Source organism: Solanum lycopersicum, chromosome 11 (genome assembly GCF_036512215.1).
Source record: "Solanum lycopersicum chromosome 11, SLM_r2.1".
NCBI lineage: Eukaryota > Viridiplantae > Streptophyta > Magnoliopsida > Solanales > Solanaceae > Solanum > Solanum lycopersicum.
This window is the reverse complement of record NC_090810.1, coordinates 3947466-4086687: the sequence shown is the minus strand read 5'-3', so window position 1 is coordinate 4086687 and position 139222 is coordinate 3947466. Positions and strand designations below refer to the sequence as shown.

General features: G+C 30.4%; 17 protein-coding genes across 21 annotated transcripts; 6 read left to right on the top strand and 11 right to left on the bottom strand.

Moving 5' to 3' along the window:
- Window positions 1-943: 943 nt before the first annotated feature.
- LOC101268243 (ATP-dependent 6-phosphofructokinase 5, chloroplastic) lies at window positions 944-7375 on the bottom strand. The gene is made up of 13 exons (XM_004250088.5): window positions 6837-7375; window positions 5582-5672; window positions 4668-4741; window positions 4163-4274; window positions 3952-4047; window positions 3676-3777; window positions 3520-3594; window positions 3199-3339; window positions 2902-3018; window positions 2715-2819; window positions 2298-2378; window positions 1741-1869; window positions 944-1613 (listed from the first exon to the last, which is right to left on the bottom strand). The coding sequence occupies exons 1-13, from the start codon at window positions 7142-7144 to the stop codon at window positions 1446-1448; spliced, it is 1599 nt and encodes a 532-aa protein (XP_004250136.1). The 5' UTR covers window positions 7145-7375; the 3' UTR covers window positions 944-1445.
- Window positions 7376-8363: 988 nt separating this feature from the next.
- Window positions 8364-11077, bottom strand: LOC101267762 (GLABRA2 expression modulator). Of its 2 annotated transcripts, XM_004250087.5 has the most exons (5): window positions 10792-11077; window positions 10531-10698; window positions 9606-9707; window positions 9111-9382; window positions 8364-8817 (listed from the first exon to the last, which is right to left on the bottom strand). In XM_004250087.5, exons 1-5 carry the CDS (start codon window positions 10883-10885, stop codon window positions 8629-8631), a joined length of 825 nt encoding a protein of 274 aa, XP_004250135.1. In that variant the 5' UTR covers window positions 10886-11077; the 3' UTR covers window positions 8364-8628. The 2 variants fall into 2 exon arrangements, with proteins under 2 accessions (XP_004250135.1, XP_004250134.1); XM_004250086.5 differs by having other exon boundaries at window positions 10531-11077.
- A 785-nt stretch (window positions 11078-11862) lies between these two features.
- LOC101267187 (retrovirus-related Pol polyprotein from transposon TNT 1-94) lies at window positions 11863-18248 on the bottom strand. 2 transcript variants are annotated; one of them, XM_004250084.5, is made up of 5 exons: window positions 17857-18248; window positions 13474-13572; window positions 12926-13112; window positions 12556-12657; window positions 11863-12165 (listed from the first exon to the last, which is right to left on the bottom strand). In XM_004250084.5, exons 1-5 carry the CDS (start codon window positions 18058-18060, stop codon window positions 12080-12082), a joined length of 678 nt encoding a protein of 225 aa, XP_004250132.1. In that variant the 5' UTR covers window positions 18061-18248; the 3' UTR covers window positions 11863-12079. The 2 variants fall into 2 exon arrangements, with proteins under 2 accessions (XP_004250132.1, XP_069147603.1); XM_069291502.1 differs by lacking the exons at window positions 11863-12165; window positions 12556-12657; window positions 12926-13112; window positions 13474-13572 and adding an exon at window positions 14495-17180 and having other exon boundaries at window positions 17857-18073.
- Window positions 18249-18533: 285 nt separating this feature from the next.
- LOC101267472 (uncharacterized) lies at window positions 18534-21587 on the bottom strand. Of its 2 annotated transcripts, XM_004250085.5 has the most exons (5): window positions 21291-21587; window positions 20488-20586; window positions 20172-20358; window positions 19553-19654; window positions 18534-18786 (listed from the first exon to the last, which is right to left on the bottom strand). In XM_004250085.5, exons 1-5 carry the CDS (start codon window positions 21504-21506, stop codon window positions 18683-18685), a joined length of 708 nt encoding a protein of 235 aa, XP_004250133.1. In that variant the 5' UTR covers window positions 21507-21587; the 3' UTR covers window positions 18534-18682. The 2 variants fall into 2 exon arrangements, with proteins under 2 accessions (XP_004250133.1, XP_069147604.1); XM_069291503.1 differs by lacking the exon at window positions 20488-20586 and having other exon boundaries at window positions 21291-21585.
- A 2794-nt stretch (window positions 21588-24381) lies between these two features.
- On the bottom strand, window positions 24382-27217 carry LOC101266893 (hyoscyamine 6-dioxygenase-like). The gene is made up of 4 exons (XM_004250083.4): window positions 26935-27217; window positions 26140-26390; window positions 25399-25717; window positions 24382-24862 (listed from the first exon to the last, which is right to left on the bottom strand). Exons 1-4 carry the CDS (start codon window positions 27127-27129, stop codon window positions 24617-24619), a joined length of 1011 nt encoding a protein of 336 aa, XP_004250131.2. The 5' UTR covers window positions 27130-27217; the 3' UTR covers window positions 24382-24616.
- Window positions 27218-29937: 2720 nt separating this feature from the next.
- On the bottom strand, window positions 29938-33088 carry LOC101266290 (hyoscyamine 6-dioxygenase). The gene is made up of 4 exons (XM_004250081.5): window positions 32777-33088; window positions 31630-31880; window positions 30966-31284; window positions 29938-30430 (listed from the first exon to the last, which is right to left on the bottom strand). The coding sequence occupies exons 1-4, from the start codon at window positions 32969-32971 to the stop codon at window positions 30185-30187; spliced, it is 1011 nt and encodes a 336-aa protein (XP_004250129.1). The 5' UTR covers window positions 32972-33088; the 3' UTR covers window positions 29938-30184.
- A 6399-nt stretch (window positions 33089-39487) lies between these two features.
- LOC104644538 (classical arabinogalactan protein 10-like) lies at window positions 39488-40364 on the top strand. Its single transcript, XM_010314595.4, has one exon. It carries the CDS (start codon window positions 39707-39709, stop codon window positions 40124-40126), a length of 420 nt encoding a protein of 139 aa, XP_010312897.1. The 5' UTR covers window positions 39488-39706; the 3' UTR covers window positions 40127-40364.
- An 8243-nt stretch (window positions 40365-48607) lies between these two features.
- LOC101265986 (protein DETOXIFICATION 27) lies at window positions 48608-54892 on the top strand. The gene is made up of 8 exons (XM_004250080.5): window positions 48608-49239; window positions 49796-50337; window positions 51245-51331; window positions 51854-51910; window positions 52933-53171; window positions 53785-53903; window positions 54222-54311; window positions 54569-54892. Exons 1-8 carry the CDS (start codon window positions 48952-48954, stop codon window positions 54626-54628), a joined length of 1482 nt encoding a protein of 493 aa, XP_004250128.1. The 5' UTR covers window positions 48608-48951; the 3' UTR covers window positions 54629-54892.
- A 2270-nt stretch (window positions 54893-57162) lies between these two features.
- On the bottom strand, window positions 57163-58559 carry LOC101265698 (putative clathrin assembly protein At4g40080). Its single transcript, XM_004250079.5, has one exon. It carries the CDS (start codon window positions 58351-58353, stop codon window positions 57304-57306), a length of 1050 nt encoding a protein of 349 aa, XP_004250127.1. The 5' UTR covers window positions 58354-58559; the 3' UTR covers window positions 57163-57303.
- An 11042-nt stretch (window positions 58560-69601) lies between these two features.
- On the top strand, window positions 69602-70632 carry LOC101265392 (protein MIZU-KUSSEI 1). Its single transcript, XM_004250078.5, has one exon. The coding sequence runs from the start codon at window positions 69669-69671 to the stop codon at window positions 70374-70376; it is 708 nt and encodes a 235-aa protein (XP_004250126.1). The 5' UTR covers window positions 69602-69668; the 3' UTR covers window positions 70377-70632.
- A 2128-nt stretch (window positions 70633-72760) lies between these two features.
- On the bottom strand, window positions 72761-83850 carry LOC101265089 (probable glucan 1,3-beta-glucosidase A). The gene is made up of 10 exons (XM_004250077.5): window positions 81773-83850; window positions 81557-81672; window positions 81189-81308; window positions 80262-80447; window positions 79510-79665; window positions 79243-79412; window positions 79004-79159; window positions 78475-78827; window positions 78217-78402; window positions 72761-73123 (listed from the first exon to the last, which is right to left on the bottom strand). The coding sequence occupies exons 1-10, from the start codon at window positions 81846-81848 to the stop codon at window positions 73047-73049; spliced, it is 1596 nt and encodes a 531-aa protein (XP_004250125.1). The 5' UTR covers window positions 81849-83850; the 3' UTR covers window positions 72761-73046.
- A 6157-nt stretch (window positions 83851-90007) lies between these two features.
- LOC101264779 (transcription factor bHLH96-like) lies at window positions 90008-92620 on the top strand. The gene is made up of 3 exons (XM_004250076.5): window positions 90008-90483; window positions 91238-91642; window positions 92232-92620. The coding sequence occupies exons 1-3, from the start codon at window positions 90088-90090 to the stop codon at window positions 92325-92327; spliced, it is 897 nt and encodes a 298-aa protein (XP_004250124.2). The 5' UTR covers window positions 90008-90087; the 3' UTR covers window positions 92328-92620.
- A 5735-nt stretch (window positions 92621-98355) lies between these two features.
- LOC101264281 (RING-H2 finger protein ATL52) lies at window positions 98356-100320 on the bottom strand. The gene is made up of 2 exons (XM_004250074.5): window positions 98784-100320; window positions 98356-98632 (listed from the first exon to the last, which is right to left on the bottom strand). Exons 1-2 carry the CDS (start codon window positions 99974-99976, stop codon window positions 98569-98571), a joined length of 1257 nt encoding a protein of 418 aa, XP_004250122.1. The 5' UTR covers window positions 99977-100320; the 3' UTR covers window positions 98356-98568.
- A 3608-nt stretch (window positions 100321-103928) lies between these two features.
- Window positions 103929-104486, top strand: LOC101261189 (uncharacterized). Its single transcript, XM_004250469.1, has one exon. It carries the CDS (start codon window positions 103929-103931, stop codon window positions 104484-104486), a length of 558 nt encoding a protein of 185 aa, XP_004250517.1.
- Window positions 104487-104756: 270 nt separating this feature from the next.
- LOC101260893 (ATP-dependent RNA helicase DEAH11, chloroplastic-like) lies at window positions 104757-112118 on the bottom strand. Its single transcript, XM_004250468.5, has 3 exons — window positions 110928-112118; window positions 106560-109689; window positions 104757-106072 (listed from the first exon to the last, which is right to left on the bottom strand). Exons 1-3 carry the CDS (start codon window positions 111702-111704, stop codon window positions 104862-104864), a joined length of 5118 nt encoding a protein of 1705 aa, XP_004250516.1. The 5' UTR covers window positions 111705-112118; the 3' UTR covers window positions 104757-104861.
- A 4831-nt stretch (window positions 112119-116949) lies between these two features.
- LOC101263963 (bifunctional riboflavin biosynthesis protein RIBA 1, chloroplastic-like) lies at window positions 116950-124621 on the bottom strand. Its single transcript, XM_004250073.5, has 7 exons — window positions 124396-124621; window positions 121780-122158; window positions 121453-121674; window positions 119886-120208; window positions 118620-118749; window positions 118040-118336; window positions 116950-117504 (listed from the first exon to the last, which is right to left on the bottom strand). The coding sequence occupies exons 1-7, from the start codon at window positions 124434-124436 to the stop codon at window positions 117241-117243; spliced, it is 1656 nt and encodes a 551-aa protein (XP_004250121.1). The 5' UTR covers window positions 124437-124621; the 3' UTR covers window positions 116950-117240.
- Window positions 124622-132234: 7613 nt separating this feature from the next.
- Window positions 132235-138792, top strand: LOC101263662 (dicarboxylate transporter 2.1, chloroplastic-like). 2 transcript variants are annotated; one of them, XM_019210849.3, is made up of 7 exons: window positions 132235-132374; window positions 133260-133922; window positions 135496-135809; window positions 136517-136965; window positions 137656-137782; window positions 138294-138356; window positions 138527-138792. In XM_019210849.3, exons 2-5 carry the CDS (start codon window positions 133275-133277, stop codon window positions 137769-137771), a joined length of 1527 nt encoding a protein of 508 aa, XP_019066394.1. In that variant the 5' UTR covers window positions 132235-132374; window positions 133260-133274; the 3' UTR covers window positions 137772-137782; window positions 138294-138356; window positions 138527-138792. The 2 variants fall into 2 exon arrangements, with proteins under 2 accessions (XP_019066394.1, XP_004250120.1); XM_004250072.5 differs by lacking the exon at window positions 132235-132374 and adding an exon at window positions 132826-133118.
- The last annotated feature ends 430 nt before the right edge of the window (window positions 138793-139222 follow it).

Genomic DNA, 139222 nt, shown 5'->3' with positions numbered 1-139222 from the left:
TCTTTTTTTTTTTGTAAGAAATTCAGAGACACTTTTAGTAGTTTAAGTTGGATTCCTTTGTGCATTCATATGGATTTGAGGACAGAATCTTAAAATGGAAGTGTTTTTTGTTTAATAATATAACCTGCACAAAAATTTTAATTTTTAGTTAGTGGGGAATATGGCAGGATTTTGTCACCATTGAAGGGTCATGGTAGCATTACTTGACCCGAAAATATATCGAAAACAACCTCCCCATCTAATCAGATATCTCAAATTGAAATCTTGAAAATGAAAGAATCGTGATAAGAAACTCTTTCCCTTTTAACGAGTCATACACCATGTGAACTCTAATGAATTAAAAATTCAAAATAAATATCGAACATTAAATGAAATCGATGAAAAGTTTTTAGCTACTAGTTCGTAAGAAAAGTATAAATGAACCTAACAAATACTAATCACTTGTCAGGATAACATATGCTTGTGTTTGACCAGTCTTTATGTTTCTTTTTAATTTCACCTTGGCTGCTAATTGGGGGCTGCTAAGGACCAGTACAAAGTAATATCTTGGGAATTGTTAAAATTCACATTCTCTATGGTAACAACTACTAACATCTTGATACCCCTTTTATATATTTTTCAATCTGGTGTACGATATCTGCTTTGTGATCTCGATTAATTCAAATTCGTATTTTTGATAAACTAGGTGGGAGGAACAATAGATAAGGGGTGGTTCTATTGACAATGAATGCTATCAACATGCAAAATTAAAACAAGGGAGGCTCTTTCACTTACTCAAGGGTCAATCAGTGTCGAAAAGGACCACAAGAATCGCGGTCCCTGCCTGTTAATCGATAATAATAAACGTAGAGCTGATATTCACCTACAAGAATACAAATTTCAGATCATCTGCAAACACTTAGATATAAATTTATCTGTAAATGATGCAGATACTCAGAAGAAATGTACAACAGTCTGTTAGTTATATATTAAATGTACCTCATACATACATCAATAAAAATGCAGGTCATGATAAATTATAATGATACATAGATGTAACACTCGTATTATATGAGTGGTATTTATTCTTCGTCAAATAGTATGGTTTATCGCGTTGTGAAGGAACAAAGGAAAATGCTAACTCAGGGTCTCTAGGATAGCTTTATTCTACATATATGTTGCTCAGACTCGTAAAAAATAACACTAGTGTGTGTCAGATCCTACAAAAATTGTGCGTTTGGAGGATCTGACACTGGTGTGTTAACATTTTTGGATGATCTGAGCAACATAGTATACCCTTCGGAACGGGTATGTACCTTAACAAACAATTGAGGAATCACATGTTCTTGCATTGTTCCTTTTAACAGTTGGGAACAGGGCAATGCCATGAATTTTCTCAATCTGGCTCCCTGCTCCTTTAATAGACTTGCAGGTTTCATGCGAAAAAATTGAGCTGCGTATTTAATTCAAAGAAAGTCCGGCTGGCCTGTGGATGTTAAGCAACGATGCCACATGCGGCTGTTAGGATCCACAACTTTGGGTTGAGCAATGACTTCTGGAATCGGGAAGTACACATAATGAGTATTGCATATGCCAACTGTGATCCCGCTATATCCAGCAAACGCACCATGAACCTATCAAATAACCGAGCATTCGTTATATTTTCAAATATCTCAACAACAGAAATCAATTTGTCTTTTGTAAAACAACAAACATCAAGAAAATCTGTTAGCAAGTATTAAGTGAGGTTGAGAGACTTACAGCATTTTGACCTAGTACAGTACAGAGAATTCCATCTGATGCATTTGCACGGCAAGCACGGATCATGTAGGTAGGATCAATGTATTTAACATCAGTTGTAACCCCAATTTCCTTGAAGTACTTTTTGATCTATAAGAAAGAAAGCATACCATCGTAAATTTTCTCGATAAAAAGGAGGAACGTGCACATGCATGGTCACTTCTCAAATTGATCATCAGGCTATTATATAACTTTCCCTCGATAGTCAGAGGAGAAAGCATAAAGATGGAGAAGACGGAAACTAGAGACAATGTGAACTACGAACAAATGATTGTGTAATGCTCATATTGGACAAAGATACAAGGAGGACCTTACAAGTGATTCAATTAAGTTGCTTAAACTTTTTTCTTTTCTTCTGTTTTGATAAATCAGTAGCTTAACTTCTTAAATATGATGAAAATTAAGAAGATTATCGAAGCTCCTTAAAACCAACGTGTACGCAACTCATATGTACAAGTAAAACTAGTCAACAAATATCTATAACAATCACATGAATGTGTAGCTTGCCATCGACAAACCTGTTGTTGTATATGAACACCAATATCTCCAAGTACAGCATTTCCAGATGCATCCTTTGCATTGGTTTTCTCAAGGAAATCCTACAAGAAGGTTAGAGTAATATAGCAGTTAAATAATATAAAGATCTAGAAGTGTTTCTTCTGTTTTCATTGCTCGAATCAACTACAAATGAGAAAGCGGTAACAAACTTGGAAACATCTAAATGACTGTGTACAACTTTAAGTAAAGAGTAAAGAAAAATTTGTATGCTGTGGCTCTCCAGTAGATAATATATCAAAAGCCGATGGTCTATAATGTTTCACCCTTCCTAGTACAATTATTCATTTTTCGATCTTTTTGGACTGTTAGATATATGACAAATATTACTTATTTTATGTCCAATTGCAATAAAGACGAGAAAATATAATAGAACTAACCTGCCCTGCCCCCTCTGCTACACAAATCACAGCTGATCCCTTTGTCTCAAGCAGATATTTCAGATGCTGCAACACGCCATGAGGCCCGTGCAGATTAAAAGGCACCTGAGATGAATTCAACACGATCTTATTGAGAAGGCCCTTAAACATAACCGGTAATATACCAACTGATCGAGATTAGACTAACCTCTGGAATCAAGCATATGTCTATCTGTCCACTAGCTAGTGATGCATGCATAGCTATAAAACCACTGCTACGACCCATCAACTTCACAATTCCGATACCATGATATGCACTATGTGCCTACAGTAAATAGATTCCAGGGAAGAGTTATGTGCATGATTGCGTCAGTGACTGCAACGTAAATGAGCAATCTTTTTCTACAGATACTGTGAGATAACTTCTGGAGGAGTAAACTTTAAAAAACTTAAGCGGAAAGACACAAGGGGATGCAAAACTTATAGCAGGACTGTAAAGTAGTACCTCAATATAAGCAGAATTAATGGCTCTCTGTGCTTCTTCAACAGCAGTATCAAAACCAAATGTTTTGTCCATAAGCATAATATCATTGTCTATAGTTTTTGGCACACCAACTACAGCTACCTGCATACGTCTTCTACGACACTGCATATCAAGTATACAAAAGAAAGTATATGTTATACTTCCTAAGTGACATCATTACTTCAAAGTTGTACCATTGGAGACTACTGAGTTTTCGGCTGCACGCCTGTTCCTGGTAAAGATTAACATAATCCAACTTAACAAATATAGAGGGCACAATCAATAGAGGGCACAATCAACAACCTCATCATGAATTGCGTTTGCGCCAGCATGTGTACCATTTCCACCGATCACAAAGAGCATGTTTATTCCTCTTTCCTGAAATTAAGAGGAAGTGAATCGTAGATAAAGCCAGCATGATGATTCTGGTGCAAGTAAACTATAGAGCCAGTCAAGAACCTGAATGCTATCCACAATGTCGGAAACTTTAGGACCTCCACGTGATACACCTAGCAAGCTTCCACCGGAAAGATGAACATTTTGAACCACTTTCCTGGATAACTGGTAATGAAACATACAATGACTTATCGCTAAATATTATTTCTGTTAAGGAGTACATTTTTCCTAAAAATCAAAACTTTATCCGTAATAATTCATGAAAGATTCAAGTCTTTTGCGCTAAACTCTAACCAATACGAGGAGAATCTGCATAGGCAGTAATAAGAAGCAACTTACTGGCATTTCAGCTAAATCATTGTTTGAAAACCCACGGTACCCAAATGGAATCCCCACAATTTGCTTCACACCGTATATCTCAAGGGTGATAACTATCTGCAATCATTAGAATAAATAGACAATACATCAATGTTGTACATCGAAATAACAAGACTGAATTGTTTTCTTAAAAAAAAAAGAACAAGCAAAAGAAGAAAGTATATGTTAAGACCTGTCGAATAACGTCATTAAGACCTGGGCATAGTCCACCACAGGTTATGATTGCTGCTTTCACCTCCTCTGGTTTGAAATATATTTTCTCTCGAGGACCAGCACGATGAACCCTAAACAAGATTAATGACAAATTTACAATCTCTAAGGGCAATGAGCTACAAATTTCGAACTAAATTCCTTTATTAAAATCATTTTAACTCGCACCAGAGTTGAAAATTCTTGGCAAGACTGTCAAACCTCTACAAGTTGATGTTCAATATATCTTAAGACACAATATTTTCAAGAAGTTAACAAACTATATTGTTCTGTAAGATTTTATTTTATAAATAGACATTAAAAACTTTCCGGAGAACTCAATAAAGCCTAACATTTTCTTTTTTGCTTCAGGATTCTTAACTCCTTAGTTCTGATAAGAGAAAAGGACTCTTAGATCCTTAGTATAGGTATCAAAACGATCGAACCGCATGTTATAATTATACAGATAATTAACTAAACAAGCTTACCATTGCTCTACCCACGTACAATCGGGATCAATGCACTCAGCACCAGCAGAAGTCGGAGAGGAATAATTAATAGTCTGAAAAATAACAGAACTTTGCATGAATGGATTGGCAGGAAATAACTAAAAACGCAACGAAAAGAGAAACATGCGTTTGTTTATTCATACACAAAGACTATTCTGTTTGCTCTTTCACGACAAAGAGTCCTCTTGCTATCATAAGGTGCATTGACTCTCAAAGACGAGACAAGTATACAACAAATTGTTGTTTCTAAAGCTTATGTTGCCGCCCGATCTATCCTCACCAAGGAATGTACTCTGAGCTCCGAATCAAAGGGAAACATAGAAGAATGTACTTGCAACTCCAAAAATGGAATTTTGGCTTGTGAACTTTCTTCTCACAATCAAAATCGTCCATATGAGACATGGAACTCTATTCTGCCTAAAAAGTTTGAAATTGCCATCTATCAAAGGTTTCATTTTAATGACTACTATGTGTCAACGCCAAGCTAGTCGGGGATTGCTGCTCCAAAACAATGCCTGAGTTAATTAACTAATTCAATAGAGATAATCCTAGAAGTAGATCTCTCAATATTTATCAAGTTAAACACTACATAAAACCTTAACTAATAAAGGGTAAAACTTCTCCACATTTATCTATATTGAAGAAATACTCAAGTATTTGAGATTTCACGGCTGAACTGTATGCATATCTGACAATACATAAAATAAGCTTTATAACGATTCTGAACGAATCCTTTACCCGCAAATCATGCGGGAGTGCAAACTCAAGTGAGAATCTTATAATGTTTTTAGCATCAAATTCACCAAAATGTTGCCTTTTGCCACTATAATCAACTGACAACGGGCAATCAGTGTGTGACGAGCTACGCTAAATTATAAGGAAACACAGCTTACTTTAAGAAGTACTCTGTCATTGTTATTGATGTATCCATGCCATTCTTCATCTGAAGGATATCCTTGTGCAAAATCCTCAGTGACTGGAGTTCTGGAACACAATCGTTGCACTAAAGTTAGTAATATAGCTATCAAACAAGTATTTCCTTCGCAAATATTCAATATCATTGAGGTATCTCTTGGCTAACACATTCTTTATCATTTTTAAAATTAGACATAATTCCAATTTTCAACTCAATGAGAGTAACAAACAATTCTCACTATTCTCAATTCTACAAACAAACCAAACCATTTATACGCCATTTCAACAAAGAAAAATGAGAAAAGATAAATAAAAAACCAGAGGTATAGACAATTCACTATAGTAAAAATTATAAAAGATGAAATAGCACAAAATAAAAAAAAAACATTTTTTTAAAAAAATATGTTCAATTTAAACTACGTATAAAGTTTGTTATTATTTTAATTTCCTAAAAATTCAAATCCATGTATAAGCCATTTATTCTCAAAAAGCTCAATACTCCCTCCGTCCCAAAATGAATGTCACTTCTTCGATTCATATTTTTCATAGAGAAATCTCTGATCAAGGATAGACCAAGAGCCCTTTTGCATCATATCTAAGGGACTCCGGTCGGGGTGAAGGCATCATTGAGAAATCCCGTTTATGCCGTTCACCTGCTGCATGTATTCGAGTCCTGGGCGGCACGATTACCTCTCATAGCAGGTGTATAAACGATGGGTCCGCCGGGTTGAGAGACCCGCGAACTGGGTGTGCTACCTATCGCTGGTAAACTTTAATGTAAAATACCAGGGATTCGAGTTAAAAAAATAAAATAAAAACTTGTCCCAATATATGTGGAATTCAACACTCTTAATCGCAATATACGTGACATACTTTTCTTTTTGATCGATAATAAAGAATGTCACTTTTTTTATATTTAAAAATAATTTCACTTTAAATTTATATTTTTATCCTTAAAATAAAATGATTTATATTACGCAAATAATCTATAAGACTACAAATTTCAGGTTTTTACTTTCAAAGAGCGTCATATTAATTGATGTATTATCAACTATGCTCTTGTATAACTTTCACCTTAATTCTCAAAAAAGATAAATAGAGATAACTTAGTACACTACACCTTCCATAAATTAATTTTAGAATGAAATGAGCTAAAACGACACTTAATTTAAAACGACGAAAACAATAAACATCAAAATCAGATAAATTAAAAGAGTTTTATGAGTAAAATACCTCATTTTGAGACAGAAAGTGGAAGGATACGAAACGGCGTCGGGAAATAGATCAGTAATGTGAGGAATATTGAAACGAGCTTCGAATTCTCTCTCATACTTCACTTTCCAATCCGGATCGTTGAAATCGATGTTGTTAGGGACGACGAAATTACTTGATTGAGCTGCAACTCTCATTCTCATTTTCCGGCGAGCTACAGGCGGCAACTTAATCGACTTGACGGAGCTGATGAGGAGCTCATTTTCGCCGGAAATAGTCGTCGTCGGTCGAATCGGATTTGATCCGATCGCCGGCGAAAGCGACTCCATTTGTCTAAGTAAAAATGTGTAGAAGTTTGGAAGAATAATGTAGAAAAAGTTTTCTGCTTGTTTTTGTATAAAAGAGGGGGAAAAAAAGGAAAGAAAGAAAGTTACGAAATGGTTTTCCCCTTTATTTATGAAAAATATTTCCTTTTTGAATAGTAGTTTATATCCTTCCTAAAAGTGACTTTGGCCACCCCGTGGACGAGTCGAGGGAAGCGAGATTGAAATATTTAGATATGTGAGGAGGAAATTTACGAATGTTTTAGTAAAAAATGTGAGAGGTAAAATATTTTAAGGTCAAAGAAAATTAGAGATAGACTGAACAAGTAATAAAAAAAATGCTTAAATAAAATATCATATATATTTAGCTTACTAAAGACATGGTGTTAGATAGAATGGTATGAAAACCGCGAATAAAAGTTAAAAGTGAATAGATAGTTTTGAGGGTTCTCGTATTAGTAACATATTCATGTATTTGACTTGGTGGTAGTATTGTTCACTATGTCAGTGTAATATTAGCCTATTCATGTAATCGGTGGATTTTTATATATGATATCATCCGTGGTTTATTATGTTTAGATGATCACACCTTTTTGTTGTTGTTAAGGTACTATGCATATATGTTACCTAATGTTTTTGCTATTAATTGTCGTGTCTTTCTTTACTTTCACTTTTAATTTGCTTGAGTCGAGAGCCTTTCGAAAATAATTTTTTTACGTTTAAAAAGAAACAATAGTAAAAATAATGTACACTCTATCCTTGCCTTAGTGACATATTTTATGATATCGTGATATAAAGACGAACAACAATACTTATGAATGGATTAGAGATCGATTCAAGATTTAAAGGTCAAAGACGCATTGCTATCTTCAACCTTCAAGGGCTTGTGCAAGACACATGAGAGTTTAAATTCGAGTACAATTGTGAGTATTTATACGGTTTAACATGTTTGTTTGGAAAATATGAGAATCGGATACAATTACATTATAAAACCGTCATTTCCTTCATTTACTTTTGCTTGTCTCTTTCGAAAATTAAACTACATGAACATTAATTAATATTTTATAATGTATTTAATTTTTTCTCTCATATTAATATGAAAATGGATTGCTTGCTGCAACTTATAATACTATTTATGTAATATTCAAACATCTAAATTTTAAATAAATCTAATTCAATTTAACAGTTAAATTGACTCTAGCAAAATAAAATATAACAAGTAAAATTGAACGAAGAGAAGAGAGTCGTTAATATGATAAAAGATGTATATCTGTTAATATATAAGTGCCTCAACATTCTGTATGCATTGTTAAACTGCTAATTTAAGTTTATCAATGCAAAACAACACAAACCAGAAACATAATCCGATAGTTGCCAAGAAATCTGAGTTGGTAAAAGTAAACCTTCAGAATCTTCTTCAATGGCAACCAGATGTATGAAGGTGACATTTTTGGCATCGCGAAGCACGCCATCATATCATAAAACACGCCTCACACGACTTGCAAAGTGCGTGCTTGTAGCGTGTCTTGCAGGCACTTCACAGCACCAGTGTAATTTAGAAATCCCATAAACCAAAATTCATGGCTGTCAATAGAGATAGCTTGGATGTACTTTTCTAACGAATTGGTTCTGCTTGATGAAGGATAAATTGCTTTAAGCTGATGCAACGGGATGATAACCTGATCGTATCATAAGTAAACAAACGGAAATGTTAAAATACAGTTCCTCAAATGACATTGTATGTAATGAATGATGCATAAATATCCAAAACGAACAAGAAATTAGATCCCCGAACTAGGTAGGAAGGTATTGCCATTTGCCAAGAGTGGAAGTGGAAGTGACTCAGTCGTAAAGGTAAAAATGCAAATGAGCAGATTACAACGAATGAGTTACATTTGAAGCAAACGGTTGAACATCTTTAGAAATCTAAAGTAAATAACTGCGGGAGACTGATAAATAATCAGAGATGTACCTTGTAATAGCTCCATTTAGTCTTGTTTTCGTTTTTGTAGGGAAGGGGGTTATCGCTACAAAAAGCAAGCTTTGCCGTAGATAAATATAACACTCCCATTACTGGTCCAGCTGAGGTCGATAAATAACATGCAAATGAATTCCGAAGTTGCTCCTCAGGATCTGCCTCAAATGTTTGGCGGAATATCTTGTCATAACCACCTTCAGCCAAAACCTTTGTTCCCTGTGCAATTCTTCCTAAGGCAGCATCAGCAATACTAGGACTCGTTTTCACTATACAAGTCAACGAAAGAAAATTAAAGTTATTGCATCTGCAAAGGTAGGAGTAAGGTCTACGTACATCCCACCGTCCCAGGAAATGGCCATGGGAGTTACCACTTCTAATACTCATAATTCCTTGAACGCAATGTCCATGTACGCAAAAGAGAAACCAGGAAAAGCTCAAATTGAAAATAATAATGGGATGGCCACAAAATCAAAGAACAAGAAGCCTTACAGTGTTGCCATGTGTTGCCAGCAATATCCTCTGCCTTCTTTGTTGCTTCACCAACCTTCTTCCCCCATCTACCAAGTACATCTTTGACATTCTCCATTTTATCTAATGGAAATGAAAATCATATACTCGCAGTTAGTGGCAGAAGCAGTCGGTGACAAAGCCAGAAATTTCATCAAGGTGATTTAACAATATGAAGAAGTCAAGCCTCACCCTTACTGTTAGGGTGGGGCTTGGTCTCCAAACTGAGCGTAGGACGGGTTTTTGCCTCATACAACTCGAGCGAAAGATCGGGAAAGTTAGAGATAGGGAAACCTAGAAGCTGCCGGTGGGGGGCGGGGTTAAAAGTTTGCTTCTTCAAGCCTATCCTCAAAAGAGTGATTCTTTAGTCCTAGCGTTTCGCGTTCTTTCTATTACGTCCCATTCTATTTTGGGATAAGCGGCTAATACTAAAATAATAAGTGAAGTAGTAGTCATCTGACCCACCCATTCTATCTCACCATAAATGAAATGACTCTTAGTTACGCTGCGCCCTGACCCGAGCCCCTACGTCCGCTTTTCTCCGACCGCAACCCAATAAGGCAAAACCAATAAACATTCACTATATATAATTTTAACCTTGTTTATGATGCAACAAATTAGACATGGAGTTCATGTGAACTCTATCTACTTTTAACGCGCAACATAAATTTATATAAAAAAATTTGCTAAAATCACAATAACTAGTAGGTATCAACTCATTGCTTTTTTAAAAATGCAACGAATTCAATACTAATTAACAAACTTAAACGATTGAACTCATAGAATTTAAATCCTACGTCCCCTCTTCTCAATATTTATTATTCATGTACTTGTGTATTTGTGTGTGTGCTTACGTGATTCTCAATGTGTATGTATTATATGTATATACAGAGAAAAATATACTAACTTTTGATATTGACGGAAGCAGAATTGTTGACCGGAGCCGGAGAATGAACTAAGTAAGGATTCGATCCCCTGTTACCGGTTGTTCTCTGCACGTACGACTCCGTCACCAATTCCTGACTCCAATGCACCGATTTCTTCGATTTATTCAAACCGTTCGCCGATTTGATTCCTTCATTTTCGATTTTACCAATTTTATTCTCATTTACAGAGGCAATTGTAATAGTATTCTCCTGTTGCACACATTTCGGATCCGGTTTCGTACCTTGATCAGGATTCACAACGTAGCTGGTCTTCTGCTCCTCTGCCGCCACCGCCGCGTTCTCTTTCCCGCCATCGTCGTTTTGCTGCTTCGTCATCTTCGCCGACGAGAGAAAAGAGGTAAAAATATCTACAATGCGAAATTACTCTCTACCGTGATAAGTCGGCGCGTCGGAACCTTTGGCCGATTCTGGAATTTTCCGTTATGGTTCCGATTTAACGCCGGGAGAGAGAAAGAGAGAGACCGGCGATTTAACGCGGGAAGACACTATACGAGGGCCAATACCTCTAATTTATCAAACGCCTAATTTATTTTTATATATGTTTGTAATTATCTTTAAAAAAAATTACAATTTCTTTTTAAGACAAAAATACATATATTATTGAGCTTTGGTTACAAAATTAAAAAAAAAAACACACAAATTTTTTTTTAAAAAAAATCATACCTTGATGTTAGAAAATCTTGTAAATTTGATGAACTTTAGTATTATATTTTAATTTAACGTAAATACATTCTATAATAAAAATATTTATCTCTTAAAATTAACTATCATACATGAAAAATAAAAGCTAAACCAATATATATATATATTAAATTGTATCATGATCAATCTAAATATGATTTGAAATCGCAAAAGCTTACTTCAACCCAAATACATAAGTATTAAAAAGTAAAAATAAAATAAAATAAATAATAAATACTTGAAAAAGAGGGTGAAGAACAAGACTCAAGAAATGATTACTATTTTAATTAAATGAAATAGAATAAACGCAATTCATTATGAGTTTTTACAAGTAATAGCTCAAAAGATTCAATTTATTATGAAGTATTTTTATTTTTTATAACAAAAATATTATAGAAATGAGTTTGAGGACGCTTTTATCACATTGAATAAACGGATCTTTAAATAAATCACATATCAAAAAGAATTAAAAAGAATTAAACACAGACGATAATATTAACCTAAATGCATATTAGACAATATAATATGAATCCCCCCATATTGACTTCCAATATCGGATTTCAATTACATTATTCGTTTTTCATTTTAATCCGATTCAATCATATTCATAATTTTCTTAAACAATATAATATTTTAATTATGACATATAAATAAAAAGAAGATTATATTTTTGAGATACAAATAATAATAAAATAGTCAATCGACAGTTCTAATTAAATATAACAAGTATTTTGAGACGCGTAAAATATACAAATAAATAAATATACATTAACGACAAAAGAAATATAATAAGACATATCTGGAAAAAAAAATAACATTTGAGGACAACTATACGGTCGATAAACTCGTGCCCTCTTTCAAAGTTGTTGAAATTTTTTCAATAAATCCAAGCATTATTTCAACGTTGCTATCATCTGCAAAAATAAAATAAAATAAAGGTATAATAATCAATTCTAGTATTTAAAAAAATTCTAACATTTTTTTTTCAAAGTGAAATTATATAAAAACTCATACTTCAATTTTCAAATTCATTTTTTTCGACTTAATGACAATAAAATTCATGTTGAGAGTTAATGTGTCCTGCTTCAGAATTTTGAATTTATAGATTCCAACATTTCATATAAAGACTGCTTACTAGGTTCTGAATTATTTATTTATACATTTTAACTAGATTTATTGATAGAAATTCAGAGTCTCAGTTTAAGCTACTAAATTCTATTGTAAATATATATATATAATATATATATATATATAAAATAAAAAAAACTAGACCTTAAAATTTAAAAAATAAATAAATTACTCACCTAGTCTAGGTATGGTATGTCCTTTAGGATGGTGAATCACTTGAGTATCCACAAAACACTCTAGCAGAATTTCACCATCTTTTCTTTGAAAATCTGCCTCCCCTTTGAAAACAAAGACAAATACATTTATTCGTATCGAAGAAGGGGAGTTTAGAGCCACAATAAAGTTATTTTCGTAATCAGTATTAATATTGAAGCTCGATTAAATCAAACAATTCACATTAGAAAGTTTCATATCAAGGATAAATCTATCCTTAACAAAGATATCTCTGTATTCTGTAAAAATCGAACGACCTAAAATCGGATTAAGGAGTACTTACCGCCGCATCAGTAATAGTATAAAAAGAAATTGTAATGTGATAAAAAGTACCTAAGAAGTGAAGGGATGGACAATTGATAGTAGATGAAAATGCATTTGCAACCAATTTTGGTATCCCATAAGTTGGCCCTCCAAATTTAGCTCCTGATATTATTATCACAAACTTTATTTTTGGAACTTTTGTTAAAGCCACTCCATCCCTTTGCATCCCTGGAATTGCTGCACCTAAAACAGCTCCCTATTTTCACCCCACACACACACACCAAAAAGAAAAAAAACAGATCGGTTATAATATCTGACTAAGCATATTGAATCTTCGATTAATTGAAGATGTAGTGCATATTTCATCCTTAGCTACTTGTGAGACTTATCAAATTCGTTGAATTATAACTCGTTACACTATTTAATTGACTAAGTACATGCAATGTTAAAGTGTCTATTTATACTAAAAACTGTTATTATCCTTTAGAAATAACACAAGTAATCTTTCTGAGATCGTTCTCTTATTTAAAATATAACTGATTGTAAAAGATTATTTCTTCTCGTTTACGCTTACAGAAAAGAAAAAACAACCTAAATGAGAGTTGAGTAAATCTTACCTGTGAGAAACCAAGAACACCATCAAAAGGTCCATTCTTTAACATAAAATCTTCTATATACTCAAGGCATTCTTCAAAATTGTAAAATTCTGTAAAATCCTACAAGAAAAATACACTATACTCATTTGGTATTGATATTTACAAAATAATGTTAACTAAAATACCAATTTATTTATGTTATTTTAGTTATAGTCCTGAAATGTAAGTTTATAATTATAAAAAAATAATGAGTCAAAGTTGGACAAATTGAGTAATTACTTGGGACAAGATTGAACAATAACTCATTAATTTTTGTTATTCAAATTAACTATTTCTCATTTCCCCCCTTAGCAATACAACTTGTGCGGAACATAAATTCTTAAAAAAAATATGGTATTACAATAGTGCTTGTGAAATATTACGATATAAAATTATAAGCTTACGCAAAATAAAAAATTAAAAATAAAACACAAAATAGGAGCAAAAGTACCAATGACCCGAAGAGAAAGCTATGGTACTTCCCTTCTAGGTCGATAATATGATTTGTAGCCACATGTTATAATCCGAGCTATCTAAGTCGCCCATTTGCTACTAACCTAGTCTATAGCCACATGTTCTAATCCTGTGAGCTACCCAACCCGCTCATTTGCTACAAACATGATTCAAAGCCACATGTTCTAATATCCAATTCGTCCATTTGATACCTCTTTTTAGTTGGTTCGACTATGGGTGTGTTTGGTATCAAGAAAAATATTTTTTCATGGAAAATATTTTTCTTGAAAACAAGTAGATTTTTGACATATTTTTTCATGTTTGGTTGGTGAGTAGAATATATTTTTCGAAAAAGAATTTTAGTGTTTGATTTATAAATGAAAAATATTTTTGAAAAATATCTTTATTTTTATTAGAACACAAAATAATTTTTGAAATTGAAAATATTTTTTAAAAACAAAATTTAATTTTCTTTTTGAAAGGGGGGAGGGGGGTGGCAGGGGTAGAAGTAAAAAAAATAAAAATTCTGTTGTAAAGAAAGCTCAGAATATAAGATGAAAAAGACAAGAAGTATAAGATAGAGGAGATAATTTTCTTATTCAAGTATGTATTACAAAAGGTGAATGATATCTCTATTTATAGAGTTGAGATATCACCCCAAAAGCCCCCATGATAAATGTCCAATTAGTAGGTACATAGTTATCCAAATGATTCTTATCACCTTGGGAACATGTATACATGAATACAATTAAGTCTTGAGTAAATCTAAAGGACAATCCACACAATTCAATGGATTTATAACACTCCCCCTTGGATGTCCATAGATTATGTGCCTCGTTAAAACCTTACTAGGAAAAACCCAGTGGGAAAAAGCCTAGTGAAGGAAAAAGAGTACACATATCTCATAATACGCTTTGAATGTTGCCTCATTAAAAACCTTACTAGGAAAACCCAACTTGGGACAAAACCATAGTTAAGGAAAAGAGTACAACGCGTATTTCGCTCCCCCTGATGAAAACTTTACTTGATATCTCGGAGACGGCGCATTCCAATCTTGTATCTCAACTTCTCAAATGTTGATGTTGGCAATGCCTTAGTGAATAAATCAGCAAGATTATCACTTGAACGAATTTGTTGAACTTCTATCTCACCATTTTGTTGAAGATCATGCGTGAAAAAGAACTTTGGTGAGATATGCTTTGTCCGGTCTCCTTTGATGTATCCTCCTTTCAATTGAGCTATACATGCAGCATTATCTTCGTACATTGTGGTTGGTATATTCTTTTTCAAAGAAAAACCACACATTTTCTGAATATGATGGGTCATTGATCTCAACCAGACGCACTCTCGACTTGCTTCATGGATGGCTATTATTTCTGCATGATTTGAAGAAGTGGCTACCAATGTTTGCTTCATTGATCGCCAAGATATTGCCGTGTCTCCACATGTAAACAAATAGCCTGTTAGTGATCGAGCTTTATGCGGATCTGATAAATACCCTGCATCTGCGTAACCAATCAGTTCTGATTTGGATTCATTCGAATAGAATAAACCCATGTCCATGGTCCCTCTAAGATATCGAAGTATGTGTTTAACACCATTCCAATGTCTTTTTGTTGGGGAGGAACTGAATCTTGCCAGTAGACTTACTGCAAAACAGATATCTGGTCGAGTATTGTTAGCAAGGTACATTAGTGCCCCGATCGCACTAAGATAAGGAGTTTCATCACCAAGAAGCTCTTCATCATTCTCTTGAGGTCGAAATGGATCTGTATTGATGTCAAGAGATCTTACCACCATTGGAGTACTCAATGGATGTGAGTTATCCATGTAAAAACGCTTTAGTATCTTTTCTGTGTACGTTGATTGATGAACAAGTATTCCATTTGACAAATTCTCAATCTGTAGACCAAGACAAAATTTTGTCTTGCCGAGATCTTTCATTTCAAATTCTCTTTTCAGACACTCAACAGCTTCTAAAAGCACTTTACGAGTTCCAATGATGTTCAAATCATCAACATACACAGCTATTATTACAAATTCAGACCCCAACCGTTTAATGAAAATGCAGGGACAAATCGGGTCATTTTTGTACCCTTTCTTTAACAAATATTCACTCAAACGATTGTACCACATCCTTTCTGATTGTTTCAGTCCATACAGAGATTTCTGAAGCTTTATTGAACAAGTTTCTCTTGAATCTTTGTATGTTTCAGGCACTTTAAATGCTTCAGGAATTTTCATGAAAATGTTGTGGTCCAATGAGCCATATAGATAGACTGTGACAACGTCCATTAGACGCATTTCAAGTTTTTCATGAACTGCCAGATTTATGAGATATCTAAAGGGGATTGCATCTACCACTGGAGAATATGTCTCCATATAATCAATGCCAGGTCTTTGAGAAAAACCTTGAGCAACGAGTCGGGCCTTATATCTCATGACTTCACCTTTCTCATTTCTTTTTCGTACAAAAACCCATTTGTACCCCACTGGCTTGATACCTTCAGGTGTTCGGATTATTGGTCCACATATATCACCCTGTATACGTTCCAGAAACGCAGGAGATTCAATTCCAACCTTAACTGTTGATGGTTTAATGATCAACTTTCCTTGAGAACAAGCAGCACAAGAGAATTCCTTTGATTGAAGGATATTTGGGCTCTTTAAGGTGTGTCCATGTGAATTCTCAATGATTTTGCGCATCATATTAAATCCAGGATGGCCCAACCGGTCATGCCAAATGATAAAATCATTAAAATTAGTAAACCTTTTGTTTACTACGGCATGTGATTCAACTGTACTTATACTTGTATAGTACAACCCAGAAGAAAATGCAGGTAATTTTTCATGCACAATTTTCTTCTCAACATTAATTGTAGTAATGTAAAGGTATTCAACCTTTCCTTCATTAGCCGTCTCAACATGATAGCCATTTTGGCGAATAACTTTGAAACTTAATAAGTTTCTTTGAGACTTACTACAATATAATGCATTATCAATGCTTAATATTGTCCCTCCAGGTAGTAATAAGGTCGCTCTTCCAGAGCCCTCAATTAATTTTGTACTACCTGATATTGTGTTGACATATGCCATTTTCATAACCAAATTAGAAAAATATTTCTTTTCTTTTAATATTGTATGCGTTGTAGCACTATCAAGAAGGCATACATCTCCATTACTCATCTTGAATCCAACTGACAACTGGGGATTTCTTTGCAAGTAGCAACTTCGTGCTGATAATGTGTTGTAAAGAAAGCTCAGAATATAAGATGAAAAAGACAAGAAGTATAAGATAGAGGAGATAATTTTCTTATTCAAGTATGTATTACAAAAGGTGAATGATATCTCTATTTATAGAGTTGAGATATCACCCCAAAAGCCCCCATGATAAATGTCCAATTAGTAGGTACATAGTTATCCAAATGATTCTTATTACCTTGGGAAATGTATACATGAATACAATTAAGTCTTGAGTAAATCTAAAGGACAATCCACACAATTCAATGGATTTATAACAAATTCAAAGTTAAAAGTATTTTTTAAAATAAACTTAATTTTTTTTTAAGAGAGAGGGGTGGGGGGCTGGTTGGAGGTTGATGGGGGTGAGGGTACGGGGTGGGGGTAAAAATAAAAAATAAATTAATTTTTTTAACTAAAAAAAATGTAATTTGAAGTTGAAAGAGTTTTAGAAATGTTTTTCTTTTAAGTTTCTAAGAATAGTCCGTTTCCTTATATTGAGAAAAAAAATGAGTTGATTTCGAAAGTATTTTTTCAAAACATTTAACTCAACCAAATATGATAAAATTGAAAAATATTTTCGTAAAATATTTTCCTTCGAACCAAATACACCCTAAAAATAAAACCAATTTTTTTTTAAAAAAAATGTTGATCTAAGAAAGAGTAAATTACCTTATTTGCTTGAAACCATTCATAGTAAGGAGGATCAAAAAAACCTTCAAGTGGAGATTTCCCCTGAGCCGGAAAAGGTGCATCCAAAAACACCAAATCTAATTTTCCGATGACGGATTCCGGCCACCGGAAAATCAATTTCTTGAGTATTTCACCACTTCCTCTAAAGCCATGAAGACACAAAATTCTTAATTTTTTTTCCATGGAATTAATTTCTTATGCAAAATTATTAGACCCACTAGGCCCCATATATATATATATATATGAATTTATTTATGGTTAAAAAATTGTCACGTTGTCTCCATGATTCAGCCATAATTGACCATTAAATAATTTTGTTGGTTGTATACTTTTCTTTTTCTTTTCAAAAATGTACAAATGAATTAATTATTAGTCTTAGGATATGAGTGCGTTGATATTTAAAGGGGACAAATTTATTGGTGCCATCTAATGATTAATGAACGGTTGAAAATCATAAGATTTTAGGTTTAGATTTTAAGATATAGGAAAAAAAAGTGATTTATTCTGGTTTTATTTTAATTTTGATAAATAAATTATGAGAATATGATCTAGTGATCAATAAAATGGGTTGAGTATCGTAATATTTCGTGTTTAAATCTCATCATAAGCAACGAAAAATAAGTTATTTTCCAACATGGCCAAGGGCCCGCGATCGCAAAAATCAAAATCGTGTTGCTTGCCATCAATGCTATAAATATCTTGTAAAATTAATTATAGTACATTTAAACTAATCTAAATATTATAATTATAAAAAATTAAATTAAAAATAAAATATATAAAAATTTATATCTTATTTAGCCTCTAACTAAAATTTCGCCATGGGCTTCCGATTATATTGATGTGCCCTTGTTCCTAAGTTTTGAAATGTCTTTTCGATAAACCCAAGTATTATTTCAGCACTACTGTCATCTGCAAAAAAAAAAATAAGGATATAATTAAAACTTTATTTATTTTTATTAAAGTTAAGACGTATGAATTATAATTAATACATATATGAATACTAATTAAGATGTTATCTTAAGTGAGATAATAATTTTCGTTTATAAATTTTCCAACTTTTTTTTCTATGAAATTATATGAAAACTCAAATTCCTTAACTTTGAACTACATTTTTCGACTTTATGATAATAGAAAAAATCATGTTAAAAGTCAATGACCAGGACTTTAGTTAACTATACGTATTCAATGTTTTGAGCTATTAGGTTCGAATTTTTTTTTAAATAATTAATTATGGTTTGAATAAATTATTTACTTATTTTAAGTAAAAAAAATTAACAAAAAATATAAAATTTAGTTCTAAGTTACTAGATTATGCCAAAACGTGTAACCAAAACTCTATTCCTACCCTTGTTAAACATGTAATTAGAACTCTAATCATACCCCATAATTTTAGGGGTTCTCCCTTCTACAGAATCTTATTTTATTGTTATATTGTTAAAATAATTTTTTAGGTATATATAGTAGATGTCGAACCCTTTTCAGCTATTTTGTGTGTCTTAAATCTCTTTATCGAAAATTCTGACTCCGCCTCTGCACCAAACTAGTGGGGTTATTTCAAAAAATGATGTTTTACTTGATCTTTTCTTAAATTTTGTAAATATTGATTTGAGTAAGAATTAAATTCACATTATAAACCAAGAAGTATACCATAAAATTTCAAAACAAAATTACTCACCTAGTTCTGGTATGGCATGTCCTTTAGGATGGTGAATTACTTGTGGATCCACAAAACACTCTAATAGAACTTCTCCATCTTTTTTTTGGTAATCCTTTTCTCCTTAATAATGAAAAAAGAAAAAATTAACACCAATTAAATTGAATAATTGAAATGTTCAATAAATAGTAGAAAGCTTGAAATAAATTTAAAACATAATTATATAAAGAAAGAAAAAGAAAATGATCAGAACTATCCTTGTTCATAATTACTTGCTCAATTTGACAAATCAAAGAATGACAATTTTTTTACTTATTAATTACTTTTAAAAAAGGCAGAACTTCTTGAAAATCTTAAATTTTTAATTCATTTACTTCGTAATTAAATAGGGTAAAATAGTAAACTCACTATGTCAATCATTATTATCTTAACAGGTGTCTCAGTTCAAAACTGGACAAGTAATTAGAAATATTGAGAGTATATTTCAGGTCGCGCGTACAAAAAACTCATATCATGTCATCCCTCGTTGTCTTAAGTCACGCACTATTATTCTTAGAACCAAATTCATTCACAACAGCTTCTCTCGTTTACATATTTTTTTAAAAAATTAATTTAAAAGTGAAAGATATTATGAAAGTACCTAAGAAATGAAGTGATGGACAACTAATTGGATATGAAAATGCATTGACAGCCAATTTTGGTACCCCAAATGAAGGTCCTCCAAATTTAGCCCCTGATATTAATATCACAAATTTTATTTTTGGAACTTTTGTTAGAGCCACACCTTCCCTTTGCATGCCTGGTATTGCTGCACATAAAACAGCTGCCTATTTCCAACAAAAATAAAATAAAAAAATTACTTTTTATAGAGTAATTTTCTTTTATTATAATTATAATTGATCATAACAGATTATTTTCTTATTATCGCGAGAGAAAAGAAAATAGTATTTATTTACCATTGAGAAACCAAGAATACCATCAAAAGGTCCATGCTTTGACATAAACTCTTCTATATATTCAAGGCATTCTTCAAAATTGTAAAACTCTGTGAAATCCTACAAGAATGTAAACAATTTATAGAAAAAAAATATTTTTTCTAGAAATAAAATGAAAAGAAAAAAAAACAAGTTATTTGAGTATCAACAATAATTTTGATAGTATGATAAGTACTTATTCGTCTTTAATTAAGAGTTTTGAATTTAAATCTCGTTCGATACGGTGTAATCTTTATTAGTATGCTTTTACATTTTAATGTAAAATTTTCAACACAAATTCAAATTATGATACAAATATCAACCACTAGATAAGATTGAACAATAAAATGACTATTCCAATAAAAATATAAAAAAAATATAGACACATGAAATAGCTAAAAGAGGTTCAACATCTACTATATATACCTAAAAAGTATTTTAACTATATAAAAATAATATACTTTTCCGTAAAAGAAGATTCGAATGAACTCCTGATGGCTCCGCCTTTTGTGTCAAATTCACCAAAATTTGGATCATGATTTATTCTACATTGGTCAGTTTGACACTCACGAAAAAATATTGAACAAATATGATTTTATACATAGTATTGAATAATCAAGAATGAAATGAACAATAAAATAGTACGATCAAATAAATAAGACCACTTTATCGATTCTTAATTAAATATCTCATATAAGTCCTCGTAACAAAAAAATATCATGTCAAGGAGTGTTTTTCTTCGAATAAATCGAATCTTTGAAATTAAATGAAGCAAATATAAATACCTTATTAAATTGAAACCATTCAAAATAAGGAGGATCAAAGTAACCTTCAAGTCGAGATTTGCCCTTCGCCGGAAAAGGTGCATCCAAGAAAATCAAATCTAATTTTCCGGTGACGGATTCCGGCCACCGGAAAATCAATTTCTTGAGTATTTTAGCACTTTCTCTATAGCCATGGAGACATAAAATTCTTGGTTTTTTGTTTGATTCTTTTTCCATAGTATTTTTTTTTTAATTTCTTCTGATAAAATGGTAGGTGAAGCATATATGGCTAAGATTTTTTAAAAAGCTATCTATTAAAATTTAGTAAAGTACTCCTATCGTCTCATTTTATATATCACATGTTTTACTTTACAGTTACGTTAAGAAATGATGTAACTTTATCCTTATAGCCTTATTAAATTTTTTTTGAAACTCAAATTTTCAATCATTGAATATGTATTATTTACTTAGGTTTTCTAAGTTGGTCAAATGTTATATATTTTCAAGGCTAATAACTCACAATGATTAAACAAAAAAGAAAAAATATAATAATTTATTAATTTTATGAAACGACAAATATTATGAATCAATTATTTATATAAAAAAATGACATATATTATTAGACGGAGAAAGTATAATAGATATCCGAATATAGTATCAAATTATATAGTAACTCATAATTCAAAATTCGTTTGATCATGAAACTTTTTCCTTTACTCTAGAGTTATACAAAATTTTCAATTATTTTAAAAAAATAAAAATGAAAAAGTGTTATCGCTTTGAGTTAGTCGTAGAAAATAAAAAACTATTACAATTTGTATATATGTGGCCGATCACAACTCTAATATTCAAATACTATTATTTTTCAATGCAAAAATAATACTACTTTTTTTTTTTCAATTTTCACACTAAAATATGCATAATCAAACGTCCACTTATATTTTTAAATTTAAAATTAAAAATTTATGGACATATATGACCAAATTGTCACATGGCATCTGTTATTCAGATTAATAAATTAACCATAGTGTTTAATTGTGGGCTTGGTATTTACCCCACAATATAATATACAAAAACGATTAATCTCCACAATTCAGCCAAAATAACAGTTCTTTCTTTAAGAAAAAAAGCAGGAGGTTAAGAATATTTTGAAATTGGTTATTTTTATATTGACGTGTGAGTCAGTATATTAAGATAAAATAATTTTCAAGAACTCTAACTGAAATAAAAAAAATTACAAAATTTTGATGTCTACACATATCAATAACTTATTATAGGATAAATAAATCATTTATGTATTAAAACATTCTCAACTTTTAACGTTCAAACATGTATATTACTTATACATAATTAACTATAGTGTTTAGAACAATTCCATCACAATATGCCCTTAAACAACAAAGAAAAAAGTCTCAATAATATAAAAATATTTGAGACTAATAGAAACAGCTAATGATAAAAAAACTAATAGAAAAATTATAAACTTCTTTTTCATGTCTATTAATATATAAGTTGTGTTCTAACGAAATGAAAATATAAACATAGTACTTCCAAAGATTTATGGTACGTAGACAATAAATACTATTTCATTTTAAGTCAAAGGTCTCAAATATTAAGTTTGTGAATGTAGGGAAAGATCTAAAGGCACATGAGGGGGATCCACCCGAGCTTCCTCAGCAAAAAATTATATCGTACATAGAAGACTATAAATTTTCTTAATGATTTAGAAGTTTAAAATTTACATTGAGGCTCCAAATTTAAATCCTAGACACGATATCTTTATTTTTCGAACCCTCCTAAAAAAAGTTCTCAACCATCAATATCTAAATGAAATGATAAAGAGCATACTGTCTCCCTAACCTAAAAGTAAAACTACCCCTAAATTTAATAAAAGCATAATATATAAATATGTTCTTTAACTTGGTTTCAAATTATATTTATGTCCTTCAACTTTGGATGTGCATAAGTAGATACTTAAACTTGTATAAAATTGAACAAATCGACACACATATCCTACATGACATTTTTTGTCCTACGTGATGTCTTACGTATATTTTGTCACGTAGAACTGATGAGTTTATCTTTGGAACTTTTGTTAGGGCCAATCCTTCCCTTTGCATACCTGGGAATGTTGCACATAAAACAACTCCCTGTATCCATCAAACAAACAAAAAATTTAAATATATTTAGTCAGATATTATAACAATTTAGTAATAATAAGGAATTAAAAATGTTATTATCCAGGAAATAAAATAATTTCATTGTAAAATCATTTTCTCCTATTGAAATCATAACAGATTATTTTCCCATGAGAATGGTAATTAACAAAATATAATTACTTGTGAGAAACCAAGAACACCATCAAAAGGTCCATGCTTTAACATAAAATTTTGTATATACTCTAGGCATTCCTTGAAATCCTACAATGAAATTTACAAAAAGTTTGAATAAATATGACTAAATAAAATTGTATTGATAGATAAATAAGATCACTCCATTCTTAATCGTATAAGTTAGTATTTTTTTTCTTGATTTGAAATTAGAAAAAAAATACAATCAAGTACCCTTGAGACACTACTAGAAGCTTCCAAAATTTCCAATATGAAAACAAAATTATTTTTTCTTTTCTTATCGATTTATTCAAAAATTCTATGAAAATAGTCACTTAATATTTTTCAGTTGAAAATAGAGTTTTTTTTTAGTAGTGAGACATCTGTTTTATAAAATATACACATTATAAATATAGTGTATATTTTTTCATCTTTGATTCTTCTTTTTCCATGTTAAGTACACCTTGTTTTGTTATGGAAAATGTGAGTACAACTTATATATAGCACATGTGAAGTCTATGTATAGTTTTCACATAATTTCTTCAAATTCGAGTCAGATTCATGATTTAAAATTTAGAATTCTAATAAATATGATACAACAGTAAATTTACAGTCAAATATTTATAATATTTCAATATGTATAAGAAGTTTAAACAAAAATTACTGAATTCTCGAGAATCTGTACACAATATGCTGAATCTGCTCATGTTTTAAACGCCAACCATAATTCAACTAAAATGGACAAATTTTTAATTTTTTTTTATTAATCGAACATGAAAAAATTACTCCAATCAAACACAACCAAAGTGTTATATTATATAGTACATCACAAGGTTTTACATGAGCCAAGACTATAGATACAATTTTGCAACAATTAACAAGGCTATAACATAAGGTAAAAAAAAAAACTATACATAAATTTTTTTTGGGACAATTTTTCTAATTATGTGACCATAGATATAGTACCACCCACCATATTATTTTTTTACAACAATTTTCCATTAAGATAACTAAAAGCTAAGTTTTGTTTCTAAAATGGTTGAGGGCAAATTCGGCATCACATTTAGCCCCAGCAGTAAATGCTTCGAGGAACTCTGGATAAGTAAAGGTTCTAAACTCCGATTTAGTGTAAACCAAATCAATGGCTGGTTTTATTAAAGACTTGGGTGACGGACCGAGAAATACACCAATTGTGGTTCGAGCCTCTTTTGCGTGTGTCACCACACGATGAACTCGAGTTATGAACCTGTCATTGCTTATTACCTGCAAAGAATCACCATATGTTATGAGGAAAATTGATCCCCCACTTCTTATACCCTCCACCCCTATTCATACCTCTACCTTTATAGTATTTGTCCAAATTATATATAAATTCACTTCTGATCATAATATTTTTTGTGTACGTATCAAACATGAGAAAAAAATCACTTATTTTGTTGGAAACAATTTTTCTCTTATCAACCACTACTTTAATCCTCTAATATTTGATAATTGACAAATGTAATGGACCTCCTAAAATATCAAATTATCACTAGAAATAAAGTTTTTTTCCACAACAAATATATCGAAAATCTGTGTTATAAAACATGATTTTTTTTTTTTCATTCATTTCCCATTGAGCCAACTAACTTAAAAAATCTGTGGAGGGAAGCTTCCTAATTTTTTTCATATGAAATCATTGGTCTATTTTTTTTTCTCCTAACTATTCAATGATAGAATATCTCTGAAAATAGCCATTGAACATTTCTCGATGGGAAAATAGTGATTTTTAGTATTATACAAGTAGCACTAAAAATTACCTTCAATTGTAGACCAGGAATAACAACTATAGCATGAGGAATAGGTTGAACACCAATCCATTTGCCATCTTTAAGTATTTGAAGTCCAGGAACATTACATTGTTGAAGCAATGTTATGAGATTTGGATCAGAATGTACTGGCATTCCTAGTGTTAAACTTGGATTTGGACATGGAATATGATGATTCACAGATATCACATTTGTTTTACTTAATTCACCTTCAAAATAACCTTTCTCTAGTCCTAATCCTTTGCATATCATATCCAAAATCTTGTATAGTAGCTTCCTTGTTTCTATTGAATACTCACTTACCACTTCTCTACAAAAAAGAAAACAAACAAGATGATTACTGTTTGAATTTACGTGTCTTAGTTTTATTGGATGAAGACACGTAAATATTATTGTGCATGGATCAAGATTGAACGAATTATTTATTGTGCATGGATCAAGATTGAACGAATTATTGACCTGCGTATTTAATTATATGTTAACTCAAACTCATTTTGACCTGTTCAATTCAGCTCATCTAAAAGTTGGCTAATTTGAAAAATGAAACTGACAACGTGTCATAACATTTCAGTTGGCTTTTTGAAATATGTCAATGACATTTGTATGATTATAAAAGTTTTTCGTTAAGGATTAAATGAAATTGTAAAGTTAATCGTTTTAAAATTTACAAGTGTGTTGTTCTTTTAAAAACGTGAAAAATGTATCACGTAAACTGAAACGAATGTATATTACCTATACTTGGTGGGCTTATTGGGCCAAGTCATAATGTATTCCTCTAAAGGATAGCAATGATGAGTAAAATTATCTCTCCAATAGTGAAATTCTTCAGTATCATATGCTAATGTACTTGAACATAACCTGCAGCTTTTGTTTATATCATTTGAGTAAAATTTTGCCTTGTATTCACTAGGCAATTTGAAGAATTCCTTGTATATATTCATTGTATCATCCATTAGATTTTCACATACTCCATGATTTATCACCTGATCATCATAATAAGTAAAAACGAAAAACATAATATAAATATTCATTCATCTTTAATTAGAAACTTCAGATATCATGAAATATCTGAGGGTGTAACGGAATATTGTTTCGTTAGATACTTACGAAATATGTATATATGACAAATAAATTTCTTGAGTCAATGATATATCAAAAATAAACTCTCTAATACCACATAAAGATAGATATAAATTTGTGATGTATACCTTACATGTGTAGAACTATACTAAATATGTCATTATATGTCCTATAATGTAGATAATTAGCAAAGTAAAAGTATTGAATATATACTATACTACTACTCTACTTATATAGTACTAATATAAGAGTCACACGGAGCAACAAAACAAAACGTGTTTTTTCATAGTTCAATCTCGAGAAAAAAAGTTCATTTCTGAAATGAGATTATCATAGCGATCTTAAAACTCTAAATTTGAAAAACTATTGACACGTTAATTTTTAAAAAAAAATTCTGCATACGTCACTGTGGGATGGAAAAAAAAAATTCTTAACTATTAATTGTACCTGAAATATTCCAAATTCTTGACATGCTTTAATAACTTGTTGAATTGCATCATTTGGATGATTATTAGCCAAATCTATGAGTGGTATATCATGGCAAACAGGAAATTTAATTTTTCCTGGTCTTCTATCTAGTGGGAAAATATACTTTTTAGGTACAAATTCAACATTTGACCAATTTGAAATCAAAATTTCCATTATTTTTCTTGGATAATTTTGGTGTGTGTTTGATTTATTTTGTACATAGATAATGGTCTTCTATAAATAACAAACAAAGGAGATTTCATTGACGAATAGAATATTATATATTTATTTAATTTAGTTTTATATCTGATGTACGATATTTTTATTAGAGCTCGACTAAATTTGAAATAAAACGCTCTCTTCAACTGTCCTCTTGTCTTTTTCCTTTGTCTTCAAATGGGGGACCAAAATCTCTCTTTATCTTAGAATTGTTTTTTTAATTATATATTAAAAATATAACGGGACCAAAATCTCTCTTTATCTTCATATCATTTTATAATTATATTATAAATAAAAAAAATATGATTAATATGATTGTGGTGCACTGGTTGAGAGTGTTTCGCCCTTAATTCAAGGTTTTGGATTCGAGTCCTAGATAGAAAGAAAATCATGTTGGAAGCGTCACCCCAAAAGAGTTGTGCAGAGCGCAATCCGAATTTAGTTGAAACTCCAATAATAGGCTCTGAATACCGGGTGGAAAAAAAAAAGTATGACACTAAGCATACGTAATATAATGAATATTCAAAAGATAATACAAAGCACTAAAATATATATAGTACATAATAATAATTAATATATATATACATATTTTAAAGAGTAAAATGATAATGATAATACATACAAACAAATGATTTTTCTGTTTTTAATTTCTCAAGAGATAATACTATGTAAGCACACAAATTATTTTGTTGTTTATAATTTGTATAGTACTATATATGAGGTCAAGGCCAGTCAGATATCAAGCCCAAATAAAATCCAAAATTTTAATTATTAACTAACTAAAAGAAAAAACAACAACTAATTAATAAAGATTTAATCAAGAAAGATCAGATTCTTAATTAAAAATTAGTATTGGACAAACAAATAATGCGATAAACTAATTAATTGAAAATAATATTCAAATAGCAACATTAGTGAAAGAACTACAACTCTAGAATAAGAAGTTTAACTCCACATAAACATGGTCCATGAACGCATAAAGAATAAAGAATGAAGAGAAAAAATCACATCGACTTCTCGAAAAAAGTTAAAAAGTTATCTTCCAAAATATGTTTATAAACTCTTTATAGATGTAGAAAAAATCCCAACCAAAATGATTAAATTTAAAGTGGTGCACATGTAAAAGTGTTTCATCATTAATTAAGAATTTCGATTTCGAGTTCTGAATATAGAAAAATTTTGTTGAAGGTTTCACCTCCTAATGGATCTTGCATTGCACGATCTAGATTAAGTCGGTGCGAGAAAAAATCAGATTTGCTTTGGTCTCTTTACTTGTCTTGTTTCCCTTTTTTCTTTTGTCTTCAAATTGGGACCAATGCAATCAATACTCAAAAAATAATTAAAAATATTAAATATAAAATAAATAATGGCTATATATATATTTATATATTTAAAGAAAATTAAAAACATTAACACTGGTAATATATACAAGCAAATGAATTTTGTTGTTTTTTAATTAGGAGGTGGTATTATGTAAGCAAATAAATGATTTTGTCATATTTAATTAAGGGGTGGTCCTATAAAAACAAAAATAAAATTTCATTTTCAATATGTGAGGACAAACCCAAACAATAAAGCATCTTACTTCTAGATTCCTCTAGTTATAAAAAAAATTCAATTTATTCTGGATTAAGTAATTTACGAAAGTTATTTTTTAATAATCGAAAAATAATACCTTTTTCACTTTTGAATGAAATTTGATAGATATATATAATAAAATCATGATTTCTTCACTATTTCAAAACTTCTCGAGTCGCTTTTGTTAAGATACAAAATAAAGATCTAACACTTTTTGGAGGAGAGTAAATGAATAGTTATAGGATGAAGTAATTCAAAGTGATAAAAATTCTACTATGAAAAGGCTTTATCGCTAGCCTCCGATAAAAAGACTTATTTGTAATGTATTGTAAAGATATCCAAATGACAAATGATTCGAAAACTAAACTCGAAGAGTTACAATTCGAACATCTTATCCTATCTTTTAAAATTATTAAGTTATAGTCGATATTAAAAATCTTCGGCCAAAAGAGGTTGATGCTCCTCCTCCACCTTCAACTTCAATCACATATGTTTTCAGACTCGTATGTATTATGAAGTTCAAACATAAATATATGAAATTTTAATTTGGGTAAACTTTTAAGTAACATATGTATAAAGTTTGTTACTACTATGATATTTTGTTTGAAATATGTTTTACAAGCCTAACATCAAATATATATATGTATGAAATTTGTAATTCTAGATGTAAGTTTTTTCAATTACAGTTTGATAATTCTAAAGTTAATTTTAAAGCGAATAAACTTATTAAAATTTATAGACTTCGAATATAATTTAAATAACGATCCTCAAACGATTCATGTATCCCAAAGTCAAACCATTGAAATCTAGCCCATTATTTTGGGCTTAGTTCAAGAGATCCTATTGGAACGAGAGAAATCTAAGTGGGCAATGCAATATTTGGATAATACACATACACAAAAATGATATTTATTTTGATATATATATATATATATATATATATCAGTTAAGATCAAATTAAGGAGTATATTTCTAAATTGTTCGTATTTTTTAGAAAAAGAAAATGCACCCCTCAAGAGTAATCTATATTATTAGGTAGAAGAGCTCATTTGGTCCCTAGTGAAACTTATTTATCTATTTTCGCTAAGAAAATCATTATGTTCATTTATAAGATTTTTTTTTTCTAGAGAAAATATTTTTAAATATTTTAACTAATTAAACATAAAAAAAAATTGACAAAAAATATTTTACTCCTTAATTACAAAACACACCCTTTGTGTTTTATTATATAGTATATATCACAAAGTTTTACATGAGCCAAGACTAGATACAACCTTAAGGGGAGCTCTTTTCTTGGATACAAATACAAAAACAAACCATACATCAATCATATTCTTTTGACAAATCTCTCCAATTATATGACAATATTTATAGTACCACACACCATATTATATCTTACAACAATCTTTTTTTTTCTTCAAATAATTAAAAGCTAAGATTTGCTCCTAAAATGGTTAAGGGCAAGTTGAGCATCAAATTTAGCCGGACCAACAAATGTTTCAAGGAACTCTGGATAAGTAAAGTCTCTGAACACTGGTACAGTTTGAATCAAAGTAGTAGCCGGTTTTATTAAAAACTCTGGTGACGGAACGAGAAATACACCAATTGTGGTTCGAGCCTCTTTTGGGTGTGTGACCACCCGATGAACCGGAGTTATGAACCTGTCGTTGCTTATTACCTGCATTAAAATAAAATTAAAAAACTCACGACTTGCTTTTTATTATATTTCGTCGCTTATACTTTCTAATGTAAAAATAAAAAATTTATAATATTCCTTAAAGGGCATGATCTCAGTTATTTTTACAGAAAAATGAATATTAACATTTTTTTCTACCTAAGATATATGAATTACTTATTATTTTTTAAAACACTTGATATTTAAAAATGGGCTAAGTAGTCAAACGAGCTCTTAGGGTGTGTTTGTTAAGGAGAAAAGAATTTTTAAAGAAATATATTCTACTTTCTATCATATCAAAAAAAATTATCTCTAGAACAATAAGTCTTCTAAAAATCATAAAAATTATTTTCTGATGAAAAAAAAGTTTCATAAATAATATTTTATGTTGATTATTTCCTCCCTCCTCCCCCTCCACCCCCACCCCACACCCTTCATACCAAACACACCCTTAATCCTCTTATATTTTATCATAATTAACCTCCAAAAGATGCAAAATTTGTTAAACACAACAATTATCATAGAAAATTAGTAATACCTTCAATTGTAGACCAGGGATAATAATTAGAGTATGAGGAATATGTTTAACACCAATCCATTTTCCATCCTTAAGTATTTGAAGTCCAGGAACTTCACCTTGTTGAAGCATTGTTATGAGATTTGGATCAGAATGTGCTGGCATTCCTAGTGTTAAACTTGGATTTGGACATGGAATATGATGATTAACAGATATCAAATGTGCTTTACTTAATTCACCTTCAAAATAACCTAAGTTTAGTCCTAATCCTTTGCATATCATATCCAAAATCTTGTTCAATAGCTTCCTTGTTTCTATTGAATATTCACTTACCACTTCTCTACAAAAAGAAAACAAACAAAATGATTAGTCTAATATATGTCACTTTAAAAAAATGGTCGTGTCACGTGTGGAATATTCAAATTAAAGAGTTTCTTCTCTATATCAAGACGTAGATTGAACTGACATCGTGTTTGAAAAATAAAAGAAACACAAACTTTTATATTTTTTGATCTGATAAATATGTCATGACATTTCTGTTGGCTATAATAATTTCTATTTTGAACGAATTATAGAGAGAGAGAAAAAAAAGTGTATTAGATGAATTAAAACATGTGAAGTTTTGAGTATAAAAGAGTGATATTTTATAATAACAAAAGTAAGACACGTAAATTGAAACTATTACCTGTAGTTGGTGGGCTTATCAGGCCAAGAAGGGATATGTTCCTCTAAAGGATTACAACGATGAGTAAATGTATCTCTCCAATAGTGAACTTCCTCAGTATCATATGCTAATGTACTTGAAAATATTTTGCAGCTTTTGTTTGTGTCATTTGAGTAAAATTTTGCCTTGTATTCACTAGGCAATTTGAACAATTCATTGTATATATTCATTGTATCATCCATTAGATTTTCACTTATTCCATGGTTTATCACCTGATCATCATAATATGCAAAAAACAATAATAATAATAAGTATTCGTCTATTTTTTTAATCAGAAGTTTTGAATTCGAATTTTGCATGTGAAGTTGTTTTTGGTGAGGAGCAATTTATTTTCCAAAAACTTGGACTTCTAGATCACCAAAGGTGGTGTCACGGGATACAATAGGGAGTTTTGAAGCAGCGTTAAAATTGTTTAAGTCATGAGTTAACATTTGGGGTTGATTAGGTTCTAGATTCATTTTTTTTTAACATGATATCAGGGTCAGGTCATTCCAATTCAATATTTACTGACGTTGATGTTGGGTTTTAAAGGATGAACAACATGTGGACCCTCATGTTAAATTGTTCATGTACGAGATCTCTAGTCGTGAGCATGAGATTGGGTGTTTAAGTCTCACATCAGTAGGATGAGGAAATCATGGATTTGAGCAATCTTTCTCTCGTGGATTAGCTTTTGAATCGGGTTAGTCCATAGTCCATTTCACTACACGAGGATAGACCGTCTACGTTACACTCATTTAAGATGCAAACCATCCTCTTGTATTCAACAACACTTGAACCAATGGAGTTGGAATCATTTAGTTGATCTTTAATTGACTTCAATACACAAAGTTCATTTCTTCATGTTTATAGAGAAGCCATCTTAAAACTCTATGTTTGAAAAAACTTGTAACATATACTTCATAAAAAATTATGTGTACGCCACTATTGACCACAGTTCATAAACACAAACAACTTTAAACTATAAAAAGTTAAAAACAACAATAATATACTCAGTGTAGTCTCGCAAGTAAAATTTGAAAAAGGCAGAATATATGCAAGTGTTACCTCTACCTCTATAAGGTAAAAAAGTTATTTCCGATTGGAAAAATAGAAGATTAAATTATACCTGAAAGAATCCAAATTCTTGGCATGCTCTAATTACTTGTTGAATTGTTTCATCTGAATTATTATGAGCCAAATCTATGAGTGGTATATCATTACAAATAGGAAATTCAAGCTTTCCTGGTCTACTTTCTGGTGGAAAAATATATGTTTTAGGCACAAATTCAACATTTGACCAATTTGAAATCAAGATATCCATAAATTTGTTGTGTGTTTGAATCTATTTGTACATAGATGATTTGTATAAATAACAAACAAAAGAGTTTTCACTAAGGAATAAATTATTATCCGTACCCCGTTATTTGATATTTGTATTAACGATTAAATAAATTGAATCACATACTAAAGGGTTTATTTTCTTGGGCCAGCACTCCAAACAATTTTTTATTTTCATTTATTTAAGCTTAAAATTTGTAACCTTTGATTAGGAATAAATGAATCTTAACCATTCTATTATACTTAAATATATATATTTAATTTATATCCCGTATCGAATAAATTGAATAAAGAAAATATTATTTTTTTGGCGAATTTTTTACCTTAACTATGTGAGGCTTCATTGCCCTTCTTTATTAAAAACCACTTATCCCTACTTCTCTATTAGGACTTCCAACTAACACCAAAACCACTTCAAACAGCCCAATATTACCTTTTGGATTATCGAAGTTTTCTCTCTTCTCCCTACTATTTTACTGTTCTTATTATTATATATTTTATAATATGTTATTAGGAGACATTATTGTCTCAAAGAGTGAAGTTTAAGTATTTGAAGGCTAATGTATTATTTATTTTTTATCTTTTAATATGACCAATCTTATGAAATTTGACTTTATTGATTTTCATAATTTAGACAAGAGCTATTTTTTCGAGGTATTGAATGCTAAAATTAATTGGATGCTATGAATTTTGGAAATACCATTAAGAATGAATGATATCAAGAATGAAAATAAAGCATCGAAATAAAATTTGTGCAAAAACTATGATATTTAGTGTCAAATTGAATATATCATGGTGTGAATTGTTCATTTTTCATAATTTCATTAAGATAATGACGCAAAAATATCATAACTCTATAGCACAAGTTTGTATTGATACTTTATTTTCATCCTTAACGTTGTCTCTAATTAAGACCCATAACATCCAAATAGATTTCAATCCTTAACGTTGTCTCTAATTAAGACCCATAACATCCAAATAGATTTCAATATTCACCAGCTAGTTCTTGTCTAAACTGTGAAGTGCAACGAATTTAAATTTAGTAAGATTAATCATATTACAAACAAGGAAAATAAATAATATATTAATCCATAACATGTTATGAAATTATATAATCACTGTCGTACAAATAATACACGATAATATAACATACAACATATATTTAATGCACGCTAGTTAGCTTTATTCGAGAACCTAAGAGCTGGTATTGAATATATTTTTCTCCCCCATTAATTCTTCCCCTACCCCTAGTTTAGAAAGAAAAAGAACTATGTCGTCGTCAAAGTGAACTACTTTTCAAAACTTTTTTTCTATCTCAACAAGTTATCTTTAGACATTTTACCATATATAAATTTTCTTAAAAAATATAATAGGTGTAAATATTTTTTTTAATCGTTAAGTGGCTTTTTGCTAATTTCTTGGTCCTTATATATTAAGATTATTTTTATCTGTACTATTATTTTGTGAAAGTCTTATCTATCAAGAAAGTATGGCAAAGATAATTTCTCCCTACGGGAAGGACCTTAGCTCATTACACATAGAAGTACAATCTACCTGACTACCTCCATTAGTTCTACTAGCTCTTTATACCTATATCAGAAATTCGAGCCTATCTCTTCTGTTTGAAGTTCCGGTAAATCGATATTTCCCTTGAGCCAAAAAGATATTATTATTATTATTATTATTATTATTATTATTATATATATATACCTGACAACTATTTGCCAGTTACTTAAATGTCTTTTTCCATAGCACATAACATGTGTTCATGAGTTTAGTAGAGACATAAGTAAATTGATTAAAAACTTATAAAGCCATATGATTGGCCAGTAATAATTGAAATAAATTCCTCAAACTTTGATTTTATATTTATTATAAAAAAAAATACCTTTTGTGAGGGTGATTGACATTGGTTGGGCATATTTTCATCAAATTTATCGTATAAAAACAAAATTTATCTTATGAACATTTAAAAGATAGTGAATATTAATTCTTTACTTACAAAAAATAATAAAATAACTTCAAGACTTGTATCAATTTATTATCTTCATATTAAAAAATCTTTAGTAGATCAAATAATAGCATTTTTAGTCCCTGAGTTATTGTTATATATCCCTCTCTTCATATATGATTTATAATATTTAACTTTTAATTAATTAAAATAAGTGTTTTTTTTATAATGTCATGTAGATTTATTTGAATGTAGAATTACATTAATCTCAAATATGAAATAAAATAATCTAATTTTTTAATAATAAATGGTTGAACAATTAATCATTGTAATTAAATTTAAGAATATTAACAATCAAACGGATACAAAATTTAAAATGTATATTTGAATTAATTAAAGTTTTAATGTTCAGAGCACCGACAGCAACACATTATGAAATTAAAATGTAGGTTGTTCACTTGTTTTGATTAATTTAATAGAAAAATATTTTTAAAAAAAAAATTAATTTAATATTCCTATCTCCAATAATCTACCTGTTTAACGGCTATATTATATATAATAAAATACAGCTAAACAAACCACACTGAGGAAGATATAATAAGAAATAATTTTATAAGCCAAAGTTAATATGTCTCTTTCATCATTTAGTCCCACATTAAGAAAATAATGCAGATATTAATTAAAGTTTGGTTTAAATTTAAAATGATCAAATAATTACTTGCCACATATTCTAACACTAATATACGAGGGGTCCAAAAGGATATGATATATGCAAATATTACTTTTTTTTATTTATTTGTGATGTTCTGCTTTTTAAAGTTAATTTGATTATTTTTTAAGTTATATTAGATTATGTTAATTTAATTTATTTTTAAAAAAAAAAAATATTTATAAAATATATAAAAAGTTTTATGAATTATAATTTTTTGCATATGAAAATGATGAAAATATATATCGTAAAATGTTGATCAAAATTCTTATAAGTTGACTTTAAAAAAAATCATGACAATTAATTGAAGTTAATATCTTAAAAAATCACTTAACTTTAGGAATTGATCTAACAAAGTCATTAAAGTTTGTTAGGTATCAAAAAAATCACTCAACTTAGATTTTTATATCAATAAAATCACTCAACTTAGACATTTCTGTTAGTAAAATCATTAAACAAAATTTATCATTATTTTTGTTTGTTTCATATAAAATAGACCCTACAAATAAATAAAATTAAGAAAACTAATATAATTTTTTTATGGGAAACTTCTCGAAACAAATACTTTTATCTTAATATATTCCCTCTGTCCCTGTTTACTTGTCCATATTTTTTCTTTTAGATGTCCCTGTTTACTTGTCCATTTTGATAAGTCAAGAAAGGACAAAAAAAAATTCATATTATACCCTCATTTAAACTTCTTAAAGATTTCATAGTTTTAATTTATCCTCTTTGAAATCATATTTAATAAGGGTAAGATTGTAACTTCACTAGTGTATGTTTTTCAGAATTAGCACAAATAAATTTTCGATGAAATTGTATTCACAAATCTAATTAGGACTCATTAGGGAATAAGAGTACTAAAATAATATTTAAAATTGTGACCTCAATTAACTTTCCAAATATGTTATAACTGACAGCTTTTCTTTAACAATGTAAAAATTAAACAACAGAGCTCTAATAAAATTTGTCTTTTTTGTTTTGTAACATTTTTTCAAAAAATAATGTTATATATTATTGTACTTCTTCATGGAAGCTTAAAATTATTTGGTACTGTTAATCTTGATTTTTTTTATAACTTTAATTTTTCAACTTAATTTTTTGTTTTAACTAGTCAATTTTGTGTAAATATTTTTTTTTTGAAATGATAATAATAATATCATAATGCTTACATACTTTAATAAAAGTATGTATTTCATTAATTAAGTTTGTTCGTAAAAGTTAAATAATAATTTTTTAAATTTTTTTATTCATTCATAGGGTTCATCTTTATATGACATAAAAATATTTTTTTTTTTGCTATATCAAATGTTTTTAGTGATAAATTTACTTGAATGATTTTATTGAATAATTTGGTTTTAACTAGTAAATTTTAACAAATAATTTGGTTTCCCATAAAATAATTAAATTAGTTTTCTTAATTTTATTTATTTGTAGATTCTATTTTATATGAAACAAATAAAAATAATGATAAATTTTGTTTAATGATTTTACTAACACAAATGTCTAAGTTGAGTGATTTTATTGATATAAAAATTTAAGTTGAGTGATTTTTTTGATACCCAACAAACTTTAATAACTTTATTAGATCAATTTTTAAAGTTGAGTAATTTTATTGATATAAAAATTTAAGTTGAGTTATTTTTTTGGTACGAAACAAACTTTATTGACTTTGCTAGACCAATTCCTAAAACTGAGTGATCTTTTAAGATGTTAACTCCAATTAATTGTGGATTGAGAAAATATATTTATTTTTTATATAGAAATAGTATTTATGATAGACAACAGGCTTAATAGAATTATAATCAGAATCAAATAGTAACACAAAAATAGCAAGATAAACAAAGACTTTTGAAGCAATATTATTTAATGGTATGAATATTGAAACTTTTAGATTTTGAGAGTAGAAATTTGCCGACCACGCTAATGTTGGTTGGAATTAGGTCTTGGTGTTGATATTGAACTTAAATTTTTTTTAAAGCGATTCGATATTCAAGATTTATTAATTTGACCAATTAAATTTACGTTATTTTTGAATTTTTTTAAGTGATTTTAGTACGAGTCATGCGAATGAAAAATATTTATATGTTATTTGAACACCGGAAAAATATTAAAGGTCCTAAAATGAGTATTGAACACCGGAAAAAAAAACTTATATGAAAAAATCGTGTTTATTATCTTATCTTATCTTATAAAAATCGTTGTCCTTCGAACAGGAAATTGCGTGAAGGGAGGAAAACACATATAATCACCTATAGGCTATTTGTTAATTAAAATTAATTAGTTCTTGAAAGGAATGGATTAGTATGATTTTGAAAGTTTAACGTTGAGATTAGATAAATATGAAAATATTTTGGGAAAATGATTGAGAAAAATTATAGATACAAGTAAATTACAACTAATTGTAGATAATGACATTTTACTTAACATGAGAAAATGACCACCTAATTGTTTCATTTTCTATGGTGGCTTTTAGGTGCATTTTCACGAAATATAAAGAAAATGGTCCCAAGCATATTTGGTTATATATATGTTGTGTGTGAGATGTTTCGGAAATAAATCACATCAATTTGAGTAACATATAATATCGTATCATGTTTTTGCATTGTTTCGATTTAACAATTAACTTTAGAGTGAATAGTCTAGTAAAATAAGTATAGAGATGGCAACCTGACGATATTAAGTCTGACTTAATATCTTTTATCCATTTATACATTAATTTGCTATTTTTATCAGAGTTTTGAAAACACACATATATATTTAAGATAAATAATTGAGCTTTGATAACCTAAAATATCATTAAACTAGATGATATGACCGATTAAGGGCGGGGTAAGGATGGAGGATTGTTTGGTGTATGTGAACAAAGTCGATCACACATGAAAAATAGAAAGAAAGAAAAAAATCAACGAAGCGTTAGAATATTCTCAATAAAAATTTGAATATAATTATAGTATTTTCATATTATTTTACTTCGATGATATATTATAGTCAATTTTTTTGATTTTAATTTTGAGTTAAATTTTTTAATTTGAAAAATAGCCACTTTTTCAAATAAATATTTTTTTAAATAATTCATCTCAAAATTATTATTCTTTTATCTGATTATTTCATTGATAAGATATATGAGAAGAACCATATTCTAAAAACTTTTGGAGGTTTAAAAGTTTGTTCCAACAAGTTTCTGAGAAAGTGCTTTAAAAAATAAAATTAGAAAAAGGTTAGGTGTTGCATAGTTGTAAAGTTTTGTTTTGTTCTCAAAATTATTTTATTTATATTTTAAAGTAAAATTGACTCAATTATAGTAACTTAATGATTTATATTTTAAAAAAGTAAAATTGACTCAATTATACTAACTTAAATGTAATTAAATATAAATTTAAAATTTTAACTATATAAAATCATTAACTATACAATTGAGTCAATTGACTAGTGTCTTTAAATCCTTTTATTTAATATTTTTATACTAAAAATTTAAAATCAAATTTTCTAATTAATATCATGTATAAATAATATCTACCACAAATTTAGGTGTTGAATTAATTATGAGTCATTTTTAGCTGTACATGCACACTAATGCATTATACTATATCATTACCAACAGACATACACCTATATTTTATCTGTATTTTAAACTAAACAATTGATTATAAAATTAATTATAATATTATACAAATATTTTCCTTCAAGACCAACATGATTTTTCTTGTAGATATTACAATTACTTATTATTTATCAAAGTATTCAAATTTAATCTAATCTGAATATAAACATTAATTATGGTGTGACGTCTTATTAAAATTATGATCCTTGAAAAACGAATTTCGTAATGTATGAATTTAAATTTAATCAAATTTCAATATAAATATCATAACCTATGAAAACTTTAGCTACATTCGAATCATAGTCCCAACTCTATAAATTCGTGATTTTAAATTTAATCGATCTCAATACGAATATTTCGATCAAAGGAACCTTCCTTTTTTTCTCTTATATATATTTCTTCTTCACAGTCTCTTTTCTATTCACTTTTCAGCCAAAAAAAACAGAGCAAAAAAATGGCTTCTTATTTTAGAGTTTTTCTTTTCTTAGCCTTTTTTGTTGCTTCTTCTATAGCTCAATCTCCGGCTCCGGCACCTAAAATTTCTCCGGCAGCAACTCCAACTCCGGCGCCGGCACCAGTATTATCACCGCCGACCGCAACTCCAACTCCATCTCCAACTCCGACACCAACTCCGGCACCTTCTACCGCTCCTACTACTTCACCAACTCCATCTCCGGCTGCTTCCGCAACTTCTCCATCGCCGGGACCATCCGGTGCCGGCGTCGTTTCACCACCAGCACCTACTCCTACCGGTGGTGCACCGGCGGATCAGCCTTCTGCCGACAACACACCGTCGTCGCCTAACGCCGGTAACAGAGCCGTCATTGGCGGTGCTGCGTTCGCTGGCGTGATCATCGCTGCTGCTTTGATGTAGAGGTGACACGTGTACTAACACGTGTCTTGTTCTTTTGATGGACGGACGAGATTTGTTTTTTCTAATACTTTAAATTACTTTTTGTAATTTTGTGATTTATTTGTTTTTGGTACATTGTGGGTTTTTTATTTTTATTTTTATTTTGTTAATTATATTTTTCATTTTAGAGTGAATCATTCATCATCCTTGTGTACATTTTAAGTGAAATAAATTTGAGTTTTTATTCTTTTTGTTACAAGTATTTTCAATCATTAATTACTTTTTTTCCCCTTTTTATTATATAATCATCTTTCATAAATAATTTTATATCTTTTTGACTTTTCTTATAAATTAGTTAATTAATACTGGTTAGTCAGACTCTACTTATAAAATTAAGGTCTCTACTTATAAAATTACGTTTGAATTACGATGGGTGGATATAAATTATTTTATCTAAGAAATTAAAATGGAAATTATATTTAAACGTAAAAGTGATACTTATATGAAAAATAAAATACGTACATAAATTGAAACAAAATTAAAATAAGAAATATAATAATTAACAATATTACATAAAGCAAGGTTGCATGGTGAGGTCAACAAGCTCCTCTTTTGTTCGCGTGATATCGATATAATCTTAACTTAAATGAAATTTGAAATTTTTTAATTTAGAGTTAAATTTGAAGATGTCGATATAATCTTAACTTAAAAGAAATTTGAAATTTTTTAATATAAGGCAAAATTTAAAAATTTATGAAGATACGTTAATTATGTTCTAACACGTACAAATTAAATTTCGCTGAAGCTATGCTCGCTCGATGTCAAATACAATTTTAAATTATGCAAATTTAATGGCTAAAGGGGGGTGATTTAATTACCTTGATATCAATACAATTTTAATTTTAAACAATTACATGTAATTTAATAATGAGTTGAGGTCAAAATTACATTTTTGATTTTTTAAGTATTTCAATTTTGTAAGTTTCGTATTTGAGTAATTATATTTAATTTGAGAGGTAAATCGTAGACTTTGGAACGTTAAAGTCAATTTTGTCAGCAAACTTTGCACATGAAGCGCCGATAATTACCAATTAAAATATATTTAAAAGTTTTGTTTGTTAGCAAAATAAATTAATGCAAATTGGTGTTTTTCAATGGACTGGCATTTTCAAAAGTAAATATAAAAAAATAATTATGAATCTCTATAGTCGTACATTTTTATCAAGTAAACTTGTGAAGAAAAAAAGTGTACTACTCGTTTTGCTTCGTTGTTTGTTTTCCTATAAACAAAACTAATCGAGTCTGACTATGAATTTATATCACATAAAAATTATTTTTTATAAAGAAATTATTATATTTAGAATTTAAATTTAAGTTATCTGATCGTAGAAAATATGATAGATTTCTTTTTTGGAAAAATAGTAAAAATTCCACGGAATATAAGAATTTTTAATAACAACACTATAAAATAAAATATATAATTATATTAAATAATACTAATATCTAACTCATGTACACTTATAATTTGTACGCATCGGATCATACTTCAGCTAAGGTGACTCTGTCAATACTTTTAAGGGGTATTAAATGTAAAAGATTCTTTAAAATGAGGTGATATCTATAAATATATTCGATGTAATTTAATAAGAAGGATCTAAAAAAGGTAGGTTTTATGTGCACAAACTTAACTTTTACCTATGTAACGCACAAATAATTAGGTTATTTTCGATAAAATCTCGGTTTAGCTAAGATAAACATAGCTAAACAAGCATATGAAACTTCAATACAACATAATAGAGTTCCAAATTTTCAAAGTGGCTATTTGTCAAATATTTCATGGAAAAGATAGCTACTTATGGAAATATTAGCCAGTTGTTTAAAAGGTGGCTATTTTTTACATATTTCATTATTAGTTGAATAGCCCAATTGAAACTCAAAAAGTATTGGGCCGATTCAGTAATATATCTACTGGACCCAGTTCATCAAATATACAATAAAAGTTGGGATAACTGTATATAATAGCAAACTAATAATCTAAAATAAATGGAGTAGCTAGGGTTTGATTTAATTGTGCTCCATAGAAAACATTTTCCAAAATTTACCAGTCGCCTCTCTCTCAAAAATTTTGCTCGCCACTCTCCCATTCTCGCTTCAATCTCTCGCTCGCTTTCTCACTTTTTATACAAACACAAGTGTATAAAAACTGTTTCTATTTGTATAAAGCAGAGAATATTGTATAAATACATATATTTTTGTTCCACTTTCTCCCCTCTTCCAGATCTCGCTCGCAACTCTCACCTTTCTCACTTATACAAACAGAAGCGAAATGTATAAATTGCATTTCTGTTTGTATAAAGCGTGAGAAAATTGTATATACACATGCAAGTACATATATTTTCGTCCTATACACTTATAATTATACAATAAAAATACCCCCCCCCCCTAACCTGTTTCTTTTGCTTTTCTCTCTTTCTCGCTTTATACAAATTCAAATTGGATCTAATTTCTCTCTTTCTCGTTTTATAAAATTCAATTCAATTGTATATTCCTTGTCCAAGTCTCTTTTATCTTTCTCTTTCTCGTTTTATACAAATTCAAATTGTATATAATCGTTCTATACATTATAATCATACAATTCGTTTTATACACTTCGTTTATGCAATTCTCTACCCAAGTGTCTTTCTCTTTCTTGTTTTATATACTTCATTTTATATAATTCGCTTCAATTGTATATTTACAGCGAATTATACAGTTTCTATGTTTGCTATTGAACGCAATTATACAAACTTTGTTATAGCATACAAATATGAATATTTTATTTGCTATATGTGAAAGTTGCTCATAAAAATTTCACGAGGCAGTCTATTTTGATATCAGCATTTAATATGTATTCGGTCTTTTTAACTTTTTTGCATGTATATCACTTCATATATATGATATCTCAAGTAATATATGACTGATGTTCAATCCTTTTTACATGAAGTTTTGCCAAAAATGGTTACACTTTCGTCAATTTTAGTTGACTTGAGTCATTTCAAACGAAAAAGTAAAACAAAAATGGCTTAACTTTTCAGTCATATATGACGAAGTTTAATCAATCGAACTTTAGCCATATACGACTCTAAGTTAAAGTAAAAGTGGAATAAGGAAAAAAAGATCAATTTTTAACCTAGTTAAAATTCAGATAAAATTGATTGAACTTCAGTTATATGTATCTGTATTTTATTTTATATGAAACTTCAAGATTTTATTAAGACTAACTTAAACAGTATATTTGAAGTTAGTCATATATGTATAGTTTTTCTTTTATAAGAAATAGTCACAAATTAAATAACGATTTCAAAATCAAAATATTTATACACTTTGCTCAATAATACATGTTTATGGTCTATACTTCTTGGTGCTACGTCCTCGATGCAAGTCCTTTCCAAGTATGCTTGAATTTGATTTTTAAATTTCCATAAAGTCTTTTATTTATTATTCCCTCTAATTATTTATTTATTTTTTCTTTATAATTATTTCTAATTACCTATCTTATTTGACAAATCAAGAAAGGACATATTTTTTTTAAATCTATTATACCCTCAATTAAATAATTAATTACTTTTTAAAATGTAAAATTTTTCATCCACTCCATAATTTACAGGGATAAAATGCTAAATTCAGTACATCATTAATTATTTTTTTAGACGAAAGTAGAAAATTTGATGACACCCTTCACCATATAATCATGTGTCGTAATTATTGACATAGACATTGTAGTAACCCTCCTTGATTAAATTTTTCACACATTCATGATAACATTTAAAATTGTACGTTTTAATTAAAATTTATAAATTCAAATTCTAGACTTATCTCTAATTTTTAATCAGACCAAATTTAAGTATATCAAGTCGTTTGTAAATCTATGGCCGAACACTTCTGTTTTTTTTTTAATTAGAAATCTCGAATTTAAGTCTTATATATTAAAAAAATTTCTTGATACAAAGCGCTTTCTCCCCTAATAGACTTTTCTATAGTATAAATTTAAAATAGTCAAGTTCGAATATAAACATTCATTATTAATATTTTATCATATAAACAATACATTTTTTTTTGACAAACATTAAGACAAAGATTTCATTGACTATTCAAGAATAATTTAAGCCCACTAGAATCACTTTACAATTTTTCTACTTATTTTAAACATATCGAAAAGGTGATTTGACATTTTTCGTTTAATTAATAGCCTCTTGACTTCTAGCCAGGAACTTTATGCACAAAATACATGACCTTAACCTAATAAAGTGAAAAAATCCAAGAAAAAAACAATACCTTCCACTTTTTATTTATTTGATGGGTAATATTATATAATCCGGAAATTTAATAAAAATTTTATAATACTTTTTTATTTTAAAATAGATTAATTTTTTTTCTATTTTTTAATTAAAAGATATTAAAATTAACTGGATAAAAATATTTAAAGAATAAAATAAAATAACATAATATAAAATATATTATTTTACCATTCTGATCAAATTCTGACAAATTCTTTTGATTAAAAAGATTTTTCATAGCGATTTATTTTTGTGCGCAGCATGTAACGTACGGATTCATATAAACTTAATTAAAAACAATTTCAGACCTCATATAGAGAGGGTGGATTGTCATATATGTACTAAATATTTTTATAACAAAAACTCAAATTCTGAATTTACTTCTTTTGTATTTTTTTGTAAAAGGAAAACAAAATTAAAGACATCATTGCTTACGATTTTGCTCACGTACATGAGTCTAAATAAATTCTTGGCCCCCAAAGAATTAATTTCATGTTATATACTTTGGGTTCACTCAAAGGTGACTCAATAATTAAAAAAAAATAAATCATGGGTACATTTCATCTGTCAATGGGGTCCTTTTCATAGAAGAAAAATATATATTTTGTGGTTAATTAAGTAGTTAAATATTTTATTCGTTTTAAAATACTTATCACATTTCAATCTATCAATTTTCAAAAGAATTTGATTAGCTAAGGGAAAAAATAAATTGGTGTACACTTTCTAACATACGAAAGACTCAGGAAAGAGTCTATCTATATCTTTAATTAAGAGATTTTAGGGCGTGAGCGATCAAAAAGGTTTTATAAACTGTAACCTTTAATTTTTATGTCGTAATTATTGTATTTTTTTTCGTATTTAATTAATTTTATTATGTTGTATAAGTCGGTGATTTCTTGAGTATCATCTTTTTACCTTTATAAGGTAGAACAATTATGTACATATCACCTTCTTTCAATTTTATTTGTGGAATTGCAGTAAATATGTGATAATTATTATTATTTCATTTTAAATAATTAATTTAATTAATTTTAAAAGTAAAACTTAAATACTCAAAACTTATAAAAAATACTGTTAATATAATTATTTGGGATAATGTCCAAGTACCCCCTCAATCTATGCCCGAAATCTCAGAGACACACTTATACTATACTAAGGTCTTATTACCCCCCTGAATTTATTTTATTAATAATTTTTTACCCCTTTTTAGTTTACGTGGCACTACCTTGTGGGCCCAATGATGGTTGACTTTTTTTTTAAACTAGTGCCACGTAGGCTAAAAAGGGGTAGAAAATTACATATAAAATAAGTTCAGGAGGGTAATAGAACCTTAGTATAGTATAAGTGTGTCTCTGGAATTTCGGGCATAGGTTGAGGGGGTACTTGGATATTTTCCCTAATTATTTTTATCTCAACATGATAAAAACATATATTTTTAAATATCATCTAAACTTTATATAATTTAACTCTAAAAGATAACGGAAAACTCTACTAAATAATTGGACACACAAAAAGAGAGGCTACTAATATGTGGACCAAGAATATTAAGATGCTAATAAATAATTGGAAAAAAAAAGAAGAGAGAGGATAAAATAGTTATTGTTGGAATAATTGTCTATTCTCTTTGGAAACAAGTAAATTGACCCCTTTAGGTCAATAATATACAACTATGAAAAACAATTAGATAAATGTGATTATAAAACTGACTAATAGCATTTATTATTGATTAAGAAATATAAATAGACTATTATTATATATTAAATTATATTAAAAAATATAAATAGACTATTATTATATATTAAATTATATTAAATATATAAAAGGTTATGCTGGTGAAGTGCTACCTCTAAAATGATCGTTATAATCCTTTTCTCATTATAAAAAATAGCTATTTTTCACTAAAATTTTCATTGGAAAACGTCATGTTTCTATTTGCATATATGTATTTCAATTGAAATAGCGTGAAAAGAAAAATAATAATAATAATTTCTTATAGAAAAATTGAGAAGTTTTTCATTATTCCAGGTCTAATTTATTTTTAACCATGTATTTTTTTAGTGAGTTGGTTGAATAAAAAACGAGAGAAAAAATCTATCTATATACCCAAATTTCTAATTAATTTGAAATAAGAAAATTCTAATAGTGAAACATTATGATTATACTATCTAAAAATCACGTGGCACGAGATCTACAACAATAATATATACAAAAATTAGTCAAAAATATTTTCAATCTATTGACATAATGTAAATTTATCCTCCTTTTTACTTATTGAAATCTATGTTAATTTTTTATGTGATATTAATTTATTAGTTCATGTAAAATTAAAATAACATGTAAGCAATGACATCAAAAACAAAATACCCACCAAGTGTACTATACTCTGAGGTGATGGGACCTCACAATGTTGTTACGATTCTAAGAATAAATATTTAGCCCATTCATTTATCAACCTCAATATCGATATATAACTTTTTATTTCATATGGTTAATATACAAAAATCGTATGATAGGTCTATTTTATTGTCAATTATTTGTCTCTCTTTATGAACCAAAGAGATAGCTATTATCCCTACAAAATTCTCAAATTGTTAAAAAAGCTGACGATTCTTTAAATGATTTTTTTGGCTTCATACCTTTGTATAGATAACACAATTTCATCACGAGATAATTCATGATGAAATTTATATATATCAATCTTTTCTATATAATTTTGTTATTGTTATAATTTTTAAGTTTGATATTTCGAATTTGATTTTTAATTCTATAATATTGTTAGCAGAAGAGTATAAGTATAAAATACAATTGAACTCGATTTTTCTTATTAGAGCATAGTTTTATGGTAAAAAAATATATAAATACGAATTCATAACTTTATAATTTTATATGTAAAAACGCACAAAGAAATAAATACATAATAAATATAAATTCATAACTTTAAAATATAATAAATAACCTTAACAACCTAAAAAGTTGAGTGTAAAATTTATTGGTCACAATTATTGAAGTTTTGAACACGAGCTGTTTTTGGAAAAAAATTTATTTTAAAATGTTAATTTTAGAATTGATATCGACTTTAAGTGTCTATTAATATAATTTTTAAAAAGTATATTAAATTTAAAGGTTGGTTCATCTAAATAATTTCATATAAATAATATTTTATTTGTTTTTTAAAAAAACAATCTCTTTTCCTTTTTAGTTTATTTAAATTTTTTTGTAATATTTTAGTTTTAACTTTTCACGTGACGTATTTAAAGTCAAAAAATTAAAGAACAACTTTGTACAATTCATGTAACTTTTATTTAGAACCACAAACTTCAAAAATCTTCCTTATTTCCTTAAACTTCGTTTTAAGTTAAATTAAATTATTATTTTTTTAAAACGGAAAGAGTGTACTATATTTCGATCCTATACTTAGAAAAATAAACATATTATCATGAGTAACGAAGTTGATAAATTTAGCGGTGAAATAAGTATTTAGAACTAAAAGATTTAGAATTCTAAATTTTTTAAGTTACTAAAAAATAATTTAATATAAGTACTTAATAATTTTTTTCTATATTTCTACTATTTTTTAAGGTAGACATCCTTTTGGTCTTATTTGGTTTCTTGTTTTTATAAATATGGTTAAAAAATAAAGACGTGGATAGAAAGAAACATCATCTCGTGAACTCTCACCACACACAAAAAAAAATGATTAAAATATTTTTTATAAATAAATGAAATGAATAAAAAGGGCTGAATCGTCATATACCACTTGTCAAAATTGATGTACTATCTTCCAAAAATATGTGGACAACTTGATTTCTTGATCCCAATCTTCCAATCATGAACTTCAATCTTACATACTAACTTATGCCCGATTTATCGAGACAGATTCAGAATTTAAATTAAATTTGATAATAAAGTTAATTTATAGATGTGTATGTATAGCTTCACTCTTATTTTGTAAAGATAAATATATCGTTTTTAATAGATTTATGATTTAAGTGAAATATTTTCAAATAATATCTAACACAAATACAGTAGCAAAGATAGTCATACAAAAAATAATAAAACCACACACAAAAATAACAATTGAAATAATTCAATAACTACGCAATGGACACTATATATAACACAAAAATTCAAAAAATAATAAAAGTATAATATCTATATATATATATCAGACTACACTTAATTTATTAGTTATTTATCTACTTTTTGATATCTATATTTTCTATTTATAATCATGTCCTCGATAAGATTGACGTAATTTTTCTACTAACCCGTTGAAAGTCCAAAGGTGAAAGGAAAACGAACAAAAGATTACTCCAATAATAGATAATAAATAAGAAGAAAATTTCAATTTTAATTTTCTTATATTATTATAACACTAAATAAAAGTTGTTTTTCTTTTTTCTCCTTGTAGACTACTACTATATATATATAATCATTATCAACACAAATGAATTCCTCTTTCTATCATTTCCTCATCTTTTCTCTCTCTCTCTCTCTTCTTTTTCCTAAAGAGAGAGAATATAGGAAAAAATGTCTAGCAATGGGAAATTAATAGATGAAAATAAAGTGCCCTTATTAGATTATGTTTCAACAAATAATATTAATTATTTAGAACAAAATGATCAAAGTTTTGGTTTAAGATTTTGGATAGAAACAAAGAAGCTATGGCACATAGTTGGGCCAGCCATCTTTAGTAGAATAGTTTCTTATTCAATGTTTGTTATCACTCAAGCTTTTGCTGGCCATCTTGGTGATCTTGAACTTGCAGCTATGTCCATTGCTAGTAATGTTGTTCTTGGTTTCGATTTCGGACTCATGGTATGTTGTGTTTTCTTTTTTTAATAACGTGTTTTTACTGAATCAATCAATCGACTGTGTTTTAATTATGTAGTTGATATGTGTGTATAGATGAATTTTCTTTGAAATATGTAAAAGTGTCAACTTCTTGCAACCTAAAAGAGATTCTTGGACCACTAATGTCTAGAAAATTCCAATATTTTCTTTTTATGTATTACATAAAAATAATGTTTTACGATATAATTTTGCAATAAAAGAGATTCAACTGAACCCTTTTTATTACGTGCAACTCTTCCCTTTTGGCGATTCTATTTTGCTTAGGATTGATATATAGTGATAATTGGTTGTTGTTACATGAGTTATGTACAATTTTTTTTATCATCGTACTTGTTAGGAATTTTATTAAACTCCTTTTATTACACATCGAAAAATGTTCAGCGGCTATTTTCATTAATATTTTAATTGAATCGGAAAAGAAAGTTTTTCATTGAAGTTATTCAAACTTTTTAACGAAATTTGTTTCCCACCAACACAAATTATAATAAGTATGATTAATAAAAATTATATTGTTATGCAGCTAGGTATGGCAAGTGCATTGGAAACACTATGTGGACAAGCATTTGGTGCTAAAAAATACTATATGTTAGGTGTATATTTGCAACGTTCATGGATAGTACTATTCTTATGTTGCATCATAATGTTACCAATATTTTTCTTTGCAACCCCAGTCTTGATATTTTTAGGGCAACCAAAAGATGTGGCACAACTCTCTGGAGTTGTAGTTTTAGCCTTTATACCATTACACTTTTGCTTTGCATTTCAATTTCCATTGCAAAGGTTCTTGCAAAGCCAATTGAAAAACAATGTGATTGCTTGGGCTAATTTTGTGGCATTTGTAGTCCATGTGTTGATAAGTTGGTTGATTGTGTACAAGTTTCAATTGGGAATTATTGGGACAACATTTACTTTGAATTTATCTTGGTGGTTGGTGTTTTTGGTGTTATTTTGTTATACTACTTGTGGTGGATGTCCACATTCTTGGAATGGATTTAGTATGGAGGCTTTTTCTGGACTTTGGGACTTCTTCAAACTTTCTGCTTCTTCTGGGGTCATGCTATGGTAACAATTTCTAACTTTGGTTAAATTTTGTAAATAGTAATAGTTACTATCACGGAGTTTCAGATTCCACGTGTGAAAGAACTCCAGAACATGTCATGGTTATGGAGTTTGGTATTTTGTGACATTGGCTATTTTTTTTAAACACAATGTCTAATAACTATCGTAACGGAGTTTCAAATTCCATGTGTGAATTTCAGGACATGTCATCAAATTTCACTTATGGAATTTGGAATTTTGTGACACTGGTTATTTTTTTTAAAAGACACTGTGACGGAGTTTCAAATTCTATTTGTGAATTTGATGACATGTCATGAAATTTCACTTATGGAGTTTGGAATTTTGTGACACTGGCTACTTTTTGAAAGACATAGTCTAATAATTATCGTGATGGAGTTTCAAATTCTATGTGTGAATTTGAGGACATCTCATGAAATCTCATTTATGGAGTTTGAAATTTTGTGACACTGGCTATTTTTTGAAAGACATAGTCTAATAATTACCGCGACGGAATTTCAAATTCCATGTGTGAATTTCAGGACATGTCCCGAAATTTCAGTTATGGAGTTTAGAATTTCGTGACACTTGCTATTTTTCATAGATAGAATCTAATAATCAATGAGATAAAGTTTCAAGTTCCACGTGTGAATTTCAGGACATATCATGAAATTTCACTTCTAGAGAGTTTAAAACTCTATGATAGTGACTATTTTTTTAAAAAAGACGCAATCAATTAATCAATATGGAGTTTCAAATTGAGAACTTCAAGATATGTCATGAAATTTCACTTTGAAATAAAAAAATCCTTATATATATATATAATTCAAATTTGATACGTCAAATTATCATAATTTATTTATTATGCTTAATGATTTTAATTTTTTTTTTCATTTTTGTGTAAATGGAACAGCTTGGAGAACTGGTACTACAAGGTGCTAATTGTGATGACTGGTAATTTGGAGAATGCTAAACTTGCTTTGGATGCATTATCCATCTGGTAATTCCCTTCGACTATTTCGTAAATCTATTTTTTTAGATTTTTTAAATTCTTATTAAAATTCTGGCTCTACTATTATTAACAACCATTCATTGTATATGGTTACGTTAATGACTATAACTATTAATGATAACACTAACAAATTTAAATTTAATATATGTACCCAAAAAAAAAGAAAAAACTTTTGTTATCTTGTCATTATTATTGTCTTTGACATTTATTGAATATTACTATCACAAATCTCGTGGTTCTATCAAAATCAAATTTAATGGCCAAGTAATTTTCAATTTGTCACATACAAGAACCTAATCACTTATTATTATTATTAATATAAAAAAGAATCAAATTTAATGGCCAAGTATTTTTCAACTTGTCACATACAAGAACATAATCACATTATTATTACAAAAAAAGAAAAGAAAATGACTAAGTTATTTTTTAAAAAAAAATTGTCCCACACAAAAATATTAATTCTGTATATATGTCATTATCTTATTTTAATTTTAATTTTAATTTTTGTAGCATGAGTATAAATGCCTGGGAATTGATGATTCCTCTTGGATTTTTTGCTGGAACTGGGTAAGTTCATTTTTTATTCTTCCATTTAAATAAATAAAAAAAAGTTTCATTTAAATAATTTATGAAAATATGTGGTTGTTATTGGTTACGTCTTACATTTTGATTGGGAAATAGGAAAAGACTTATAGCCATCATGATTCTGTTATATTTTTTATATATATAATTGCGAAACAGTGACAAATTCAGAATATTATGTAAATTTTAATTATTTAGCTATTAATTTATTTTTATTTATAACTATTTAAATTATTAAAGTCAAAATTAAAATTATTAAAAATTACTTAATTTTGAATTTTAATTTTTAAATTAATATTATTTTCGTAATCGAAATGTTAAACTGGCATCTGGCATAATTTTTAAATTAATGTTGTTGATAAGACAAGATCCACGACAATGATTTTGTCCAAAGTACACATGATTATTGAATGGTTACCTAATTAGGAGAAATAAATAAAATAAATAATAATTAAAAATAAATAAATGGAATGAGATTAAAAAATGTCATGTGAAATTAAATCATAATATCCTTGGCTAAAAAATTTCCCTACTAATATTAATATTTTGATCCAAAATACATATTTCATCTTGAAATGACAAAACTAGTATTTTATAGGACTAGAACACTACTAAAGAAGCATAAATTAACAATAAACAAATAAAATCAATAGCTAAACATCAAAATTTGTAGCTACATGGATTATTAAAAAAAATATGGTAACTACGACTAAGTTAGCATTTCTTTTAAAGTGAGATTTCGAATTTATAAACTTAAAATCCTAACTCCGCCTATACTTATGAATGAAGAAATTCATTGATCAGTTTCAAGCACGATTTTGACTATATGATGTGATCATCGTTTAAGTTTGTATATATCATATATATAGATGGATCCAAAATTTTTATAATACATTTATACATTTCATAATACACTTAATTGAATGATTTCTCTCACATACAATAATACGTTAATATATTTTTATGTCGAGAATACTGAATTCAGTTGAACCTGTTACGTTACGCAGAGTAAGAGTAGCAAATGAGTTGGGATCTGGAAATGGAAGAGGGGCAAAATTTGCAACAGCAGTAGCAGTGATACAATCAACAGTGATTGGATTATTCTTTTGGATTTTGATCATATTTTTCCACAATGAATTTGCCCTAATTTTCTCAACTAGCAAACCTGTTCTTGAAGCTGTTCATAAACTAGCTATTCTATTAGCTTTCACTGTTTTACTCAACAGTGTTCAACCTATTCTCTCAGGTAAATTTTATAAAATTTTGACGCTATTTTATTGTTATTCTTTTTTGGTTCATTTTAAAGTTATGTGATCAGAGGCGAATTTAAGATTATATTATGAGGAAAGGGGTGCAATTTACGAATCTGATGTAGATAGTCGAATCCTTATGACGTATAGGTCACATGAAGGTTACAACTTTACTACCCCACTGACTTTAGATTATGTGTCCCTGATGATATTAAGTGGTATCAGACTATGTTATACGAGTTTGACTGAATTCATTACCTTTAGATCTAAATTATATTTAAGGGCGTGGAAGGGATTAAAGTTATGTTAGTTAAATCGGTGATCGGATTTAGGATTATGTCCGGCAAGTTCGATTGAAATACTTGATGAAAGGGATGCCATGATTTTTCTTACCGCTTGAACATATGACTTATAGATTTTGCTTGTGACGATAATCAACTGAATTTATTACCTTTATATCGAATTACCTATAGGGGGTGGAAGGGATTAAATTGTATACATGAATTGAATCATACTCGTTCAAAGAAATTATGAATTTATTAACAATTTTTATGTCTATTGTCTTGATTTAATTTTTATTTCTTTCAATTTATTTTTGGATATTAACAGGGGTTGCTGTTGGATCTGGATGGCAAGCATATGTAGCATATATAAATTTGGGCTGTTATTATTTAATTGGAGTCCCTTTGGGCTTCATTATGGGCTGGGGTTTCCACTATGGTGTCATGGTATGTTCCCCATATACCCTTTAACGTATTGATGTGCGTTATTTAAGCCGAAATATGTCTTACGAGGTAGGGATAAGGTCAACATATGTTTCGACCCTTTCTAGACTCACACTATGAAACTACACTGAATATGTTGTCGTTGTACGAAATTCTTTCTACAAATGATTTTTGTGTTGCATAAATTTGTAAATATGGACTTGAAGTTTTTGAAAGTGAAACTTCTAAAATTTGAATATTTTTTTCATTATTAAATTTTATCTAGAAATTAAATGTGAATTTAAGCTAATGTGAAATGTTTTTTTTTATTTTGTTTTATAGGGAATATGGGCTGGAATGATCTTTGGTGGAACTGCAATTCAGACTTTGATATTGGCTATAATCACAATTAGATGTGATTGGACTAAAGAGGTAACATTTTCTTTTTCTCTAAACTTCTCGTTCGACGCAAAAGTAAGGATCTGACTAATTCTAATTCACATTAAAAAATTTTACTTTATCGTGAGTAAGAACATTCTCTACAACCCTTCAAGTACCTATCGACACAAGCATATGATGTTTAAGTGTGAATAGAGTTCAAAGACACCTTACCTTGTTCTTTCGACGTATAGATATAGTTATTTTTAAACGATCTAAACGTAAAAATAATATTTTTGTTCGAAATGCAGGCAGAGAAGGCTTCAATGCATGTAAGGAAATGGGACAATGTTGATCACTTGACTTCATAGAATTAGCGATGAATTTTGCTAAGTATTATGATGACGAAAAATATAACAAGAATATTGAATATTTTTATCTCGAAAATTTGTGCATTAATTTAATTTTCAGTCTAATCAAGCTAGTTGTAATTTTTCTTTTCTACACAGAAGTGTTCTAATATATGTATAAACTTAATGAAGTTAATTGATGATATGTATTTTTTGTATGTTAGAAATGTAAACATAGAAATTGATGGACTTTGATCTTATGAAATAGTTGAAAGATTTCAGGTTCGAGCCATTATTATGTTTATTTTTTTTGAGAAGCAAACAAAATTTATTCTAAAACACTTACGAGTTGTCTAAACATTCGTTTTAAATAGGGAAAGAAAAATAAAATTATGAGAACTCGTCAAATGGTCACGGTCTAGTAAGCATTGATATTTTACAGATGCTATTGAAAATCGTCATTAATCAATCAAGCGAAGTCTTAGGGCTTTTGGACATCAATATTAAGGCCCAATAAGTTCCCACACCATTTGGGCCTTTTTCCACAATGGTTAAGGATTACTTTATAAAAATAGTCAAAAATATAGAAAAAATGGTCAAAATATAAAGTGGTCATATTTGACAACTTCTCAAATCTTGATCTAGTAAAACTATGTACCAATTTTATATTCTTAATTGGAAAATGTCAACAAAATTATTTTATTAATTCTTGTTTGGCAACTTCACAAATCTTGATTACTTGTCCTAATTAATAATTCTTTCTAGTAATTATCCTTTATGTTTAAATTCAACCTTTTGACTTTTGAGGTACAGAAATAAATTATATTTTTTTCTTTATTCCTTAATTAATTAATTGGTTTTCCTAAGTTATTTTAGAGTCAGTAAGAGAGGAAAAGGAATATTTGTTTGTTTGTTATTAAAAAAAGAAATAGTTAGTTGTACTGGGAATCTAGAGACATCAAGTTGTGCAGTGTTATTTATTTATTAATTTCTGATAATTATTAGTATAATCATTAATTTTAGAAAATATTATGTTCCTTCTAATCGGTAATAGGTATTAAATAATTTTATTTATCTATATTAGGATAAATCGAAAGAAATCGCCTATTACAAGTAATAGGTGTAAGTGATTTTGTTCGTCAAATTTAGGTTAGATATGCAAATAAATATCGCCTAGTTTTTTTTTTAATCTCTGTTCATATTTAAATTTATGTATTTTATCAATTTTAATAGCCACTTATATTATTAATTTTTTTGGGTAAGTACCAGAGTAATATTTAACTCGCTTTGACACAAAATCTGATTGATATAAATCATAACACAAGTCGGAAAAGTGTTTTTTTTTATATTATAAGGTGCTATATGCTAAACATTTTGAGCAATTGGACCATATTAATATGTACTTCAATAGTACACTAGGTTTTCATAATATAATCGGACTAAATGTACAATTGCAAATATATAGTAACTAATGTCTCAATCATGACAAATAAATAAACTTCCTCTTTCACAAATTTATACAATATATGCACATTATGCTACCAAGACTTCTATTTTTTTTCCTTTAAGAAAATCAAGTCGGTCACAATATTATATTTTAATAAAAAAAACAAAGTAGGTCACAATATTATATTATGATGAATATAAAATTTAAAGATGACACGATGTATATTAGTCGAAGCAATGTCTAGAGACACACCACCCTGACATAATTCAAAAAAGTATATGCATATGTACACTATCGCTTTTTGCGGCGCTAATTTATGTAAAGGCTTAAAAATCTTTTTACTAAATCGAATTTTTTTTTAAAAATTCGATTCAATAAATATCTAACATTGTAACTTTGCTAACATACCATCACTACTAGTTGATCATTTCATTCTATAAAGATTTTCTTGAAATATACAAATAAAATGAAATGTTTATATGTAGAGACAAATCAATAAATTAATTCAGATTATTTTTTTTACATAAAAAAATTAAATATATTTTTTGTAAAAGACAAAGTTCTTCCAACGGTAAAAACGTCAAGGGGACCATGTTGTTCCAATAGTAGAAACAATTCCCATGCAATAATATAATATAATACACTGACAAAAACATTCTCTTTATAAAGTGGCAATTTAACGGTTCATTTTTTCATCATTTCTCCATGCACATATATAATTTAGAATGGAAAATTCATCAAGAAAGTAATTACATGTATACTTTAACCTTTTTCATAAAATAAATATTTGATGTTACGTATGGATGAAAGTTTTGATTATTCGAAATAAGTAGATAAATGATAAAGTAGATTCAGAAAGGGTCCTAGAGACCGACCAAGACTCTTGATTAAGTCGATATTCATCTACGAGGCACACTTACTCTCTTGCCGCACCCTTCTTCACCCATTCACACGTATCAAACTTAATCACTCTTTGAATTTAGAAAATAAAATTTCTTCACGCGATTAAACTTAACCGTAGATTTTCTTTCATAAACTTTTGCTTCATTTTATTATTCTAAAATCGAACACAAGTTAACTACAATGTCATAGCGAAAACCATGAAATATAATCAAAATTCCAAATTGGTATACACCTACCATATATTATATACACAAAAATGTTTGTGGGAACATACAAAAAAACATTTTCTAATAAATTGTTACACATATAACCAAAAAATAAAAAACATTCGATTTTTTTTATTTATTCAATTTCTTCCTTTAACAATCATAAGAGGTAAACTGTTCATCTCATATCTCCCGGACGAAAACTGAACCGTGTCACCAAATTTCATGACTCGATTATTAAATCGAGCTGATTCGCTCGATTTTTCAAACGTAATTAACTTACGTTTTGAAAAATCGACTTTCAAATCATTAATTTTTAAGCTCAATTCAGATACTGAACACCATAATAGCTCCGTCGATGGCTTTTTAATCGAAAATAAAATCGATAATCTCTCTTTACATTCTTCTAATCTCTTCAAAATAAAACTCAACTCAACCGAATCACCGAAACTCAAACAACTGAGCCGTTCGTTGAACTCACTGAGCCGGATTAACAACTCGTTCACCGTCGATAAGTAATCGGAGTTCAATAATCCGATCACTTCGTAGAGCAATTTGTTGCCGTCGAGTAGAAGCGAATCAGGTAATTTTACTGTTTCTTCGATCAATTGAACTAACGAATCGACGTCTCTGATTAGATCTGAGTTTAAGAAGGTGGAGATTTTTTCATCTGTGTTATACGTAGAAGACGAAGAGAGAAAATAGCCTAAAATTCTGGAAGTGTAGAGTAGAGATTCGATGTATCTGGAGTAAAATCGGATCCAGGCGGAGATTGTGAATCTGGATGCGGTAGCGCCGTCGCGGAAGGCGGAGAGTTTGAGGTAGTTACGTCCGCCGGTAGACGGAAATACAGAGAGTTGATCTAGTAATATGAACGGTCCGCGTTTGATGATCTGATGTATGATCAGAAGGCATTTGAGTGCGACGGTTGAATCGCCGGTACGGTGGAGTCGGTCCATGATTATGACGATAAGTGAAGAAGCGGTGGCGCGTGAGCTGTCACCGAGGGTGAGAAGGGAGGAGATGTGGTGGTCGTCGGGTGGTGATGACGGCGCGTGAGTGGTGGCGCGGAGGACGGCGAGGTGGAGGGAGAAACTGCTTGGTTTAGAGATGAAAGCTGCTTTGGATTGTGAAGCTTTGTCTTTAATGGCGCCGATGAGATCTCTGAGAGTTGTTATTTTTTTTCCCATTTGATGGAGAAAGAGAAAGAAGTTGAGTGGAGACAAATGAGAAAAAATGATGGAGAAAATAAATAGTTTGTATTATATTAGGACCATATTATATAGTTTACAATTATAATTTTGTCAACTTTTTTACACTCAAAAGATTAGTTTATATAGTTTCCAAATATAATATTATTATATGTTATTGTATCAAGAAGATACATAAAGTAGTATTACATTTGTTTTTGGGAAAAAATATATTCGTATGGAATGTTTATATCAAATTAATGTATACATATATATATATGTATTGACTTGGTGTAAACACCTGATTCGAGTAAGTTTTACCCATTTGTTTTGTTATTATCATATATGAACTATCACCTATTCATTGGAACATAATTTAAAATCAATTAAATCAAATGTGTGAGTATAATTGTCAAGAAAACATCGGATAATTTAAGCTTTCATAAAATTTTATCTATTGTTAAATATTTTTGATAGATAGTAGTTGACACTTAAGAAAACTCACAAGAAATGATAATAAGTTTTTTTAAAAAAATTTATAATTAATATTTATATACAATAAAATTCTATAGGTTACAACTCTTTTCATGTTAATTTGATGAAAAAATATATATTAAAATATAAATAGTAATTTACATAATTTAACGCTTAAAATGAAAAATATGACACTTTATTTGGGACGGAAGGAGTACATTTAATTTGACCCCTTTTTTTTTGGTTTAATTTGAATCATTTTAAAGCTTGATAAATAGTAATTAATATAACGTGTTAAACGTCAACAATGAAAGTGCATGTTTTTATTCTACGATATTGTTAAACATGACAAATATTTAAGGAGAAAAAGAAAGTTTTGTTTTTATAGTTCGAATAAATCCTTGTTTAAGGTTGTAAATATTATGGTTTCAAAAGGTTACATACAGTATATAAGATATTATAAATATTATTGGGACCATATTATAATTTTGTTAACTTTATAGTAATGGTAATGGTTTATACTTTTATATGGAAATAATTAATGGACAAAACGCAAAATAATCCCTTTTGCTAACTTGTTAACATATGAAAGGGATAATAATCTCTTCGTCCTCATTTAGTTATCATATTTTATTCTCTTCCATTTCAAATTAACTTGTTAACATATGAAAGAGTTAACTTATGACGTGTCAACTAGATAAAAAGATATATTTTAAAATATTAATCAAGACTTATAATTATTTAACTTTTAAATCCAGATTCATGCAGGTAAGTCCCCACATTCTGGGGTGGGGAGTGGGTGGGGTAGAGAGGATAAAACACTCCCTAACAAAAGGATTCCTACCTAAAAGGACTCGAACTCGAAACCTCTTTGTTAAGGATGAAAGAGTGCTTATTCCTCAACTTTTATTAATAGTGTTAGGGTTAAGTACATTCGATCTAATTATTTTTTTGTTTTTATTTGAACTATTTATCATCCCAGTACAAATAATTAAATATAACAAGTTAAATGTGAAACAATTAAAATGCATGCCTTATCTTCTATATATATATTTAAAAATGTTACATAAATTAGAATAGTGAAATATTATAAAGTCTTAAAGATATTTCCTTTTTTTCTTAAATGAAATGTCATTTTCTTATATACATACATATATATATATATATATATATATATATATATATAAAGAGTGTTAGATTGAACAATCTACGAAGATTAATTATGTGCACCTACTTTCTTATTATTCCTCTGGTGTTTTCTATTATTTTAATTTATTTATGAATAATTGTGTAAGCAAAAAAGATAAGAAACTTTGACTTTTCTCCTATTAAACTTTAGACAATGACCGTTTAAAAAAGTCATAAAGAATAATTACTTTGTTAATGAACAAATATAGTTTTTATTAACACGTTCAATAGGTAATTACGACTTGAAAACAAACTCGAATTCTAAATTTGAAATTTAATTTAGTATATATATATATATATATATTATGAACAAAATCTACTAAATTTTCAAAATATTGTCCTTATAATGTGTCCCTTTTTTTGGGATTTCTTTTAAGAAAATGTATAGTTTTTGAAAATATTTTATATACAATATTATATAATGTTATACCTTATGGAGAATATACTATTATACACATCATATAATAGTACGAAGTATATATATACATACACTCGCACGATTATATTCAAAATTAAATTTTGAACGTAATTTTTCCTCTTTATCATTTTTAACATTATAAGTCTTGCCTTTCAAAAAGATTGAAAGATTAATGTTATAATTAAAATTAGAAAATTACCGAACACAAAAAACTATAGAGTATAAATTATTTTAGACACTAATTAAATATTAGCAATTCCAGAAATTCTCATCTAATCAAGAAATGAAAGATAATTAGGTGTGAAATATTACGTATATAGTTCAGAACTTTACATGAAATATTATTTAAATAAAAATTATAATAATAATATATGATTCTAACCAAAAGCAATGAATACGTTCAAAACTTATTTCAATAAATTATGACGTATTGAGCAATGAGACAACATTGATGACATTAAAAATAAATTCATGGAAACATGTTCATCAAACCACAAACAATGATAAAGTAACATTAATGCAATTACATACTATCCCAAAAAATAAAAAAAAATAAATAGATACAAACAACTTCTATGGTTAAATAATAAAAAATTATCGTTAATTGAACAAAGTGATAAGTATATTATATATAGAAAGGTCTAATTATTACAAACGGAGTCGAGTACTAAAATTTTTCATCTTATTTCATTTAATTATAAAATCACACAGATTATTAAGCAATAGTTTGATGACGAATTTCTTAATTAATTTCAAACTTTTTTTTATATTTAAATATTTGAAGATGAAAACAGGAGACCATAAAAAAGAAATATATTTCAATATTTGACGATGTCAAAGTTAATTTAATATAGTGTACCCTACTAATTTGTTGTCACTTTTAATTGTTTATACATCTTTTATATTTTTCCCTTTTGGACCACATTAAAAAAAATGGATGAAATTAAAGATGAAGCCAAGAAATTCAAACAACTTCATGGTGGGGTTCCATTGGGATATTATATGCTCCCTATGTTTTCACTTTATAGATAGGAATTCGGAGTACGAGGGTCAAAATACATGATTAAATTTAGATTTTTTAAAGATTAAATTTATATATTTAAAGATTACATTAAAAATAATATAAATATGTAATTATCGAGATGTTATGGTATAGATGTAAACTATCAAGGTACTGTTTACTTTAATTCTATCGCGATCTAAGTCACTTCAAGCCTTATGGGCCTTACAAATTTGTCCCTTTGGGCCTTAACGTAAAAGCCGCCTCAATAATGAAAGGGATAATTATACAGAATAATAAACTAATAATCTAAAATAAATGAAATAACCACTGTTTGATTTAATTGTGCCTCATAGCAAACGTTTGTCAGTCGCCACTCTCCCAATCTCGCTTGTCACTCTCACTTTATAGAACCGAAGTGTATAGATTGTGTTTCTGTTTTATATAAAGCGAGAGAAAATTGTATATACACATGCAAAAACATATATCTTCTTCCAATACACTTAATTATACAATATACAAACATTTTACTTCGATTCAATTGTATACAAATACAAATTTATATAGAATTGCAGTGAAATAGGCCAACGAATTATATCATTTCAGCGAAATAGGCCATCGAATTATATAATTGCAGCGAAATAGGCCAGCGAATCATATAATTGTATATATTTGCTATGGAGCGCAATTATACAAACTTTATTATAGCATACTAATATGTCTTTTTTTATTTACTAGCTGTGAAAGTTGCGTGCCATGGCGAAATTCTTAACTTACCCCTTGTTTAGCCCATGTCTTTCTCCTATCATAACGAACCTTCTTTGGTGTTCAAGTGCCACCATGCTAGCATCTATCCTTCACTTGTGACAATCATCAACCTAGCTATTTAAAGAAATATTATTTTATCAAATAAATTTGTAATTAAATTCTAAACTATCACAAGCTAGTTATTTCAAATTGGAAGTAAATAAGAAATAGAAGCTAAGGTACAACGAAAATTCTCAATTGTATGGTACCTTTTGAAAAATTTAATTCGCACTTACATGATTTAACGTAAAGTGAAAATACTATATTGTGCATGTTAAGGGTCATTTCGGAATTGACTTAGTCTAAATTTGTATCAGCAAGTCTCAATTTGATGACTTATCGACTTTACGTTTAAGGTTTAAATTTGAGATCTCTGATTAAAGATGAATGGAGATTTATTACACCGTAACCATTTGGCGGTGCTCATGTCGATTTTTCAAATCAAGTAGATGAATATTTTTATCTTGGAGTTTTAATTCAATTAACAAATATAAAGTTGGTGATTTAACAAGTCAGGGTAGATTAAATGGAACTTTCAAAGAACATTCGTACTGTATTTTATTTATTTTTGGTTTAACATATTGTTTCACATTACAATTTGCTAATTATAATTATTTATTTGGCAGTACACCATAGTTTCTATGACGGTCAAAATTAATAAAAGTCAACCATAATAACAAAAGTATTATGATATATATGTATGAATTGAAATACATATTTTCGGGTAGCTTAAAAATTATAATTTAGAAGTAAAAACATTTTTTTTTAATCGAAAGGCTCCTCATTCTACTAAAATACAGTAAACATCAAATACTGAATTGTTGGTTTTTTATTTTTTTATCTTTAAAAAAGTATTTCGTGGAAATAGAAATGAAAGATAGCAAGATTCATATTTAAAACTCTCGCATGTTTTCTTAGTCGAGCTCTTGAACGAGTTTTGTCTAGTATAATTTAACTTTTTTGTATGTTTTACAGACTATTAAACTAGAGGAGCGCACTAAAGCATTGACTTTTCATTCAGGGAGTTTGAAAAATTAAAGTATAAACATGTAAATAAGTTAACATTTTTTTCTCAAGAAATACGACTCTTGAATTCTTTTAGATTTAAAATTATATTTTTAGCATATTATATATATATATAAACATAAAAAACGGATATATATATATATATATATATATACAAAAAATTTATTTTATATATATCGTATTTTTTTATCGAGGTGGTTTGAATGAACCCGACTTACATTTGGGTCCACCCCTGCACTAAAGAATAGCTACTGCCGATTAGCAAATAGGATTAATGGGCTTAAGTCCAAGTGAGTGACCCATATCAAGATATTACCAAGTTTGTTATCTTTTTTTGGGCCTAAAACATTCTCTCTTTTTTATTGGACTAACCCAAAATAGTTTCTCTTTTTTATACGGGCAAATTACATAAATCTCATTAGTTTAGAATCTAATTACTTAGATTTTTAATAGTTTTAAATATTACTATCTCTATCATATTTTATACTTAGGATACATGAGTTTAAATTCGTGAGATACATGTATCTGCAAATTTTAAAATTGAAAGACGTATTTTATTTGTTTAAATTAATTGATTGTAACCAATTTTCTTAATATAAGGCGGAAATCAAGGAGTGTATCTATTTTTAATTTATTTTGTTTTATTATCATTTAAAATAAGAAATTTGTTAATGTTATTTATAAAAGACAAAAACATGTATATCTTGGTTATGCAATTTGATTAGTTTCCTTTTATTACTCTTAAAATAATAAAATTCATTTAGTTTGATGTATCCATTATCAATATATGATGTATCCAACAAACAATTTAATTTGCGTTTGCTATATGTATCTAATTTCATGTATCATAGAAGTATCTAATATTAATTTTGTGTATTTGTTATATGCATCTAATATTAATTTCATGTATCTATTTATATGTATCTAATATTAATTTCATGCATCTATTTTGTATGAGATAATATTAATTCCATATATCTATTATATGATCTAATTTTAATTTCATGTATCTTTTATATGTATTCATTATTAATTCGATGTATCAAGTATTAATTCCATACATTATATTCAAAAGCGTGTATCTCGAATACATACTAAACACATATATAATTATGTGTATCTAAATATGAAATGTAATTGAAACACACGAATTTAGGAACAAATTATGATTGTGGAGTATTTATCTTATCATTAATCCAACAAAAAGTTTGTTAAAAAAATCAAAATTCAAAGGATCTGAATTTTTTTCATAGATACGTATAATTTTAACTCAGATACATGAATTCTTAACCAGATACATGTACACCTGATGTGTATCCAACATTATTGTTGCACTGAATGTGCATCTAATGGAGATTTTGCGAATGTTAAACCATTAGAGTGTTTGATAAACAACAAAATCAAAAAATATAAAACTTAATTTGTAACAACCTATACGTATAATACTGATTTGAACATATAAATATTTATTGAGAGAATAAAGAAAGAAAAAGGGAAAGAAGAATTAAGGAAGAGGACGTGACTATGGAGGAAACGCAGAAGGAAAAAAAAGAAAATTTAACTTGTTAAAGAACAAGGAGTTTAGATTTAAGATAATTATTTAATTCCTTATTTAAGAAATTTGTGTATCTAATAAAATCTTTTAAAATATATGGTATAAATATTAAAAATGATAGTAAATATAATTATTTTAAACTAAAGATAAATATAATATATATGATAATGATGTATGTGTTGTTACGTAGTTTATCCTTTTTATATTGAAGCTTGGCATATTTGCCTTTTTCCTTTTAGGATTTCATCAGTACATTCAAATAACCATATGTCTTATTAACTCATGGTACTATATGTTACATTCAAATAACCGCATATTCTTTTTACTCATCAAAATAATGTATTTACGTCAAACTAGATTGTCAAAAAGACATATATACTTATAATTATCTTAAATTCATGATTTAAGCTCATGACATATATTATCTGCTTTAACTTAACAGAATTCATAAATTTATTTCTTGTGTATGCGGTATGTGTTTATTTACCCCAAAAGCGTACATTCGTGCTATTTACAGTTATTTATGCCTTATAAAACTCTTTACTGTCTTCTTCGATTTCATTGAAAGACTCATCAAAGATATCATATGCATCCATCTTTTAGAAGCTTATCGGTCTGACTCACTCTCATTAGTCATCGATTTGTCCTCATGGACTCAACGTCTTCGTTGAAATTTACTCAACTTCCGACGTCATATCTATCACGATCCAAAATAACACTATCAACCAGAAAAGGAGCGTATGGATATGAAAGGTTAATGAATAAAAAAAAACAGATATTGAGATGGCACATCATGTTATGTCACAATTATAATTAGCAAAATTTGTAAGAGTGAGATCAAATATGGATTCCGACATGATCCAAGAACAAAGCACAAAAAGTAAAAAATAAATTGAACCACAACATGTGCTACCTTTTATTTATGTCTAGTGCCTATCTTTTAAATATATGTCAACTCTTTTGTCTTCTATCAATGTCTCTATTTCTAACATTATAAATTTGATGTGAGGTAAAATTATAACTTTTTTTTTTATCATGCTGCTTCATTATAATTTCTAAATAATATATACCAGCTAAGTACTCTGTTTGTCTTAATTTGATTGTTCTGTTCTAATTGGATATTAAGTTTAAAAAAGTTATTTATTTTTGAATTTTATGGCTTTAAATATTTTATATGAAATGTTAAAATTAAAGAATTGATAATAAAGAAAAGATGTATTTTTTTAAACGATAGATTAAGTATTAGAACTCGTGTGATGCCCGACCAACTTATGTTAAGTGCCATCTACTTTAGGAATGGGTTGAATAGACTGAGCTATGATTGTTAGCGAAAGATTCAATCTCAACATTTGATGCTTCCGATCCAATGAGTGGAATACTTAGAGCGAGTAGTAAGAAGAAAGAAGTCTTGAAGCCCCCTTTATTTGACTATATTTACGTATTCAATTTAGTAGTAGCATTAGCATCGAAATAATAAATTGTGATTGCAAAAGTATGTAAACTTTTTACCTCTAATTTTTGTTTAAAAAGAAAATAAACAATTAGGTGTTTAATATTTAAATGTTTGATTAATTTAAATTCATGGAGAATAAATCCACTAAGGAGGGTAAACATTTAATTCTTACATAACATATTTTTAGTTATCGTTTGATCTTAGATTTGAATATTTAGCTTTTAATATCCGTTTATTCATGAAATTTGAATTTCAAATATTTTCAACTTCTCACAGACAGAGTTAAACTAGATTTTGGGTTTTAGCGACTTCCACTCACAAACTTCAAGTTTCTTCCAAGTAAAAGGCATGTTCTAACAGAACTTCAAATTTCAACACAAATTTTAAATTTTCAAGTTCAAAAATTTATGACGAAACAATGACATAGATAACCACCTAGACATTTTGGTTGATTTGGCATGCCTCTACCAGTAGGTAGAATTGTCAGAAAGGGTTAGCCTAGCCCAATCCCGCCCAAGCCTCGTGGGTCAAGAAATTTGATGGGCTAGGGTAGATTGACCATTCATTTGAAAGAGCCTCGAAACATTCAACCAACCCAACCATAGAAGTGCCCCGAGCTGGCCTAGGGCGGGCTAGCCCTTCTTTTTCTCTTATTTTATTTTTTTCTTTTCAAACTAAAATTCTATAACATTAAAAAAAAGAGAAAATTTTCAAATGAAATGTGCCAAATAATGATGTTGTTTTAATATTACACTATCAAATACTCTAATGTGACTAGCATGTATCTAGGATACTAAATGCACGAAATACATGTATTTGATATGATGCATCCTAGATACTCGAGTGAGATAAGAGAGTGGCGAACAATATGGGAGGGAGCGAGGGCACTAGTTTTGTTTATGTATTCTAGATACATGCGAATTCACTCGGATAGAGTGTATCAAGAACAAATTACACGTAATTCTAAGGACATGTATCTGGACGCACCAAAATCTAGTAAAATTCGTAATATATATTACAACAAATTGTGAACCTAAGTGATTAACTCATACAATAGTAAAATTCTGTAAGTTACCATTAAATAAATTGTTTTAGCCCATAAATTGACCCCAACCTGATCAAGCCTCAAAGGCCAAAGAGTTGTATGAATCGGACTTATAAACCTTAATTTTAAATGTATTTGAAAATTCCGGTCCTAATCCTACTCTAATATCAAATTATATTTGGACTAACTCCATAGGCTAAACACATTTTGAAGGCTCTATCCATAGGAATGACAATTGAAGCAGGATGAGACAGGATAACTAGTGAAGTTTACTAAACATTCCAACCATAGTGTCAAAAACTAATTCATATTTTTTTTAAATTTTTTTTGGATGATTTTAAATTAATTAAATTTAGTGATGCTTTTTGTTTCCAAGACCAAATTATAATCCTCCTATCTTGTCAACTTATATTATGAATAAAAGTTGTGAAAAATAAAAAAAAAAGGTGAAGGACATTAGTGGAGAAGCCAGGCTATAAAGCAACTCATGAAATCAATTTTTTTTTTCTCTTTTTATTTGTTGCTTTCTCATACAACATGCAGTCTCTTCTTTGTCCAAAAAAAATAAAATAAAGTAAATAAAACTAATTACAAAATGTATTTTGTTTCTATTTGCTAGTGGTTAACCAACTCAGGACCCATATATTCGACAAAAAGTTCACTCTGATGTGTTATTTATAAATAAAATTTATTTAAAATCTTGTACATCATCGATAATATTATGACGTATTTTTATATTATTCAGGACATGACTCTAGATAAGAACGAGTAAAGATTACGTATTAAGATAGATGACTAGTAAGGTGAAAAGGGTATCTTGTCATCGTGCCTAGGTTTAGGCATGTTAATTCTTTTTATGAATTATTAGTCATATATATATTTATAGTTCTTGCCATATAATGTGTAGATTTTATATATACATCGTCTTTCTTATTATTAACTATATGTCTTTTTTCATTGTTCTTCTCATTTTACTTGAATTTGATGTATTTAAGTCGATAGTCTTTCGAAAATAACCTCTCTACATCCTCAAAGTTATGTATAAGATTTACATATACTATATTTTTTCTAGACCCCACTTAGTGAGATTATACTAAATATGTTATCTATCGTATTATATTATCTGAACTATATATAGTAAGAAATATGTAGTAGAGTAGCAGTTGAATAGTTGTAAAATATAATATTATTATATTTTAAGGACTTAATCATTAAAAGGTCCGGGGAATTTGGGTTGTTATGGCTGTACGGTATTTTTTTCTTTCTAAATAATAAAAATAAAAATAAAAATATAATTGATACCATTTATATAAGTGCGATCCAACGATAAAGGGAATTAATTTCATATTGAAAAGTTTGAAAAAAAGTCAAAATTATAAAAAGAAAAAAAAAAGAACTAATATTTCTTGATTTCATGAAATTTTTTTGGGCATTGTTAAATTGGAAAAACTTTTTAATTAATGTGGAAAAAATTGTATATGTAAAAGTTAAGGGTGGTGGAAAATGGTATTCATATATAACACAATCATATTTCGAAGAAATTAAAATGTATATTCGTTGATCATTATTATCAGACAATATATTAATTATTCATAAATTTTATGTGAGAAAAATAATTTCTATTTTCCATGTTTGGAAACTTCTTTTTGGTCTGCTTATTCTCATCACGAAGGTTCTATATGAATTGGACAATCCTATTTGACCGAATATCTAGCGATAAACTTCATAATTATTCATTTCAATAAATTATTAAAATTCTATTTATCTCTGCGTGTCAATTTTATTTTGAAACAAGTTTATTTATGTGATATACACTTTATTTTCTTCCTACAAAAGATATTTAATTATTAAATAAATTTATAAAAAATTTTGTGCATCGATAATATACATAATTTCTAAGGTAACACAATGTTTAATCGTAGTCACATCATAAAAAACATTTCACATCATGTATGAATGTTTTCCAATAAAAAGGCTATTATTACTCACCTTATAAGACTAGAAAAATTAGGATAATATTCCTTTGGACAAATTTTATAAGTTTTTGGACATTTGCATGATTTTAGCCTACACAAAAACAAGACAACAACTATTTCATTACAACCCTGACCAACAAAAAGAGATAATAAAGTAACATTATTAATATCCACTTCACAACAGTTCTTAGATTCCATTGCCCCCTTTTATGTTTTTTTTTTAAAAAAATTAAAAAAAAATATTTTTTAAAAAGAAATTATTTTTATAACAAATATTCCTTCAAAACTTCTCTATATAAACTACTACCATAGTCTAAACTAATTCGTTGAGCCATCGATTATTATTTTTTTCTCTCTTAAATAGTTACCAATAATGATCACCTCATACCCCACCACCGCCACCATCACCACCGTTGATTGCGAGAAACAAGTCCGCTCGTGGCGACTCCTCCGCTCTCTAGTGGAGTTACTCATCCCTAGTTGTTACTGTACGTTTGTTGAACCTACAGAACCCGTCCTGACTAAAAAGCCATCTTTCAACTATCATAGACCATCATATACCTCGAATACAACAAATATTACGGGTACCATTTTTGGGTATCGTAAAGGAAAAGTCAATTTTTGTATCCAAACAAACCCTAATTCCTCTACCCCGCTTCTTCTACTTGAACTCGCGGTTTCTACTTCAACCCTAGCACGTGAAATGCGTGGAGGGTTACTAAGAATCGCTCTTGAAAGTTCCAATAACGAGGGTGGAAGTGGAAATAATGAAAATTCTTCCCTTCTGTCCATGCCTGTATGGACGATGTATTGTAATGGGAAAAAAGTAGGGTTCGCGGTTAAGAAAAAACCTACAAAATCCGATTTACAAGTGTTGAATCAAATGGAAAGTGTAGTTGTTGGTGCTGGCACTATTCATGGTAAAGAAATTAATCGCGATGATGATATAATGTACCTAAGAGGAAAATTCGAAAGGGTTCATGGATCTTCAGACTCAGAGTCATTTCACTTAATCGATCCTGAAGGAAGTATGGGACAACAACAATTGAGCATTTTCTTTCTCCGCTCTCGTTCTAGCTAAGCCGATCATGATGTCTGAATCAACTTGAGCAACGAGCAATTTTTTGCTAATTTTTTTTTTCCTCCTAGGTTATAAGTTTATACTTTGGTGTTGCCATGCAACACCCCATGTGTTTTTTGAGCTGTGTTTTTTGGCATGGTTTTTTTTTAATATCCCTTATTATAGGGATATTTAATTTGTCATGGGGTGTATATTTTGCAATTACCAAAGATGAATATTTGTAAAAATGTAATTAATGGAGGACCATTTTAGCTTATATATTTTTTCTATTTATTTCATTAATATTCGTGATTAATTTTTTTTTATTGTTACACAAAATATATGTCATAATTAACTCAAAATTTTGAGGGAATTCAAGATTCACACAGGTAATATAACTATATACATGGAACTATTCATAATAAGTAAAACTAATTACTTGAAAATAAATAATATTGAACAAATGAAATTCTTTTACATCGTTATTAATGTATACAACAAGTTAAATCCAAAAGCAAAAAAACAAATGTTGAATTCTTATTGGAATAGTGAAAGTTCATGCATGCAAACATATTGACCCGATTAAATTTTGGATTTTAGAAAAGACAGGCAAATATAAAGTCGTAATTTTAAATTATTGTATTTATAAAATAGTTAATTTTATTTTGAGTAAATTATTTATACATATTATATAATTTCAACATAACTATAAGATGAAAAAAATTACTTTTAGACTATTGAGTTAACTTGACCTACAATAACAAATACTCTAATAAATAATCTACTATAGCTTAATCTGATAGTGTAAAATTTTCTGATATTTTAATTTTTTATATATTCAACATGTTATTAATTTGTGATTATCATAAAAGAATAAAATCTGATTATGCTGCGATTAATTAGTACATATTTGACATGGCAAAAATATGATCAACTACCAAATTATCGTAAGATCCTTTTCATATCTACAGATCATAAATATTATTAATTAGTGATAGCTAATTAACTTATGTATAGTTCCAATAGTAGAAATTATATATGATAAACAAAAAAGAATATAAACATGTTATGAGAACAAAATGAAGAATAAAGATCAATGTTTGGATGGCTGAATATTTGAAACAATTAATTTAACTAATCTTGGAGAATTAATACATCTCATATGCATGGATAATGTGTCATTTATGACACAATACAATAAATAAAATATTTAGTGATAGTAATAATTATAAGTGTGTTTATAATCAATAGTGATTTAGCGATTCGGAATAATAACATTAGTTGAACTGCCGTTAAATATTTTTGAGGCAATATAAAGAAAAGAATATTGTCACTAAGTATCTTTTTCGTGTAGTTATACAAGGCGGTTCAAGAGAAAAATGACAGATTTGTAGGTTCATAAGCTTTTGAATAAGGGGTACAAGCGACATTTCAATTAGACGAATCCCACATTAAAAAACAAGAGTAAATGAAAGAATTTTATAGATTATAACATAAGTTCACATGGTACACACCACACATTTTTTGAACTCGATGATGGCGTAGCACAATCTGGCAAAAAATGTAACTTAAGTAGTTTTACACTATACTTATTTGAATTACTAATCTTACTTAATAATTAATAATTATAAAGTTTATATATTTTAAGTGATCTGATAATGTAAAAATTTTTTAACTCGAACAAATAATAGAGTGAAAAGAAAAGATGTGATATAATGTTGGGATCGATAGTGCTTCTCTGATTTGTTTTTTTGTATTTTTATTTTTATGAGCTGTTTTGATTCCTTTTGTCGTTTAATTTTATTTTCTTAAAAAAAAAAAAAAGTAAAAAGTTAGATTTGTCATATAGGAAGAGGGATGCATATGCTCAAATAAATTCAATCATTTTGGTCAATAATTTCCTCTTTTTTTCATTGTTTAATTTGCTTTTTCCCTTTCCATTAATTAAATCTTTTAATACTATATATATTAATTGGTTAATAGACATAACACGTACGATCTTTTCTCTAATCATTTAGTTGAATAAAAGAATATTAGTATATAATTGGGAGAATAAAATTGAGGCTACAAATTAAAGAAGGAAAAGTTAGTTGAAAAGATCAAGATATTGTATTATAGGTCTATTGGTAAAATATTTAGAATATATTTTGTTTTAAATATTTAAGTTGGTCCCTTATCTTTTGTCCAAAATTATCTTGAAAAATGATAAAATTACTCTAAGAGAAGTTATTTTATATTTATGATTAAGCACACAATAAACTTTAGATAATGAATTCACCTCTTTACTATTTTCTAATTAAATGACGTATGTTCTCTTACATTCGAACTCATTTAGCTAGCACGTTATGTGTTGCGCTCTTATACATAGTGTAAAGTCATCTAGGTGCATGTAACACGTGAAAAACTTAAAAAAGTAACAATATATTTCTCATCTTTTTGGCAAATGAATACAAACAACATATATAGTCCCACAAGTAAATTCTGAATGTTGAAAAAACTCACGATATCTTTTCTCATATATATGTTTGGCGAATCAATGAACATTCTTATCGAGTTTTACACTATATTCTATCGCGACCTCCATATTTGTAAAAATAGTTGGAGGCGAATGTAGACCATATCTCGCGAAGAATAGTTGTTTCTCAATTCCATCATTCATACCGCAGGATTCAAAAGACTTCTTTGGTTCTTCTAATGCATAAAGCTCAAAATGCATGCCAATTCAAGCAACAATACAACTCTAGATATCATATTCCTTGATGAAGTACCTGCATACATACATACTGTTGAATGCCTTGAATCGGACCCGCTACAAACAGAAAGGACGGGGGTCTCGCTGCCCGGTCAGCGAGTCGGGGGGTCCAGGGGGGCGACGCGCCCCCTGGCCTGGGGGTCCGGGGGGGCGGAGACGCCCCCGGGCCGACGGTATACAATGTTGTTGTATTGGGCCCTTAATTTTCTGTTGATTCTGTATGTTGGGCCCAAGCCTGTTAGGGCGTAGCTTAGCACTATATATAGACGCTATGGGAAACCCTATTCTGTAATTCTGTTTTTGCCTCTCCATAATAAAACTGCTCCCTCTCTTCCCGTGGACGTAGCCAATTTGTTGGTGAACCACGTAAATCTGTTGTCTTATTTTTCGCGTTTATATTTTCTCGTATTATCTCAAATTCCGCACAACAAATTGGTATCAGAGCCTCTCGGTTAATCGGTGTTCTTGGAGAATTCGAGATGTCTGCTTTGAACGTGAAAATCGACAAATTCACAGGGAGGAACAGTTTCAGTTTATGGCAGATCAAGATGCGGGCCTTGTTGAAACAGCAAGGCTTCTGGGCGCCGTTGTCGAAAGACAAGAACGCCGTCGTTACTCCTGAGATGGCGATTCTGGAGGAAAAGGCGCACTCGACGATCATGCTGTGTCTCGCGGATGACGTCATCACGGAGGTCTCGGATGAAGAGACTGCTGCTGGTCTGTGGTTGAAGCTGGAGAGTTTGTACATGACAAAATCTCTAACCAACAAGCTGCTTCTGAAACAACGTCTATTCGGTTTACGAATGGCTGAAGGTACACAACTCAGGGAACACTTAGAGCAATTGAATACTTTGTTATTAGAATTGCGTAATATCGATGTGAAGATCGAGGATGAAGATGCTGCCCTGATTCTGTTAGTATCTCTCCCAATGTCGTTTGAGAATTTTGTTCAATCGTTCATTGTTGGGAAAGATACTGTGTCACTGGAAGAAGTCAGATCAGCCCTTCATAGCAGGGAATTACGGCATAAGGCTAACGGCACAAGTACGGACATACAGCCTTCCGGTCTGTTCACCAGTAGCAGAAAGGGAAGGAAAAACGGCGGAAAGAAAAATAAGCCGATGTCGAAGGGTGCAAAGCCGGATGATGTTTGTAATTACTGCAAGGAGAAGGGACATTGGAAATTTGATTGTCCGAAGAAGAAGAAGCAATCGGAAAAACAATCAGTGTCTGCTGCTGTTGCTGAAGAAGACACCAATTCTGAAGAAGATATTGCCCTAGTTGCGGATGAGCACACTCATCATTCAGATGTGTGGGTTCTTGATTCTGGGGCATCCTATCACATCTGTCCTAGGAGAGAGTGGTTCACGACTTATGAGCAGGTAGACGGAGGCAGCATCTCGATGGCCAACAGTTCTGTCTGCAAGGTGGTTGGGACAGGCTCGATCAAGATAAGGACACATGACGGTAGCTTCTGCACATTGAACGAGGTCAGGCACGTTCCATTGATGACGAAAAATCTGATATCTCTCAGTCTTTTGGACAGCAAGGGATTCAGCTGGTCGGGAAAAGATGGAGTCTTGCGGGTCTGGAAGGGTTCAAATTTGATTCTGAAAGGTGTCATGCGTGGTACTTTGTATTTTCTACAAGGTTCCACGGTTACAGGTTCAGCCCATGTTGCATCGTCAGAATTTCACCAGAAGGATATGACTAAGTTATGGCACATAAGACTTGGTCATATGGGTGAAAGAGGGATGCAAATTCTGTCAAAGGAGGATTTACTTGCTGGTCATAAGGTTAAGAGCCTAGAGTTTTGTGAACATTGTGTTTTTGGAAAACTACATCGCAACAAGTTTCCAAAGGCCATTCATAGAACAAAAGGCACACTTGATTATATCCATTCTGATTGCTGGGGTCCATGCCGTGTTGAGTCTTTGGGAGGCTGCAGATTTTTTGTGTCCATTATTGATGACTACTCAAGGATGACTTGGGTGTACATGATGAAGCATAAAAGTGAAGCCTTCCAGAAGTTCAAGGAGTGGAAAATTTTGATGGAAAATCAAACAGGGAAGAAGATCAAGAGGTTGCGAACTGATAATGGGCTGGAATTCTGTTGGTCTGAATTTGATCAATTCTGTAAGGATGAAGGGATTGCTCGACATCGCACAGTCAGAAATACACCACAGCAGAACGGTGTAGCTGAGCGGATGAATCAAACACTTCTGGAGAGAGCAAGGTGCATGCTCTCTAATGCTGGGCTAGATAGAAGATTCTGGGCAGAAGCGGTTAGTACAGCTTGCTACTTGATTAACCGCGGACCACATACAGGTATACAGTGCAAGACACCTATGGAGATGTGGTCTGGAAAAGCTGCTGATTATTCAAATCTGAAAGCTTTTGGTTGTACGGCTTACTATCACGTCAGTGAAGGTAAGTTAGAACCAAGAGCTAAAAAGGGAGTATTTGTGGGCTACGGAGATGGAGTGAAAGGTTTCAGAATCTGGTCTCCAGCAGAAAAGAGGGTTATTATGAGCAGGAACGTTGTCTTTGATGAAAGTCCTCTGCTTAGAACCATTGTGAAGCCTACAACTACGTCAGAAACTGGGAGTCTTGACAAACAGGTGGAGTTTCAAGTCATTCAGAACGAGAGCGATTTAAAGGAACCTGAAGAGGAGGATCAAGAGCCACAGACTGAAACTGATATTCCAGAATCTATGCCATCAGATATCCATCAGAGTATAGCTCAAGATCGGCCAAGGAGGGTTGGAGTTCGGCCACCTACGAGGTATGGTTTTGAGGACATGGTGGGTTATGCACTGCAGGTTGCTGAAGAGGTAGATACATCTGAGCCGTCTACTTACAAAGAAGCCATTTTAAGTTCTGATTCTGAAAAATGGTTTGCCGCTATGGGAGATGAGATGGAGTCCCTACACAAGAATCAGACATGGGATCTGGTCATACAGCCTTCGGGGAGAAAGATTATTACTTGCAAATGGGTTTTCAAGAAGAAGGAAGGGATATCACCAGCAGAAGGAGTCAAGTATAAAGCCAGGGTTGTTGCCAGAGGTTTCAACCAAAGAGAGGGAGTGGACTATAATGAGATCTTCTCACCAGTGGTCAGACATACTTCCATCCGAGTGTTACTAGCGATAGTTGCACATCAGAATCTGGAGCTTGAACAACTTGATGTGAAGACAGCGTTTCTACATGGAGAGTTGGAGGAAGAGATATACATGACTCAGCCGGATGGTTTCCAAGTTCCAGGGAAGGAAAATCACGTCTGCAAGTTGAAGAAGTCCTTATATGGACTTAAGCAGTCTCCAAGGCAGTGGTATAAAAGGTTTGACAGCTATATGGTGAAGTTGGGCTATACTCGGAGCTCATATGATTGTTGTGTCTACTACAATAGGCTCAATGATGATTCATTCATCTATCTGGTGCTTTATGTAGATGATATGTTGATAGCTGCAAAGAAGAAGTATGACATTCAGAAGCTGAAGGGTTTACTTAGTGCTGAGTTTGAGATGAAGGATCTGGGAGCCGCTCGGAAGATTTTAGGGATGGAGATCATTAGAGACAGAGAGAGAAGGAAACTTTTCTTGTCACAGAGAAGCTACATTCAGAAGGTCTTGGCGAGGTTTGGCATGTCTTCATCTAAGCCCATTGATACCCCCAGTGCTGCCAATATCCATCTCACTGCCATGTTCGCTCCACAGTCAGAAGAAGAGAAGGAGTATATGTCACGAGTCCCTTATGCCAGTGCCGTAGGAAGTTTGATGTATGCTATGGTCTGTACAAGGCCAGATTTAGCACATGCAGTCAGTGTAGTGAGCAGATTCATGGGACAACCAGGGAGAGAACATTGGCAGGCTGTGAAGAGAATTTTCCGGTACCTTAGAGGTACATCTGACGTTGGTCTCATTTATGGAGGTGATACTCAGTGCTTGGTTACTGGCTATTCTGATTCAGACTATGCTGGAGATGTTGACACAAGAAGATCGATGACTGGCTATGTGTTTACCCTTGGAGGATCTGTCGTCAGTTGGAAGGCAACTTTGCAACCTACAGTGACTTTGTCTACTACGGAAGCGGAGTACATGGCCTTGACAGAGGCTGCAAAAGAAGGGATTTGGTTGAAAGGGCTGGTTAGTGATCTTGGTCTGCATCATGATCAGGCTACGGTGTATTGTGACAGTTTGAGCGCAATTTGTCTAGCCAAGGATCAAGTCCATCATGAGAGAACCAAGCATATTGACGTAAGGTATCATTTTCTAAGAAGTGAGAAGAGAATCAAGGTGAAGAAAGTAGGAACTGCTGATAATCCTGCTGATATGTTCACAAAGCCGGTTCCACAGAGCAAGTTTCAACACTGTTTGGACTTGCTCAACATCAGAAGCTGTTAATTGCCCTGCGGGGCAACTCTGAGGAAGAGGGGGAGGCTTGGCACTATCATAGTGCGTCTGAAGAATCTGTTCGGAGAATTCAAGTCAAGGTGGAGATTTGTTGAATGCCTTGAATCGGACCCGCTACAAACAGAAAGGACGGGGGTCTCGCTGCCCGGTCAGCGAGTCGGGGGGTCCAGGGGGGCGACGCGCCCCCTGGCCTGGGGGTCCGGGGGGGCGGAGACGCCCCCGGGCCGACGGTATACAATGTTGTTGTATTGGGCCCTTAATTTTCTGTTGATTCTGTATGTTGGGCCCAAGCCTGTTAGGGCGTAGCTTAGCACTATATATAGACGCTATGGGAAACCCTATTCTGTAATTCTGTTTTTGCCTCTCCATAATAAAACTGCTCCCTCTCTTCCCGTGGACGTAGCCAATTTGTTGGTGAACCACGTAAATCTGTTGTCTTATTTTTCGCGTTTATATTTTCTCGTATTATCTCAAATTCCGCACAACACATACCTTTTCAAAATCCTAAATTTGTGTTTATAAATCCATTTAAGACGTATAAATAATTTATCCAGAATCCAATAAGCCGCGTTTTGTAGCATCTCTAGAACTCATAAACGCAAAATCCTAGCTCTGCCTCTATGCTTAACTTACACATTGAGAAGTATATGTTTTCGATTAGGCTGAGCCGTTGAGGCAAGTAAAGTTAGTTTTATACCTGGTTGCAGCTGAAGATAATTGTTCCGAATACTCCACTCGAAATCCCAGTGCTTTTTTTCACACTTTAGTGTCCAGTAAGACCATCCAAAAGAGGCTGCATTGTATATATCTAACTGAACTCTTCCGAAATCCTGGTAATCTGCTAACGAGCCATTAGTCACGTTCCATTCGTTCACCCATTCACCTGAAATCGTTTTACATTCATGTCAAGATATCACAGTTTCGAAAGGTGGCATTTGAAAATTGGATATATTACCAACAAACACCAATGGTCCGTTGGCGCTATTCAAAGCCTGTATTTGAGATTGTCTGTTTTTGTATAGAAATTGAATGTTCTCCGACGAGGTCAGTTTATCAAAGTATCTGTCAAAGAGATTGTAGTAGTGCAAATCAACAACTGTGTTTGATGAGCCTATGTTAGCTTGATAAAGTTCAAATGGATCTGCATTTCCGATTCTTTGGCAAAATATCACGTAAGCTGTTGAAGAATATTTTCGAACAATTTGATATCCTTGTTTATAAAAAGGCACCAGAATATCCAGTGAGACATATGCAGCAGATGGCTCGTTAAGAAGCTCAATTCCCAGCAAGGCAGGATGCACGGCATACCTATGTTATGAATGCAAATGAGATGAGGATACTTAGATAGATGTGCGAGCATACTACGAGAGATATGAAGATATATGAGGTGAGGTGGGAGTAGCCTCAGTGGTGGACAAGATATATGACTAATGCTCAGGGCAAAGCACGGTTGATAGATTCGTGAAGAGTTTGTTAAAATCAACCTGGAAGCTAAGAACTCTATAGCATCCAATGTTTGTGAGATGTGTTCTGGAGATGTCTGCCAGTTTACTGTGCCATCTCTACTGGCACTATGTTCCATCCCATTTTGGGAACCTGGGGTGGCGTGAAGGTCGATTATGCACTTAATGTTATAAGCTCTGCCAATAGAAAGATATCAAATAGCTGAAAGAAGGGAAAAATCGTAGAAGAGTGGAATGAAATAGAAGAAATCAAGACCTACTGCGCCCACGAGAATGCATTATCGAGAGATTCTAAGCTTCCACCAATAAAAGGAGCTGGAGGATTTGAATCAGAAGCTATCCACCAGCCAACAGGAATCCTAACAGTATTTATTCCGTGTCTGTACAAGAAATCGAAGTCATCTACAGTGATGAAACTATTCCTATGCTTCTGCAACATTCAAAAACGGAAAGAAATACAATGAACTTGCATCTCACTCACATTCGATAAATAAGTGAACTAAAAGCAATAAACGTGATCAATTTACCTTAAGAACGTCTTTTGCCTTGTTATGCCCGTATCCATTAGCAAGCTGGTAATCCCCTTGCAACTTCGCCACAAACGTCATCTCAAATGTGGCTGGATTATCATCCCAACCTGGCGTCCCCGGAAAGTCTGCTGTGAGAACATTATCATTTGAGGCCTAAATGAATGAGATAGAACACTATTACAGCAGTTCTAGTAGAACTCTTGATAGACATGAATGTCAGCACGACAACATACAAAAGCTGGTGCACAAGAATACATATTAGCTTAAAGAAAAATAAAAAAACACTGAAATCACATATTTTGACCATCCATAGGACTACATCTCTAACAACAATCATGTGTGCGAGTTGTCTACCTGAACGATCACAAACTATTTATCAAAACACACCTCAACAATCCATTGTTCCCTTTTCCAACCTGAAATATAACCATCATTCAGTGTGTTTTGGGAACAATTGATAGTTGAAGTGTTGTTTTGATAGTCAGGTATGAAATTCGCACACCTGATAATTCAGGTATGAAACTCAAAAAACCGAGGTACTTTAGGTATGTTTTTGACCCTTCGCTCATGTATATATTATATAAACCACGAAAAAGGCATAGAATTTTCTTATATCAGATATGCTTGATGTATCCCACAATAGAGACTGACAGAGAAATAAAGAAAAATGAAGATGTGTTATCAAATGAAGTCTGTAGTTGCAAGAAGTGCTTCTGCCAAATGCAAAAGTGAAGGAAATGAGCAAGTACTTGTATATAAGTTCCACTTTTCAGTTTGATGTGAATTCTATTATTGAAGTTCCTTTCGAGATAGAATGTTTCTGAATCCGAGGGAGACTCTGCTGTTGCCGTCACACTATCTCCATCACCATTGCATGTTAGAAATTGCCCTTCAGAAGTTCGAAACTGAAATACTGACTCAGAAATCCTCCACAACTGTTAAAAAAATAAGCAAATTAATCAGGCGCTATTTTCAAAATAAAAAATGTCTAGCTAAAACTCTACTAAAAAGAATCTCTTTTCATCATATGAACTTTAAAAGTATGAAGCTCCATAATTGATTTTAAGTGAACTTCAACGTGAGGTTCACTAGAAGCAACAAATGTGTTGGACTGTTGATCTAGTCACTGCCTGAGCCACAAAGAACTACTATCCCCAGACTCCACTTGTCGGATTACATTGGCTGTATTGTTATTGTTGTTGAAAAATACCAATTTCACTTCTTGCAAATACATTCCCTCCATTACAATATCGAAACTAATTGGGAATCAAATTTGAATAGAAGTTCTGGAAGTTACAAAGGAACTCATATAGGTTTGAGGGCGGGAATCGAACTCTATATTATTGCACATTAGCTTAGTTGATAGACCGACGTAGCTTAGAATCCTCTTGTATAGATTTGATTGATTCTGAATTAAAGAACTTATAAATTTAGGTAACTACAAATTTAAGACATAAAAAGGGATAGTATACAATAACAAACACAGTGTATTCCCACAAGTGCAGTCTAGAGAGGGTAGAGTCTATGTAGACCTTACCCCTACCTCGTAGAGATAGAGAGGCTATTACCAATCGACCCTCGGCTTAAAATAAAGCATATATCAACAATACATGATACAATCAACCAATTCGAGAGACTAAAAGATAGCAACAAAGCAATTTGACAATGCATTTCACCTTAAATGTTTCCCATTCTAATGGATTATCTCTATCCACAGACACATTCATTCCTCCACCATTCTGTGCAGACATATACTTTTGCAATGTCACAGACTTTAATTGCACCTGTGTTCCATCCTGCATTGCCAAAAAGCTCAAAACTTATCAATCTAAACTAATATTCAACAAGTTTCCGAAAGGCTGATTTCTCCGACAATCACTTAACGAATACTAGTTATTATCTCAGAAAGTCACATTTCTTTCTCCACTCCAATTTTCTTCAAACAAAGAAAGTAACTAACTTTATGAGATAATAACTATTAGTCCTGTGACCATACGAGAAATCAACTCGATTCTAAAATATAATAAAGAGAACCAATACATACAAGCATATCTCCATTGGGTATATCATCAAAAAGAGAAGGCTTTATCCACCCCTCCACAACTAACCATCCACCCAAGTTCACAGCTCTTACTCTTGCATTTCCTTGTAACCCCTCCACTAAAATTACCCAAAAAAAAAATCCGCATTATCTATTGTAACAAAATACATTGTTTAGAATCTTGAAAAAAAAGACAAAAACAAAGAAAAAAGACCAAACCTGAATGCCCAACAGAGAAGATAAGCCAACAACAGAGCAAGAAAGCAGAGACCCATTTGGAGAAAAGTAGTTCCATGGAGAAAACAACCAAAAAATCACATCATAGAAGCAAAATCATTAAACCCCAGAAAGTAAAAAAGCATTCTTGCAAAGAAAGAAGAGAAAAAAAATGAGTAAAAAACACTCAAAACCCTTTAAAAATCCATTCTTTTTCACTGAAAGAGAAGAATCTGAGTAATACCTTACTTTTCACTCAAACAAAACCAAAAAAGAAAACCTTTTTGAAATTATAGACTTAATTGGTTCAGAAAATCTGTGTTTAGATAAGGACAAAACCAACAGTTATTTAGTATAATAAAAATCACTGAAAGAAATATACAGAGCAGACTAAAAGAACCAATCTTTTTTGGCTAGTTAGTTTGAATACATCTCGATTAAATTTATTAGATACTAACATATAAGATTCGTATTAAGTGAGAATTGATCATTTTTAAGTTCATTAGTAAATAACAATTAAACAACACAAGTATGATTGTAAACATTTGAGTGTCCAAATCAAATGTCAAATTGATGTAAACATTCAAGTTGACAATCGATAATATAAACTATAGTTGATGATCAAATTAGTTTACAAGTTGTTTGTCATGTTATGTATTAAAAGTTAGATTGATTCAAAGTTTGATCACTAAACTCTCAACATTAATCACATCAACATATCGTATACATTTTTTCTAACAGAAATGTCAGAGTGCGCTGTTATTTTTCTAGTACAATAACATGTTGTTGCGTGTAAAAAATTTCAAAGGGATCATGACTATGGAAAAAATCAGATATTTGATTGTATGATAATCTTTTAGCTAGTTTAAAGAGAGGAGGATTGTCCAAGCCTTATAAAGAGTCCACCCACCTCATTAATCACCGATGTGGGAATTTTGTTATTTTTAACTCACGAATTTCATGTCATCATGTTTTTACGCCCGGTAAAAGGTGTGATTATAAGTTTGCGATTCTATTTGGGCCTGAAAAAACTTGTTTGGGGCCAAAGTCCAGTAACCAAATACATGGGCTTTAGTATACCCTCCCTAGCCAAGTCATGTTAGTCCAATAGCAAAGTCAGTCCAATATCAAATATTAGTTCCTTTCTTCATACACTTTTTTTCCTTTTGGGGTTTTTTATTCGATGTCTGGTACCTATATTGGAGTCTAATTAATTCAAATATACGTCAGATAGGGCCCTATTCACAAGTTAGCTCTCTTCACCGTGGACTTTTCTATACTCATAGCTTGAATCCGAAATATCTAGTTAAAGAAGGAATAGTCTCATCTACTGCAAAGTTCATTTAAATATAGAACCAAAAAAGTCATAGTTCAAATCATAACCGACCAGAGGTGTCAAAATGGGTTGAGTTGATAAATGAGGTTAATTGAGCTTAAATATTGTGTCAAAATGGGTGAAGCATTGATCATAGTCCAACTCACTCAACTCACTAAGTTTTACTTAATTTGTTTCATTATCTAACTAACTTTTTTTTTTTTGGATTCATTGAATTGAACGGGTCAAACATAGTTAATAAATTTGTGGGGTCATTTTAGTCATATTTTTATGGGCTAAAATACTTTGCGCCCCTACATCCAATTTCATAACAAGAAATAAGAGTGTTTTTTTTTCCGATAATTAATATGTATTTTGTAATTGATTAATTTAGATTCGCATTGAAAAGTCTTATTCTGAGGTGTAAGACACTTCTTGCTAAAGACAATTTCATATTTACGATTTGAAATTTAGATATATAATTAAGAATAGAGAAATACATATCACGCTACCATACGCCAGAAGAGTTGATCTAATTGAGTAATAAATCTTGTAGAGTCGTGAGAAGAGGAGAATAAAAATCACATTTTGTTATTAATAATCATACGCTTTATTTTCTCTATAAACTGATTTGCAAAATCTCTATTAGTATGCTAGTTGATAAATATTGATAAATATTCCAAGACAACTTGTTTGAAAAATAATTAACTAGACCAGAGACAATTAACTAGACAATAATTCATCAAAATTTTAAAAAATTAAATTGAAGATACATTCACCTCCTCTCCTTTGTTTTTCACTCTCTAGACAAAACATTAATTGGTGACAATTTTCATTAAAAAAAAATTGTTTTAAACCAAATTTTGGATTTTAGTAATTCATCAAATTTAATTAATAAAAATTGATGTGACATCATCTTGTCAATTTATTCACTCGAAGCTAAACTTTCAACTTAATAAATTATGTATTTTACCACGATCGACCTCAAATAATAATTAAATTTAAAAAGCTAGATCTACTTAATTCGCGTTGATTCATATTTAAACTTCTACCTCAATCTCCGACCTCGATAGTAACATGCACATACTATACAAGTCTAATATTTCAAACTCATGTTCAACTTAATGATGTTGTGAAAAATGAGAATTCATAGAGACTATATACATACACACCAATGATTATGTGTCCTACTTAATAAAAAAATCTAGTAAGAAGACAAATGCATTGTGATCATGAGATCATCAAACAAAAATGTTAAAAGCAAGTAGAAAAAAGTACCTAGAAAAAAATTGATCAAATAGCTAATTTAAAACTGAGTAAATTACTTGAAAGCTCATTTCTAAATTCTATTTAGAATTATTAATGTTTGATTAAAATTCTTATACTGCAAATTGGAGACAAGTGGGGAGACACACTTGTAAATATAAAGCTAAACACAAACGATCAATCACTAATTGTATAGTTAGATAGTTTTCTTATGCATGCATGCATTTACTCATTTTTCTTTCAATTTCTATTGAGACAAATAAACATTCATATGTCCTTCGGAATGGCTCCGCTCAATTGGTTTGGTGGATGGTCATCCACATAGATAAATTGGGATCGATCCTCCAGCCTTTTCAATGTCTTTTGAGTCGGATCGTATAGAGCTTGTTTAATACAGTTTACATTCTGTGTATGGTATACATGCTATTCATATACTGTTTACTCAAATTGTAGAAGTTGTGACAAAAATTATAACGATTACGGATAATTCTGAAATTGCAAAAATAATAAAAAATCAAATATTTATGTTAACTAACATTACAACGAGATATCTAATATGATTTTATAAATAAAACATAGCAAGGATTGAATATACGATAATCTATCTCTATTTACAAGCTAGAAAAGTTATTTCTAATTGACTCTCGATTGAAACAGAGAATTATGCTAATTAAAAGGACATTTAAATTTTTGTCATAACATACATTTAAATTTTTGTCATAACATACATTTATAAGTAAAAGGACATATGAACATCCAAGTGGTTCAATTAGAGTAGGGGCCAATACTTAGAAGTGACACTCTTATTCTCTTTAACTATTAATTTTAGAGAAATCACCTCAGATTAATTATTTTCAATTTTATTAGGTTAGAGAATAGAGACGAAATTAAAATTTAAAATTTATAAATTTAATTAGTTTTTAAAAATTAATTTGTAAAAAAGATTAATTTGTACTATTTAGTATCATTTGCTAGAGACATTTTGGAAGTCTTTAAAAGAACAATAATTAAAATTCTTAATGATAGTACGTAATTACTTAACGTAAGAAAGTCTTGGGGAATAATCATCTTTTAATTATCAAGATTTAATTGGCATCAAATCTCTTAAACTATGATTAATTTTGATACATTCAAAGTTTTGCCAGTTAAGCTTGTTTTATTTTTTTTAATCTTCAAATTGTTATTGTTTTTATTTAAAATATTCATTAATAGTTCTATGTGGGGTCCATTAAGGGACACATCTCGTACGTTGTTTGGTCTTGTTTAATATTAATTAAGAAGGTTTACTAAACCCCTAATTAATAGTAGTAACTAGTTTAGTTAGTCAATTTTTGTTGTTAAACACCTATTAATAACTAGTTAATTAATCTTGTTCTGTAACCAGCTAGGTACACAAGAGACAAAAAATGAGGTATTTTCCCTTTATCGCAAGGCAATTTTAGAATTTTAAGTCAGCGAATAAATTATAAAATTGAAAAATCATAACAAGTTGCTAAAATATATGGATGTAAATTCTCATGTATCACGAGTTTGACTTAAATCCTAAATTCTTCCCTAAAGCTATTATTTTGGTAAGAAGATGATAATGCATGTTAAAACTATATATTATTAAGTCTTAAACTTAAACTAGAGATTATAATTATCGATCTCATAGATAATATTTGTAACGAATCTAAGTCACTGTGATTCGTGAATGCTTGTTTTATTAAAAATCTCAAAGAGGAAAGGAAAAGTTAAATGATCAAGGATGAGATTATGAAAGGATAATTTAACAGTTGAATGTCGTTTATATTCAATAAAATTGAAAAAAAAATCATAATATTCTTAAATTATATCGAAATAAATAATATCTTAACAGTTAAACCTAGTCTTACTACCCTAGCTATATGAAATATACTCTTGCACATTTGCAACAATTAAGGACCGTTTGGTATACCTTGTGATATTAATCGAACAATTATCAAATCAGATAGATAAATAATTTGAAAGATTATAAACTCCAATATTATTTTTTTTTTATCAAAGTTCAATTATCATAATTATTAATTAAAAGATTGACTATTATTTTGGTTTATTCATTCATTTATTTATTTTTATAAAAAGAATAACCAAGCAATTATTTTCCTAATTATTACTTGTGAAAGGATTCTTCATCTCATATTCTAAGTTGCAAATCTATTAATTTGGTAATATAATCCAAACCAAAAAATATGATTAGTCCACAGTCCACGGTCTAATTACTGACTAAGATATAGAGATACAAAATCTTTGAAATAAGCTTTAATTAAACTCCTAATATTCCTCATAATGTCTAATTTAATAATAATAATAATATATACACCAAATTTTTAATTTAGTAATTAATGTGTGGTCCTTCAATTATATAATAATCGATCCTTCTCCAAATCAATAGGAATTGGTGCTATAATTTGGTCCACACGTACAGAGTTAAATCATTTTAGTTTACTTTTAGATTCAATTAGTTTATTATCTATAAGGTAAATAATTAAACAAATTTAAAATATATAGTTGTCTGGTTTTAAATTAAATTAAGGCACGACAGAAACTATAGATTAGTGGGGAGGAAGTGGAGGTTTAGTAGGTACTAAAGATACTCGTAATATGATAGTGATATTGTTTACTTTGAGTAAAATTGAGTTTAAAATTTTAAGGCTAAAAAAATTATTAAAAATTCTAAATGGATATATCAATTTTTTTTCTAACAAAAAAAGTAAAATCGCTACTGACGCAACGATTTCTTCTCAAAATTGTTGGCCTAGCAGCGATTTTGTCCATATTTTTTTCTTTTTTAAAAAAAGAAATTGGCAGCGTTTTGGCTTTTTTTTAAAAAAAAATTAAAATCGCTGCAACAGTAGTGGTTTTATAATTTTTTTTTTGAAAATTGATGTATAGATAGCGATTTTAGTGGGTAAAAATTTATTTTTTAAAAAAATTGCTGTGTTGGCAGCGATTTCTGCACTTTTTTTTGTTCCGTCTTTTTTAAAATCAAGGCATCTATTGAAGTGATTTGTTTTTTTTTTAATTTTCTGCCAATTATTTTTTTTGAAAAAAATTATATCAAAATATTGGTAAAATTTTTGGTCAAAATAAAAATCGCATTACAATTGTTAATAAAAATTTCACTTAATATGATTATAAGAAATAAAATGGTAGCAATATTTTTTTAAAAAACAATTAATTAACTAAAATAGTTGCCCATGGCACCAAATTTCTAAAAAAGAAAAAAAAAGTTACACGGAAATCGCTGCCTTAACAATGATTTTATAAAAAAAATAAAAATAAAATTTCCCTCTAAATTTGCTGCCTAGGCAACGATTTAAAAAAAAAGTTTATGAAAACGCTGTACGGGCAACGATATTTTTTTAAAGTGAAAAAAGCTTGGAGCCCTTTTGGTTAAAAAAAATTAATATATTCCTTTGAAATTTTTGACAATTATTTTTACCCTTTAAACTTCGAACTCGAGTAAAGTCGCATAATAATAACAAATTAACCGATATACAAACAAAGATACTAAGTCCGGCTTCACACTATTACTTTGTCATCATCATCATCATGTATACTTGTTTCGTCGACTATGAACTCTAATATTTAGTTATTAGATTAAAACAATCTAGTAACTAATATATTGTGTAATATAATAATATGTTTTGAGTCAATCTCTCATCGCTTTCTTATCAGACCTTATACATTTTTTTAATTTCTTTTTCACTATATTATTACGAGACTTTGTTCGCACATCCAACGCAACAACGATAACTATGGTCAATGTATGAAATACATACAACATTTTATTAGCTAGCTCCTAGCTAGTCTTTATATATATATATATATATATATATATATATATATATATAGGTGAAAAGTTACATTGAAATTGGAGTTTAACACTAAAAGGTTGATAGTTAAAAAGCTACAACCTAGAAAGCAGATGTTGGGGTAATTGCAAGCAGAGACCAAGTGTCTTTGGAAATAGGAAAAATCTTTTGTCTTTTTGTTATTTTCTTGTTTTTAAACTTTAGGATATAGATTAATATTCACCAAAAAAATAATTTAAAAATAGACACAAAAATAAGCAAGGATATTGAACTTTTACCATAAATATACATATACTAACATAATTGTTATTTATACAATCATCCTTTTTATTTTTATTCCTTATTTAATTCTGATATTCAAATAAAAAATTTATTGGATCAATTTTGTATTGAAAAGTCTCAGATTAAAAGATAAATCACTTCATAATAAAGATATATATATGATTATGTATAAATATGATTCAAATTTGAGATTTTTAACTGAGATACATTTTTTTTTACGGTAAGCAGCGGCGTAGCCACATGATGGTCAGGATGTCTAATTGGATACTCTTCATAGTAAAAAGATATTATATATACAAGTAATATGATACACAAAATGATTAAATAACATATTTTAGATACCTTTAACATAACAAGTTGTTATAGCCTAGTCGTTTCACCTCCTTGGAATGAGGAAGTGTTCATGGATTTGAATCTCACTAATTTTACTTTTTGAAAAAAGCTAAAAGCATTAATTATGCTATTGTGAAATTTCTAGCTCCGTCACTAATAACAAGTCACATGAATATATTCATTTGCTCCTACTAGACAGCATCCACACTGACTCAAATTAAATCTGTGATCACTTTTTCTAGTCAAAGCTAATAAAAAGATTCACTATGCATGTCATACTAATAAGATATAAATGTTATCAACCAAACAAAGACAAAACAATGCCATATCAAAATACGTAAAAAAATATTCTCCAGCATCTTTTCTCTTATAAAGGAAGAAACTTTGTGTAATTGGGTGGCTTGCTCTGTGTATTTGGGGTGGGGGGGTGGGGGTTGAGATTTATAATAAGAATTTAAAGTATCGTTGTTTATAACAATTTTCAATAATTTTGACATAATAATATTTGCATATAGTAAAACATGAAATGAAATGAATTTAATCTGACTCAATTTCAAAAATTAGTTTATGAAACAAAAATTCTTCATAATCATATAAGAAATTAAAATCCACAATATAAGATAAACTAAACAATACACGATCAAAGAAGTACTCCAAATGGCTAAAAAAAATGTATTCGTCGTTATAGTTATCGTCAAAGCTTATATATAGTGTCATTTTATTTCTTTTGTCATTCAATATATCTAAATTATATACTAGCCAATAGCCACTCTAATATTTCGCATCAAACAAGCTCACGAAAAAAAGGTTAATTCACAAAATATTTTATATTTACGTAGAATTTAGAAGAAAAAAAAAATCTTTTTTAAAAAATTGATGTTCTCAATCTATTATAATATATATTAGAAGCTCAAAATGCTTTCACTAATTCTTGTTTAGACAAGTATACCCCACCCCCACCCCAACCCCAACCCCACCAACCCTACCTCACCCCTCATCAACAAGAGGATATTTAATTAATTACTTATAATTAAATGAACTAATAATAGAATGTTCCTCTATTAGTTTTTCTCACGTGTAAGAGTTTCTGTAGCTTACATATTTTTTTTATAGTATTAAAAATTAATTAATTGGTACAATACAACTTGGCATTTTCTTACTTAATTTTTTCCATTTTTTCAATCCTATATAAGTGAACCAATCCCCATGAACCCTTTACACAACTTAGCCAAAATCTTCAAGAGAAAAAAAAAAGTTACAATAGTAGCCTATTTTATTTTTAAAAAATGGCTCTTGAAACTGTTGTTTTCCAACAAGATCCTTTCAATTATAGCCACAAAGATTGTAATTTTTACAATCTTGAAACTTTTCATGATTATGGTAATTTTGGCTATGAGGGGTATAATTGGAATTCTTCAATACCACAAAGTTACAACGACGACGATAACAACAACAATATCAATAATAATAATAGTAATTCTTCGCCGGATAAATATTTTCCGGTGGAGAGTACGGTGGTTTCAGGACGGAGAAAAAGGCGGCGGACAAAATGCGCGAAAAACGAGGAAGAAATACATAATCAAAGGATGACTCACATTGCCGTCGAGAGAAATCGTCGACGGCAAATGAACGATTACCTCGCCGTACTCCGGTCGTTAATGCCGCCGTCTTACGCTCAACGGGTAATTTTATTATTTTTTAATTTTTTTTTCTAATACGCACGTAACGACATGCATTTTATTTATAATAGGCAAGTTGACAATTTTAAATTTTTGTATATTTAATAGACACGCGACCTATGAGATTGTACTGTATATATTATTATAGCGTCATTTATCACAAGTAATGATAATGAAACTTTTTTTTCGAGTTTAAATATTATACACTAATACAGCTGGCATTATAAAAAGTTATTTAGATAAAACATAAATTAATAACATGATAAAATTTAAATAGTATATAACGTGTTATTATGGGTTAAAATTCATTAATAATTTAATTTTTTTAAAAGAGTATTCATACAATTAGTGCAATTAAACATATTTTTATACTATGATTGGTTATTGTTATTTTTATTATTTATATTATTTTCAAGTATCGTAACTTGATTAAGATTGATGCGTAGTTATTATTATTAATTATTGCATTATTTTTAATACAATTAATTAACGATATATCTATGTTTTTCTTGTATAATTTCTTAGATTAAATCAAGTGTATTATTTGAGTTGGTAATTATTGGTAGGTCATGTTTATTAATTTAATATAAAAGAACGTATAAATTGCCCTAAAGATTAGGAAACATCCAGGTTGGTAGTTAAAAGTCAATTAAAGTATAAAGTAGTAAAACAATTATTTTTAAATAAAATAATTGATACAATTATTTAATTAATTGTTATTAATATTTTAGTTTATTTGTGATCATAATGTAAACAGGGTGACCAAGCATCAATTGTTGGAGGCGCAATTAATTTTGTTAAAGAACTTGAACAACTCCTCCAATTTTTGGAAGCACATAAACAAGTTATTACGACTAACCAGCAACATATTCAGTATAGTTCGTTCTCTAAATTTTTCACGTTCCCTCAATATTCTACGAGTAATAACAATCACCCGTTGGCGGCCGCCACCAGCAACGAGGGGTCGGAAGAGAGACGGTCGGCGGTCGCGGATATCGAGGTGACCATGGTGGAAAGTCATGCAAATGTTAAGGTGTTATCAAGAAGAAGACCAAAACAATTGTTGAAAATTGTTAATTGGTTACAAGCAATGTGCCTGACTATACTTCACCTTAGTGTTACAACAGCTGATCATATGGTACTTTACACATTTAGTGTCAAGGTTAGTATATATGCTCAATTTTTAAAAATTATTTCACAATATTTTTTTTAAAAAAGACGTATCAGACTTTTTTAAGACGAAAATATCGTTATTAGACTTGTTGTCTAGGCCATTTGTATGACTATAAGAGCACGCGTGTTATTTATGTATAAAGTTAATACGACGTTTAATTGATAATTTAAAAAGCCGCATAACTAATATATGCATGTAAGTTATTTTATGTATTAATTATTCCACCTTTTAATACATAAAATAATTTACATATACATATATTAGTTATTTGACTTTTTAAATTGTCAATTAAATATCGTATTTAGTTTTATACATGAATAACTTATTTTTTATTTACTCACCAAATATCGCTAAGACTATATAATTAATACGTGAATAACTCTAACCAGCTATCAAACAACGTAAAAAAAACTTCTATCAAAAGAAAGAAAGGAGTGTTTTTAAGACATAATTACTTGTTTTTTAAAAATAATTAACAATAAAATTGTTCATTGCTAATTTTTTTTTTATTATATTGGCAAAAAAAAGATGAATTTATAAAGGGGTCTAATTATTTTTGTATTTTTACATGAGACAGGTGGAAGAAAATTGTGAGCTAAATACAGTGAGTGAGATAGCAAGTGCTGTACATGAAATGGTGGCCATGATTAAGGAGGAGGCTATGCCTTGTTGAGATGACCCCCCACCCCCCACCCCCCCATTCCCCCTACCCACCCCCTAACTCCAAATCCAAGAAATTGAAGGGGAAAAAAGGATTTTATATATTATTGTCATGATCAAATCATTGTTTTTTTTAGGTTATTTATGAAAATGTTTATCTTATTTGTTTTGTATTTGTTTTGCCTTACGTGATGTAGTTTATAAAAATGTAAAGATAAAGTTATTAAGATACAGATCGTCAAATTATTGAACTTTGGGTTTTTCCCTTTTCTTGATCTATATTTATATGGATAATATTTGGATCAATATTATTTTTTTTTTTTATGAACAATCAATATTATTCAATTTCAAACCGTTTTCCATACCTCTTAACAAAAGTCAGGAATTTGGATATGAAATTAATAGATTAGAGTTAGTTTATTCGTGTAGTTATTTACTCCTAATTGAATAGAAATTTATTTTTTGAAATTATCCTGACTTTTGTACTTTGATGAATCTTGAAATTTTTTTAACAGAAAAATTATTCAATTATATAACTTATTTTACTATATTCTTTAAAATATTTTGAAAAAAATACAAAAAATTATATTTTACGTGATGTATCAATTGCACATCGCTTACGCATTGTATCAGTCGAATTACCTAAATACACAATTTATTTTGCTGTATTCTCTAAAATTTCCTACTATTTAAATTTTTTTTAAAAATCCTTATTTTACGCGATGTATCAGTTGAACACGTCATTTTACGTGATGTATATGTCGGATACATCACTTTATGATGTTTCAGGACGTACAAAATGTATGGGGATGTTACTTTACGAGATGTATCGAAATACTACGTGATATATCTAAAATAGAGACAAAATATATCAAGACGTTGAGGGATGTATCCAAAATTGAAATGTGATGTATCAGTACGTTTGTATCTAGATTCCATCAAATTTAAGAAATTTTATAATTTAAAAAAATATTTAAAAATTCATGTAATTAACTCTTAACACTATAAAATACGTGTAATATCTAATTTTTTTAATCGTCTATGTTAAAGCCAATTGATTGCATAATATATATATATATATATATATATATATATATATATATATATATATATATATATATATATATATATATATATATATATATATATATATATGTATATAAATCCCCCCACCCACCCCACGCCAACATATGCCACATGGCTTTGGTACCGGAAGTGTCGAACACTAATTAATTTTGAGAATGTTTTCTTACAATTATTATACATTATATTATACATGTCCCACAATGTGATTTTATATATTTGTGGGAACTTTCCTTAGATTCTTTGCTTCATTCTTAAAATGTTAGTAAATCTTTTACACTAATAGTGCATATCATGATCGAAATCGATTATCTCTCAATATTTTTTGAATTGAGTTTATCTCATAAGATTTGTCTGGTGTGATTTTACATTTTTTATATAATTTGCAGGCTATCACACAGTGAGGCTGGAGTTTGTCTAATGCATACAAAGTGCTCACCAAAAAGGTAAAGAATGTGATAAATGTTATAGCGACTATGAGTTATTTTAGAGTTTCGAAAATAGTGCATACAATAAATAACACGTTTAATGTTATTTAAAATTACTAGTGATAGCTAATAAACCACATATTATGATATATAAATTGCATTAGGTAAGTTCAATTCGATAATTAATGTTTCTCTACAATTGGCCAAGCAATTTCTTCATCATTATAATTCTTCCACTCATACAGTAAGAATAAAAAAGTAATAATTGTATTATCTTTAAGTTAATAAATCCATTAAAGATAGGTTACCCATCTCGATAATGTTTGATTATAATTGGCCATGCAATATATTTAATCATTATTATGTTTATTGATTCAATTAATTTTATTTATGTGGTGGTCCTAAATATGTTCCCCTTTCCCTTATCTAAATCAATATAAAGATACAAAATTCATAAACAATTATTAATTATGCACCTTCTCATCAAATAATTTGTTCTTTTCAACTTCTAGGAAAGTTCATATAGAGATGACAAGACTATTAGTACTAAATTTCAATCGTGAAATAATCACAAATTTTGAATTCAAATCTGATTATAAAATTAATTTTTAAAAAATAGTTGTATTTCGATTTTTATTGTGAATTAATCAATTTCTATGTGAGTAGGATCATCGAATAAAAAATTAAAAAGAATGATCAAAAGTTTTGCTAGTTATTCCTTTTTGGGACTATTGTAGAGTAAATGATCAATCTTTTTCTTATACCTTATAGACTACGTAGATAAGGTTTAAAGACTAATTAATTAAAGATTCTTTTGAGCAAACTAAAATTTTTATAATAAAAAAAAATATTCAATAACAACTGCCTAAAATTTCTTTGAAATAATAAAAGGTTACATGTTAATAACCCAATTAATTCTTCGGAAATATATTATAATACCTTCATTGACAATAATAAAAAATATAGACATATATTATTTTTGATATCTTTGTATGTATATTTATTTTTGCTAAATTTTTTTTTTGTTATAACGTGTGTAACACTAATCGACATGGATTGTGATAAAATTGTTAAGATTTCTTCATCTTTATAAAGAGTTTTTTTGTATATAGTAATATATTGTGTGAAATAAAAAATGTCAATAGAATATCAAACGTAACGTATGGAAAATCGAAAAGAAAAAAAAATGTGTACTTTTTTTTCTTTGCTTTTATGTGTAGTCTTATATGTTGAATCTTTGAGCAATGACATTAGCTAAAAGACATTTTCAAAAAAGAACCTTGAGGTGAAATTTCTCTGGACAAATCAATTATTGGTTCATGAGAAAGTTTACTAAATAAAAATTGAATATCCAAAATATGATATTTTGTCAGCCTTTTTTTACATCAAAAGATAAGAGTAATTTGGCTATCAAAAGCAAATTAAAAAGGACTTTATATTATAGTCAACTTAATATTATAGTGCAAAAATACTAAACAACATATATGTATAACTTTATTGTGAGATGATTAAGTGTATGAGAATCAAATTATTGAATTTTTTGGAGTGAAATCATCAAACATAGAGTTTTTCTTATAAGATTGATTAAAAACTATACATATACTTATTAATATAAAAGGATTATAAGTCGCAATAGTTAACTTGAAAAAACATATGAAAAAATTGCGGTAAGAAACAAAATATTCTACTTTGACTCTCCAAATTAAATTGTAACAGCATATCGTAAAAGAAAACGCTAAGGATTACCTATTTCACACTAGTCCTAACCTTGTTGGACGGAGTTATCTGGTACCTATTACTGGTGAAAGGTGACATATATTTTATGAAAAATTATTCAGGGTGTACGAAAAGCTGGTACAGACACCGAAGTTATAAAAAAACATTTTTATTTCTCAATTATACACTGTGTATCCTAAAGTTTAAGAAGTGATGTGACCAAAGAAAAAAAGCTGAAATAAGAACTGAACATATTTGAGAAGATTTGTTGCCACACAAGAAGTTGAGAATCCATATAGGTTAAAAATAAAGTTACAAAAGCTTCCTTATATGTACCTACTATATATGATTTGAAAATCTTGGTTTCTTTGACTAATAATTTTTCTCCCGATCCTTATCTATATTAAAGTTCGATTAGATTTGAATTCACTCGGAAAAGTTCCATATTAGGACTTAGGAGGTAAAGGCTACCTAATAAAGGTTACTCTGTACCTGGAGAGACTTGAACCGAAGACCTCGAGCAATTGTACCAATAGGACGTGTATGTTCATGAGTTTTAGCTTGTTGCGAACTTACTAGGCCTAGCCATCGAGTCGAACCCAACCGAGCTCACTCCCTTATCGAGTTGAGTCGAGTCTGAGTTGAATCTATTCAAGCTTTTTACGTTATCAAGTACAGTTATACATCTCCTTAAATATAATATAAATAACAATAATAGCATAACTAATATAATTTCATAAATAAATCTGAAGAAGGTGATATGTGTGCACAAATTTTATTTTTATCTTATCCAGATAGAAATATTATTTTCGATAGTAAAAACTTTGTAAAATTATTTTTGAGAAAGAATATTTTCATTGAAAATGTTTGTTATTTATATCAAACATGCCTGGAATATAAAAGATTGTCCTTATCCAAACACTCAAAAGGTGATATCGTAATCGAAAATAACATTTATCAGCCACTTTTTGGTATTGGAGTTTCATATTTAGAATTAAAACTTCATGATCATATTTTCGAATTTTACATGTGTAAAATTTAAAACTTCACGATATATAATTGTTGTTTTCCATTTATAAAAGCTAAAAATAATTACATGTGAATATTATCCGAAAATATTAATGAATATACGTGGGCCAAAATATAACTATAGCATCTGAGTTTATTATAATGAGTAAGTTTTACATATAGCAAACATAAAAATCATATTTGTATGTTATATTTATAATTTATATTATTGCCCTTCGTAGCAAATTTTATGTTTGCTATAGAGCTTTTGATTCGCTAGTTACATCCAATTTTATACGAATTGTTCAGTTTTGTATAAATTGATTTATACATTGTAATTTGTATAATAAGATCTGCATTTGTAAGTGTATTGAACAAAAATATATATATTTGTATTTGTATATATACTTTTCTCTCGCTTTATACAAATACAAATGCATTTTATACATTTTATATATTTGTATACCGAATTGATAATTATATACCAAAAATGACTAATTGTATACTGATCATATGACAAAAAGGGACATTTGCTGCGAATAACCAAAAAAAATTACAACTATAACATTTAATTTAAATTAATAGCTTGTTATTTCATACAATTTTCCGTGTTATGAATTGGTTCCAACATGAACAACAAATTGCATAATATTGCTTTTGACTTTTTTTTTTCAAGCTAGTGCCACGTAGGCAAAAAATAAGTATAAAATTACTTATAAAATGAGTTCAGGGGGTAATAGGACCTTAGTATAATACAATTGTGTCTCTGAAATTTCGGGCACAGGTTGAGGGGGTACTTATACATTTTTCCATGTTATAGTATAAGTAGACATTTTTCACATTTGAAGGGTCGTGTCTAATATAAATAAGATATTATTAGCTTTTTAACACCATAAAATTTGGAAAAAGGTTTAGCTAATTGGGCCATGGGCTGTAATAGCATTTGGGTTCACAATTTGGGCTACTTTTAATAATCCTAATAATGCACTTAGCGGGTCGAGTAGTGAAGGACACGAATAACATATTTTAATTTAGGAATTTTCACTTATAGCCAATAAAGAGTAACTTAATTATGCTCCACAACGATAGTTTACGATTCTTAGCTACATGTTAGAGGAGGTGAGCGAGAATGGGGGAGGGAGGAGAAAGGCGAGCAAGAGATGTCAAAGAGCACAGAGAGGCTTATTGTGTATGTATATATGTCGAATTGTATATGTTATCAAATAATTGTATCTATGTAACTTATATACATATTCGAATATTTAGCGAGCGAGATTGGGGGAGAAGGAGAAAGGTGAGCGCGAGAAGGAAGAGAGTGGAGAGAAATTAATTGTATATGTATATGTAGCAAATAATTGTATATATGTAACCAGTATACATGTGATTGTATATCTGGTGAGTGAGACTGGGAGAGGGGGGAGGGAGAAGAGAGGCGAACGAGAGAAGGCAGAAAGTGAAAAAAGGCTAATTATATTGGTATATCTAACTATCTGTCATATAATTGTGTGTATATATAAAAATTTGTATTTGATTTGTTTTGCTATATGTAGGAAAAAAAAAAGAGGAGAGAGGCGTAGAGATGATATAATTACACCTAAAATTAAACTGCGAGCCGTAACTAATTCAAAATATGGCTATGTTAGCTAAATAATTAGTATATATTTGCGACAACTTCAAGTTCCTTCTCTTTTTTCTTTTTTCAAGTCACAATCAGAATGTATATATCCGCGTACATTTAAAATATATTTCAGATACAATTTTAGCTAATTGGGCAATGAACTTGGGCTAGGAATGCTCTGAGAAATATTATTTAAAATATAGCCAAAGTTCATTAATTTTTTTGTAAGTTTAACTACTCCGATAAATATTGTAATATCATGTAACATTTTCTTTATTGGTGTACAACTTTTTTACATCAAAATGTTTAACATGATCCACCATTGCTCGAGACTATTCCGCGCTTCATCAAACACAGCGAAATTCAACATCAAATTGACAATCTCATTGCAAGATAACGTTTCATTGGATTAGTGTAAACATCGAGCGAAATAAACTTTGCTCCGTCTCTTGCTGTATTATTAACCTAATAAATTCAAATATTTCTTCATAAAATTCATTTGTTTCCAAGTCCTTTATGTAGAACACAACTTTTACACTTTATATTTTTCATATATATATATGTAAATCTTGAACCCAACTTGAAGAATTCAAGAAGTAAAGTGAAGTATTCTTACATTGTTTGTCTTGGATCTTGAATCTTGCTAGTTGTAGGCAATGAACACTTTCCACTAGTAGAAAAAGACCTTTTCATACTAATTATAGGAACTTTTTGCAATGAAAGTCCAAAGGAAGAACTCTTCATTGCTTTATACAAACTCGAATTTCTATCTCCTCTCTTTGAACTCGAACACCCTTGATCAAATTTCTTCGAATTCATCTCGTTCATCGCGAGGTGAATCACTCGAGCAACAGAGGAATCCATTGAGACCGATCTTCGTGCAGGTTGTAGTTCATCGTTGATCTCCTTCACTACTCTATGTTGATCAACCAAATCGCTAAAAGCACGACCCCCTTTCCTCCTTCCATCAACATTAACTCGTGGAATTTTCATCGATAAGTCCAGCGTTGATCTCCCTTCCTCCTCCTCCTCATCAACATTTTCAACTACTCCACACCTCATTTCTTGATTATTCCCCTCTTCATCCAATTCAAGATCAACATCATTCGTACTAGAGCCATCATCACCTACACTTACAACTTCCACAACACGATCCATCCGAGGAGAAGTATCATTATCGGAGACAATAGGAGCACGACACAAGGGGCAATTCTTGTGTGACCTTAACCAAGTATCAATACAAGGAATATGAAAAGCATGACTACATTTAGGCAACAACCTTAAACTCTCATCCTCCTCAAATTCAGTCAAACAAACAGAACAATCACTCCCATCAATCAAAAACTCATCTTTTCTATACTTAAACACCGTAATCGAATCAATAACATCTTGTCCGAGTCCCACAGTGCGAATATACCAAATCGGATGATCCAACATTGGGCCCAAATTCTCATCTATAACAAAATCCTCTCTAGTCTCATCAAATTGTGAAACATTATTTGGTCTTGAATTTGACCTACTCCTCCTAAGTATAATCATATAACATATGAACATAAAAAAAGCCCCAAATACACAAAGCATTATGATGAAATAAAAGGGCATATGGTATTTTTCACTTGTCACATAAGGAGGAGGAGGTGGAGGAAAAAATGGACCATCACTTGGAACATATGTATCACCACAATCATTTGTACAAACGTATGATGTACAACTCAAACATTTAACACTTTTTGGTACATCAAATATATGTTCTTCTAACATCTTTCTATTAAAAAAAGCCATCAAATCAAAACAACAAGGAAGAAACATAAACACAACAACACCTTTTAAGGTAACAATAATACCTTAAAATTTTCAAGAATCTTATGACCCTTTTTCTTGGATTCTACAATACTTCAAGATTTTCAAGAAACTATGAAAAAAAAAATGGTACCTTTTTTCTTGAATTTTCATGAGAAGATGCATAGAGTATCTTAGTGTAAAAACAAGAAAATTGGAATCATTTTCTTGGATTTTTTACATCTCATGTACACTAAGATTTGCTAAATTTCTTCTTTTTTTTTTTTGGTTGAGGATTGAAGGAATTAATTAAGGGGAAATTTACTAGAAATTTCTATATTTTGGAGTATTTGTGATAAGTCAATGAGGACTTTTAACGTGCTATACGCGTTAATTAAAAAATAAATAAAAATAGTGGGGCCTTACATCACATAAAAGTCCAAGAGATGACTAAAGTTGGAAAAAAAACAAAAATAATTGATTTGAATTATTTTTTGTTTGTGTATATCTTGTTATACAGCGTAAGTGTTACTACACGTGTAACATGAAACCTACCTAAGTCTCACCGCACAATCGAGCGTGAAATCGAACCGTATATGTATATATGTTAATCGTATATATATATATATTTGTTATTATTATATATATATAATTTATATATATATGTGTATATATTTGTGAATAGTAATCAGTGTTTTGTCACATGTCTCAAAATTATCATATATTATTTAATTATTTGAAAATAATTTTATTTTTATTCATGAAACATTTATGTTTATACTATAATATTTGTAAGTTTATTGATTATTTTCTTTTAGGCTTTGGGGGGATAAATTTTATAGTACGATATATATATATATATATATATATAGAGAGAGAGAGAGAGAGAGAAATAATGATTATTTTATTATTAGAAAGTTAAGATATTAGATTATTTATACTTGTATAGTCATGTTTTATTGTTGTTGGTGTAATGATATTTCTTAAATAGTAATTACGATACTTTTTTTTTTTATTATAGATTATCAATACTTGTCGCAAATAAAAATCATAATATAATTTCTATATATTATAGGTTTTTAATAAAAAATTATATGTAAAATCATTGAAAGGAATTTAATTAGTAATAAAACTATAAAATTGAATATACACGAGAGTACGCCCCATAGATTCATGGGATTACGCCCCGTGTCTCGAGGTTTACGCCTCACCCCATACTGTATAAAACGCCTCACCTCACGCCCCCGTCTTTTAAAACACTGATAGTAACTAATGAAAACTATAGCTACATTAGGTAATTAACTAGTATATTAATTTCAATTTGAATAATAGAAATTTAATTCCATCCTCTAAGGACAATTATTGAAAGTAGAAAGACAAATTAATGCGTAGATTTTTGACAAATGAAGATTATATAGACATAAAAAGATTTGCAAATATGAAAAGAGAGATTTAAGTTAGGTAGTATATAAATGAGTTTTCAATTACATTAGCATTTAGCAAGTTGTTTGACATAAAAAAATAAATAACATATGGTCATTATAATTTGTGAATCTTTAATCCTTAAATATGAATTGAATTGTCATTTATAAATCGCAAATTCAAAGAAAAATAACATATATGAATTGAATTGTCATTTATAAATCGCAAATTCAAGGAAAAATAACATATGTATGTACATTGAAAGTTTTTTTTATAAAATGATACTTGAATAATATTATTATTGTAGAAGGGTGTAAATATGAAATACCATCACTCATTAGGAAGCAAAATTAATGAGGAAAATGTTAAAAAAAGTTCCGTTAAATATAATGTGTAATAAAGAATTTATTTTGTATACATTTAAAGAATAGCGCTTACGAATCTCCTTTCCAAAAAAAACAAATACTTAAACTAGGATAGATGATCAACTTTATTTCTTTTTTCAAATAATAATAATAATAATAACTCTGTGTGAAAATGTGAAATGTTCAAAGCTTTAGATAAAGTAGGTAATCTTTCTTAATTTTAAATTAAATTAAATGTTTGGACCATTTATATGGTAGGTTAGCTACTTTTTCAATCCTTAGAAAATGTCCAAATGTTACCCTAAATTTATTTATTTGTCTAAATTCTATTATATAGTATTATTAATTAAATAATTATATAAAATATTAATTTTTTATATATATATATATATATATATATATATAATTACAAAAAATATCATCTATCAAATCAAATATCAATATATGTTAAAAGTAAAAAGGAAAGGAAAGGAGTATATTTTTCACAAATTTTAGAAGGAAAAAAGAAGAGCAATTAAAGGAGCAAGTGGTTGCATTTAATGTTGCTGCAAGTGCTTTTCTAGTCAAATTATTTTACTTATAAAATTGTATATTTCGATTCTTTAGTCACTTATCTAAAGAGAGTAGACGTATAGCAATTTAAAACAAAATAAATGCTTCACGTTATTTAATTTGAAGTGGTCCTACTCATTCATTCACAAATTTTATGTTCATGTCATATCTATATATCAAAAAAAATTAATATGTTAGTTAATTGTATTTTAAAACACACACACCAAAAAAAAAGATTTATTGAGTTTATCAAATTATCTAGGGAAAATTATATATAATAGCAAACTAATAACCTAAATTAAATGGAATAGCTAGGGTTTGATTTAATTGTGCTCCATAGCAAACATTAGCTAAAATTTGTCAGCGTCTCTCTCCCAAAAATCTCGCTCGCCTCTATCGCTTTATACACAAAAGTGTATAATTCTGTTTCTGTTTTGTATAAAGCGAGAGAAAATTGTATATACACATGCAAAAATGTCGTGTTATACACTTAATTATACAATTTACAAACATTTTACTTCAAATATTGCACCAACGAATTATACAATTGCAGTGAAATACAATTTTCTCTAGTTTTATACAACAGAAGTGTATATATTGTGTTTCTGTTTTTGTATAAAGCGAGAAAAACATATATCTTCTTGCTATACATTTATAATTATGCAATATACATACATTTCAATTCGATTCAACTGTATGCACGAAAACTCAACCGGCGGTCATAAAAAAATGGCTTCTCAAAAAATTCATCCCTTTCATGAAGCCACACCATACACTAATATTTAAGATGAGCTACAAAAATCAATAGTGTAATTATTATTCTTATATAGTATTAGTGAATTTTAAATATATGCACTAGCAAGTTGATTATTATTTTTATCAGATAAATTAATATTCATCAAGAGATCTACTTGGTCAAAGTTAGAAAAAAAAAATTCAATTTTTGAGATCTAAATTGAATCTCCAAACAAATTTTTAATTTCAAATTAATTTATTTTATCAATGATTTCAAATACTGTCTTTATTTCACAAACTTAATTTATGTTACCCCACATTCTGCCTTTATCGGTCCTTATTATTTGTCGTTTAATTAGCCAAACAAATTAAGTCTAAATTAATAGTTGTTACTTTAAAAAAAAAAATAAGATATAGATATTAAACGATAAATTATTGAATTACATCTTTCTATTTTTACAGGATAGAAATAAAATTACGTACACGATGCTAAACCTATTTCATAATCCTATAACTTTCAATTTGTCTTTATATGAATTAATACTTAATAAAGACAAGTAGAATCTTTTTTTTTCCAAAGCAAATGGAATATATTGACGCTTAATATTTCTTTAATTTAATCTTTGCTTATAATCAGAAGCAAAGAATTTCTTCCTATGCTTACACGCATCTTATATTAAAATAAAAATATATATATGTTAGAAAACTAAAACGTTATCCAACCAATCAGATTGTGCCACTTCATCAGAAATGTGGGTCCCACTAATCCTATCAACCAATCAGAAACATTTGATCATTTTGACAAACTCCCCTTATATCCAACAACTACCATCAACAACCAACTTTCTTTGAATTCTTGACATATTTCATCATTTTATTGCAAAATTTAGCCAAAAGAATTTGGGATGATGGCTGGATGGTTGATGAATAATCAAAAGTTAAGTCCTATGGGGTTGATGATCAACAAAGATGAGATGAATTATGTGTTTGGTCAAAAACAAAAATCAAGTCTTGATTTTCTTATGCAGAATTGTGACTTGCCACCACCTCTCAAGGTGTTTTCTGGTCCTGATATGAATGATGATAATGTTAAGGAGGTGAATATCGAGGTTAGACGAGAACTAGGGAGTGATAGGTTGGAGGTTCTAAAGGCGTTGAGACGATCACAGACACGAGCAAGAGAGGCAGAGAGGAAGTACCTGGCATTGCAGAAGGAGAAGGAAGCTCTTTCGAATTTAATGTTGGATGAATCAGCGCGAGCTCTTGCTTATAGGAACTGGATCAAAGTTCTTGAGCTACAACTTCTGCAGTTGAAAACACAAAAACAGCAGAAACAGCAGCAGAAACAATATGAACAATGGAACAGAACAAAAGAAGATGAAAATGGTACAAATGGTGTAACATGGCTCATAGCAGTTGCTTTCTGTTTAGGCATAGCTGCAATTGGTTACAGATACCTCCTTTGACAGAGGACGGGTCAAAAAAAGGCACACGATATCAAAGCAGACAATACGTGTCATTGGCTTGGGCTATGCCAGACTTGTTCATCTTTTTTGTTTCTATTTTCTCATATTCTGAATTGCTTTTCCTTCTCACATCCACATTGTTTTGCAGTTGAGAAGGTTAGCTTTATCAGTCATGTTGTATATACAGAATTAACCAAATGCCACAAAATTAGACAGAAACCTTGTACAATTTGTAATAGAGACATTTAACTATAGAAAAGAAAAGGGTCGTGAAGACACAAACATAGATATGTATAGACATAAAAAGCTCTTGATTACATGCTCGGTGCAAATATGTTACATGAACACGCTTACATAAACTACGGTTCCTATTTCTCATGTAATGGATCGGTGAACAGACCTCAAATGATCATAGCAATTATCACTGGTGTCAAAGAAGCGCAAGCAAACCCAGCAAACATGATTCCCACACTTACACTCGATATGATTGCAGCCATCCACCTTCTCAATTGTACATCTGCAAACGGGACATTTCTTTACGTTCTCTTTCCCCTTGGACCATTCCTCTAGAGAGCAATCTGGGTCGTTTTTAACTTTCTGGTACATCTCACATGAGAGGTAAGGATGATACTCCATGTGGCAACTCGTACATGTCTCCACATAGCATGCACCACAGGCAAAAGGTGCACCAACCATATCGGGATCTGCAATGCGATAAACTGAAGGGCAGTCTGGTGAGGGGCAAAAGCGGTAGGTACTCCCATTGGCTGCCACAAAAGCCCCCAAAGAAGCCCTGAAAAGTTCTTCCAACTTCTCAATTGACAATAAAGACTTCAAATCAGCAAGCAATATGGGTTCCGCACAACCTTGATGAAGACAGCATATGGGGAAACCTTCCCGGCTTTTGATTGCAGACTCGCACTGCTCTAGCAAGCATGTCCGACAGAATAGATGGCAGCAAGCTTCAAGTTTATAAGGATCCTCCAGTCCACACAAGCAAACAGGACAGTCAGCATCATCTCCTGTCGTTTGAGTTGGAAAACTTCTTTGAGCAATTTCAGAGATTATGTCCTCAACATTTTGCTTCATATCTTTTGTACCATTCATATAGATGCAATGGCGCTTTGTGTTCAGAGAGAACTCTGCCCCAGGCACCTTTTCTTTAAGCGCACTAAGGTCTGGTCCAAATGTCTGAACAACTCTTTTCATCAGGTCATGAGGCAAATGTCCTCCACGAAGATGCACCTCAAGTTGTTTATTTTCATGTAGCGCCAGAAGGGAATCGATAAATCTCTGTCGAGCCCTATCAACGTTGTCTAAAGAACCAAATATACTAACAAGCAAGCTATGCTTGTCAAAATAAATATAGGTTCCTGTCTCCCGTTGAATTGTCCTCATAATGTTGTTTCCTTCCCGAGAGAACAGAAGTCGAACAACCTTCGGAGTAATGTCCACGTGATCTACAATCTTGCCTTTCATAAGTTGCTCCAGTGGCCTTCTCAAATCTGCCACAACTTTGGTGGCAGTAGCAGATATCCTAACTGTATAGGAACCGTTATCATTTCTCTGTAGCTCGCATTTTCCAACTGCAAGACAATCACAAGTTTCACTCAGCTACCAATTAAATAAATCCATATACAACTACTGAAAAAAATTTTCTTCTGAAATAAGAGTCACTTCTTAAACTATAAATAACATTGAAGAGACTCGAAAGGTTGCAGAAGAATCCCCTCACTAACCCTTATGGATTCTCTAATTTTTCTCCTCCCTCAATCAACCAACACAAAAATAGAGAGCATAATCAACAAGCCCATCTTTTATCTTTGGAGAATTTTCGAGATAAAAGACAACAGAGTTTCACATTAACCAACAATCTGAGGAACACAAATAAGATTTAAAACAGTGCTATAGGAATGTGAACAACAATTTATAAAGTAGCCAACAAACCGAGCATATAGACCAGAACATTTCAGGTTCAGTTTAAAACAAAATCCGGCACTTCGCTTAAGCAACCTAGTTTGACACAGACGTAATTGTAAAGAAGATATATTAAAAAAAGTAAGCACAAGATACCCTTTCTTTGGCGGAGGCTAGCAAGTAAAAAATCCAGCTGGTTCCTGATGACATGATAAACTGCTGCAGGACAGGAAACAGAGCTGTGAAACAGTCGCTCACATCTTATTTTCTGCCAGGGAAGGCATCCGGGCAAAACCATGCCGTCGATTTGCTCCAAGGCCTTGGCTGCTTCAAGATGAAGAGATCCATCAAATGTTATAGTTGCTTTTGCGAAATACTCAGTTAGTTTCGGCTGGAACACCTGGACACGAACAGAGTTAACAAATGGAACCTTTTTAGGCATGAAGGGAGATATTTCTTTCCGAAGTGCTTCTTCACAAGTAGCTATGGGAGGATCCTCTACAGAATCTCCTCTCACCAAGAAGAAATCCAGAACTCTCCTATTTGTTGTTGCCCTTAACACCTCAAGTATCTCTGTCTCAGCCATGTCCTTATCAAGTCTAGCAATGACTATGTTATTAGGGTTCTTATCGCTTGCCTCACAACGGATGACATTTCCACCAATCATAAGATCAGAGAGGTCATCTAAAATTAAAGGAACATCCATAGGATCACATCTCAGAAAGCCTACTCCTTTACTGTACCTACGAGGCCAAGAAACTTTAGCTTTGAGAACTGAGCGAAACATTTTTTGATCACTACAATTTATGCTCCTGGATGGAACCATTTTCAGAAAGCCACCATTAAATTCCACTTTATTTAAGGATGTAGCCTGTTCTGCAGCATCAGGGGTAAGAAATTTTACTGTGCCCCACTTGTTCTCCACTTTGTCCTGGCCCATATTATAGTACTTGTGCACCATACAAATATTACCAGATGTTGCTCTCTCCAAACACATCAGCAATTCCTTGTCATCAATGGCATTTCCATTTGAAGGAAATATGTCCACAGTCAAACATCTCTTCTCAAGCTCCAAATGCTTTATCACAGCTCCAGCTCCAAAGAGAGCAACAGAGGCCGATCCTCCATTGAATAGACATTTCTCTAAGCATTCGTTCCGCAACAGCTTACTTTCATACTCTAGAGCATCATTTACCTGGAGTGTAACACACTCCATATCTCTCGAAGAAGCATATAAAAGAACCTCATTCTCATCAACATTAACTTGAATGCCTATTCTTTCATCCTTACAAGAAGTTCTAATGCGCGAGACAAGATTATTAATGCTACTGTTAAATTTCCCACAAAATCTTTTGAGTAGCAAGACTCCAAAGCCTGTCAAAACCTTTTTTTCTAACTTTCGTGCATCCATCTTCAGAAAATCAAACAAAGGAGCAGGAGTGAGGCTAACAAGAGAACTAAACTCAAATGCAGTAACACAGACCAGATACTCGTTAGCTGATGCAAGGACATCCCCAAAGACTACCCAACGTGGTCGTTGGCCAAAATTCAAAAGCGAACAGGAAGGATGTAGTTGGACACACTTCCCAGTTAGTGCAACCTCATAACCAAGCTGATCATAACCTGAGTACACAGCAACATTTTCCGCAAGTGAAGAAAGAATTATACTTTGCAATACTTCGTCACACTTGTTATGCACTTGAGGATGCCAGCACCAGTAACTGGCTAAGATCATATTGAGATCATTCTGAAGACAGGCTTCCATTTCCAGCACTGTCTCATGGCATCTTCTCATGGATTTAGCATTGATACTATTATCCCAACACCAGCTATTCTTCTTTTCCCTAGGCACAATCTCCCATTCCCTGTAAACAGATAGTAAAGTAAAGAGGTCCCCACTTGGATGGCAAAATTGCACCTTGTGGCAATCAGATTTAAGCTTGTCTCCTTCAGAACCAACCCTACAGAAAATGCTGCTGGAATTTGCCATAACGGCTGCAAGCACAACACCTTCTTTACCCAAACGTTGATCAAAGCAACTAAGGATCATTTTTCCCAACCGAGGTTCAATACCCAACTTCACCAGTTTTAGTCCTCCTTCAGTTAATTCATATGATGCATCATCTCTTTGTGTAACAGCTCCTAGTTGAACCAGATTTCTGGTGGCCATCTCAATAGCTTTGGGGCTCGGTGCATCAATAAAGTCAAAATCCTGCACATTCTTGATACCTAAAGCAAGAATCCTCAGCACTGCAACACCAAGATGAACTTTCCGAATTTCAGGTTCCTGATGACGAGGCATATCCTCAAAATCACTTTGAGAGTACAGCCTGAAACACTTTCCAGGTTCAGTTCTCCCTGCACGACCGGCTCTTTGGTTAGCAGAACTTTGGCTCACACTGCATATCCTGAGAACATTCATGCCAGAGCCAGGTTCAAACCTGCTTTCTTTAACCATGCCAGAATCAACAACATATTTGACACCAGGGATTGTCAGTGATGTCTCAGCTAGATTGGTGGTGAATATAACCTTTCTCTTCCCTGGATAGGAGAGAAACACTCGGTTTTGGTCATCATAGGATAACTTGCCATGCAAAGGTAAAGCAATGGCGAGTGGTGCTTTAAACTGCTCACAAGCCCACTCAACTTCACTCTGAGATGTCAAGAAGGCTAAAATAGCCCCCACTCCCTCAGTTCTATCAATCTCAGTCACCATCTTGATAACATCGTGGACATAAGAGGCAATTGCACCTACAGCATAATGGGCGTTATCTTCACAGGGTACATACTTTATATCAACCGGAAAAGTCCTACCAGCCACATGGAAAGTTCCACAACCAAAGAAGTAGCCTGCAAGCTGGTTTGCATCAACTGTAGCAGACATAATAATAAGCCTCAGATCAAACCTCTGATGAAGTAGTTTCTTAATCAACGCTAAAAGAAGATCGGTGTTAAGGCTTCTTTCATGTGCCTCATCGACTATGATGCATGAAATGTTGGACAAATTCTTGTCGCCCATATAGTGCTGTAATAGGCAGTGATCTGTCATAAAAATCACCTTTGAATCCAACTGCTGATCGGATGAATGTGGTGGATTACAGGAGATCGAACAATCATCATAGCACCCCTGGCTTTCCTCTCTAACCCTACTTGCTAAAGAGTTGGCAGCAAGTTTTCGAGGCTGAGTACAAACTATAGAACCATCGCCAGCTATTCCTGAATCAGCAAGGAATTGCACTAATTGTGTACTCTTTCCTGATCCAGTCTCCCCAACCAAAACAGTCACCTAAAACATAATCATCAAAAATATTTAATCACATCACACATGGAGCCCCTAAAAACGAGATATCATCCCATTCAAATCACCAAGGATGCATACAAACAAACACAAAAGCTCATAATAAAAATCATCCACTGTTGAAAAGTCAATTATGAATAACATATTTGTATACTCAAATTACATTTTTAATGAAGATATAATCAAATTACTAAATTAAGAACAATAATACAGGGAGGGAGGGGGGGGGGGGGGATTCTTCTAGCTCCTGCAAACAACAAGATGAAATCATCTAAGCACAAGTTTTAGCTCCTCTTAATCAGTAAAAGCAATTTAAAACTCCATCACCAAATGTTCAAGTAAAATTTTTACAAAAATCAACAGAAGCTGCTAGATAAGTGATAATAGTGGCAATTTCAATTGGTATATATCTATATAGAAGAAAAAAACAGTATATTTGTTACTATACCAGTACTACTAATAAAATGTACTTGAGTATTAGCAAATTGTATTGCAAAGACTTGTAGAAAAAAATATTTGAGCTCACTTATCCATCTTTTTACAAGTAAATGCTAATATTTAAGCTTGTTAACCTTTTACTAAGATGCGGGTAAAAGCCTCGACTCAAAGTTAAAGTTGCTTTTGTGGTTACGAGGATTAATGGCAAAAAAGACAAGTCTTTTTATCAGTACAACATTTTTCAAGTGCATTTTTTAAAAAAAAAATTAACTGCAAACTTTTCCCGGACAAGTGAAAATAGCTGTAATTTCAATTGGTATATGTCTATCCAAAAGGGGGGAAATCAGCATAATTGTTACTGTGATACTAAAAATGCATACAGGATTACTAACAAAATGCATTGCACCTACTTGCAGACAAAATATTTAAGCTCATTAATCCATTACAAGCAAAAAGAATCACAAGACTAACTGATAATAAGCTCCCGTATAGTCATCGATTTTGAAGTTGTAATTTTTGGAACTTGATATTCAAAACTTATATTTCGATATTCAAAATCTATTGTAAGTTTGTTATCCTTTTATCAAAGCAAAAACCTTGATCAAGGGTTCCTTTTGGCTGTAGATTTTGAAGTTGAAACTCGAAACATAAAAATTTACCCTTTTGAAGTTAAATCATGGAACTTGATATCTGAAATAAAATTTTATAATCTCAACATCTATGGTAAAGCTAGCTATCATCAGTAAACAAAAGATCAGATTAAATTGGTAAGTGATATTAAATTTTACCTGATGAGAAAGAATTTGTTGAAGAATCTGCTGCCTAAAACCATAAATTGGTAATCCATCATCAAGCCTTCTACATTCTCTCATCATGATAAAGTGAATTCTATTCCAATCAATCCCTTCACCAAAATCAAACACTTTAACATCCTCATAATTCTTTGAATCCTCCAAATTATCAATGATACATTTAATCCCATTCTTGTATTCATCAATCCTTGATAATATCAAATCTCTTTCACCTTCAATACCCTTTTTTTTCTTACATAGCTCCTGGTAAACACCAATCCTGTTTGGTTTCTTCAACAACAAAGAAATTTTCCCAATCTCATCAATCACAAAACCCAATTTTTTCTGCCATTTTTGTACTAAAACACCATTGATTAACCTATTCAGTTTCTCCAAGAAAACCCCTTCTATTCTCTCATTCAATTCTTCTTTATCAGATGGAAGTTCAACTTTTGCTTTTAAAATTGGGTTAAAACAATGCTCACCACTTAACCTTAACTCCCATAACTTCACCATAACTTCTAATGTTTGACACCATTCAACATACGATAGGGTTCCTACGATATAACTTGAGTCTACAACTGATGGGTTTTCTGGGGTGAAGGGTAATTTTGTTATCAAGCTGTTCAGATGTTGCCAGTTCAGTTTCCAGTTCACCGGTGTTGCCCGGAGTTGGATTGTGAAATTTGGTATTCTTCGTTTCGAAAATTCCGGCGAATTCCGGTGAAACCCATGTCCCGATTGGAACACCGGGTATGAACCCCGTTTTTGCATTGGAAAAAGAGAAGAAAAAAAGTCTGCACAGAAGAACAGAGTGACCCGACAACTGATCAAAAGACTGCGAAACTCTGTGGGTGGGTGGGTGGGGAAGAAAGGGACGAATAGTAGGAGAAGAAGGGTGTATGTATATGTATATAATCTGTACGTATAGGTAGATAAACAGAGCAAACAGAGAGGAAAACAGTGAACAGGGAAAGCTGAAAAGTTTGGTTTCAATTTTTCTCCTTGTTTTACTTGAATTGGGAAGCCTCAATTTCTTTGTTCTCTCCAATTCTTACGAGAAAAAGAATTAGAGAAAACAATTAAGGTGAAGCGGGGTCGAAAACAATGAGTCTCGAGTTTTATTTATAGTGTAAAGTATTTTATTTTTGCAGTTGTTTCTAGGGTTTGAGACGGCGGTGCTTGATTTTTATGGACCGTATAAAGCGTTTTGTTTTATAGCCGTTATCAGGTCAACGTAAGATCTCAATTTTAATGATTGATATGTCTTACTGTGGGTGTTTTTAGGGTTTGAGACGGCGGCGCTTGATTTCTATGGACTGTATAAAGTGTTTTATTTTATAGCCGTTATCAGGTCAACGACAGATCTCAATTTTTATGATTGGTATGTCTGATTGTAATCGTTTTTAGGGTTTAAGACAGCGGCGCTTGATTTTTATGGACTGTATAAAGTGTTTTATTTTGTAGCCGTTATCCGTCAATGATAGATCTCAATTTTATGATTGGTATGTCTGATTTTTATGGATGGTAAAAAGTGATTTTATTTTATAGTCATTATAGGGTCAACAACAATTTTCGTTTTTTATGGATAGTATAAACTAGTCAATCTTCCAATTGTAATGGAATCAACGATGAATCCCGATTCTTATGAATGGTATGAAGTGATTTTTTCTATAATTGTTATAGGGTCAATAATAATTCGATTTTTATGATCACTATACAATGATTTATGCTAACAGTCGTTATAAGATCACGATAAATCTTAATTTTATGAGTGGTGTAAAACACTTTATTTCATAATTGTTATATGGTCAACAATGACTCTCAATTTTTAAAAATAGTATAAAATGTTTTATTTTGATGATCATTATAGGGTTAGTGAATCTTGACTTGTGTAGTTGTTATGATGTCAATGACGATACTCAAAATATATGAATAGTATGAACTAATCTATTTTGATAGGTTACGGTGTTAACAATAAATCTCAATTTTTATAGATACTATAAAGTGATTTATTTTATAGTTGTTATATTTCAATTTTTATGGATAGAATAAAATGATGTATTTTATAATCATTATACGGTTCACGACGAATCTTTACTTTTATGGATAGTATAAAGTGATTTATTTTGTACTGCTAGAGGGTCAGCGTCCAATCTCAGTTTTTATGTCGTGTGATCGATTTTAAGATCATTATAGGGTCATCGACGAATCTTGACTTTTATGAATAGTATAAAGTGATTTATTTTATAGTCTAGGGTCAACGACGAATTTTGACTTTTATGATAGTATAAAGTGATTTATTCAATACCGTTTGAGGATCGTCAAATCTCAATTTTAATGAATACTATAGAGTGATTGTTTTACAATGGTCAACAACGAATTTCTATTTTTATTGTAGTATAAAGTTATTTAATTTTTAGTCATTATAGGTCAATGACGAATCTTGACTTGTATTGATAGTATAAAGTGATTTATTTTGTAGACGGTATATGGTCAACGGCGAATTTCTATTTTTATAAATAGTATAAAGTGATTTATTGTATAGTCATTATAGGGTCAACGACGACTCTTTGCTTTTATGGATAGTATAAAGTGAATTATATTGTAATTTTAGAGGGTTAATGTCCATTCTCAATTTTTATGGACAATATAAGGTGATCGATTTTACAACCATTATAGAGTCAATGACGAATCTCATTTTTTATGAGTAGTATAAAATCATTTATTTTATAGTTTTAGGGACACTGGCTAATCTCAATTTCACAAATAGTATAAGTGATCTTCTTTGATAGTCCTTATAGGGTCAAAGCAAATCTCGATTTTTATCAATATTATAATGTGATTTATTTTAGAAAAAATATAATAAAACATCATTAAAGTTGTACTGTATTTGTATAAAGACACCTTAACTTTTAAAGTGTATTTATGCAAATACGAAATAACTTTGATGGTGTTTTTATGTTTTTTCTCTTTATTCTATAATCATCATAGAGTCAACGATGAATTTCGATTTTATGAATAGTATAAATTGATCTATTTTATAGCCATTAGAGGATATGAGCATTGAATCTCAAAGCTTTATTAATAGTACAAAGTGATACATTATATAACTATTAAAGATTAGGAACGACGAATCTTATTTTATAGAGAGCACAATTAAGTAATCTTCTATTTTATCGATAATGTTGGATAAAAAACAATGAATTTCAAAATTTGTTGATAATATTTACAGAAACGTTGAAAATTGATAAAGATATTTAGAAGCATTATTATGCACTAAAATTGAAATGATATACATCGAATATGTGTAAGCATGTTAATTACATGTGTGTGTATAATACAAGTAATTAACCGTCATAATTTTCCATATATATTGATCAATTATGAATTAACATATTGAGATAATTAACATATTTGAAAGTCATTACTATAAATTAACATATTATGAATATATTTGAAAGTCATTATTATGAATTAACATATTCAGATATGTCGATGCACATGAAATAATCGTTTTTTATGATAGCTAATAATTGGAATAAAATTTAAAAAAGTTTTAATTATTCGTCATTGAAGATATTTTTTGTAACGTAGAAGTTAAGAAACAAAAAATTTACTAAAATCTTTTAAGGAATTGCTTGGAGGTCAAGTTTTATTGTTAGTTGAAAGATTTTCTAATTTTTTGTGCATTCGTATTTCGAAATTTCCTATACGAAAAGTGTATTATCATATAATTCCAAGAAAATGATTTTTTTCAAGAGATGATAACCAATTACTTAAAGAGTAATTTTGAAGAGGATAATACATGAAATAAGAGACGACATTATAATAATTCTGATTCAACTATTAAAATATTATTCGCTTAATACTCAAGTATATACCTCAATAATTAATTTATCATTTTAATATGAAATTCGTATACACCTTCGCGATAAACTTCTCCTCTGTCATGAATATTATATACACATAAAGCAATTAAAAAGAAAACGTATTTCGCTTCTCTAAAAATAAAATAAATATATTTAGTCTTAGAATTAAATGATTATTATTATTGTAACTAACTAGTAGGTGCAAATTTGGCAGTTGGTAAGCATTTGGTAGTGGGTAAAAAGTATGTTTGTTCATTTTTATTTTTCCGTTTACAATTCGTTGTTCGATATTAATATTAAAGTCTGATTATTTTAAATTACACGTCTTATAAGACTTTATTTAGGAGAAAATATTTCTTTCTAAGAATTTTTTATATTCAAAAGTTAAACCTAAAATTTCTTTTAAAAAAATAATTTTATTTACTGCAACACATCATTATTAACCGTTCAACGTATATTATTAATGAAGGAAATTTTTACCAAACATCTTAAACTATTTTTTCAAGAAAGATACAAAAATAAACTGTCTTTAATTATTTATTACATCACTTTGCTGACTAGTTTTATAATTTATTTTGTATATACTATTATGATATATGACATAAAGTAACAAATAGTGTGATAAACGTGTGTTCATCTTCTTTCTAAAAATATATTTTAAAATAAATAAATGTTGGTCCTGTTACTAAAGATAAGGATTTAATATTTTAAAGTAATTGGAATTTTTCTCTTTTACCAACAATCTCGGACCTTTTTTTTTTTTTTTTTGCTTTTATCACTTTTTGGAATTGTTAAATAGAAGCTTCAAACAAAAATAAATATATGTTTACTTATAATTAAAAGTATTAATTTTTCTTGATTTTAAAATGTCGAATAAATATATTTTTAGGTAATTTATAAATTATAAGCTTGAATTCTAAAAATAGTTTAATTAATATTTAGAATAGATCGTTTATAGCACTTGAGATGCACCCTTTTTCTAAAATGCGAATTATTATTGTATCACCTCTTTGAAATAATCCTTTAGTATTATTGTATTATAGTATTTTTATATTTAAATTTATCGATATTTTACATCACAATTTAATCTAAAAAAGAGTTAAATACGGTAGAAAATTGTATAGACGTTAGATATCTTCTAATAGCTTAGTAGAATTATGCTAGCGGTTAAAGTTAAAATATTTAAAAATTTAAATACCATATGCCGTACAAAAAGAGTTAAATTTAAAATATTTTAAAAATTAAATACCATATGCCGTACAAAAAGAGTTATAGGTGAATCAAATCCCATAATAATTCAAGTAATTAATCATTAAAAGGTAGGGTATCCTGACATACTTTTTTTTTTAAAAAAAAATTATGTTTTTATATTAAAAAATACTTTATAATCACAATGCCACGACATATTTTAGATCATCATTTTTCTTTTAAAAAAATCGTGTTTAATAAGATAACATCACATAAATCATAATATTTTACTGTTTATTATCTTATGTTCAAAATAATATAGATGAGAGTCGAACCCTCACCAGTCACCAATATGGTGAAAATTCAGATACTCAACCAAGTTGATGAGGTATCGACACAATACCAACAATGGAAAAGTCAATCGTAAGAAAAAACACGATACAATCACCAAGAGATTTTAGAACTTGTAGTTTTAACTTAATTATTTTATTTGTAACATGTGAGTTGACGAAGGGAGAGAATTGCTAGACAGAGAATCGAGCCCTCACCAATATTATAAAAATTCAGACAGCCAACCAACACAATCACAAGAACTACCAACAATACGATCACCGCCACAATACAGGCTCACATCCAATGTGTTGTGTGATAAAAATGTGTCGTCAAAACTTAAAAATAAATTTTACAGAGTGGTTGCTATTCAATTCGATACGTCTTTTCATTATGACTTTTTGGCAAAAATCATCTCGAAATTTCGAACTATTAAACACGAAAATCGAAAAAATAGGAATTTGTCTGCTCTAGCTCGTTTGACCTTGAAAATGGACCGTTTTGGCCTTGATGACCAACTGACTCCATATGTAAGGTCTTAAGGAACGCCCGTGTAAATTTTTGGCAAAAATCATCTCGAAATTTTGAATCACCAAAAAAAATGGTAGACTATAGCACACGAAAATCGATAAAATGAAAAGTTTGCCTGCTTTGAGGCTATTTGGCATTGAAAATAGGCCGTTTGTAGAGAGTTTTATCCAATTAACTACGACTCGATCCCAAACAAGTTTGAGATAACTTCACCAACACCACAAATGTTTCTTCAAAACTTTTGTGATCACTTCCCCCTTGAACTCTTCTACATGAGCAAAAGAAGAAGAAAAAAAGTACATTTATCCAACAGAGCTAAAAAAATGTTTGGAACAGGCTACTAGAAAATGCTCAAATCAGTTTTTTCACTGCGGTTGTTTAGACGATTTTCAGTCAGCGTTGTCATGTAACTCATCGTGGCTCGTTCTATCAACTTCAGAACTATTAACGTGGCCATTGGCATCGTCATTGGAGTCATATATGTGCCCCAATTTCACGCGTTTGGTCTCTAAGTACCTCTTATTTTCTCTAGTTATAGGAGCCAACAGGGGAACTCTACCTGAAATTGCCAGACCATATCCTTTGAGCCCAACATACTTCGCGGGGTTGTTTGTCATCAGTTTCATTGTACGAACACCCAAATCTCGTAGAATCTGAAATCAAATCAACAGGTTAATGTTCAGTTGTTGAAGTTAACAGAAACACAAACAGAAAATCGAAAGAAATGAGCTGAGCTGAGGGTGTATCAATACCAACCTATCACCTCCCAAGATAGGGAGATAAATCTGCGTATACTCTACCCTCTCCACTCCCCAGACAGGGATTGCATTGGGTATGTTGTTGTAAAATGGAAAGAGAAGTTCCATATGAGGATTAAGGGAAGTTGCTATTGAGATATACCTTAAGAAACTCACATTTGTTTCACTACTAGACGACAATTTTTGCAGATTCGGAAATGCTACATATATCATTGAAGGAACAAAATATTTACGAGCTAATAGCTCAGGGATCAAATCAACAATTTACTATAGAAATATAAAGGGCAATTGCATATCTCCAGCACACACACGCTGTATATATATGATCAAACCTTGTTAAAGAAACACTAAGATCAAGAAGGACTGATAAAGATGTTAGAAGTGTAGTTTTACAATCAAGAAAAACGATAACTAGCTTTGCAGACAATACCTGTGCGCCAATGCCATACTCGCGTGAATCAACTGGTAGTCCCAGCTCTTCATTAGCTTCAACCGTGTCATGCCCATCATCTTGCAGGATGTAAGCACGAAGTTTATGTCCCAAACCTATTCCCCTTCCTTCATGCCCGCGGAGATATACTAACACACCCCTTCCAGCTTGTTCAATTTGGTTCATTGCAAGCGCTAACTGCTTACCACAGTCACATCGGGCTGACCCAAATATGTCACCAGTGAGACACTCCGAGTGTACTCTGACAAGGACATCTTTCCCATCTCCGATATCACCCTATTGAAATAGAACCTTGTCATGATTGTCAAGAATAATTAGACGGACACTCCCTATTTAAACAAATCATGTATTCACAAAATTACAATTTTTCCAAGATTAGTTAAAGAAATGGAGTAGACGGAATTATAGAAAAAGTTAGTGATTATGGTCAGAACTATAAGATCATCTAAAGAGAGATATTTTTTTGAGTTAAGGATAATCATCATCTAAAGAGAGATATATCCACATAGAATATGAAAGAAGTAAGTTTATTCAGCCCTCTGATCACAACTTTGCTTACTTTGACCATGGCAATATGTTCAATTCCGTCCAAGACAGACTTAAAACAGTACGCTTTAAAAGGTCCCCACGTTGTTGGTATAGGTGCAGCAGCAGCGAGATCTACCAGTTTCTCTCTTTTCCTTCTATACCTGCCAAAGGATACAGAGGTCATACTTCTCATTTGACGCAAGACTAATCGGGACACAAATAAGTAATAGTTGGCTTTACAAAGTACTCTCTGAAAGTAGATATTCATGAACAAGTGGTTAGTCTTGTTATCTTAAGAACAACTACTAGTATACTTCAGGAAACTGGAAAGGTTTAGACTTGTCCAGTTTATGCATGACCTACAAAGCCTATTTGATTTGCAATTCAAAAACCATCATATTGTCCTTTCAACCGTGTTTGTCATTGCTCATGTTGACAGCTGTGCAGAATGAATATTGTCAACTCATAATATAAGTCAAAGATTCAGAATCATTGCAATTGAGGATAAGCCAATCCTGACATTAGAAATACCCATTTTATGTAATTCTGCAAAGGGAAATGACAATCAGAGCAATTCTCATCCACTCGGAATCTTCCCAGTCTAAAAGAATTGGCATAACCAAACACCAAGCAATAAAGAAAACAGTGTCTTTCATACTAAAGGAGCACGTGAGAGTTATCCATTTTCTATCTTGCTAAAGGGATTATAACTTGCAATAATGGGTACTCCCCTTAGTCCCATTTTATAAGACAGTACCTTCAGTCAAATCTACAACTATAAGACGATCACTCCTAGGACAGATACCACTTTTTCCTAAAGAGCGATTTTCCTAAAAAGTTTTTAAAGAACTTTTTCTTTTTGCAAAATTCTGGAATATTCTAGTTGTGTTCAGGGAAACGAACCAATAAACCAATGTCCAGAATTAACTTTGAAAATCAGACTGGTTGACCCTTGTGCTTTGAATTGTGTCATTCTTCCTTGACGGGGGTTTTCTTTTCACTTTTTTTGATGGTTGGAGGTTTCTTGGACGAGCTGATATGTTAATAACCAGAATATTAATCATAAGGATTTTAGGTTGCCTTCATGAGTACAATCTCATTTGAATTTAACTTTTTTGAAATGCATCCATTTCTCTAAATCAGCAGCATCTAAAAGAATCATCAATTTCCTCTTTGACATGTCAGAGGGATGTTATGCAGGATTATTAGCTTAATTTATTTTTTATCAAGCGCAGGATTATTAGTGTTAAAACTGTGAAAGCTGTTAATGTTATTATATATTTATCCAAGTCGTTACCTGATCAAATCGGCAATGGATACAATCTTTAAGTTCTCAGCCTCAGCAAATTGACGAAGCCTAGGCAACCTGGCCATGGAACCATCATCATCCACAATTTCACAAAGAACAGCAACAGGGTCCAGCCCAGCCAATACAGCAAGATCAACAGAAGCTTCAGTATGGCCAGCTCTTTTTAGCACCCCTCCTTCTCTATACTTGAGTGGGAAAATGTGTCCAGGTCGATTGAAATCCTCGGGTTTTGAATCAGCAGATGCTAGAGCCAAAACTGTTTTTGCCCTATCATGTGCAGATACACCTGTTGTGGTACCATATTTTGCATCCTATCAGATCCAACTAATTGGTGTCAATGGCTGAGAATACTTGAGTTGTGGGCACTAAACAACTGTCAGAGCAACATGTCCTAATAGTATATGCTCGACTTCTGAACACAGAGCGAATCCAACCAAATTACAAATATCAGTCATGACAAGTCAACAAAAGTTTTTTTGACGGCTCAAAAGCAAAGTGATATGATTGGAAAAACAACTCCTCTCGATCATTATTTGAAGGACTATGAACAATAGATTGAGAAAATCTCTTAAAATGCTTATGCACAAACTGTGAGACCCTGATCAAGTTCCATACCTATTTGACATATTGAAGAAAAGTTCAGTGCACAAGACTTAGCTCAGATGAGTGTTGGCATTGGGCACTTAAGCAAACATTAAAAGAGAGTTGTAACAAATGTGGATGAAGGTAATTAAATAGTAGATCCCCTAGGTTTTGTCCTAGCAAGCCAATAAAATGAATATGATGTATGTGTATTTCTCCTTGATAGGAAGGTGTAGAAACGAGTATCAGGGTAGAGGGTTAGTAGGTTGCAGAGTGTATATCCTTACTGTATAAGAAGTATCAGTATTCGTTCTATGTTTGCTTATTCTTTGATCGCAGAATTACCTGATTGTTTCTTTCACTTTGTTTATCTTACTATCCTGTTGTTGTTACTGTTTGTTATTACTGCTTCTTTTTCTTCTCACCTTGAGCCGAGGGTCTATCTGAAACTGCTTCTCTACCCTGCTCAGACCCCACATTGTTGGATTATACTGGGTATGTTTCTTGATGTATGTGTGCCTCAAAGTAATCCCTTTCAGATAGATATTCACTTCTGAGATCAATCAATCCTCTTGCATAGAAAAGGCAGTTCGGATCACAAATATACTCAACAAAACCTATCGATGATTTTCTCTATTATGTATCCAATATGGATATATGACAAGAATTGTTTTTGGACCAGCTCAAGGGCAACAATAGATCCTAATGAATATCACCACACACAATCCGCATCTCATTTTTACCAAAAGATCTGTCTTGAGGAATCTAATCATGATCTACAGTAAAAAAAAATTCTCAAGCCGAATAGTAGCTTCTAGAAGCTAAGTTGCTCGGACTCTCCAAAATTGTTGCCATACCCATGACAGATCCTCCAAAAATGCACTACTTTTGGAGGATCAGACACGCACTATTACGTTTCTGAAGAGTTCAAGAGACATAGTCTAGGTGTATAAAGAAAAAGTAGTGGACATACCACAGACACAGTGAAAGCAGTACTGAGTTTCTCCTCATTTTCCTTTGGTGGCACCATTAGTGGAAGTTGAAGCCTGTCTAGATCTTCACCTTTCATACTCACGCACACAATTCCAGTTCCATGTTTTACAATGAAGGCCATTGCTTCAGGTGTCACCAATTGTGCTGCCATTATTAAATCACCCTCATTTTCTCGGTCTTCATCATCTACGACAATTACCATCTGCAAGTCTTTTTCCAAATTACTAAAAGAAACGAAAGTACAAGTTTCGACTTGTATAGAAAATGTACACAACAAAGGAAGTCCACATCTTAGGAGAAAACAAACCTTGCCCTGACGAATATCCTCAATAGCTTCCGGAATAGAAGAGAATCCTTCAACGGCATGATCCAAGTCAAATTCATCAACACCAGAGAGAAACCCACTGTTTGGAGTTATTACGGTAGCAGGTGTTTCAAAAGCTGTTTCACCAGGTTGTTGCTTAATTATAGTTTGTTCGGCTCCATGATTAACAAAAGAACCTCTTTCTGCACCTTGGTTGTTAAAACAAGACAAAATATCATCTTCTCCTGATAATAATGTAGCCCGTAGTAATCCTCTTCCACTTTTGAAGCTGAAGGGAAACTTTCTAGTAAAACTTAGCGAGGACAAATCTGATTTATAGTTTGTCGTTGTTGGATTGATGAAATACAGACCATGGTCGGATCTAATAAGAAAGAGAACATGAAAAACAATTACGCGTTAATCCTTATATTAGAAGACAAGATGGCAAGCAAGAGGAGTAAAATGCTTGACTTGTTATATGAGCTGAAATATTCTAGGAAGAGACACCCATTCGTGTAACTTCATCCATACCAATATATGCTCATAAATTGACTAGTCAAGTCCACACATTCCTGAGCAACTTATGAAACTATTACTTCTTTTTTTACGACAAGGGAAACCCGCAGCCGCTACCTTTTTTGGGTGCCACAGAGTAAAACCCCGCTCCTATGTAATTGCTCGCAAACCACATAGGAGAGGTAACCCGTACTAGGCAAGCCTAGTGCGACGAGCTCGACCCAGAAGGCAAATCCCTTGCTTTCACTGGCAAGGGGTTTCGAACTTGAGACCTCCAACATGGAAGTCCCAAGCTCAAACCACTGGGCCACCACGAAGGGTAACTTATGAAACTATTACTTTTTTTCATTCATCAAGTAAACAATTTCCATATAAGCACCGCATAAAACAATGTAACGGGGAAACAAATTTCATTATGACAAGAGAACACGCAGCCGCTACTCTTTGAGTGCGCACAAGGGTAACGGGAAAAACTATTGGAGCTAAAAGTTGCAATGATCATTCAGAGAATGCAAGTTTGGGATTTCTGATGAGATAAATTTTGTCCTCAGTTATATAGATATGTTCATTCAGGGTCTCTTTTTTCATTGTAAAAGAAGATCAATTTAAGAAAGCTCTGTACAACATGGGATTGGCGCTTTGCTTAGCTTAATCAGCGCTTAAGTGTAAGATTCAAGCAATAATCAAGTCTAATAACTTATATGTATATACACACGCACACATAATACATTCACGCCTTTCTACACTAAGGCGCTTTTAACTACACTTTGCGCTCAAAACCCAAGAGACCTTTGAAGCTTTTCTACAAATATTGCTTTGATAACATTAACAAAACAATATAAAAACAAGATTTTCATTTATAATTTGCATCAACAATAGCTCAGAGAATACTTACAGCATTATAGAATTAGAAAGAATTCCTGTTATATTACATTCAAACCATGTCTACTTCAATAAACAAATAAATCCTATCCTCTTATTTTATTCAATAGCATACATAATTTTGTCTGCCTTGGTTTCTTAAACTAAAAATATATTGGTACCATCTAAATATGTACTCCCTCCGTCCCATTTTAATTGTCGCTTTAGCTCAAAAGAATTGTTACTTTAGGAATTTCAGATTAAAGTTGTCAATTATTTCCAACTATACCCTTAAGCATCAAAGTATAGTTCTTCTTAACACTACACTATACATTGTTTTTCTTAATGGGAGTGAAAAGAGCTAAAGTGACACTTCAAATGGGACGGAATGAGCATTTCACTAATCTTGTACTGACACCCCAAAATACTCCAACTTTTTTAATCAAAATTTTCTACATAAGCACTACACTAAACATTATTTTTTTTAATGAGCGTGAACAGAGCTAAAGTGATACTTAAAATGGGGCGAAGGAAGTATTTTGCTGATCTTGTACTCACACCCTAAAAGATTCCAACTTTTTTAATCAAAATTTTCTACATAAGCACTCATTAGACATTGTTTCTTTAGTAGACGTGAAAAGAGCTAAAGTGGAACTTAAAATGGGACAAAGGGAGTATTTCGCTAATCTCGTACTCACACACCAAAAGATTCCAACTTTTTTAATCACAATTTTCTACATAAGCACTACACTAAACATTGTTTTTGTAAATGATCGTGAAAAGAATTAAAAGTGACACTTAAAATGGAATGGAGGGAATATTTCGTTAATCTTGTACCCATCCCAAAAGATTCCAACTTTTCAATCACAATTTCCAATATAAGCACTAAATTAAACATTGTTTTTCTTAATGGACGTGAAAAGACCTAAAGTGAAACTTAAAATGAAACGGAGGGAGTATTTCGCTAATCTTATACTCACACCCCAAAAGACTCCAACTTTTTTAATCACAATTTTCTACGAAAACACACTACCCAAAGCAAGCAAATTTTCACACACCCCAAAATAACGTCTAAGATGTTCCTAAAATCCACTACACACAACCTAAAAAGGAACAAACTTTACAAAATTCTGGAAACTAAAATGAAATGGGGTCAGAGAAAATGGCAAAAATTAACCAAATTTCTAGTGATCTTTGCTATTTTCAAGCAATAAAAAGAAAAGGGTGTTCAAGAAAACTCACCTCAAATGAGAAAAAACCATTGAATTTTGAATTGAAGCCATTATTATGCTGACCCAATTTGAGTATAAAAGTTATATAATCTTTGATGAAATTGAAGAAAGCTTAAAAAGATGTTGTGGATAAAAAAAAGCAGCTACGAGAAGATGCTCAATGGAGCTGTTAAAGGCCACTGTTTAGGGATCATGAGGACTTTGAATATGAACCGTTGGATTAAGATGATTTTAGCATCGTTTCATAGTCGGTTGAAGTATATATAGACAAATTATTATTATTGAATATAGGGAAAAAGATCTGATATACCCTCAACTTTGTCATTTAAAGCTTATACAGTCGTTAAAAAAGTAGCTCATATATGTCTTTACCGTTATACAAACGGCTTACATGTATTTCTGTCGTTACAAAATGGTTCACATATACCCTTTCATTTAACGGAAGTTAAAAAAATAGTTTTAAATTTATATTTGTTACTTTTAATTTTTTTCAAAAAATTATTTTTGACTTCTTTTATTATAATTATTTGAGTTTGTTATTCTTATTTTGTTTTTTTCTTTCATTCCTTAGTTTAAAGAAAAAAAATTTAAACTAATTTTTTGTGTGTATTGTAATTTAATTTTGTATTCGAAGAAAAAATTTGATCATCTACAATAAGTTTTTCAAGAATATTAGTGAAACATAAATAAATTTGATTATCAAAATAATAATTATAAATTAGTCATTGAAACAAAAAAAATCAAAAAAAATATGTTTGACGAGGATTAAATTTAATCATATGAAATTATATTTTTTAGAAAAAAAATTATTATTTTTTTCATTTCCGTTAGAGGAAAAAGGTATATGTGAGCCATTTGTTTACAAGTATGGCCATATATGAGCCATTTTTATAACGAGGGGTATATCAACTCTAAATGACAAAGTTAAGGGGTATATCAGACCCTTTTCCCTTGAATATACGTATTAGTTATGTAAATTTATAAATACAATTCAAATACTATTTTCAACGCCCAATTATATGGTCATAGGTTAGCCACCAACAATGATGGTTAGCTAGCCAGCTTTATCCCAACCAATATACGTAAATTTATTTAAATTGAAGTGAATGTTATGATACTTGAATATTCGATTGAAATTCAATATATATTTACATTTGTATGTAAATGTGTACGAAAATGTGCAAATTTTAATCATGTCATCCAAAGGAACAACAAATCTCAATTAATGGTTTAAACTCAAGTTACATAAATGTTATAGTTCAAAATCGTTGATACTTAGTGTTTAAGAAAAAGGAAGATTATGATTGGAACATGTCCAACGGAGCTGACTGGCGAATTTATAGTATTGCTGAAGAATTAAAGTTGCGCTAAAATTAGACTATTTATGTTAACTAGGATTATATTTCGTTTAGAATTATATTATGATTTAGGATTATAGAACAATACATATTATTACTACTATAATTATAAATGATCTAATCCAAGTTGTAAATTATACTACTATAATTATAAATGATCCAATCCTAGTTGTAAATCATAATATAATTTTAGACGAAATATAATTCTAATTAACATAATAGTCTAATTCTAGCACGACTCTAATTTTCTTTTGTTTTTTTAGAAAAGGTTGGAATCAAGAAGTTAAGAATCTTTTTAAAAAAACACTGTAGCAATCTTATTATTTTTTTAAAAAAAAATATGTCACGACCCAAAAATAGGTGTGATGGCACTCGTCTTATCCCACCAAGACAAGTCAGCATAAAACCAAATATCTAACAAAGTGCGGAAGTAAATGACAATCCAACTACTATTCCTATTATGAAACCAAGTCATATTAATTCAATCCCCAAAATCAGGTTGTCACGTGCACAAGTCTCTAATGTAAATATTAGAATTGAAATAAAATAGGAGTCTAACATGAAGTTGTTTTTCAAGTAAAAACAAAGTCATAAACTGGAGTAGGAAAGTTCGTTGAGATGACAAGCAGCTACCTCACAATCCTCCACAAGATGCCTCGGAAACGAAAAGAATGACAGGTATCACGAAGATCCAGGCTCGTATCCTACAAAAATTTGTAGAAGCAAGGGGTAAGTACCAAACCACGCGGTATCCAACAAGCAAACCTCTAAACACAAGTTAAGTGAACAAAATACGGGTACTCCTTACACCCTATCTAAACCTCCACGCTACAGCCTAACAGTTTACAGTTTACCAAACACATAACTCAATAATCACGCTCTATCAGTTTACACATTCTCAATAACAACTCAATATTCCACAGTCACAAGCTTCACAGAGAAACAATCACAAGATCAGCAAAACACGTGTTTAATTTTTTTTTCTACAATTACTCATAAATAAATTAACTCAAGTTATACGAATAATTTAAATTTTCCAAAAATAACCTCACGGGTCATTACAAAATAGTTCAAAAACATATATATTTAAAAAAATTTAATAAAAATAATTAAGGGCATCTTATTAATTTTTTTTAAAATAAGTTTAAAATAAAATTGTATTTTAATAAAATTTAATTTAAAAATATTTAAATTAGTCAAGTGACTTTCTACGTAAAATATCATAGTTGAGTGACTTTCTTAATAAAATACTTATAATTAAATGACTTTTGAGTTATAAAATAAAGTTGAGTGACTTTTCAAGTAAACTACTCTAAGTTGAGTGACTTTCTAAGTGAACTATAATGAAAATTGAGTGACCATTTGAGATATTAACTTAAAAAGATTTTTTCATATATCACCTCTTTCTTTTATGAAAGAGATATTTCATAGCTATTTTGAAGAAGTGCGGTGAACTTGAATGACTATTTAGGTAATTAATTCTATAATAACTGGTATTCTAATTAAAAATAGAAGTATAATTTATTATTGTGATCAAAATGCTATTGATTCTATTCTTACTAGGGAATTTGGCCGCGCTTCGCGCGGTCTTTAAAATAAATATTAAAGGATTACTTTTTTTAATTAATTCTATAGCTCTCTTTATTTTCAAACGTAATATTATCACTTTATTTTTTTTACTTATATCTTAATTATGAATATCGTTTTTAGATGACGATTGAAATGAAACTTAACAAATTTAACATCTATAATCTATTAAATGAGGGATAGTACATTATTAATCAATATGTCAAATGTCAATATATATTTTCTTAGTAATTTTTTTTGTTTGGACATGTAGTTAATATGTCACTTTCTACATTTTATTGGAATATCAATGATTTTGAATCTTTATATTACAACATATACTCCGATGTAATTTTTTTCTTGAGTACATAAGAATTATATTATAAATAACTGAAAAATACTAATAAAATACATCTACACATCTTGTTATCCTTTTTCATATTGATATGATAAAACTCATTTGAATATTTCATTTTTCAATCGTTTTTGTTCCTTTTTTCAAATATACTATTTAAATTTGTATGATTTTTGCATGAATCAGATCTATTGGTATTTTAGATTCTTTAGCTGCACCTATATCAAAGATAATTGTTATCATTTGTCAAATTTGTTTTTTAAGGATGTTATCCAAAATGTTACGCTATTAAATTTCAATATAAGCAACCTCGAATGAGAATATGTTTTTTCAAAAAAATTATTAACTCGTTTACTATATTTTAATCTATATCTTTTATATGAAATATAAAGATAAAAGATTCACATAAACTACGTAAAAATATTTGATAGATAATAAACATCTTCACATATTATGTGTATAGAATAATAAAATTTAAAAGTTAATTAAATTGAATACTCTGATAATATGTTTCATTTCAAATATTTCTTGCATTCTCAAATCAATGATTGCACCTCTTTCTATATAAAATTAATACATGAACACCCTAAGATATATATTCATTACTTAGTATATTAAAATAATTTAAAATTTTAATCATACTTTTGTGTTTATTTACTCAATTCATATGGAAAATTTTTATGTACAAAATTTTGTGTTTTATTTTTAAAAAATATATTAAAAATCAAATCAACTTACTTAGTCATTTGTATTCATCTTTTATTTTAAATTTTCAAAAGATACATACTTAATAAAAATAAATTAATTTATCAAATGCATGAATAAACTTTTTTGGCATATATGTTTGTCCTATTTTTAAATTTCATAAAATGTATATTAAATATTTATATTCACTATTTTATTTATTTTGATCTATATTTAATTATACTTCAAAAGAGTTACAAAATATGATTTTCATAGTATATCAAATACAAGTATTTAATATTACAAAATATTTGCATGGAACGCAATTAACATATAAGTAAACCAAAGCAAAAAGAGAACAATTTTGACTAAAAAATTTACAAAATCTTCAATTATGAGATCAATATTTTCTAAAAAATTTTGAACATAGGTGAGTTTTTATCATATTCTAGACAAAATTACAATAACTAATTTGTATCTAACAAAGGTACATATTTGTGACAATAAAAAGTTCATAAAACTTCAAACATAATAAAATTCATGAAAAAAAACATAATGCACACATCTTTTTATGACTTTAATCAAAAGAACATAGCGAAAAGAATAATATAAATTAATATAGAAATTTAAAACATTCGACAAACTAATCAACAACAAGAGTCTTCTTCACCGAGTCAAGCATAAGAATTTGATAATAATAATAATAATAATAATAATAATAATAATAATAGTAATAATAATAATAATAATAATATTAACAAAACACTACTTCAAATATGAAGTGAAAAGAATAGTCATGAGTAGAAATAATGAAAACTCAATCCAAAGAAATTAAATGAAACATCTTCCTTAACCTTAATCACAAGAAAATAAATGAAAAATAGAAATATAGATCGATGCACAGTTTTTTTGAACTTTTGTCCAACATCCTTTTTGACAGACTAATCAACATTTAAAAGTCTTCTTCATCGAGTTATGCTAAAAGATGAATGTGATCCTATAATAATAATAATATTTATAAATATTAACAATGAAATAAAAAAAATAATCTTGAGTTACATGGAGAGAACACACAACACATCTATCTTTCTTAGTTCCTTAGGACCTTAATCATAAGAAAATACATAAAAATAATAATGTATAATCAATGCACAATTTTTGTTACTCTTATCCGACATCCCTTTTGACAAACTAACATCCAAGAGCCTTCTTTGTTGAGTTATGCCACAAAATAAATTCGATCCTACAATAATATAAAGATTAACAATGAAATAAAAAAAAATCTTGATTTACATGGAGAGAACAAACAACACATTATGAATTTATAAAGGTAAAATTTGAGAATATATCATAAAGTGTCTTAAATATTGTAATTAAATACTTGGGGGTTATGAATATGAAAATTTAATATTAAAAGAGTTAATGATAGTATTAAAAGTAGAAATTTAATAGGTATAAGTTATAAATATGAAATTGTAAAAATAAGTAAAAGAGGAAAAGAATAAATATAAGAACGAATAAAGGAGATGAAAGAAATAATTTTATATTATATATAACTATAACTTTTATGGATTGAATAAGTAATAAATATTTTAACAAAATCATAATGTGTTTTTAAATTGAAATAACAATAAATGTTGCCATAAAGTCTAAAGATAGCAATTCAACAAATAATTTTTTATAACAATTTCAAATTTGAGGAGTGAGTAATTTTTAAAAAAAATTGATTTAAAATCTATTTAATTTGGGTAATTAATGTGATGTTAGTGGGCTGAGTTTTAAATGGGTTGGACTGCATTTTTTGGGCTATAACTGAGCAAGTAATTAGCTATAATATTTAGTGTGATGTTTTTACTCATTTATGTATTTGTTTTGAGATAAAAATAAAAAATAAATCAGAAAAAGATAAAAATAGATATTGGCAAATGCTGGCCATTGGAGGACGCCACATCAGCAGATCAAAATTCAGATTTATATATATATATATATAGATTTCGTTTGCTATTTGAGCCATTTGTAGTTTAGTTGTGAATTATTTTTAAAATTAATTTTTGTCTTTCTAAAAAATCAAGTTGGTTAAATACGAGTTGACCAAATAGAGAAAATAAAGATAAGAACACATAAAGTTATATCATCGAATAAGTCATTTGTTCTTTAAATTTTTTGGGGATGTATGCCTACTTGTAAATATGAAAGTTATTTACTCATTGCACTGGTTGATTTTACTAGAAGTTTGGTCCAATAATATTTGTCAACCATTTACCTGACTAAAGGCTGTAAACTTTTGGTTGTAGATTAATAAAAGTTAAATGATAAAGAAACGTATAGATGAAGAAAACTGTTTATCAGATTAAGGCTCAGTTTTAAGTGTTCGATTTCATTTAAAATATATTTTATACCATTTAAAAAGTGTAGCGCTTTACTGAGATTCTTTAATTAATTAGATTCCTATTCAATGTTGCTCTAGGAAATTTACATTTCGAGCTTCTATCAAAATCTGTAAATTTGTATTTTAGTTTTATCTATTCAATATCAATAAGTTCTGAATATTTTCTTGCATGTATCTTTTTAATTTGGATTCAAACATGTAAAAAATACTCAAAATCACATGTTGGGTCCGTTCACAGCACAATCCAACTGAGCCATCGAAATATCATTTTTATATAATTTAATATCAACATAACTCACGTTCAAATGGAGCCATCGAACAATCCAATGTATTATCAGCATAAGACATGAAGCAGAAGTAGTGGTGGTGTCCATTTACATAGTAAAATGCTATTGACCTTATCCTTAGTTGAAAATGACTTAGAAAATCATTGCCTTTTGAAATGAAATTTCAGGTCATCATAAATAAACAAAATCTTTGGTGTGAAAGTTAGTGTCCAAACTTTTCCTTTTTATCTCTTTCAAAAATTTATATTTATCTCTTTTAAAATTTAATTAATTAAGATTGACTCAAGAAAAATATAATCCGATAAAAAAAAACTATTCCCTATCAAGAAACTCAAATAAACATTCAATATGTGAGTGTAAATTATATTATATTGGTCTGAATCATATTAATCTTTTCTATATTGTTTCAATTTGATCAGGTTAATCTTATTATCCATGTTTGATTCCTAGCTTGTAGGGGTGGCTCAATGCCTTAAAAAATGTGGTATATGTCTTAGGGTCCCAAAATCGAATGCCCTAATTTTTTCGTAATAATAAAATTATTATAAGCCTTTTTTTAAAAAAAAAGAAGTTAATATATATATATATATATATATACACTATGTATTTTTAATTATTTGTTATTTTTTAAGTTTGTTTCAAAACAATAAAGAATGTTTTTTTGTATGGATCAATTTTTAAATTTAAATTTCACATAATATGTTTAAGATGACATGATTTAAAAATATTTTGGTATATATATCTTTTAAGACCATAAAAAATTAAAACTTTTTTTCATTAAAAAGAAACAAATAACTTAAATCTCAGATATAAAAAATTAATTAAATTTTATGCCTTCAATTTATTTTTGACTTTAGACCACTAATTAGCTTGAACAGTCATTGCTAACTTAGTACATGAAATTAAATTCATATTTATTTTTAGTCTATCTCAAAAATAATATATATTTTAAATATTAATATATATTTTAAATATTAATATTTAATTATAGAATGATAACACATCATCTCCCTATGTATACTAATCTATATATAGATTAATTGGAAAGAAGTAAAATAATAAATAAATAGATCCCTTGACAATGTCAGTAGATGCAGCACAAAACAAGGGTCTGGATTTGGATCTACTATTGTTTGGGCCGATAATAATGTTTTTTTTATGTATTTAAGAAGCAGTATTTTTTTTAATTTCATGTAATACCCTATACAATAATTAACAATATTTTAATTAATAATATAGTAAGAAGAAGAACAATGGCTAAAGCCCTACAATAAAACTCAAAAACAAGAGATAGCCAGGGTATAACACAAATAGAGCCACTCAAAGCAACTTATATCTTAAATTTCAAAGGTATTTACGTATTATTTCATAATATATCGTATCGTATCGTATTATCTTGTTAGATCGTATTATTCTACGTCATTACATAATGTCACACATTCATGATTTGAATGAAAGAATTTAACACTTACTTGAGAAATATCATAGACACAAAAAATAGAAAAAAACTCTACTCGATTTTTTTTATAGGTTTCTATCACGACATGCTTTAGGATTCTCCTTGACATTCCAATATTTTAATAAATGAGACCATAAAATTTAAAGACTCTACACATTTTTAAATTAAGATTATAAGTTTCAAAACCTTCTCTTTATATTTTAAATATTATATTTAATCAAACTAAAACACGTAAATAAAATACATTTTAAAAATAATAAAATAGACGATACATGTAAAAAAAGTCAGAGAATAAAAAGTCTAATCACCGGTATATAATACCAACATATCACATATGTCCATATATTTTTGTCATCTATTGTCTTTTTTCAACCAAAAATATCCAATTACCTTTTTCTTTTTCTCTAGATAGAAGTGACTTAAATTATTTTTACTAAAATTATATAAACTTAAAAAGGAAATTCTTTAAAAGAATTCAAAAAGATATAATTGTCTCCACTTTCTATTCCCTCCACTTCACCATTTTTCCATTTATATCTCAAAATTTTCTTCCTCCCACCACTTGCTAATAAGGAAGACGAAAACTTGAAAGTGAATCAATCGATAGTAAAATTGTGTTTTAAAGGTGAATCGAGGTAAGAAAATTTGATTATATACACATGATCACTATTGTTTTTTGTGTTATATGCCTGAATTGTTAAAAAATCAATTTTACTATCGCTATATATAATATTCTTTTACTAAAATTCTGAATTCGTCTTTTTATATGATAACAGGTGGTTAATAACTCGATGACAACTCCAAAGTCTCCCCTTCCTACACACAATTCTCCACCCTCCTCCCCTAACCACTCTCCTACTCATCCTCATCCTCGTCCTCGTCGCTCATGTCCTCCATGGAAAGGTGCAAAGCTAATCCCACTAGCTATATCGATAGCGATTGGCCTGATATTTCGTTTCGCGGTCCCAAAACCCAATAAAGTCACTACAAATGCATGGCAACTATTAGCCATTTTCCTTGCAACTATCTCAGGCCTTGTTTTAGGGCCATTGCCAGTAGGTGCATGGGCTTTTCTTTGTCTGACAGTTACTGTCGTCACAAAAACCTTATCATTTGCTGCGGCGTTTGCTGCGTTCACCAACGAAGTCATTTGGTTGATTGTTGTGTCGTTTTTTTTCTCAAGAGGGTTTATTAAAACTGGACTTGGTGATAGAATTGCTTTGTGTTTTGTGAGTTGGCTTGGGAAAAATACATTGGGCCTATCTTATGGGCTTGCATTAAGTGAAGCAGCAATTTCTCCAGCTATTCCAAGTACTACTGCAAGAGCTGGTGGCATTTTTTTGCCTATAATTAAATCATTGGCTGTTACTGCTGATAGTCACCCAAAAAATGATTCTTCTAGGAAGCTTGGAGCTTATCTTATTCAATCTCAATTGCAGGTTAGCATTCATTTTTTACGAGTTTAAATTATATATATCGTCAGTATAATGTTTGCCTTTTAACATGTTATAGCTGGTAATCTATCTTACTTTTAGTTTGTAGATGTCCTTGTATCACTACTAGAAATAAATTGTGCTATAGAAAAAATACATGAACATGATACTAGGTTGTTTAATTTATTCATTTACTATATATAGTTGTGATAACTACTGAATGGACTATCAACATGGGTTGTGGTGCACTGGTAAGAGTGTTTTATCATTAACTAGAGGTCTCGGGTTAGAGCCTTGGGCATGGAGAAAATTATGTTGGGAGTGTCTTCCCTGAATGGGCCCTGCAGAATGAGATCCAGATTTAGTTGAAGCTTCAATATGGATTTCGGACACCGGGTGAGAAACGAAAGAAAACTACATCAATGTTGTTAGCAATTTCTGTTTCCATAGCTTGAACCTGTGACCTCGATGATCCGAATTAAGTCGGAGCTCCAATGTATGTTCAAGACACCGGGTGGGAAACCAAAGAAAACTACATCAATGTTTTCACAGCTTGAACCTATGACCTCGTTGATCTAAATTAAGTCGGAGCTCTAATGTTGAGTTCCAGACACCGGTGGGAAACCAAAGAAAACTGCATCAAATGTTGTTAGCAATTTCTGTTTCAACAGCTTGAACCTGTGACCTCGTTGATCCGAATTTAGTCGGAGCTCCAATGTTGGGTTCCGGACATCGGGTGGGAAACCAAAGAAAACTACATCAATGTTGTTAGCAATTTCTGTTTCCACAGCTTGAACCTATGACCTCGTTGATTTGAATTAAGTCGAAGCTCCAATGTTGGGTTCCGGACACCGGGTGGGAAACCAAAGAAAACTGCATCAATGTTGTTAGCAATTTCTGTTTCCACAGCTTGAACCTGTGACCTCGTTGATCTGAATTTAGTCAGTGCTCCAATGTTGGGTTTCGGACACCGGGTGGAAAATCAATGAAAACTGCATCAATGTTGATAGCAATTTTTGTTTCCATAGCTTGAACCTGTGACCTCGTTGATCCGAATTAAATCGAGCTCCAATATGGGTTCCAGACACCGGGTGGGAAACCAAAGAAAACTACATCAATGTTGTTAGCAATTTCTGTTTCCACAGCTTGAACCTATGACCTCGTTGATTTGAATTAAGTCGAACCTCCAATGTTGGGTTCCGGACACCGGGTGGGAAGCCAAAGAAAACTGCAACAACGTTGTTAGCAATTTCTGTTTCCACAGCTTGAACCTGTGACATCGTTGATCTAAATTAAGTCGGAGCTCCAATGTTGGGTTCCGGACACTGGGTGGGAAACCAAAGAAAAGTGCATCAATGTTGTTAGAAATTTCTGTTTCAACAGCTTGAACCTGTGACCTCGTTGATCCGAATTAAGTCGGAGCTCCAATGTTGGGTTCCTGGACACTGGGTGGGAAACCAAAGAAAAGTGCATCTATGTTGTTAGCAATTTACGTTTCCACAGCTTGAACCTGTGACCTCGTTGATCACATGACAGCTAACTTGACTAATGCAAATTAATTTTGTGATGCATTTTACAGTGTTCTAGCAGTTCAAGTGCCCTGTTCCTAACAGCTGCTGCACAAAATCTGTTGTGTGTGAAATTAGCTGAGGGATTAGGTGTACAAGTATCAAGCAAATGGCTGACTTGGCTCAAGGCTTCGTGTATACCAGCAGTTATATCGCTTCTCGTTACTCCAGTCGTACTATACAAGGTTTTTCCTCCAGAAATGAAGGATACACCAGATGCTCCATTAATGGCTAGAAGGAGACTGCAACAGATGGGGCCAATGAAAAGCGATGAATGGGTGATGACGATTGTGATGCTTGTAACGGTTGGATTATGGATTGCAGGGTATGTTCAAAAAAATCCTGATATAAAACAATGTAGCAGGATTATTTGTTGGTTATCGTATTATTTGCTATTGTTACCGTTATGTTTTTCATTATTTGCTTTATCTGAGTCAAGAGTCTCTCAGAAACAGTCTTTTAGGGGTAAGGTAAGGTACGTGTACATAACACCGTCCCCGACCCCACTTGTAGGGTTATGCTGGATATGTTGTCATTGCTTTGGATGTGTTCGATATTTCTTTTGGTTGCGTACTGCTTCTCCCACGTTGGTTGAGAGAATGGACCGTTTCTTCTTATATGGTTTTGGATGATGTTTAATGAGCTAATGTTCGAGTTGGATACAAGTCGAGGGAGAGTGAATCGTCGAATAGGGAGAAGTGATATCACGGTAAACGCCTTTGGAAAACAAAGTCCATTTTCTTTACAAATAAGCTGCTTAATTCCTTGTTTGTCTAAATTTGGATCCCTATGTTATATCGACCACTCACTGGATGTTCAGTCTCGGGCATGTGGAGGGGGAAAGGGAGTGTTAAGTTTGTCCGACTTGCTTGGGACTGAGACATAATTGTTATTGTTATTGTTGATGCTATCTACCTTGTCTTGACTTTTGAACATATTGCTGATGTTTCATATTCCTGTTTCTATATGTCTATTTCGTTATATAGGCGATGCTTGATAATGTCAACAACTTCTATTTTAATTTTTGTACAGAGAGACTATTGGACTAGCAAGTGTTATCACAGCAATGCTGGGATTGACACTACTTTTGACATTTGGAATACTTGATTGGAATGATTGCTTGAGTGAAAAATCCGCTTGGGATACCTTAGCTTGGTTCGGGGTTTTAATAGGCATGGCATCACAGTTAACAACTCTGGGAGTTGTCGCCTGGATGTCAAGTGCTGTGGGTGACTTCCTCGAATCTCTTTCACTACATTGGTTCGGGTCGTTTTGTATCCTTCAAGCAGCATATTTCTTCATCCATTACTTGTTTGCTAGTCAAACTGGTCATGTTGCAGCATTGTATTCAGCATTCCTCGCAATGTGCTTAGCAGCAAAAGTTCCCGGTCTATTTGCTGCGTTGGCTTTGGGATACAACACAAATCTTTTTGGCGGGTTGACACATTACAGCAGTGGTCAAGCTGCTGTATACTACGGAGGTAACTTAATCGAATCATCTCTCTGTTATTTGACAGAATATTGTTCTAATTGATTTGAGAGAAAAGTACTGCTTATATGGATTAGATCGTATTATTTGTTGTTGTTACTCTTCTCTTCTTCATTGTTTTCAACCTGTCTTGCTCGGTACTTTAATTGCTTTACACGCCTATCTTTTATATGTTTTACTTGATCCGAGGTCTATCAGAAACAATCTCTCTACCTTCATGAGGTAAGAGTAAGGTTGTGTACACGCCACGCCCTCCCCAGACGTCACATGTGGGATTTATGTTGTTTGTTGTTGTCGTCAACATGCATGAGAATTTCGGGGCAAAATGATTGTGACATAAGCTTACAAATTTGTTAACGGTGCATCGTGAATGGTTTATGTATTGACTTTAATAGACATCAGAACAAGAACAGAACCGCGGAAAGGAACAACTACCTAAGGCTTAAAATGACAACGAATAAGCTGAACAATAAAAATTGTTTCTGTTTTCTCAATGTGTATGTCTGCAACTTCTCAAGTCGTTTTTTTCGTCCCACTAAAGGGAAAAATGCAGCAAGAGTGGTAGCAGTATTTCAACTTCTTTCTGGTTTATCCGTGTTCAATATTTTTCAACGACTTACTCCCTTTTCGTTTATTTGAGGAACTCGAACTGGTCTTATTTTCGATTTCTCTTCTTTGGCAGCTGGTTATGTGGAACTACGCGATGTTTTCAAATTGGGAATCATCATAGCTATCATGAATATTGTCATATGGGCAGTAGCTGGAGCTGGTTGGTGGAAGGTTCTTGGCCTTTACTAATACTGAAATAGGTAAGTGAATTCCATGGCTTCCTTCTTATCGAATATTCGTGTAAGAATGCAGCCCTGTGACTTGAAAACCTTCAGTTCGAGGACATAGTTTTCTGATAAAAGATCGAGCAATGCATGCATTAACAATCTATAATGATCTTAGTAAACAGACGGTAGCATATTAACAAATGGCATTATTGTTACGCCAACCACCAGGTCATGAGGCTTTCCCAGGAAATGTTTTCTATTTACATTCCCGTCTCTGATCAAATGATCTAAACCAGACAGGCTTAGGTAGCTTAAGTAGCTCTCTTGGATGCCAGTTTCCTCACCATCTTAGTCGAACTAGTCTAAAAAACTTTCACTTGAACTACGTTCCTAAGTTCTTCCCCAAGTCGAGGTAATAGTTTCTATGTTAGGTCTAACGAGATTTCTTTTGCTTAAGGCTACATGCACCTAACTTTTACGAAAGATTTTGATTCGTTAATCGTTTACATAAGAACATACTATTGATCTTTGCTATGTGTAACAGGAATTTGTGGTGCAATAACAATTCAGGACAGGGTGCATTTGTCCCAAAAAGCTCTACTTAAAGGTACTGATTCGTCACTAATTATATCGCGCTAAATTTTGTTGGTCGTGGAGCAAGGATTTTTAGTTTATGGGGTACCGGACCACAATTCTTTTCTCTTATTAGGTTCTGAATAGATTACTTTAATCAATTATATGAAAAAAATTTAACACGAATACAATCTTATAATGCAGTTTTTACTGTCAGTGTTGAATTTGGCCTCTTATTGCATCTCATTTCCATCGTTGGAAGGTAGCACCGAAGAAGGAAAAGAACGAGATGGTGGTTTTTGTTGTTCTCGCGAAGCAAAGATCATTCACCATTAGCTTCAATCTTTTTTAAGTACGGTTTTGATTTTGTGCAGTATGATAAGTCGGTAATCATAGTATGCACACCCCTATGTGACACAAATCAATCATTTTTTTTAAATCTCAAATAATATAATTTGTGTTTTCGTATACTTATTTTGTTGTTGATCATGATCAAATGACTAGCCTACTTTAAGATCAATCACGTTTTTTCATATTTTGCCATCAGACTCTTCAAAAATATCATTGCGTATGTAGCATACATCCTCTAAAAATAGCATTGTTGGAAGAATTCGACATAAATGCGACAATATTTTTAAAAAGACAGAACACTGTATTTATAAGTTAATTATATGACTATTTTAGATTTAGATTAATTTTTATAAAAAACAAATAATTGTAAAGTGAAAAGAGTCATCAATTTTCTACTTTTCCTTTTTACTTTTCCAAGTTTTTATTTTTGCCCTTTAGACAAGCACTCACAAAATAGAAAAAAATAATAATAATAATAATAATAAAGCATTGAAAGGAAAGTTGCCTACCATTAAGGGGTCTACACTCTAAAAAGCCCACTTTTTCATC

Bases quoted from the DNA above. Each gene is read 5' to 3' on its own strand.
- LOC101261189 (XM_004250469.1), top strand. From the start codon at position 103,929: ATGGCTGGATGGTTGATGAATAATCAAAAGTTAAGTCCTATGGGGTTG.
- LOC104644538 (XM_010314595.4), top strand. From the start codon at position 39,707: ATGGCTTCTTATTTTAGAGTTTTTCTTTTCTTAGCCTTTTTTGTTGCT.
- LOC101263963 (XM_004250073.5), bottom strand. From the start codon at position 124,436: ATGGCTTCAATTCAAAATTCAATGGTTTTTTCTCATTTGAG. The intron at 118,750-119,885 runs GTAACGACTTGG...ATCCTTTGGCAG, and splicing joins TCCATTGCCGATTTGATCAG to GTATAGAAGGAAAAGAGAGA. The intron at 117,505-118,039 runs GTATTGTCTGCA...ATTTGATTTCAG, and splicing joins AGTATGGCATTGGCGCACAG to ATTCTACGAGATTTGGGTGT.
- LOC101268243 (XM_004250088.5), bottom strand. From the start codon at position 7,144: ATGGAGTCGCTTTCGCCGGCGATCGGATCAAATCCGATTCGACCGACG. The intron at 5,673-6,836 runs GTATTTTACTCA...ATTGTGTTCCAG, and splicing joins ACTTTCTGTCTCAAAATGAG to AACTCCAGTCACTGAGGATT. The intron at 4,048-4,162 runs GTCTTAACATAT...TAATGATTGCAG, and splicing joins TTAATGACGTTATTCGACAG to ATAGTTATCACCCTTGAGAT.
- LOC101265986 (XM_004250080.5), top strand. From the start codon at position 48,952: ATGTCTAGCAATGGGAAATTAATAGATGAAAATAAAGTGCCCTTATTA. The intron at 51,911-52,932 runs GTAAGTTCATTT...TACGTTACGCAG, and splicing joins GGATTTTTTGCTGGAACTGG to AGTAAGAGTAGCAAATGAGT. The intron at 53,172-53,784 runs GTAAATTTTATA...GGATATTAACAG, and splicing joins TGTTCAACCTATTCTCTCAG to GGGTTGCTGTTGGATCTGGA.
- LOC101267472 (XM_004250085.5), bottom strand. From the start codon at position 21,506: ATGGAAAAAGAATCAAACAAAAAACCAAGAATTTTATGTCTCCATGGC. The intron at 20,359-20,487 runs GTAAATAAATAC...TGTTGGAAATAG, and splicing joins GTATTCTTGGTTTCTCAATG to GCAGCTGTTTTATGTGCAGC. The intron at 19,655-20,171 runs GTACTTTCATAA...TTCATTATTAAG, and splicing joins TCCATCACTTCATTTCTTAG to GAGAAAAGGATTACCAAAAA.
- LOC101266893 (XM_004250083.4), bottom strand. From the start codon at position 27,129: ATGGAAATTTTGATTTCAAATTGGTCAAATGTTGAATTTGTACCTAAA. The intron at 25,718-26,139 runs GTAATATACATT...TCTTTTTTGTAG, and splicing joins AATAAGCCCACCAAGTATAG to AGAAGTGGTAAGTGAGTATT. The intron at 24,863-25,398 runs GTAATTTTTAGT...GATTCTTTGCAG, and splicing joins TTCCTGGTCTACAATTGAAG to GTAATAAGCAATGACAGGTT.
- LOC101265392 (XM_004250078.5), top strand. From the start codon at position 69,669: ATGATCACCTCATACCCCACCACCGCCACCATCACCACCGTTGATTGC.
- LOC101260893 (XM_004250468.5), bottom strand. From the start codon at position 111,704: ATGCAAAAACGGGGTTCATACCCGGTGTTCCAATCGGGACATGGGTTT. The intron at 109,690-110,927 runs GTAAAATTTAAT...ATTATGTTTTAG, and splicing joins AACAAATTCTTTCTCATCAG to GTGACTGTTTTGGTTGGGGA. The intron at 106,073-106,559 runs GTATCTTGTGCT...ATTGTCTTGCAG, and splicing joins TAGCCTCCGCCAAAGAAAGG to TTGGAAAATGCGAGCTACAG.
- LOC101264779 (XM_004250076.5), top strand. From the start codon at position 90,088: ATGGCTCTTGAAACTGTTGTTTTCCAACAAGATCCTTTCAATTATAGC. The intron at 90,484-91,237 runs GTAATTTTATTA...TAATGTAAACAG, and splicing joins CGCCGTCTTACGCTCAACGG to GGTGACCAAGCATCAATTGT. The intron at 91,643-92,231 runs GTTAGTATATAT...TACATGAGACAG, and splicing joins TTTACACATTTAGTGTCAAG to GTGGAAGAAAATTGTGAGCT.
- LOC101263662 (XM_019210849.3), top strand. From the start codon at position 133,275: ATGACAACTCCAAAGTCTCCCCTTCCTACACACAATTCTCCACCCTCC. The intron at 133,923-135,495 runs GTTAGCATTCAT...TGCATTTTACAG, and splicing joins TTATTCAATCTCAATTGCAG to TGTTCTAGCAGTTCAAGTGC. The intron at 136,966-137,655 runs GTAACTTAATCG...CTTCTTTGGCAG, and splicing joins AGCTGCTGTATACTACGGAG to CTGGTTATGTGGAACTACGC.
- LOC101264281 (XM_004250074.5), bottom strand. From the start codon at position 99,976: ATGTTTCTTCCTTGTTGTTTTGATTTGATGGCTTTTTTTAATAGAAAG. The intron at 98,633-98,783 runs GTAAGAATACTT...TGAATTTATTAG, and splicing joins CAAGATCCAAGACAAACAAT to GTTAATAATACAGCAAGAGA.
- LOC101267187 (XM_069291502.1), bottom strand. From the start codon at position 17,130: ATGAGTAATGGAGATGTATGCCTTCTTGATAGTGCTACAACGCATACA.
- LOC101265089 (XM_004250077.5), bottom strand. From the start codon at position 81,848: ATGGAACTACTTTTCTCCAAATGGGTCTCTGCTTTCTTGCTCTGTTGT. The intron at 81,309-81,556 runs GTATGTATTGGT...TTGGCAATGCAG, and splicing joins TACCCAATGGAGATATGCTT to GATGGAACACAGGTGCAATT. The intron at 78,403-78,474 runs GTAATATATCCA...AAACGATTTCAG, and splicing joins CGGACCATTGGTGTTTGTTG to GTGAATGGGTGAACGAATGG.
- LOC101266290 (XM_004250081.5), bottom strand. From the start codon at position 32,971: ATGGATATCTTGATTTCAAATTGGTCAAATGTTGAATTTGTGCCTAAA. The intron at 31,881-32,776 runs GTATAATTTAAT...TATGATGATCAG, and splicing joins AAGAATTTGGATTCTTTCAG to GTGATAAACCATGGAATAAG. The intron at 30,431-30,965 runs GTATTACTAATT...ATTTTAATGCAG, and splicing joins TCCCTGGTCTACAATTGAAG to GTAATAAGCAACGACAGGTT.
- LOC101265698 (XM_004250079.5), bottom strand. From the start codon at position 58,353: ATGGGAAAAAAAATAACAACTCTCAGAGATCTCATCGGCGCCATTAAA.
- LOC101267762 (XM_004250086.5), bottom strand. From the start codon at position 10,885: ATGACGAAGCAGCAAAACGACGATGGCGGGAAAGAGAACGCGGCGGTG. The intron at 9,383-9,605 runs GTAAGGCTTCTT...TGACTTGTATAG, and splicing joins TGGCAACACATGGCAACACT to TGAAAACGAGTCCTAGTATT. The intron at 8,818-9,110 runs GTACATCTCTGA...TGATACGATCAG, and splicing joins CTAAATGGAGCTATTACAAG to GTTATCATCCCGTTGCATCA.